The sequence below is a fragment of the Hibiscus syriacus genome, unplaced genomic scaffold (assembly GCF_006381635.1).
Source record: "Hibiscus syriacus cultivar Baekdansim isolate YM2019G1 unplaced genomic scaffold, ASM638163v2 tig00116971_pilon, whole genome shotgun sequence".
Classification (NCBI taxonomy): domain Eukaryota; kingdom Viridiplantae; phylum Streptophyta; class Magnoliopsida; order Malvales; family Malvaceae; genus Hibiscus; species Hibiscus syriacus.
Genome location: NW_024063495.1, coordinates 496,176 through 597,499, shown reverse-complemented (window position 1 = coordinate 597,499; position 101,324 = coordinate 496,176). Strand labels below are relative to the sequence as shown.

The window sequence follows — 101,324 nt, the reverse complement described above, 5'->3', positions numbered from 1 at the left end:
GATGCTTGTGAATAGTTTGTGGAGGCCTTGCGCCCTAGATTGAAGGAGATGTTGATTGTATTAAATCTGTCCTCATTCCAGGATGTGGTTAATCATGCTAAAGCTCTTGAGAGAGCTTAGAATGAAAGGTTTGGAGAACAAAGAGTTCAGACATCTAAGAGAGTTGGTACTTCTTCAAGCTCAGTACCACCAAAAAGAGGTAGAGATTATAGATTTTGATCTCAGGCATAGTCTGATTCAGTTGCATTCTCTGCTAGAGGATCAAGTCAGATGAGAGCCAGAAATACGCAATTAGTGTGATATGGTGTTGGGAGATCAAATCAGGGCCAATCAAGACAATGTCAGCATTGTGGGAAGAATCATTCCGGAGTGTGTCGAATAGTCTCTAGAGCCTATTTTCGATGTGGGGACACTGAACATTTTATCCGGGATTGTCCATTGATGGTTGGCGAACCTACACAATATGAGAGAATCACTTCTGTATCTCAAAGAGGACGAATAAGAGGTAGAGGGAGAAATCAACTTGAGTCATCTACTCACCAGGAAATGCGTTCAACTGCTTGAGTATATAATATAAAGAAAAATGAAGATCGTGATGATTAAGAGATTATAGCAGGTTCTTTTTGGTTGTATGACAAATTTGTGTTGGTATTGATTGATTCAGGTTCCACTTATTCATATATTAGTAGTAAGTTAGTGAATGAGTTGAGAATCCCATTAGAAGAAACAAGTAGTGAGGTGATAGTGACTAATCCTTTAGGGCATAATACTTGGGTAAATAAAGTATGTCAAGGGTGTCCCATAAGGATCCAGGTAATTGAATTCCCAGCTAATCTGATAGAATTACCCTTTGATAAGTTTGAAGTAATTTTTTGGATGGATTGGTTGTACCATTATCATGCAAATGTCGATTGTAGACTGAAAAAGGGTAACCTTGATTAGTTCAGAGGGAAGAGAAATGAATGTGATCAGTGAAAGATGGAATCTGTTAGTCAATGTAATATCAGAAATGTCAACAAAGAAGTTATTTCTACAGGGATATCAGGGTTTCATTGCTAATGTAATATATACTAAAGCCAAGGAGAAAGGCTTAGAAGAGATTTCTATAGTCAGAGAGTTCCCCGATGTTTTTCCTGTAGAGTTGCCATGATTACCTTCAGATAGAAAGGTGAAATTTCAAATTGAAGTAATGCCTGGAACAACGTCTATTGCAATGACACCTTATCGAATGAAACCAAAAGAGCTAAGTGAATTAAAGATTCAGTTACAAGAATTATTGGACAAGAGATTTATAAGACCAAGTGTATCACCTTGGGGAGCTCCAGTGTTGTTTGTTAAGAAAAAAGATGGTTCAATACGTCTTTGCATTGGTTATCGACAGCTCAACAAAGTAACCATAAAGAACAAGTATCCCCTCCCAAGAATTCATGACTTGTTTGATCAGTTAAATGGAGTTTTGGTATTCTAAAATATCGATTTACGTTCTGGTTATCATCAATTGAAGATTTAGGAGAAAGATATTCCGAAGATGACTTTTAGAACGAGATATGGTCGCTATGAGTTTATTGTTATGTCGTTTGGGGTAACGAACGCACCTGCTGCTTTTACGGATCTTATGAATAGGATATTTCAACTATATCTGGACCAACTTGTATTTTTTATTGATGATATACTGGTGTACTCAAAGTCTAATGAAGACTATAGTGCACATCTGAAGGTAGTTATGCAAACTCTACGAGATAAGAAACTTTATGCCAAGTTGTCCAAGTGTGAGTTTTGCTTGAATGAAGTGACTTTCCTTGGGCATGTGATTTCTGCAAAAGGGATTCGGGTAGATCCTCAAAAGGTAAAAGCCATTTTGAAATGAGAAGTTCTAAAGAATGTGTTTGAAGTTCAGAGTTTCCTTGGGCTTGTTGGTTATTATTAAAGATTCGTTAAGAATTTTTTCGATGATAGCTCTGCCTTTGACCAAGTTAATGAGGAAAAATTTACCATTTGTTTGGACTTCCAAGTGTCAAGAAATATTTGAAGCATTAAAGAGAATTTTGACAGAAGCTCCAATGTTGGTCCAACTCGAATCTGGCAAGAACTACGTGGTTTACAGTGACGTGTCCCATAATGGATTGGGATGTGTATTGATGCAAGAAGGGAAAGTGGTAGCATATGTTTATAGACAATTGAAACCACATGAGAATAACTATCCAACGCATGATTTGGAGTTGGCTACAGTAGTGTTCGCTCACAATATTTGGCGTCACTACTTATATGAAGAATGTTGCTACCTTTATACGAATCATAAGAGCTTGAAGTATCTGATGACTCGGAAAAAATTAAACTTGACGCAGAGAATATAGGTTGAGTTTCTAAAGGACTATGATGTAATAATTGATTTCCATCCTGGAAAAGTGAATGTGGTAGCAGATGCCTTAAGTCAAAAAAATGTTTGCAACCTTACAAGCTTTAGATGTTAGGTTATCATTAAATATAGATAGTGGTCTATGTGCAGAATTAAAGCTTAAACCAGCATGGTTGGATCGAATTACAGAATTGTAAAACAAAGATGAAAAGTGCTTGAAGAGATTGGAACAAGTAAGGAATGAAGAAAATAAGGATTTTGAGATTAAGTCTGATGGGAATTTGTATTATCGAGGAAGAGTGGTAATTCCAGATGATGAGGAATTGAAGAATGATATGTTGATAGAGGCTCACTGTAGTCCTTTTATGATACACCTGGGTGGAAACAAGATGTATATGGATCTTAAGAGTAGGTATTGGTAGCCAGGAATGAAAATAAGTATCACTGAATTTGTGTCTAAATGTTTGACATGTCAACAAGTCAAAGCCGAGCATCAAGTTCCTTCAGGATTATTACAACCACTCTCTATTCCTCAATGGAAATAGGAGAATGTGACGATGGACTTTATTTCAGGGTTATCTCTGACTCCTAACAAAATAGATTTAATTTGGGTAACAGTTGATCGATTGACAAAGTCAACATATTTTCTTTCGGTTCGAACTGATTTCTCTATGGAAACGTATGTTGAATTTGCTTACAACAATAGTTACCAGTCAAGTATTAAAATGGCACCCTATGAAGGTTTATATTGGAGGAAATGTCGTACGCCACTCAATTGGTATGAGCTTAAAGATCGAAGTGTTCTTGGTCCGGATTTGATTCGGATTTGATTCAAGATGTGGTAGAAAAAAATTGAGAAATTCAACATAATCTCAAAGTAGCATTTGACCGGAAGAAGTCATATTCTGATCTTAAGAGGAAAGAAATTGAAGTCGAAGTTGGAGATAAAGTTTTCCTGAAGGTATCTCCCTGGAAGAAAGTATTAAGATTTGGACGGAAAGAGAAGCTGAGTCCTAGATTCATTGGGCCATACGAGATTGTTAAGAGAGTAGGACCAGTGGCATATCAGTTAGCTTTGCCACCAAATATGGAGAAAATTCATAACATTTTCCATGTTTCCATGCTTTGGAGATATAGATCTGATCCCTCCCATATTGTGACACCAGAAGAAATTGATGTCCAGACCGATTTGACCTATGAGGAAGAATCAATAAAGATATTGACATATGAAGTCAAGCAGTTAAGAAATAAAATAGTTCCATTGATCAAAGTTTTATGGAGGAATCACAAAGCAGAGGAAGTAACGTGGAAGCACGAAGAAGATATATGTAATCAATACCCCCATATCTTTGTGCAATAAAAATTCGAGGACAAATTGTCTTAAGTGGGGGAGGTTTGTAACATCCCAAACATCAAGTTAGTGACCAAATTGTAAAATCTTAGGATTCAGTGACTAAATTAGATAAATTGAAAAGTTTTGGGACTTAAGTGGAATATGTTTACGTAGGACTAAATATTTAAATAGCAAAGAATGATGAATGTAAGGGTAAAATAGTCATTTGACAAGTAAATGAATAAATTTTTTTTGTTATGGTTATGTATATACCACATGGAGCTAGGGAAAAGAGAGATTTCCAAAGATATCCTCATTCTTCTTCCGTCTCTCAGCGTGAGTTTCATAAGCTAAAATGAGTTTGGTTTTCAGCTGGTTAATTCTTACAATTCGTTAGTGGTTTTGATTGATGAAACATTAGGAGAGTTTATGGAAACTTAAAGGGATGTAGAAACTCAAAGAATTGTAAGTTATGAATGATTAAATATAAGAGGGTTATAAGTGAAATTGTGAATAAGAGGAAATAAATGGATTTGGAAGTTAAAATTCACTTGTCATTAGTTAGAATAAGAAGTAATAAGTACTAGAATGAGTTTAGAACATGTTGAAAATTTAGTAAGATTCTTAGTTTAAAGAATTATGGTGAGATATTGAAGATGATGAGGTGTTAGAATGATAAAAGATAGTTAAAGTGAATATAATTGAGTTTGATAGTATGAAAGGAACTCTAAAAGTGGAATTTAGGTGAAGTGTTGATAATTTTCGGGTGATAGAAGTATGTTATGGGTTGATGGTATCAATACTAGATGAGTAAGTACATATATTACAAAGCCATAATATGTGGTAATATTGTGTAGGTATCGATATTGCATGAACAATATCAATACCATAAGACCAATGTTTACAAATTCTTCATGAGGTATCGATACCGAATGGGTAGTATTGATACCAAGGGTACCAGTATCATTATGTAAGTATCGATACCATTTTGGAAATGGAATTCCAGAATCAGAAAAGGGTATCGATACTCAAGTACAATATCGATACTCAAGTACAATATCAATACCATCGTAAAGGAAGTATCGGTATTGTACCTTGGGTACCGATACTACTTAAAAGGAAAATGTGAATTAAGTACTTCTATTAGCTTAGGTTATTGAAATTTGATTTATAATGTTTAAGATTCTGATATTTGCATTGAAATTACGTTCATGTATATATCGAACATAAACAAGTTCCGGAATAGTTGAGGAGTAAGATCGATCGAGGTAAAGAAAAAAGAGATATAGGTGTGTTGCTTGGACTAGTGAGGCTAAGGTAAGTGCATACTTTTAGAACATATATAATGCTATATGGAAATTAAACTTGTGACAAGTCTGTTTCCAACATATTGAATACATGATTGCATGAGTAGAAGCATAACTATGATTTGTATTGTGTAAATATATCTTGGTTGTATTACATGATATGATATGTGACATGAACTTATATGATATGCATTAGAAGATAATGATCTAAGTGAACATATGGGAATGTTACATAAACTATGTGATAAGAAGCTACGAGATTATTTGTATATTTGATACAAGTCATATGAATTGTGATAAAGCCCATGTTATGTAATATAATAGCTGAGGGTATAGTTGGCATGCCAAGAGTCGAGGGTTCTACGTGGTCCTTCGGGACATATATGTGATCCTTCGGAACATATATGCAATCCTTTTTGGACATATATTTGGTCCTTTGGAACATATATATGGTCATACGGGACAATTCTATGTGGTCCTACGGGACATATATGTGGTCATTCGGGACATTTTTTATGGCACTTCGGTGTAATTCTACGCGGCACTTCGTTGCATTTTATACGAGCTGTGGTGACAACATTTGTGCACAACCTCAATGTACTCATATACCATAAGTTCTCGGTACTGTACCATGGGCTAATAAAATATATAATATAAAATAATATTGAATATTGTGATAGTTTATTATGTGTTAAATGCATGTCCATGTATGTTGTAAGGAATAAATATATGATTGTATGTTATACCTTTAATTGCATCATAGCATTATTATGTATTATGCCTCACTAAGTCGATGACTTACCGTGTGAGTGTTTCACACATAGGATAAAGGAAGTCAGAGGAACAAGGATAGGCAACTGGGATAGCATAACTCATTCAGATTCATATCAGAAGCAATTTAAACAGTAGGTTATCTTGTTATATTAACCAGTATTGGCATGTAATTAAAGGTTTAAGTTGTATATGCTCTGATCAGTTTGTAAACTTTTTATATTGAACTTATGTAAATTATTCAGTTTATTTAATATAAGTTGAAATTTCCACTATTTTGTATAAGTACATTGATTTAAAAAGTCAATGTGACACCTCTGACTTGTATCAGGGTACGGGTTGGGGTGTTACAAGTATGAAGTATCTGCTTACTCAGAAATAATTGAATTTGAGACAGAGTCTCTGGTTGGAGCTTCTAAAGGACTATGATTTTGAGATAGAGTATTATCCAGGAAAGGCTAATGTGGTGGCCGAAGCCTTGAGACGTAAGGCGATATCCGATCTGAGAGCCTTGTTTATCAGTTTGATTTTGTTTGATGATGGTAGACTGTTAGCAGAGTTACAAGTTAAACCCACTTTGGTCGGGGAGATTAAGGCTAAACAACTCCTAGATAGCTCATTACTTCCCATGATTGGACAGGTTGAGCAATGAACGAGTTCAAAGTATATGTTTGATCAGGACAGCATTTTGTGCTTTCATGGCCATTACTGTGTCCCTAAAGATGGTGATTTAAGACGAGTTATTCTTCATGAGACTCATAGTAGTCCTTATGCCATGCATCTTGGTGGGGACAAAATGTACAAGAATCTCAAGGAGGATACTTTTGGAGTGGCATGAAGAAGAATATTTTAGATTTTGTGGCGAGGTGTCTGACTTGTCAACAGGTTAAGGCAGAGCACCAATATCCATCGGGACTATTGCAGTCTATTAAGATTCTTGAGTAGAAGTGGGAGTGTATTATGATAGACTTCGTTAGTAGTATTCCTCTGACTCCTTCCAAAAAGAATTTTGTTTGGGTGATTATGGATCTACTCACCAAGTTAGCTCATTTTATTCCTGTTTCAGTTAATTATTCTTTAGATAAATTGGCTAAATTGTATATATCTGAGATCGTTAGACTCTACTGTTCTATTGTCGATAAGCGATCCGAAGTTTACTTCTAGGTTCTGGAAAGCTTTACACGAGGCTCTGGGTACTCGTTTGAATTTCAGTACAACTTTTCACCCGTAGACTGATGGTCAGTCTGAGCGAGTGATTCAGGTGCTAAAGGATATGTTGCGGGGTTGTGTGATTGACTTTCGTGGTAGTTGGGATGATTTATTGCCTTTAGTCGAGTTCGCTTACAATAACAGTTACCAGGAAGGTCTTTGTATGATACCACATGAGTCTCTATATGGATGTCAATGTCGTACTCCTATCTTTTAGACCGAGTTGCATAATAAGAAGACATTGGGTCCAGGGCTAGTTTAAGACACTGAAGATACTATCAGATTGATCTGTGATTGCCTGAGAGAGACGTTTGATAGGAAAAAATCTTATACAGATCACCGACGGAAGGATATCGAGTTTGAGGTTGGGGATCAAGTATTTATGAAAGTATCTCCATGGAATAAAGTATTGAGATTTGGACGTAAGGGTAAATTGAGCCCGAGATTTATTGGGAAATATCGTATTCTGAAGAAAGTCGGACCTATTGCTTATTAGTTTGAGTTGCCTCCCCAGCTCAATCGCAGTCATAATGATTTCCATGCATCCATGTTGAGGCGATATCGTCCAAATCCATGCCACATTATTCAAATTGAGGAGGTAGAGTTGAGGCCTGATTTGACTTATGAGGAGGAGCATGTTTATATTTTAGATCGAGATGAGAGAGTTCTTCAGAATAGGCATATTCTAAATGTTAAAGTTCAATTGAGTAACTGTGGCCTCTCATAAGCTACTTGGGAGACATTGGAGTCGATTGAAGCTTAGTTTCCACATCTTTTTCCATCAGGTAAATTTCTAGAACGAAATTTCTTTTAAGGGGGAGAGTTGTTACACCCCAACTTAGAGTCTAAACATTTTTTAAAATTCTTCCGAGGACTAAATTGAAATTTAACTAAATTCATGAGCCAAAGTGAAATTTTGATTAAACTTAGATCCAAATTTAGAAAGTATAAAAATTGGAGAACCTATAGTGTATTTTTACCATTTTCTTTTTTAGGGATTATATAACCCCCTAATCTGGAAAACTTCCTCATTTGGAAACCTTATTTTTTCTCTCTTCAAGCTTTCATCTTTTAGCAAAGAAACTTCAATCGTCGTTTCGTCGTCGACCGTTACTCCGTTTTTTACACCTCTTGCACCATCGTGTTCCTTGAGTCGTCCCGAGTCCACCGGTGTCTAATTTGTCTCAGTTGCTTCCGGTGTGTGTGAGGGGGTGAGAAAGGCCAAGTTTTCAACGTTTCGAATTCAACGTCTTCGTTGTTCACCGTTGTGAACCGAGCTTGGTAAGTGTCTCAAAACCCCTTAAAAAGTACATAAAAAAAATTTCGGCTCATCAAAGCTCTACGCGCCGCCCCTACGCGTAGAAAAGTTCCACTGCCTGGTAGACTGCTTGATAGTAGGCCGACCGTACCTGCTTGCCCGACCCGACCCGTGACCGACCCAACCCAACCTGACCCAAACTGAACCGGTCAACCGTTGATCGTTAATCGACTGTTGACCGTTAACCAACCGTTGATCGTTGACCGACGTTGATTTTTTTCGAAAACTTTCATCGTAATGTTTTTCGACGTCTTGAGTCTGATTGCACGATACGTTTTGCCAAATTCTAACCCGAAAGCCCCGAATCGAGCCCATTAATATGAAAATGCTTAGTATTTTTAGCATTTTTGCTTATTTATTTGAGATTTGATTATGTAATTAATTCAATAATATATTTTTATGAAGGTACTTGTGTTTCATCTGATCAAGATTCGGTTAGATCCGGTGCTTCTCATCCGTTAGATCTGCACGGTCTACGTTCGTCGAGAGTTACTCATAAGTATCTGTAAATTGTTTAAATATGGATTATTATTATTAGTATTATTATTTGGATTATGATATAGATTTTTACGATTCGTAGGATCTAGCACTGCCGCTGATCGTGATTGGCATACTTAGTAGTAGGCCCGCTTATCAGACTACTCAGACCAGTACAAGTGTGTTTCCTGATTGTGTTACATTACTGTTTTAAACTGTTCATCTGAACTATTTTAGATTTATGATAATACTGAATATTTTTAAGACACGATACTTGATTTTCTTAATATTATTTATCTGATATATGATTTATTGTACATTTCTGACATGATCTTTGATTTTTGTATTTTGTATCTGATTTATGAGTTTGTAATATTTTAATGTTTTACTGAATTAAACTACCGTTTTCACTGGAATACATACATGTTTATTACTATCATTGGGGTATTATTGGAGGAAGTATCTCAGGCCTAGTCTATGACTTGTAAGTCCTTACCGTAGGCTCCTCGACTTTGTGCTCAGGGTAAATCCTTACTGCATGCTCCTCGACTTTGTGCTCAGGATAAGTTCTTATCGCAGGAGCCTCAGCTTTGTGCTCAGGGTATGTCCTTATCGCATGTCCTTATGCTATGTGTATAAGGCCCTTACCAGTTGTACAGGTAGGTGTATGGTTCTGGGGAACCTACACATTCTTGTGATAGAATGGGGGTAGTGTTCATATTTTTAAAACATGTTTGATAAACTGATTTTATTGAATTATTTTATATGTATATTTTTATACACCGTAAGGAGCACAATGAGAGTTTTAGCTCATTCTGTAAATTTTAACCTTTTTAGATAGTACAAACTGTAGGCTAGCAAACTTGGCATCATGAGAACCACTACTCCTATTTTTGTATGACTATATATCTTTATATACATTTTTGTTAACCGTCTCGATATATTTGTACTACCGGTATTTTGCTATGTATATATTTTATACAGTTTTTCTGATACATATATATATTGATATATAGACGTTTATCGTATGAACTTTTCTTATGACTAATTTCATATTATAATGTATATAGATTTAAATGTTATTTTAAATATGAAAATAAATTTTTGAATAAGATATGTAACCATCTAGATTTGGGCATAACATCCAAGTCGGGTTTAGGGGGTTATATTATAAATTAGTATTACATGTCACTTTGGCATCAACTAAGAGTAAATTAAAAAAAAATATTAGAGCTAATTGTCTAAGAGTTACAATTTTAAATTAGTTCTTACATTTTAAAATATTATATATTAATTTTTATTTTAAACTAGTTTTTTATATTTTTAAATATTCTATTTCAGTTTTCAAACTATCAATATCATTTTGTTTTGAGTATTCTATTAATGTGTCTTTAATTTTATTGATTTAAAAAAACTTAATATATTTTTAAAAGTCTTGAAAATTAAACTCATGACCTCCTAAAAACATATTAATTCTTTAATTAATAAAGTTAAAAAAATATTAACTAACAAATCAAAATAGAATAATATCAATGATTTAAAGATTGATATAGAGTATTTTAAAGTCTATGGATTAATTTAGAAGAGGGTTGTAATTTGAGGATATATTATGCAATTATTTCATAATATTATTAAAAATATATATTTCTTATGTTTTCATACTATTAAACAAAGTTTTAATAACATAAAAAAACATCAATTTAGAATTAAGCATATGATCATAAATAATTTTTTGTAATTATTTTTATATAAAATATGTTCCACGTCATAAATGTGAGAAACTCTAATAATATCAATAAACTTCAATTAAATTCGGACATTCAAATTTATAATTTAAAAAATCAAAATATAATGGATAACTTATATTTAAATTTAACATAAATAAATTAAATTTAAAAAAATTAACAATATTACGAATTAGAGTTTAATTCTAAGTCAAACACCTAGGATAAAGATTAAAGGGACTCAAATCATAATTAAACCTTTCGAAAATAAGCATACAAAAAAATCGTATACTATATTATAATTAAAAACACACACATTTACCAATAACTAGTTGGAGTTAGTGTTTAATTCTGACATTTACTAATATAATAAATTAAGTCATTTTTGCAGTAATTGATTTGAATTAATCTATTAATATATCAATACAAGTGATTAATTAAAAACACACAACGTTTACTCTACTATTTCCCCATTCTTCCTCGGCCAAATCCCAGAAAGCAAACAACAGAGAGTTAATAATGTCGGACGAAGAGCACCATTTTGAGTCCAAGGCCGACGCCGGCGCCTCCAAAACCTACCCCCAACAAGCCGGTACCATCCGCAAGAACGGCTACATCGTCATCAAGAACCGTCCTTGCAAGGTATCGTCTTTATTTTTGAACGATCTCTATGATATTACCGTAAAAATGATCTTGGAATTATCTTTTGGATTTTGGTTTTTTGTTTTGTTTTTTGTAATTTGCATTGAGATTTGAGATTCTGATGGTTCAGATCTGTTTCTTTTAGTTATTTCAGTGGTTGGGTAGTTGAAATCTATATTTTTCGTGGATTTTTACTCTTTTTTTTTTTGATGAAGTGAAAAGTAACGTTTTTCGTTTAATGGAATTGGAATTGGATTTGATTTTGCTTTTTTATTGTTTTTTCTTTTGCTTTGTTGTAGCTTTCGTTAAAGCAAAAGCACCCAAAACAAAAGAGCAAACATTTAGAGTCTTTAGTATTGAGAAATTTATGATTTTTGAATGATTCTTCTGATGATGAACAAGTTGATGATATGGCTTGTGATCTATTAGTGCTGACTGTGATTATTAAGAAACTATAAATTTTGAATGATTCTTCTGATGATGAGCAAACTGATGATATGGCATACAATAATTTTGTGCTGACTGTTGATTTGGACCCTACGATTGTTATTTTGATTTGGGTGATAATGATTTGCAAAGGTTAGATTTTGAAAATTTAGCTAACTTTCTCACATAGCATTGGGAATTTGACAGGTTGTTGAAGTTTCCACCTCCAAGACTGGGAAACATGGACACGCTAAGTGTCACTTCGTCGGTTCCTTCTTCCCACAATTGTGATGTATGGATTGTTCTTATTCTGGTTTTAACTTTAATCTGTTATGTAATTGAATTGTGTTAATGGATAATTTTGTTTGTTTCTGATAGGTTCCACATGTCAATCGTATTGACTACCAGTTGATTGACATCTCTGAGGATGGGTTTGTAAGTTCATTTTGCCTACTTTTTGCTTGATGTTCTTTTTTATTTTGTGTTTTTGTTTCTCCTAAACTAGTTAAATATTTCAGGTGAGCTTGCTTACTAATAGCGGAGACGCTAAGGATGATCTGAGGCTCTCGACTGATGAGAGCTTGTTGAGACAAGTCAACTATCTTTTGACTCATGTTTTTTATATTGTTCCTTTTTAATGAAGTAGCTTTTTTCGTTTTATTTGTGTTACTGATTTGAGTTCTAAAAAAGCTAATTTCTTTGTTCTGCGATTCTGTCTAAGGTTGGCAGTTAGCTATTATTATCATATTTTCTTAGTGCAGTGCGATTCGTTCCCTTTGACCGCACGAGGGAGGCTTATGCCATTACTAATTTCTAGTTTTTGTATTAAAGAACAAGTTTTATGTTTTACTGATTTCAAACTTATCTTCTTTTGATTTCCCAGCCTCTTGACACAAGCATCCTGATTGAATCCTGAATTTCATTGGGTGTTTATAATCCTTTTAGCATGTTTGAACCAGCTGAAATTGTTTGTTCTTTTGTTTCTTATCATAACTGCTGGATTTTGCATCTCTTTTGCACTGTGTACTTATATGATTGTGTTTCTCTTTAACACTGTGTACTTATACGCTTGTGTTTCTCTTTTGCACTGTGTACTTATATGATTGTGTTTCTCTTTTGCACTGTGTACTTATACGCTTGTGTTTCTCTTTTGTACTGTATGTATACGATTGCATCTCTCTTGCACTGTGTGCTTATACGCCTGCATCTCTTTTGCACTGTGTACTTAAACGGTTGCATTTCTCAATATTTCCCGTTGTGGTGTGTATATTAGGATTGATACCTGTTCCATCCATGAATCCGTGGGTGTGTCATTGCCTCAGGAAGACGGAAGTTATATTTTGTATTAACGCTTCTTCATATCCCGTACGAACTTGCATCCGATAGGCGATAATACCTTTTTTTTCTTGACTGCAGATCAAGGAAGGTTTTGCGGAGGGAAAAGACCTTGTTGTCTCTGTGATGTCCGCGATGGGGGAGGAGCAGATTTGTGCACCCAAGGACATTGGTCCAAAGTAGTTTGAGATTGATGATTTGCTGCCTGTTATTGCAAAACTTAAATTTAAAGATTTTTGTTAAGAACTTTGAATAGTTTGCCTCTCCAAGATTTGGGAGTATAAATGCTGTTTGGATCACTTTTTTTTTTTTTTTTAAGGTTTGGCATGGATACGAAAAAAACACCATTAATAGTTATTTGTTGTGCTGTGTTAAAACTGTTTCTCTTTTACAGGCCTTGGTTATCCTCTATGTCGCTTCGATTCTTCATTTTGCTTGAACTGAAGTAGGTAACCTATTCTACTGGCTTTTCCTTTTCCATTGAAGCCATTTTGTTTGACGATCGTAAATATGTAGGTGCAATCTTTCAAATATATGAAAACCTAGTTGAACAATCTTGGACCGCTACTGATCGTGTGGCTGGCCACTACTGATCGCGTGGCTGGCCTGGCCGCTACTGAATACTGATTGCTCTTGTTTCTATCATTCCCAGTTTCGTCTTCGCCTACAGCCTTTAGTTTCATCCAATGACTAATTGTTTCTCATTTCCCTTTATCTTTCTTCCTTTCACATTCTCTTTCGCCTTGTCGGAAAATAACAGTCATTGTCGCTCCCGATATAGGGTTCTCTATCTCTCTTTTATCGGAGTAGGAACTTTTTAAAGTTGGCTATGATTCTATCATCTTGCTCCACTGGTGCTCAATGATTATCTTAGGGTTTAAAGGTTTGATAAATGATTATATCCATATTTGTAATTGATTAATTCAAGCTCGATTTAGGCTCCGTTCATAATTAATTCTATAATTTTACATGATATTTTGCTCAAAAGAAAATAGGGGTGTACTGAAATAATAAATAATAAAAAAGAATACAAAAAATATTTAGATAAGGTCATGTATATGTACATCTCTCTCTTAAAAGGGTAAGTTCCTTAGACCATTTAACCATAATTTATTTTTGGGTAAACTACTTAAATGACTATTTGATTATGTCTTGGTGTTGATATGACCATTATACTTTCAATTTTAACAATATGATCACATAAATATTTAAATGGTTTTAATGTTTTACATGTTACAAATAAATGACATAGATGTGTTGTTATTTATTAATAACAAAAAATAGCATTCCAAAACATTCCATTTAACTACTAATTTGGAGTGATAATAAGGGTAGTATTTGTTCATAATCGTTTTTAATCATTGACATAGTACACATATATTACAGATGCAACTACTTAAACCCAATATTATAAGAAAAAATAACATTCCATTTAACTACTAAGACTGCTTGATGGGTCACTTATATACCTATTTTCAGTTAATTTTTCGGTCCAACTTACATGAATGATTGAAAGGCTTCATACCCGTTATCAAATTTTATGCTCTTACATAATAGACGTTTATTCAAGAGTTAAATATTTTTTTATTAATCTAATGCGATTACAAATAGTATATGTTTTAAAAAAATTCAATGAAAGCTCAAACACCTTTGTAATTTTTGGTGCTCAAACCTTTACTTCTATAGATAATAATCACCCCTTTAACCATTAAGGTAGCTTAGTTCGTACAAGAGTTAAATCATTTGACAAGTCTGATATGAGATGAAGTAAGATGACTTAGGTTGTTATAATTTATAAAACAAAAAAAAATTACGAATATTTTTAATTTCTCGAATTACAAAGTGTGAACTGCGAAAAAATATTTAAAGTTTATAGATAATTGTATAAGATGCCTCTAAATTATGATATTCATTCTAAATTGATCATTAAACTTTAAAATATTTTATTTCAATTCCTAAACTCTAACCATTATAAAGTAGTCCCTAAGATTTAAAACATCCTGTATCGATCCTCAAACTATTAGTATTATCCCATTTTAATCATTCTGTTAACTTTTCGTTAGCTTTACTAGTTACAAATAATAATCTATTTTTGAAGACCCTAGAAATTTAATTCTTGATGTTATAAAAAAAGGTATCGCGATCTTAACAAAAATTAAATTTTTAGAAAGCCATGTGTTCAATTTTCAGTACTTTTAGAAATAAATTAAATATTTTAGGAAGTTACGAGTTCAATTATTAGGATCTTCAAAAACTAGTAGAGTTAACGAGACATTAACATAAGGATCAAAATGAAATGATACAAATAATTTAAGATTTGATATAGAATATTTCAAAGCTTTGGGATAATTTAGAGTATGAATCTTAATTTAAGGGGTGATATAAAATATTCTAAAATGTAAGAACCAATTTACGATTGGGGTCATAATTTTAGGACATTATGTGCAATTAACTCTAAAGTTTAAATAGTGTGTATATATAAAGTAGATCTTAATTCAACATTTTAAAATATTTAAAAATTTCGAAATACAAAGGCTTGATATAGTCAACAACAACCCAACTATCATGAATAAATAAAACCACAAATATTTCAAATAAAAAAAATTAAATATTCCCCATAAATTTGAAGGTAAACTATACATTTAGTAGTTAAATTATTATTTTTATTTTATTTTGGTACCTAAACTTTATAATTTTTTAAAGTCATACTAAACGTTTAGTTTATATTTCATTTTGGTACCCTGCCATTAAAAACTTAACAGTGATGTTGACGTATCACCATAAAATAATACTATGTTATTATTGAAAAAATGTCACTTCATTTTTAACGATAGATATCAAATTGAAATAAAAAATAAACATTAGGTAAGATTTAAAAAAAATGAAAGTTTAGGTAATAAAACAAAAAGGTAATAGTTTATATATTAAACGTATAATTTATCCTAAAATTAAAGAAAGACGCTTGTAGTTGAATGCCAACCAATTTTTCATGCTATCAGGGCCGATCCTGACATTTTAAGGGTCATAGGCAAAATAAGAGATAAGGGCCCTTAAAAAATAACTTAAAATTCAAGAATAAATTTTGGCCAATAATAAGTGAACAGTGCCTTAAGTTTTAAAAAACAATGCAATCAAACAAAATTTTATTTAATCCTAATTATTCTAAAATAAATTAAGGCTTTTTCTAGCTTACGGTGTCAAATTATGAAAATTAAAGAATCTAGGGGTTCAAACCTAAAAATGTAGGCTCAAATATTAATTCTTTTTTATTTTAATTAATTATTGAATCGAATAACCGAAGTGGTCCCTCGAGCGTTTACGCGAGAGCCAACTCGAATTATCCCCTAAATTTAAAGACCAGTTTGAAATCTAAGCTAAAATGGAAGCTCTATTTAACTTATTTAATTATGTCAATATCAAAAATCGAATCGAAGTTCGGGGACATAATTGCATAAATGTTAAATTACTATGCTAAAATTAAACATGAAAATGGTTAAATTAAAATAAATAAAAAATTAAAGCTTAATTCGAAATAAAATAGAAGCGAATAGACTATTGACTAAAATACAAAACACGCACAACCTAAGGACCTAAACGAAATTAACCCAAAAAAATTAAAATCAGGCATAAAAAATGGAAAAATTACAAAACAACCTACATGACTAACATGTAAAAATATAGAATCCTAATGTCTAAACAACGAAAATTAAAGAAATTAACACTAGGACTAAAATTAAACGCACTTAAAATAAATAGACATAATTATAAACATGCAAACCGTGTAAAAGAATATGCGTAATACCGAAAATTGCTTCTTTCGTATTGCTCAGAAAAAATTGAGAGGAAAAACTCCCTTGATTACATTGACTGTGTAAAAGAAATGAGATGGGGAACCCTGTTTTTCTCCACACTTACAATCTTTTTTTTTTTGTTCTCTCCTCCTCCCTACCCCTGCTTTTGGTTATGTTTGTATCTCCAGTTTTTGCTCTCGTTTTTTGCTTTCCGACCTTGTTGATGAGCCTCTTTTTCTTTCTGTGTTTTCTGTTTTTTGGTCGAGAGCTCCCATTTAATATTGTTCTCCTTTGCTGTCCATAATACGCTGCCTCCACCTTAATTGTTTACTGATGGAATCTCTTTTATTTTACAAGGCATGGGTGTAGCATGAGTGGGTAATTAGTGGAGCATGGACAACAGTTGGGATATTAAAGAAATAGACAAATGATGGTGCAGGGTATGACCTCATTTTAAAAAAAAAATGATAGTGTTTAAATGAAACAAGATAAAAAGTTGAGAAGAATGTGACCCCTCCCAGATAGATTAAGAATCATGCTTTTCCTAGATTTTTTTTATGTGATTTTGTTGTTTGCGAAGTTAAAAAAATATTAGTGTTTAAATGAAACAAGATAAAAAGTTGAGAAGAATGTGACCCCTGCCTGCTATCATTTGAAATCATACATGGTGGATATGGTTAGATACAAACAGAGAATCATACAAATTTCATTAAAATAGAGATCAAAATCAAATATATTTTTTTGGCTTTTTTCACAGACAAAGAAACCAAGAACAAAGAATATGAACTCCCCAACAAAAGAATGCGGGAACAAAATATTCTCTTCTCTCTATTTTCCCCCATTAATTTCCCTAATATTTTCATTTGAATAATCCCATTTTTTTCTACTTGCTTTCCTTCCCATTTCAATCTTTCCGTTGATTTCGGTAGCTTCAGATTATTTTGTTTGAAAACCCCATTAGAATATGCCCTTTCTCCTTACATTTTCTTCTGCCATTGTTGCTACCAAATCAAACATTTACAGATATGCATATATATTCCATGCTACCGTTTTTTGATCTTTTCGTTTTCCCTTCTTTTTAAAGAAGCTGAAAGAGTGAAATTCAGTTCACAGCTGAGCTTCTAGAGTGTTTGTTGATTATTTATTCGGGTCGGGTTGGCGCCAAAAAAGCAAAAAAGGAGGAAAAACTTGGGGAGGGGGGGTCTTTGTGTTTTTCATCACATGATAAATAACCATTGATGGGTTGTGTGAGTTCGAAGCAGACGGTTTCGGTGACGCCTGCTTTCGACCACTCCGGATCTTTACGTGACAATGCAGGTGCCGCATGTAACTCCGGGGCCGATTCGGGTCGGTATCGGGTCGTGTTATCGGAGCTCGGGAAGAAGCGGAGCAGCGGCAGTAAGACGAAAAAAAGAGTAGTTATAATGGGGGTATGAGTGATTTGGGTAGTGCGTACGGACTGAGTGGGAGCGACTTGGGTGAGTCGGGTCGGGCGAGTTTGAGGTTGGGGAATTTACAGAAGTACATATAGGGTGAACACGTGGCAGCCGAGTGGCCTGCTTGGCTCAGTGCCGTCGCCGGTGAAGCTATCCACGGTTGGGTTCCACTCAAAGCTGACTCTTATCAGAAGCTTGAGAAGGTTTGGATTTTCTTCTTCCTTTTTATTTCGAATTTTCCATTAAATTTTGTCAGAAAATTGTTTGGCTTTTTATAATTATCATTATTTTCCATTTAAATTCTTTTATTTAGTTATTTTCTTGATGCCTATAGCACTGTAGTTTCACTTTCGTGAAAACTACCATTATTTACAAATATCTCTTGCACTTTGGAAAAATCAAAGCTTACATTACACTCTAAGTGGAAGCGATTTCATAGGGATCAAATCCGGACAATTAGGGGTGAGTATCCGATCGAGCTGAGTTGAATGTGTGAAGTTCAAGTTGAGTCATTTTCTTAAACCGAATCGAATTTTGCTCACCCTATAGACAACATGCCGACACTTGAACTCACAGTACAAGTTTTCACTAGACCAGTAGCTTGTTGGCATATCTATGTCCATAGTTACATAAATCGCTCAATAGCCCACGATCTACGTACTGTACTCTGCGATCTAAAATGTGGTACGAATGCTTTCCAGGTCGTTCCAAAATCGTCGGAGACGAAAAAAGTTGAAGCTTTCTTCGTAGATCTACTTTGATAGACCCATTTTTAGGAGAAACTAACATTGGATCTGAAACAAGGGTGAGGAAACGCTTCGAGTAACATCTCTCTTTTAATTCCGATACCGGCGTACGGTGACGCCGTCGATGACGCGACGGAAAACCCACCAAAATCTAGGCGCCGATTGTATCTCCCTCTCTTTCTCTCTCTCAAAACTGAGAAATGAAATAAAATGAAAATAAGCTTGTTTTGGCTTATATATATATATATTAAGCAAAACGCAATCGTTTTGGTTTTTCTTCATTTTCGTGTTTCTGGTTAAGGGTAAATATCTGTTTAAATCCTTACTTTTTTATGTGTTATTTAAGTTATTAAGGAAGTTTTAATTGCTTTTATTTTATTCCTACTATTTCTAGTTACTTATAAAATTTGATGTAGAAAAATAAAATAACAACCTAAGAAACGATAATGAGTCTATCCCTCGTACCGAATTTTAGGGACCTAACGAATTGCGATCCCGTAAGGAAAATAGACTGAGGGCGACATAGCTTTTAACATTTAAGGTACATTTAGAGAATCACAACTTATTAGTCTTGTCCGCATATATACTAATCGAATATATACAAGTGTGAGTGCGGCATGGTTTATTCATTTATTTCCATTTTTTTTCGATCTTCAAATTGTTCAACATGGTCTTGATATTCCACACCATTCCTGATATTTGATCTAATGATCTTGTACCATTTCAACTGGTTAAACGGATAGGACAAGGTACGTATAGCACTGTTTTCCGAGCTCGAGATATTGAGAGTGGAAGGATAGTTGCACTAAAGAAGGTGCGGTTCGACAATTTTGAGCCTGAGTGTCCGATTCATGGCAAGGGAGATACTGATTCTTCGAAGGCTTGACCATCCAAACATCATAAAATTGGATGGGATAGTTACTTCCCGAATGTCGTGTAGCTTATACCTTGTGTTTGAGTACATGGAACATGATATCACTGGACTTTTGTCTTGTCCTGACATTAAGTTCAGCGAGCCACAGGTTTGTTCCCCTTGCCTCTGTGTCTAAGGTCAGTCTAATGTTCTACAAAGGCATGTATATTGAAGACATATTAATTATATGTTTTTCTTCTCCACATATACATTTAGCTCATTATATTGGATTGAATCAATAGTCCTTGGAATGCAAATTGCAGTATATACGTATTCGGAATACAAAAACCTGAATGTTTTTTCCCCAGAAACTCAAAGATGAATGCATTATAACGTGAGAAAACTAGTGATACATTCACATGCCTTAAATGGATAGAAAGATGCATCTTTAACAATGAAAATGATTTTGTTTTGTAGATTAAATGCTATATGAAGCAGTTGTTATCTGGACTTGACCACTGCCATTCACGGGGTATAATTCACCGGGACATTAAAGGATCAAATCTCCTTGTAAATAATGAAGGAATCCTAAAAATGGCTGATTTTGGTTTGCCGAAGTTCTATGGTTCTGGGTGCAGGCAACCATTAACAAGTCGTGTTGTAACCTTATGGCATCGTCCCCCAGAACTTTTGTTGGGTTCTACAGATTATACTGCAGCTGTGGATCTTTGGAGTGTTGGCTGTGTATTCTCTGAACTTCTCCTCAGGAAACCTATCCTTCAAGGCAGAACAGAGGTAAGCACCTTGCTAAAGTACACCTTTTATGGGATATTTGTCTTAGTGGTTTAAATTTCGAATCTCAACAAAGAATATTTATGGATCTTTTAAAAAGAAAACAAAGATCGGTTTCATTGGAAATGACTTGTATTACTGAGAATGAGATGAGCCTCTAGAGTAATTAATTCCTCGTATACAATGAATCAGTTTTGCTGCCGAAAGACAACTCTGGAAATGCCAGTCTTATGTATTTGTTTATATAGTATTTCTTTTGAGATTGTTTCCTGGTGCTACTGTACCAATCTTTGTAGTTTAATTCAAAAATTCTATACAAGAGTGCTTTATCTGATGACCATTGCTTCACTTCAATTGCTTCACTTCAATTGCTTCGTTGTTTACTGGTGGTCCTTGAGATGATTTCTTGTTTATGGTGTTCTTGTACAGGTTGAACAATTGCATAAGATTTTCAAGCTCTGTGGATCCCCACCAGATGATTACTGGAAAAAAGCCAGATTACCTCATGCAACTATATTCAAGCCACAACAACCTTATGATAGTAGTCTCCGGGACACTTTTAAAGATTTACCGGTTACTGCTGTGAACCTAATAGAAACTTTGCTTTCAGTGGAGCCATACAAGCGTGACACTGCTTCCTCGGCTCTTGCTTCAGAGGTAATTATGCCTGGCACCATGATCATTTCTCATATCACAAACATCTAACGTGATATTAATTGACTTTAGGTGTAGCACCCCCAACTTGAATTGTATGCTACCACAAATACCAAATTTAATTAAAAGCTTTAGACTAACTAAAACATCCTATATGTAGGCCCTGTGCTAACCACCGAAACAAAGGGCCTCGTACGACATAGACAAGAAATCTTGTGGGAATAAATAACCGATTATTTTAACAAATCGGGGAACACTGAAGCAGGGATACATGATAACCCCATTTGTGTCTATGCTGCTACTTTGACTGACATGGACACTAGACGTATTATGGTGATTTCAGTTCTAGCAGTAGATGGTTTCTGGTATGTAATGGATGGAGAATTTGCACTTCTTGTTATTGTTAAGCAGCAGTGGATCGTTTAGGCTTACTTCTGTTTAAAAAATGTGTCTCCACTGTTCTTATGTTAACATTGTGTAGCATTAATCCGTAGTGTAGCAACAAACAACCCGAACTCTGATACCATGTTAAGGATCCATTATAAATTGTATAAGGCATATGTAGAGAGGGTATTGTAAAGGCTGAACTGAACAAACTAAACTAATGTGAAAAAGACCTATTAAAATCTTTAATAAACTCCGCATGTGAAGTAGTTTTGTAACACCCCCAACCCATACCCGACCCGGATATGAGTCAGAGATACTACATTGACTTTAAAACACCCTCTTAATAAATAATAGTAAAATATTGGGACTTGTATTAAGAAAATACAATAATATACATACTGTAATATAAGTTTACAAAAATATTCAGAGCATACACAACTTAACTCTTTAATTACATGCCAACTGCTATTTACATAACAAAATAACCTATTGATAAGTTGCTTCTGATCTGATGGTTGCAGGAGTAATACTGTCAAGCTGCTTCACCTGTCTCTTCTATTTTCCTCGGATCCTACGTGTGAAACACTCACACGCTAAGTCATCGACTTAGTGAGGCAACAATAATAAGGCAATGTATTGTAATGAATATGTCAGGATCATATGAGATGAGATGCAAACATGTAACTAATCAATGTAGTATACTTTAACAATATCCATACCTGTAAGCGTATGACTGTAACATTCATTATTCAGTATTAATAAGTTTATTGGCCCATGATAGCATATTGAGAACCTAAGGTATTTGAGTAATGTGAGGTTGTGCACTATGCTGTCACCACAGCTCGTATAAATGCACCGAAGTGCCCGTAGAATTGCACCGAAGTGCCCGTAGAATTGCACCGAAGTGCCCGTAGAATTTTGTCCATAAGGACCACGTAGAATCCTTTAAGAATCATATACATATACTATGGATCAAGTATGTGTCTTTCAAGACTTCACACATGTTCCAAAGGATATACATATGTCCTAAAGAACCGAGTATACCCTCTACCCTTGGCATGCCAACTATACCTATAGTTCTCATCTACATAACATGGGCTTATACATTTCCCGTAGTTCATATCGCGTAGACATAGTATTTCCATACCTTTAACACATAGGCATATCATTTACATACTTTTATCACATAGTGCATAGAACTTTTCTGCATATTCATGTCATGTAATACATATAAGATGAATTCATGTCATGTAATACATTTAATACAAATTCATGTCATGTATCATAATATGGAATGTAATCATGTGTCAAAATATGGAATCTAGACTTATCACAAGTCTAGAACTGATATACTACTGTATTCATGCTATGCATATGCACTCACCTATACTTCTTTGCCTTTTCCTCGATCGATCCTACTTGTAGATTGTTCCCGAACTCGAGTAGGCTCGGTATCTACATAAACATAATTTTTTAAGATGATCATCAGACGTCTGTGTCTTGAAATTAAGCTTTAATAGCTTACTAATTAAAAGAATTAATAGCTTAGTCTTGCTTTCTTTTCTTTCTTCTTCTTTTTCTCATGGGGGAATCGGTTCCCCCCCTGGGGTATCGATTCCCCTTAAGCAATCTGGAATTCATATACGATGAGGGGGTATCGGTTCCCCCTGGGGGTACCGATTCCCCTCTAGCATTCTGGAAATCATATTCGTTGAAGGGGTATCGGTTCCCCTTGAATGGGTACCGATTCCCCTAACCCAGAAATCCTATTTTTAGCCCGAAAATCATCTAATTTCAACTCAAACATACATATTTCAATCCCTTTACTACTCTTAGCTCTCATACACTTACTTAAACTAATTATTATCCATTAAATACCTCTAAAACTTAGAAATCTAATTCTCCATGTAGCATTTAAGAATCCAACTCAAATTCCAATATGTTCTAATTTGAATTCTAACCCCTCATACTCTTAATTAGCTTATTGACAAGTCAAAATTCTGATTCAAACATCAAAACCTCATCCATATCAAAATCTCATCTATAAACTCATTTTCCAAATCTATCTCTAAAACCCTAATCTTGTTGTTTTAATGTCATATAAGCTTTCCTTTAGCTTATATAACATCCAAGCTTTCATTTCCAATCATAAAACATCAAAGAAACTATCAAGTTCAGATTCTTACCTTAAATGCAAGCCCAACGTTGAGAGAAGGAAGAGAAGAAAATGAGGAAGAAGGGAAAGAAATGGGAGGTTCTGGAATACACGTGTTCTCATATACCCATAGCATTTATTTAATTAAAAATTCCCCTTGCAAATGACATTTGGTCCTCACCTTAATCTCATATTTACCAACCTTTATTTTTAAACTATATAATTGTTCTACTTTAATCACCAAATGTTGAAACTTTGCAAATTAATCACTAACCCGGCATGGAGGATGTTACAAATCTCTCCCCCTTAAGAAAATTCGTCCTCGAATTTTCATTGCACGAACAAATGAGGGTATTGATGTCGCATATCCTCTTCACGCTCCCACGGTGCTTCTTCTACTCTGTGATTCCTCCACAACACTTTGACCAAAGGAATGGTCTTGTTCCTCAATTGCTTAACTTCATGGGCTAAAATTTGAATCGGTTCTTCCTCATAAGTCAAGTCAGGACGAACTCAATCTCTTCTGGTGTCACGATATGAGAAGGGTCAGATCTATATCTTCGAAGCATTGAAACGTGAAAAACATCATGTATCTTTTCCATCTCAGGGGGTAAAACTAGCTGATATGCTACAGGTCCTACTCTCTTTACAATCTCATATGGTCCAATAAACCGAGGACTCAATTTTCCTTTCCGACCAAATCTCAACACCTTCTTCCATGGAGACACTTTTAAAAACACCTTATCTCCAACTTGAAATTCAATTTCTTTCCTTTTAAGATCAGAATAGGACTTTTGCCGATCAGAGGCCACTTTGAGGTTATGCTGAATTTCTCGAACTTTTTGTTCTACATCTTGAATTAAATCCGGACCAAGAACACTTCGGTCTTTGAGTTCATACCAATTTAATGGAGTACGACATTTTCTTCCATATAATGCTTCATAGGGAGCCATCTTGATACTCGAATGATAACTATTGTTGTAAGCGAACTCTGCCAGCGGTAAATACTTTTCCCATGATCCTTTAAATTCCATTACGCACGCTCTCAACATGTCTTCCAATATCTGAATAGTTCTCTCTGATTGCCCATCAGTCTGAGGATGAAAAGCCGTACTAAAGTTTAAACGAGTCCCCAACGCTCCATGCAAAGATTTCCAGAATCTAGAAGTGAATCGAGGGTCCCGATCAGAGACTATGGAAACATGTACTCCATGCAATCTAATAACTTCTCTAATATACAGCTCTGCATACTTTTCCATAGAGAAATCCGTTCTAACAGGGAGGAAATGCGCTGACTTAGTTAATCGATCAACAATTACCCAGATTGATTCTCTTTGTTCGGAGTCAAGGGTAACCCCGAAACAAAATCCATCGTAACATTTTCCCACTTCCATTGAGGAATTAAAAGCGGTTGCAATAATCCTGATGGAACTTGATGTTCGGCTTTGACTTGTTGACATATCAAACATTTAGACACAAATTCTGTGATGCTTCGCTTCATCCCTGACCACCAAAATCGATCCTTCAAATCCATATACATCTTGGTTCCACCCGGGTGCATCGTTAACGGACTGCAATGAGCCTCTGTTAATATTTCTTTCTTCAAGTCTTCATTGTCAGGTATTACAATTCTTCCTTTACAATATATATTTCCATCTGACTTAATCTCAAAGTCTTTAATCTCTTGATTCTTTACTTGCTCAATTCTTTTCAAACACATTTCATCTTTACCTTGCAATTCTCCTATTCGTTCCAACCATGCTGGTTTAAGGGTTAATTCTGCACAAAGACCACCGTCTCCCGTTAAAGATAATCTTGCATCCATAGCTCGTAAAGCTGCAAACGTCTTTCTACTCAGAGCATCTGCGACCACATTAGCCTTTCCGGGATGATAGTCAATTATCACATCGTAGTCCTTTAAGAACTCTACCCATCTACGTTGCCTCAAATTCAATTCTTTTTGAGTCATCAGGTACTTCAGGCTCTTATGATCCGTATATAAGTAACAACGTTCCCCATAAAGATAATGACGCCAAATCCTGAGAGCGAATACTACCGCAGCCATTTCTAAATCATGTGTGGGGTAATTCCTTTCATGTGTTTTCAACTGTCTCGATGCGTACGCTACCACTTTTCCTTCTTGCATTAGTACACACCCCAACCCGTTATGGGATGCGTCACTGTATACTACAAAATTCTTGCCAAATTCCGGTTGAACCAATATCGGAGTTTCCGTCAGAATTCTCTTTAAAGCTTCGAAACTTTCTTGACATTCGGAAGTCCAAACAAATGGTACGTTCTTTCTCATTAGCTTTGTTAGAGCAGCAGCACAATCATCGAAAAATTCTTAACGAATCTTCGATAGTAACCGGCAAGTCCCAGAAAACTCCGAACTTCAGACACATTCTTAGGAACTTCCCAATCCATTATAGCTTTAACTTTCTGAGGGTCTACTCTAATCCCAACTGCCGAGATCACATGCCCCAGGAAAATTACTTCCCTTAACCAGAACTCACATTTGGACAATTTGGCATACAACTTTTATCTTTTAAAATTTGCAAGACGATCTTCAGATGTGTGCTATGCTCTTCATGGGATTTCGAGTACACCAGTATGTCATCAATAAAGACAACAACAAACTGGTCCAAGTAGGGCTGAAAAATCCTGTTCATAAGATCCATGAAAGCAGCAGGTGCATTCGTTACTCCGAATGGCATTACTATGAATTCATAATGACCATATCTCGTTCTGAAAGCTGTCTTCGGAGTATCTTTCTCCTGGATCTTCAATTGATGATAACCCGAACGTAGATCGATCTTTGAAAATACCGAAGCTCCTTTTAGTTGATCAAACAAATCATCAATGCGCGGAAGGGGATACTTGTTCTTGATGGTCACCTTATTGAGCTGTCGATAGTCAATGCAAAGACGCATTGATCCATCCTTCTTTTTAACAAATAACACCGGAGCTCCCCAAGGCGATACACTTGGTTGGATAAATCCCTTCTCTAGCAATTCTTGTAATTGATGCTTTAACTCTTGCAATTCTTTCGGAGCCATTCGATAAGGTGCCATTGCAATCGGAGCTGTTCCCGGCATTATTTCTATTTGGAATTCTACCTCTCTATCCGGAGGTAATCCTGGCAATTCAGCAGGAAAAACATCAGGGAACTCTCGAACTATTGGAATTTCCTCTAACTTTTTCTCTTGAGCTCTTGAATCAATCACATTTGCCAGAAAACCCTGACATCCTTGTAGCAATAATTTCTTGGCAGACATCATTGATATTACATTGCTAACGGATTAAACTTTTCACTGTTCACACTTATCTCTATTCCGTCTGGACTTTTCAGAGTTACCTTTTTCAATCTGCAACTAACATCTCCATAATACCGAAACAACCGATCCATTCCCAGAATCACTTCAAACTCGTCAAAGGGTAATTCCATCAGATTAGCAGGGAATTCAATTCCCTGAATCTTTATGGGACACCCCTTACAAACTTTATTCACCCGGGCACTCTGGCCTAACGGAGTTGTTACTATATTCTCATTACTCGTAGCTTCTAAGGGAATCCCCAACTCCTTTACTAACTTACTTGTAATATAAGAATAATTAGAACCCGGATCAATCAGTACCAATACCAATTTATCATACAACTGAAAGTACCTGCTATAATATCAGGGTCATCACGGTCTTCACTTGTCTTTAGGTTGTATACTCGAGCAGTGGATCGAACTTCAGGTTGAGCAGAGAATTCAGACGGGTTCCTTCCTCTGCCTCTTCCTCGGCCTCTTTGTGAAAAGAACCAGCTCTTCCAGATGGTGCCGGCTCCCCAACCATCAAGGGACAGTCCCGGACAAAATGTCCAGCATCCCGCATCGAAAACAAGTCCCAGCTGCCATACGACACTCCCCATAATGATTTTTCCCGCAGTGCTCACAATGTTTCCTTTGACCCGGAGTAGATCTCCCAGCACCAGATTCTACTGACTGCGTCTGTCTAGGTCTTGCCTGACTTGCTCCCCTAGCAGACGATGCAACTGATTCTGATCTAGTTTGTGATCGAAATCCCGAGTCTCTTCCCCTTTTTGTTGGTGTTGAACCAGAATAAGTAGTCGTCCTCTTTGATGTCTGAACCCTTGAGTCCCCAAATCTTTCATTCTGAGCCCTTTCAAGAGCTTTTGCACGATTGATCACCTCCTGGAACGAGGACAAGTTTAATACTATCAACATTTCCTTAAGCCTAGGGCGCAAGCCCTCCACGAACCATTCGCAAGCATCTTTCTCAGTAGGCACAAGCTCGGCTACAAACCTGCTCAGCTTATTAAACTCACATTCGTACTCATACACAGAGCGGCTCATCTGCTTCAAACTCATAAATTCCTGCTTCATTTGGCGGATAAACTGATCCCCAATGTACTTGCTTTTAAATTCTTCTAAAAACAAAGACCAAGTCAACTGGTCGGTTGACATCCTCATGGTGACATTCGTCCACCATATCCTCGCCTGACCCCTTAGTAAAGACACAGCTCCATCTAATTTCTCCACTTCGGAACAGTGGAGACCATCTAACATGATTTTCAAATCATTCAACCAAAGATCCGCTGACACCGGACCTTCATCAGCTTCTCCCTTAAACTCGGGAGCTCCTAAACTTCTCAATTCTTTTGCTAGATTAATTCGTGGAGTTAGTGGAGCAGGAGGTTGAAGACGCGTCAGAATAGCGTCTAACGTTCTGAAGAACGTATCTTGATCTTGCACAGGCACTCCTTGAGATGCCTGTTCTTCACCTTGCCTGGCCAGGGCAGGTGAATTACTGCTTTCAGCATGTCTATCTTCTCCCGCTTCACTTCGGGAGCTATTATGTCCGGACATCTAATAAGAATATACACATTGTTCTATTAGCAAAACAGCATACTCATACTATACCAGATCAGAAGTTATCACCATTTGTTGGCATGTATTCCATTTAAAGACTCCATAGACTCTGGTTTATGCCTAGAATCGGCTAAACCATAGCTCTGATACCATTAAATGTAACACCCCCAACCCATACCCGACTCGGATATAAGTCAGAGATACTACATTGACTTTAAAACACCCTCTTAATAATAATAGTAAAATATTGGGACTTGTATTAAGAAATACAATAATACATACTGTAATATAAGTTTACAAAAATATTCAGAGCATACACAACTTAACTCTTTAATACATGCCAACTGCTATTTACATAACAAAAACCTACTGATAAGTTGCTTCTGATCTGATGGTTGCAGGAGTAATACTGTCAAGCTGCTTCACCTGTCTCTTCTATTTTCCTCGGATCCTACGTGTGAAACACTCACACGCTAAGTCATCGACTTAGTGAGGCAACAATAATAAGGCAATGTATTGTAATGAATATGTCAGGATCATATGAGATGAGATGCAAACATGTAACTAATCAATGTAGTATACTTTAACAATATCCATACCTGTAAGCGTATGACTGTAACATTCATTTCAGTATTAATAAGTTTATTGGCCCATGATAGCATATTGAGAACCTAAGGTATTTGAGTAATGTGAGGTTGTGCACTATGCTGTCACCACAGCTCGTATAAATGCACCGAAGTGCCCGTAGAATTGCACCGAAGTGCCCGTAGAATTGCACCGAAGTGCCCGTAGAATTTTGTCCATAAGGACCACGTAGAATCCTTTAAGATCATATACATAACTATGGATCAAGTATGTGTCTTTCAAGACTTCACACAGGTTCCAAAGGATATACATATGTCCTAAAGAACCGAGTATACCCTCTACCCTTGGCATGCCAACTATACCTATAGTTCTCATCTACAACATGGGCTTATACATTTCCCGTAGTTCATATCGCGTAGACATAGTATTTCCATACCTTTAACACATAGGCATATCATTTACATACTTTTATCACATAGTGCATAGAACTTTTCTGCATATTCATGTCATGTAATACATATAAGATGAATTCATGTCATGTAATACATTTAATACAAATTCATGTCATGTATCATAATATGGAATGTAATCATGTGTCAAAATATGGAATCTAGACTTATCACAAGTCTAGAACTGAATATACTACTGTATTCATGCTATGCATGCACTCACCTATACTTCTTTGCCTTTCCTCGATCGATCCTACTTGTAGATTGTTCCCGAACTCGAGTAGGCTCGGTATCTACATAAACATAATTTTTTTAAGATGATCATCAGACGTCTGTGTCTTGAAATTAAGCTTTAATAGCTTACTAATTAAAAGAATTAATAGCTTAGTCTTGCTTTCTTTTCTTTCTTCTTCTTTTCTCATGGGGGAATCGGTTCCCCCCCTGGGGTATCGATCCCTTAAGCAATCTGGAATTCATATACGATGAGGGGGTATCGGTTCCCCCCTGGGGGTACCGATTCCCCTCTAGCATTCTGGAAATCATATTCGTTGAAGGGTATCGGTTCCCCTTGAATGGGTACCGATTCCCTAACCAGAAATCCTATTTTAGCCCGAAATCATCTAATTCAACTCAAACATACATATTTCAATCCCTTTACTACTCTTAGCTCTCATACACTTAAACTAATTATTATCCATTAAATACCTCTAAAACTTAGAAATCTAATTCTCCATGTAGCATTTAAGAATCCAACTCAAATTCCAATATGTTCTAATTTGAATTCTAACCCCTCATACTTCTTAATTAGCTTATTGACAAGTCAAAATTCTGATTCAAACATCAAAACCTCATCCATATCAAATCTCATCTATAAACTCATTTTCCAAATCTATCTCTAAAACCCTAATCTTGTTGTTTAATGTCATATAAGCTTTCCTTTAGCTTATATAACATCCAAGCTTTCATTTCCAATCATAAAACATCAAAGAAACTATCAAGTTCAGATTCTTACCTTAAATGCAAGCCCAACGTTGAGAGAAGGAAGAGAAGAAAATGAGGAAGAAGGGAGAAGAAATGGGAGGTTCTGGAATACACGTGTTCTCATATACCCCATAGCATTTTATTTAATTAAAATTCCCCTTGCAAATGACCATTTGGTCCTCACCTTAATCTCATTTACCAACCTTTTTTTAAACTATATAATTGTTCTACTTTAATCACCAAATGTTGAAACTTTGCAAATTAATCACTAACCCGGCATGGAGGATGTTACAAGTTTGTTATGAAATTGTCTCATTTTTGTTGTTCTTAATATATCAGTTATACGCATGATTGTGCAGATCATATACTTTGAATTAGCTTAATTTCCATCAAGTGCAATATTCTGATTCTTATTTTACAATTTATAGTATTTCATGACAAAGCCTTACGCATTTGATCCATCAAGCTTGCCAGTATATCCACATAACAAAGAGTTAGATGCAAAACATCGTGAAGAGGCAAGGAGGTAAGAACTTTCTGAAAAATGGCTGAATGAAGACGATAACTCGGATAGCTTTCTGGAATCCGGAACCTTGTCAAGTCCATCTGCATCAAACTGTTGCATTCCACTCAATATTTTCGCAAATTTTTTATTCTTCCCCCCCCCCCCCCCTTTGGCTAGATGCCCTGTCAAAATTAGATATATTTTGCTAGGTATCATATCAGCTTAATTGATGTTTGTGTACATGATCTTTTTCTTCCGAGGTTTTAGAGAATATGTAGTAAACTAATGCATGATATAATACTTGACACTAATTATCATATGCAAATTTCGCTACTTAAAACTGTTCGACATCATCGTCAATGAATTCTCAGGAAAAAGATAAGTAGAATTGTGGGCCTGAAACAGAAAGCCAATAAGAAAACCCCATAGCATAAGTAAATTGGCTCCTTTCGAGGTCTGGTATCTCTCTCTCTTCCTCGTGCCCCTATATTTACATTTAAGGTTACTCGGGAAACTAATATTCCGTACAGCTTTCACATGCAGGATGTTGCTGCACAAGCTCAAGTTATCTGGAAATTAATGGTAACCACGTGCACAAGTCAAAGCAAAGAAATGCTATGATCAGTGAGGGAGTGACAAAGCCATCTACCGATGCAGTCGAAGAAGCTGCTCATATAAGCATGCATCCCAAGGTGATATTCCTTTCACTGGTCAATTACAAGTTTCTAGATCGAGTGGCTTTTCATGGGTCAAAAGACGAAGACGATGCATCCATAATATCACACAGCAGATCCATATCAAGAGGTCACCTTTAAATTCTTTTGAACATTCTGCTCAGTTACATACACAAAATCATTGCGATTCAAAACGAAATGAAAATGGGGATGTAATATATGGAGGTCGTGCTGATTCTAAAGGCCACGATTATATGAAGCTGCCAAGCGTGCTATGCAGAAAATGGAGCCAGTTTGAGCATCCAGATTCACTCGACACTTCCGACAGATGCCACTCTCAAGAACTATCTTGGCACTTTATCAAGGAGAAGAAATGGCAGCCAAGAGAAATAATTTGGTATGTCTGAAATATTAGAACCAGAAATTACATCAAGATTTTGTTCACGATATCTACTCTAAGCTCTTTGCAGATCACATGGCATCGGTTAGCGGTTTTAATACAATGTTGCATGAAGAATCATGTAATCATATGGATTCTAATGATTCATTTCAATATAAAATTATAGAAAGATGGAGAATTTTTGGTTATGAATTTAACAAGTTTATCTGTCAAATTATAAATATGAATTGTTGGATCTCTGCATTGAACTTCAATAAATTGGAGGCTGAAAAGTTTAGGTTTCGTCTGTAATGGTAGCCATTACATCACTGAAGAGAGGCAACTGGCATGGATTGACTATTTTGAACCATGTTACTTGGGTTGAGTCTCGGATATTAGTATATGTCTGGCAAGGGTATGTGATTGTTCTTTGAAGCTTGTCCATGTACTCAAAAGGTCTTTGGAGGACCATATCCTATACGCATCCTGGATATGCATCAGGCACGAGTGTCGGACACAATTACTTCAAGAGCAACATAGATCTTAAAAATATTTAAATAGATAGAAGTATAAATTTTTCTGTAAATTTAACAGGAAACTGCCTTTCATACCCACAGCTCCTTCTTTTTCTTGTTAGAACTGAAAGAAAATGAAGAAAAAGGGCCTATTTTCACCTATGCCTCTAAACTCAAATCAAAAGATATCTTCAAATCAATTTCTTTAGAAAATCTGTAGTTTGATTAAGGAAACTGCCTTTCATACCCAGCTCCTTCTTTTTCTTGTTAGAACTGAAAGAAAATGAAGAAGGGCTATTTTCACCTATGCCTCTAACTCAAATCAAAAGATATCTTCAAAGCAATTTCTTTAGAAAATCTGTAGTTTGATTAAATTATGTTATTATCGTTGTTCTTGACAGGACTACGAGACTAGAGGAAGAAGATTGAATTCTCGGGTCCCTTGTTGTCTCAATCTCGTAAGAGTCAATGAACTGTTGGAGCGAAACGAATGACATATCCGCCAAGCAACCCAAAAGTCATGGTTCCAAAGAGGTAAACACAAAAGAAAAACCGAAACAACTTTTGCACCAACCCCGTTTCATCTCTAATATAATGATTTCTGTTGCCATCCACTCTAGTTTAATCCCTGCCTTTCATTTACCCTGTTGCCATTGTTGTTTGCTGCCTTTATGAATTGGTTGAGATTAATATGCCATTGATTTAGTTTCATTAAATGAAGAAATTGTGAGACAATTATTTACTTTTATAATGGCTGTTGTGTTGTGGTGTGTTGTATATCTTCTTCTCAACCACTTTATGTTGGCCTGAATAACACCATCTAAAGCAACCATGAGATAGAAACTTGATCAATTATGAAAGTTGTATCTGCTTAAAGGTTTTTTCTTCTTTTGCCCCCACTAAATTATTTCTCAGTAAATCGACGTTGAACAAGATTAGAAGTTGTAAGAATTGAATGTGGCTATATTCAATGCTTTTACGTATTTGGAGAGTATTCAGAGAGTATTCGGAGAATAATATCCCATAACTCGAAGAGTCCGAAGCAACAGGGTTTGTTTATACTAATAATTTGCATGCATTGCAAGTAGAAACACGGGAAGTAATCTTTGGACACTTAAAAGTCACAAGTTGCTGTACATGGAATGACCCTTCAATCATACTGTTGAAAACATTTTTGATATTTTGATATAGCAAATTAAGTTAAATGAATTTTAATATTTCCAAAAGATTTTCTAAGTATATTCGATATAATTATTCGAATATCAAAATAATACTCCAAATCTTTCAAATGTCATTTTAATCCTTACTCAAGTGTAAAATTAAGTTTTAATCTTAAAATAATTTCAAAACGATTTACAAATATTTCGAACCATCTCAAAGCCAAAATTCCAGATTGCTCAGAGGGAACCGATTCCCTCCAAGGGGGTACCGATTCCCCCCTTAATGGTTGGCTCCGAGAATTCCTGTATGCTCGGAGGGAACCGATTCCCCCCAGGAGTACCGATTACCCCCTGTGTAACGGTCGAAATATTTGAATTTTACACTTAGGGAACCGATTCCCCCATGCTCCAAACTGTTTTATAAATTGATTTCACACTAAAACGACTATATTATCTTCATTAATGACCCCCAACGTTCAGAAGTGATTCAATGTGTATTTAAGCAAGCTTAGAAGCCATTGATCAATAACAAGAAACATCAAGCAACTAGAATCAAGAGAGAATCAAAGAGAAAGCATCAAACCTCAAGTTTGAGCATTTCAAGCCTATTTTTTCATTTAATATCATTTTGCTTTCAAGAACACTTATTGTGCTCAATTGTATTCATTCTTGAGTGTTCTTCTTTGTTCTAGAATTGTGCAACAATATATTGTGAGAATTTCCTTGTAAGTTTACAAATTTGTATTGTTCTCTTTGGGAGAGAGTGTTCTCAAGAATTTGGGGTATAATTCTTGAGGGTTTGTAAGGTTACTCTTTGTCCTCAAAAGAAAGAGGAATTTGTGGAAAATCCTTAGTGGGATAGCTAAGGTAGTGGACGTAGACTTTGGTTTAGAAAGTCGAACCACTCTAAATCGCTGTGCAATTTCTTTCAATTTTCTGTAAAAGCTTCCACCAAAATTTTTATTGCCAATTCACCACCCTCTTGGCCTTCCGTCAATCGATTAACTCAATAATTGGTATCAGAGCCTAACTCATTTTAAGGTTTAATCGCCTCTTGAGTAGATTCGGGAAGAGTTTACATCGATATCAAAGTCATCAATGGCCTACTTCAAACTTCGACTCCGGTCTCGATTCGATGCCCGTCAACAAGCCTCCTTTCTTGGGGCTGATTATGCCTATTGGAAAAATAGGATGATGTACTTCATTAAGCAAGTGACATGGGAGCATGGAATGTCGTAGAAGAATGATACATCAAGCCTCTCACTCATCCAAGATTATGGAGTGAAAGAGAGACAAAAATGTTCCAGCTCAACTCCAAAGCTATCCATAATATTTTGTGCTCTTGGACCAGATGAATACGGAAGAGTTTCATCTTGTACAACCGCTAAAGAAATATGGGACAAACTTCAAGTCACTCATAAAGGTACTGATGAGGTAAAGAAATCTAAAATTAGTATTCTAACACATAGCTATGAAAATTTCAGGATGAAACCAAATGAAGATATCAAAGCTATGATGGATAGATTTTCAACGATTGTCAATGGTCTCAAATCATATGGAGAGATCATTTCAAATGAAAAGCTTATGAGGAAGTTAGTCTACTCCCTCCCAAAATCGTGGCAATCAAAGAAGATGGCAATCATCGAGTCTAAGGATCTAACATCCTTAACTCTTAAAGCTAATCGGTTCACTCCTCACTCATGAAATGATGCTTGAAGATGAGGTGGACCTTGGTAAGATTGAAGAGACACCAAAGGAGAAGGAGAAGAAGAAAACATTAGAGTTGCTCTCAAATCCACAAAAAATGAGAGTGATTTGGATGAAGATGACGATGACGAGGAAATGGAATTGTTTGCCAAACGGTTCAGAAAAATGATGAGACCTTACCGAGGAAAATTCAAACGAAATGAAGGCCTAAAAATGAACCAAAGAGAAGGACCCGATCATTTGCTATGAATGCAAAAAGCCGGGGCATGTCAAATATGATTGCCCACAACTGAAGAGAAAGGGTCAATAAAAAAAATAAGCACAAGGCTCATATGGATACATGGAGCGATGAAGAAGGTTTCGATGAAGAGGAACAAGAAGTAGCAAACTTGTGCTTGATGGCATTCGGGGAAGATTCTAAGGTAACCTCTAACTCATCTGATTTTGATGATTTATCCTATGATGAGTTATTAGAGGAATATAATGGGTTGGCTATGGATTATGAGAAATTGTTTTTAAAATATAAAAATGATGTTTCAAAATTGAAAAATGAAAATAAACTCATATCCAAAACCAACAACGATTTTGAAAGTAAAATCAAAGATTTGCAAATCAAACTAGAAGGGTTTGAAAAGAAAAATTTGGATTTGCAAAATTTACTTTCAAAGGTCAATGATGATCATCAAAAGAAATTGATGATCTTAAAACTTCTTTTGATAAAGTTGGAACAAAACGTTTTGAAAATGGAGAAAATTCAAATCCAACTTTGTTAGAAAACGTTTTAAAAACTACAATCATAGAGGTCCCCAAAGAACCTCTAATGAAAAAATCGTTAGAAGTGTATGGGTTCCTAAAGAGCTCATTACTACTAAAGATAAGGATATTCTACACAAATGGATACCTAAGGGGACTAGGATTTTGGAAACTAATGAATATGGACCCAAAAGAATTTGGGTACCAAAATTAGAATTAATCTATGTTTGTAGGAAAAGGAGCATTGCTACAAGGCACGGGAAACAAATCCAAATTCATGGTACCTTGATAGTGGATGCTCAAGACACATGACCGGAGACAAAAACCAGTTCATTGAGCTTAACGCCAAAATGGAGGAGAAGTGACTTTTGGTGATGATTCAAAAAGTCACATTGAAGGTATTAGTACTATTGGTAATACCTCTTCCATACAAATTAAGAATGTTTTATATGTGAATGGATTAAAGCATAATCTATTGAGTATTAGTCAATTTTGTGATAAGGGATTCAATGTCATGTTTGATATTAATGGTTGTAAAGTCATTGACATTGCATCTAATCGGATTATGCTTGTTGGTCATAGAATAAGAAACATATACATGGTGCACTTAGATTCTATTGATATGACAATTTGTGCCTAGTTGCTAAGGATGAACATGATAGTTGGTTATGGCATAGGAGACTAAGACATGCTAGTATGAGTGTTTTGCAACGACTAACTCAAGGTGATTTAGTTTAAGGGTTGCCTAAGCTTAAATTTGATAATGATAAAATATGTGATGCTTGTGCTAAAGGAAAAAAAACGAGTTTCTTTTAAATCCATTAATGACGTATCAACTAGTAGAGTATTACAATTGATCCATATAGATCTTTTTGGGCCAACTAGGACTACTAGCTTGGGTGGAAAACAATATGCATTTGTCTTGGTAGATGACTATTCTAGATATACTTGGGTTCTATTCTTAAGTACTAAAGATGAAGCATTAGAAAATTCATCACATTTTCAAAAGTAATCCAAAACGATAAAGGTTACTCTAACTAGTGTTAGGAGTGATCATAGCACTAATTTGAAAATTTTGGATTTACTGATTTTTGTAATTCTAATGGTATTAGTCACAATTTTTCAACACCTAGAACCCCTCAACAAAATGGATTGTTGAGAGGAAAAATCGAACTTTAGAAGAATGGCTAGAACCATGCTTTGTGAAAATAATTTGCCAAAATTTTTGGGCAGAAGCCACAAATACCGCTTGTTATTGTAAATCGAGTAATGAATAGGCCAATTTTAAAAAAAAACTCCATATGAAATTTTTAAAATAAAAACCTAACATTAGTTATTTTCATCTTTTTGGATGTAAATGTTTTGAACAACGGTAAAGAAAACCTTAGCAAATTTGATGCTAAAAGTGATGAAGGAATTTTTCTGGGTTATTCCTTAAATTCTAAAGCTTATCGAGTATTTAATAAAAGAACTTTAGTTGTAGAAGAGTCTATACATGTTGTTTTCGATGATAATCCCTGTAATATCCCAAATAACGGGTTAGTGACTAAATTGTAAAAATTCAGAATTTGGTGATTAAAGTAGAATAATTAAATAGTTTAAAATAATTGTTAGTAAATATGAAATGAATTAAAGGATAAAATGGTCATTTATAAGGAAAAATAATTAAAAATTTGGATGGGTTTATATTAACCCACGTGGAAGAGGATAGGAAGGCAAAATTTGTTCAAGAGTTCATTTTCTCTTCTTCTCCTTGTTTTCCTCTTCTTCACGTTGGCTTTGGCTACAAAGGTAAGTTTGATTTTTATGGTTAATTTCTGGAATTTTAAAGAGGGTTTTGATTCTTTGGGTGTTAATTAAGCTTAAGGAAAGCTTAATTTGTTATAAAACAACAAGATAAATGTTTTAGAGATAGATTTGAAAAATGGGTTTTCAGATGAAATTTTGATATGGATGAGTTTTTGAAGTTTGAATAAGATTTTTGACTTGTCAATAAGTTAATTAAGGAATGGAGTTTAGTGATCAATAACATGTTTGAAATTTGGGTATGATTATTGGTTTTAAGAATTTGAATGAAGTTTTGGAAATAATAAAGTGTGATTTGATAGAAGTAAGTTAAAATGGTTGTAGTTAAGTTTGATAGTATGAAAGGAACTTTGTATGGGAAACTTTAGTGAAGAATTGGTGATTTTCGGGTTTGAACAGTAAAATTTCAGATTATGCAGAGGGAACCGATACCCCCTGGGGGGAATCGATTCCCCCTAAAAGAAAATGTTGAAGTTTGGTTTATTAAATTAGTTTAAGTTGTTAGTATCAAATTACAAGGATTAGGATTCTGATAAATATCAATGAAAATTATGTTTATGTGATATAAACAAATTCATTCTGATAATTATTATGATACATGCATAAGGTATATATGCTCATATGATTTGATAAATGATATATGTGATAAATTCAAATGTATATGTGATATGAAGTGACATGAGCACATGAACATATGAATTATAAGAATGATGCCATAGTATATGATATGAGAGCTAGGTATAGTTGGCATGCCAAGAGTCGAGGGTTTATAGGTCTTGGGACAACTCATAGGTTCTTCGGGACATATTCACAGGTCCTTTGGGACAAAATTTCATATGCCACTCAGTGGGACTTATACGAGCTGTGGTGACAGCAATAGTGCACAACCTCAATGTACTCGAATACCTTGAGTTCTCAGTAATGTACATGGGCTTATAGAATGTTATCAAAGGTAATTGCATTATTATTGTTATATGTTATATTGAATGGATAGATCACATGTTCATATTTATAAGGAATAGATCATCATTATATTTATATGCCTCACTAAGTCTATGACTTAGCGTGTAAGTGATTTACACGTAGGTACAGAAAAGTAAGAAGATCGATCTTAAGAGCAGCAACGCAGCATACCATCATTAGGGGATCAAATCAGAAGTAAACAACAAAGTATGTATTTTAGTTGTATAAAGTATGTTGGCATGTAATAAGTTGTTAGTTACGAACACTCTGATCGACTTTTCTAATGTTTTGAATGTAATTATGTAAGTGTATATAATGAACGGTTGAATTTTTACGAATTTATGTACATTTTTACGGTAGCAGTACTGTAGCAGTATGTAGCAGGGGAATCGGTTCCCTGTAGCAGGGGAATCGATTCCCTATTTGTAAACTGGGAAATTTAACATTTCGGGTACTGTAGCAGGTTACTGTTCACGGTACTGTAGCAGATTATTGTTTATACGTATTTTATTATTCGCAAATACATTTTTTTATCTCAAATTTTATACTGAATATAATTTAATAATATTATCTTATTTTCCTAAAATAAGTTCAAATATTTTGTTATTTTATAAGGAAATTATTTTAAAAAGGTAAGTCACATCTGGACTCGTACCGGGTCGGGTACGGGTTAGGGGTGTTACATTTAATGGCATCAGAGCAAGGTTTAGTCGATTCTCGGCATAAACCGGAATCTATAGTGTTTTATAATGTATACATGCCAACAAAATAGTTAAAACTTCTGATCTGGTATGGTAATGAGTATGTTAATTTGCTAATAGAATGATATGTTTATTTTTAATAGATGTCCGGACATGATAGTTCTCGATGTCAAGGGAGATGATCAACCCGCTGAAAGTAGTAATTCACCTGCCCTGGCCAGGCAAGGTGAAGAACATATACCTTCTAGAGTACCTGTAGCTAATCAATATATGTTTTTAGAACGTTAGATGCAGTATTGACGCGTTTCCAACCTCCTGTTATTTCAACTCCAAAATGAATGTTGCAAAGGAGTTGAAGGGTTTAGGAGCTCCAGAGTTTAAAGGTGAAGCCGATGAAGGCCCGGTTGCTGCGGACCTTTGGCTTAATGATGTGAAAATTATGTTAGAAGGACTCCACTGTTCTGATGTGGAGAAGTTGGACGGGGTGGTCTCTTTGCTTCGTGGGCAAGCGAGAATTTGGTGGACAAATGTCACTTTGAGGATGACCAGTGATCAAGTGACATGGTCTCTGTTCCTGGAAGAGTTTCGGCATAAGTATATAGGAGACCAATTCATCAAGCAAATGAAGCAAGAATTTTTAAATTTGAAACAAATGAATCGCACTGTATATGAGTATGAGTGCGAATTTAATAAGTTAAGTCGCTTTGCAGCAGAGTTGGTGCCTACAGAGAAAGATTCCTGTGAGTGGTTTGTTGAGGGCTTGCGTCCAAGGCTAAAAGAAATATTGATTGTATTGAATCGGTCCTCATTCCAAGAAGTAGTAAATTGTGCTAAAGCTCTAGAGAGAGCGCAGAATGAACGGTTTGGGGAGCAGAGCTCTACCATCCAAAAGAATTGGAGCTTCATCAAGCTCTACACTACCAATAGAGGTAGAGATTTTGGTTTTCGATATCAAACAAGATCTGAATCAGTGGCATCCTCTGCTAGAGGATCGAATCAGGAAAGAGCTAGACGAACTCAATCTGTGGGACTGGTGAGGGGCGAGCACAACAGAGTCAAGTTGGGCAGTGTCAGATCTGTGGAAGAAACCATAGTGGAATATGCAGAGTTAAAACAGGAGCTTGTTTTCGATGTGGGGAAACAGGACATTTTATGAGAGACTGTCCTTTGAGGGTAGAAGAGTCTGTTCCACAGGAGAGGTCTGCTTCAATGTCCCAGAGGGGACGGGGTAGAGGAAGAGGTAGAACTCAACATGAATCCTCTACTCAGCAGGAAGTTCGCTCTACTGCTCGGGTGTATAATCTCAAAACCAATGAAGACTGGGATGATCCAGAGATAATAACAGGTACCTTTTTACTGTTTGATAAACATGTTATGGTATTGATTGATCCGGGTCTACATACTCATACATTAGTAGCAAGTTAGTTAGAGAACTGAACATTCCGCTAGAAGCCACTAATAATGAAGTAATAGTGACAAATCCATTAGGGCATAGTGCTAGTGTGAATTTGGTATGTCGAGGATGTCCCATACGGATTCAGGAAATTGAATTCCCTGCTAATTTGATGGAATTACCCTTCGATGAATTTGAAGTGATACTGGAATGGATTGGTTGTTTCGTTATTATGGGAATATGGATTGTAGATTGAAAAGAGTAACGTTGAAAAGTCCGGAAGGGGTAGAAGTCGTGGTGTTTAGTGAAGGGTGGAATCCATTGGCAAATGTAATCTCCGCGATAACGACAAAGAAGTTACTGTTACAGGGATGTCAAGGGTTCATTGCTAATGTGTTGGATATTAGAACCAAGGAGAAAAGAATTGAAGAAATTCCTATAGTCACAGCGTTTCTCGATATATTTCCTGCAGAATTACCAGGTTTGCCTCCCAACAGAGAGGTAGAATTCCAGATTGAAATAATGCCTGGAACTGCACCTATTACTATGGCTCCATACAGAATGGATCCAAAAGAATTGCAAGAGTTAAAGATACAGTTAAAGGAGTTGTTAGATAAAGGATTTATAAGACCAAGTGTCTCACCGTGGGGAGCTCCGGTGTTGTTCGTCAAAAAGAATGATGGATCAATGCATCTTTGCATTGATTATAGACAACTTAATAAGGTGACCATCAAGAACAAATATCCACTTCCCCGAATTGACGATCTGTTTGATCAATTAAAAGGAGTTCAGTGTTCTCGAAATTGATTTACGTTCTGGTTATCATCAATTAAAGATTCAAGACAAAGATATCCCAAAGACGGCATTTAGAACGAGATATGGTCACTATGAGTTTATTGTGATGTCGTTTGGAGTTACTAATGCACCAGCTGCTTTCATGGATCTCATGAACAGAATATTCCAACCCTATTTAGATCAATTTATAGTGGTATTTATTAATGATATTCTCGTGTATTCAAAGTCCAAAGAAGAACATAGTTCACACTTGAAGAAGGTGTTACAGATTTTGAGAAAAAATAAGCTTTATGCCAAACTCTCCAAATGTGAATTCTGGTTGAAGGAAGTGGCTTTCCTTGGACATGTGATTTCTGCAGAAGGAATTCGAGTGGATCCCCAAAAGATTAAAGCTATTTTAGAATGGGAAGTTCCAAAGAATGTGTCAGAAGTCTGGAGTTTTCTGGGGTTAGCTGGTTATTACCGAAGATTCGTTAAAAACTTTTCGATAATAGCATTACCCCTAACCAAGTTATTGAGGAAAGAGGTAAAATTTTCTTGGACTCCAGAATGTCAGGAAAGTTTTGAAAATTTAAAGAAGATTTTGACAGAAGCTCCTGTGTTGGTTCAACATGAGTCTGGCAAGAATTTTATGGTTTATAGTGATGCGTCCCATAATGGCTTGGGATGTGTGTTGATGCAAGAAGGCAAAGTGGTGGCATATGCGTCAAGACAATTGAAGTCACATGAGAAAAACTATCCAACGCATGATTTGGAGATGGCTGTAGTAGTATTTGCTCTTAAGATTTGGCGTCACTACTGTAGCAGATTATTGTTTATACGTATTTTATTGTTCGTAAATACATTTTTTTATCTCAAAATTTTATACTGAATATAATTTAATAATATATTATCTTATTTTCCTAAAATAAGTTCAAATATTTTGTTATTTTATAAGGAAAATTATTTTAAAAAGGTAATGTCACATCTCGGACTCGTACTCGGGTTGGGTACGGGTTAGGGGTGTTACAATCCCCTTCCGAGGAAGGATTCTTGTGTTAACGATGATGTAGGGATTATAAATAAATGACATTAGACATGACGTTGGAGAATCATCATCAAAGGAATAAACGAAAGATGAGGAAACTCATGATCCCCTCGAGAATCCAACCATTGAAGAAAGGGAAGTATCTTATCCAATAGAGTACAACTATGTCAAGGATGGTGAGATTATAGTGATCCATCCAAAGGGGTAACAACTCGATCTTCTCTTAGAAATATTTGTAATTATGTTGCATTTATTTCATGCATAGAGCCTAAGAATATTAAAAAGCATTAAAGATGAACATTGGATTATGGCTATGCAAGAAGAATTAAATCAATTTGAGAGAAGCAAAGTATGAACATTAGTTGAAAGGCCTAGTAATAAATCTACTGTAGGTACTAGATGGGTATTTAGGAATAAGCTTGATGAGAGTGGTAATATAGTGAGAAATAAGGCTAGACTTGTTGCTCATGGGTATACTCAAGAAGAGGGCATAGACTATGATGAAATATATGCTCCCGTAGCTAGGATGGAAGCAATTAGAATGTTATTAGCATTTGTATGTTTTCATGAATTTAAATTATATCAAATGGATGTTAAAAGTGCATTTTTAAATGGTTTTATAAAGGAAGAAGTGTATGTGGAACAGCCTCCAGGTTTTGAAGATTCAAAATTTCCTGATCATGTTCTTAAATTGACAAAAGCGCTTTATGGTTTAAAAAGCTCCTAGAGCTTGGTATGAAAGATTGTCAAATTTTTTAATTGAAAAAGGTTTTTCAAAAGGGAAGGTTGACACTACATTGTTTTTAAAGCACAAAGGTAAAGATTTATTAGTAGTTCAAATTTATGTTGATGATATAATATTTGGTTCTACTAATGATGTTCTTTGCCAAGAATTTTCTAAGTTAATGCAAAGTGAATTCGACATGAGCATGATGGGGGAGCTCTCATTTTTCTTGGGACTTCAAATCAAGCAAAGAAAAGATGACATCTTCATCAATCAAGCTAAATACGTCAAAGACATGCTTAAGAAGTTTAGATTGAAAATGGCAAACCTCATGACACTCCAATGAGCTCTTCAACAAATTGACTTAGATAAATGAGGTAAATGTGTAGATGTTAAATTATATAGGTCAATGATTGGATCTCTACTTTATCTAACTGCAAGTAGACCAGACATTATGTTAGTGTTTGCTTATGTGCTAGATTTCAATTATGCCCTAAGGAATCACATTTACTAGTTGTTAAGAGAATCTTTAGATACCTTAAGGACACTCCTAGTTTAGGACTTTGGTATCCTAGAGAATCTAGCTTTAGCTTGCATGCCTTTTCTGATGCAGATTATGGAGGATGCAAATTAGATAGGAAAAGCACCTCTGGTACTTGCCAATTCCTTGAAAATATGCTAATTTCTTGGTTTTCAAAGAAACAAAATTGTGTTGCATTATCTACCACTGAAGCCGAATACATTTCAGCTGGCAGTTGTTGTGCACAAGTTTTATGGATGAAACAACAACTTTTTGATTATGGAATTGAAGTAGGTACCATTCCTATCAAGTGTGACAATACTAGTGCTATTTGTCTCACTAAAAATTCCATCCAACACTCTAGAACTAAGCACATTGAAATAAGACATCACTTCATTAGAGACCATGTCACTAAGGAAGATGTAGTTCTAGAATTTGTTGATACTTTGCACCAATTAGCGGATATCTTTACAAAACCTTTAGACAAGGAAAGATTTTGGACACTTAGGAGAGAATTAGGTTTGACCAACCTATCTTCACTTAGTGTTTAAAATAATTTTAGCACTCTTAAGACTAAATGAAAAATGCTTAATTTTTGATTGCATTCATTGCTATTAGTTAGGGGGTTTATGATTCTTGATGAAAAATTAATTTTATGTTCAAATATCGTTTAAAGAATAATTTGATTGTTTGAACATGATTAATTTTCAATATATGAGTTGCCAATACCACTAGAGAAAATTAATTTAGCATTTTGTGTGTTTAAAATCGGATTTTAGCATTTTGGTGCAGAGGGAATCGATACCCCTATGAGGGAACCGATTCCCCCTTTGAAGGGGAACCAATTCCCCCTTTAAAGGGGAACCGATTCCCTCCACAGGGGAATCGATACCCCCTGGGGTTCTGGATTTTTACACGGGTAGAACCCTTAAAACCTCAAACCCTCTTCTTCTCTCATTCATGCCATTTCTACTCTTATACTCTCTCCTTATCTCTATTTTGACTCAAATCAACGATTTTAATTGAAATTCACTTCAAATATCATCTTCTAAACCTGCTAGCATCATTAAAATTGTGCAAACAACATCAAAATCCACTCAATCTCATCTTTCAAGGTAAAATTTTCTAAACTCTATATTTCATTGATTTTGAACATAGAACTAGTTTTAATTAGTTCTAGGTAGAAATAGTGATCGGGCATTGATTGTTTAGTGATTAGAAACTAGATATTACAACTAATTTCATCAAAAACACAAGAAATTTCCAAAATATTTGAAATTTTCGAAATAATAAAAAAAATGTTTTTCAAATTATTGTGTTTTGATTGAATTTTGTTGTTGTTATGAAAACTACACATATATTGTTTTTCAAAATCTTATTTTTCAATAGTTTTAAAAAACTTTGCCCATTAGGATTGAATTAGAGAACCTTGAAATATTGAGGACTCAATTGAGTTTTGGGATTGATTGAATTACATACATGTATTTTCTAAATTACAGGTTATCCATTCTATTCCGATTTCCTAAACCATGTCCAATCCTAAACGTGCTAGGTCATCATCTAGTCGCTCACACCGTCAACCAAATCCACCTCCAAATCCTCCTCCTATTCCTGAAATTCCAATTCCTAATCCTAATCCAGTTGATCCCAATATAACGATCCAAAACTCGTGCTTCAATCATCCTGGTCCTAGAAATCATCGTTTTTGGTATTATCAATATTTCGACTCTTACAAAATTATAGAAGAACGTATCCCTTCTCGTCAAGCTATGTTAGATATTAATTTTAAATATCTTCCTCTTTTACAAGAGTGGAAATTTGATAAACTCTTTGAGCTTGAACCCATTGTCTACCATCAACTTGTTCGTATCTTCTATTCTAATGCAGTTTGTGTTAAAACCGAACTGAAACCGAAACCATAGGAGTTCGTTCCTACCTCCTAGGACAATTCTATATATTGACTCGGCTTACATAGTCAATGCATTCGGATTAGATAATGATGGTATTTCAAATGAAAAACAAATCTTAGGATCTCGTTATAAAAGAAGGGATAGTGCAAGTGTCTTAGACCTTCATGAACGTTTTCTTCATCTAATGATTTCTTGGTGGTTTCGACCATCCGGAGGTCGTTATTCTACTCTTAGAGCCTTGGATCTTTGGTGGTTACATTGATTCGAAAACAGTTTTAAAATAAACCTACCTTAGATCATTTTTGCTGAAATTGTTGAAACCGTAAATCTTGTTCCTAACAAGAAACTCTGTTCATCTCTAGTTTACGTTGCATTTTGAGTAATCTATTTTCTAAAGCTGAGCTTAGAGTAGCTCTAGATGCCTCCTTTCCTCTAAAGAAACAAATTAATCTTCTTTCTTTAACGAGAGCGGGATGAATAAAGGATAAGGAAACCGGTGAATGGGTTCAATCGTCTGAAAATACTCCGGGAGCTAGTTCTTCACGAGCTCAACCAGAAGCTGACGACGATCCCAAGCTTCAACAATTAATGTGAGACATCAATGAAGCCGAAGATGAGCCTGAACATCCTGAGGAGCAGCCCGAGGAGCAAGCACAACAAACGCATCAAATGCCTCCATATTTTCAATCTTTTATGGAGACATTCGATTTCCGATATGCTACCATGGATTCGAGCTTTACTTCTATAGAGTCCCATTTATCCACAATGGGAGCTCAACAATTAGAAATCCTCCGAGAGATGCGCACAAACAACGCTTCGATGAATGAACGTATTGATGCACTCTCACACGAGATGGCCGCTATGCGAGCTCGTTTTCCTCCTCCCGATCCGGATGTTTAATTCTGTGTTTAGCTTTAGAACTTTGAACTAAAAGATTATTGTTTCAACATTTTGAATATTTTGGATTGTTTGATTTTGTGGATTGTTAGACTTTGGATTTGTTTGTATATTTGAACTTATATATTGTGTGGTTAAATTTATTCATTATTGCAACATTTACATCATGTTAGATATATGACCAATTTTGCCATGTCACATTAATTATGAATATTGATTATGAAACTAAAGGCTAACGTTTCTCTTGCTTGTGATCTTAGCAGCTTAAACTATATATAATTGGCTAAATAATTTGATAACCTTATTTACATTCTTTTAAAATGTCTTTTTGATTTAACAAAAAGGGGTAGAAGTGTTAAGTGTTTTAAATGGGAGAAGTGTTAAAGTAAGGGGGAGTAATTTTCAAAATCTTAAAATTACTAAAATATTTTCTTATATCAAAAAGAGCGAGATTGTTGAAAACATTTTGATATTTCGATATAACAAATTAAGTTAAATGAATTTTAAGATTTTCCAAAATGATTTTCTAAGTATATTCGATATAATTATTCGAATATCAAAATAATACTCCAAATCTTTCAAATGTCATTTTTAATTCTTACTCAAGTGTAAAATTAAGTTTTAATCTTAAAATAATTTCAAAACGATTTTACAAAATATTTCGAACCATCTCAAAGCCAAAAATTCCAGATTGCTCAGAGGGAACCGATTCCCCTCCAAGGGGGTACCGATTCCCCCCTTAATGGTTTGGCTCCGAGAATTCCAGTATGCTCGGAGGGAACCGATTCCCCCCAGGGGGTACCGATTCCCCTCTGTGTAACGGTCGAAATATTTGAATTTTACACTTAGGGAACCGATTCCCCCCACGCTCCAAACTGTTTTATTAATTGATTTCACACTAAAACGGCTATATTATCTTCATTAATGATCCCCAACGTTCAGAAGTGATTCAAGGTGTTTTTAAGCAAGCTTAGAAGCCATTGATTAATAACAAGAAACATCAAGCAACTAGAATCAAGAGAGAATCAAAAAGAAAGCATCAAACCTCAAGTTTGAGCATTTCAAGCCTATTTTTTCATTTAATATTCATTTTGCTTTCAAGAACACATATTGTGCTCAATTGTATTCATTCTTGAGTGTTCTTTTCTTTGTTCTAGAATTGTGCAAACAATATATATTGTGAGGATTTCCTTGTAAGTTTGCAAATTTGTATTGTTCTCTTTGGGAGAGAGTGTTCTCAAGAATTTGGGGTATAATTCTTGAGGGTTTGTAAGATTACTCTTTGTCCTCAAAAGAAAGACAAATTAGTGAATTTGTGGAAAATCCTTAGTGTGGATAGCTAAGGTAGTGGATGTAAACTTTGGTTGAGAAAGTCGAACTACTCTAAACCGTTGTGCAATTTCTTTCAATTTTCTGCAAAAGCTTCCACCAAAAATTTTATTGCCAATTCACCCCCCTCTTGGCCAATTCCGTTAATCGATTAACTCAACAATACCGATACGTCGAGTCGAAGTTTTCTGTAGACAAGAAAAATGGTGAAGAACAACACTGGGAAACTAGTCTATGATATGGTAAAGCTGTTGATAACTCCGTAAAAGGTCACATTTTTGGGACCTTTTCACTTAAGTTATTGAGTGTCTAATAGCTCATTTAGGACTATGTAGATGCATTTAGAAGCATTTAGTTGTATGTAGTGGAATTCAGTTTGCCGCGGCAATTTATTTTTAAAGCGGTGCTACCTTTTGGGAAAGGTACTTGTCTGATGATGTGCAGGAATTGAAAGCAAGGAAAAGAGTAAAGGAAATGTCGTGACATCAAGAGATTGCTAAGAAGAATGAAAATACAAAGTCTGACTGGCATTTCGAAAGTGAGCAATGTGTGAGAATATATTTTTGAAAGCAGCTGTCTCTAACTCACCAAGATCTTTGCCCGAGAAATCTGCCTCGAAGATCCGCCTGGAGGGATCGGTGCTGCAACCGCCGGTCCTGCTGATGACGCCACCTGACCTTGCAGATCCTGTCGGCCACTCAGGCAGCTATTAGAATTAGTTTTCCCCTATAAATAGAGGTTGAAGCCACATTGTTGAAACTTTGGTTCCACTCAAATTTGAGCTTAAAAAGTTAGAGAGAGAAGGTCTCATCTTTCTCCGTCAATCCTACTTACCGTGGCATTTCTCCTTGACAAGTGTGAGGGAGTGACGTCTTGAGCGTCCGAGAGGAGCCAGTTCGCTGGGAGCAGTTCCTGGTGGCCGAGGGAAGCATTGGGCAGTGCACGTTGAAGGCTTTCTCTCATCCCCTTACTTTTTTGCTTTCATATTTTGTTATTGGATTGTAAGGAACGAATGAAACTTGCTTTGTGCTTGTTTATATCAAACTCCACCATGAACTAATCCTATTTGGTGGGAGTTCGCTTGGATTTTTAAGTTTTTATTTCAACGAATGGTTGTTTTTCTATGCTTTAACCTGTTTTGTTTGTGAAGCTTGATGCCTTAAGGTTGTAGGAGCTACGAGAGTAGTATTTTCTTAGGAGGTTTTTAGGGTTCGAGAGAATTCCTTGGCAAAATATCTTTAGTATTCGAGAGAGACTACATAAACAAGGGGTTCTAAGTAGTAATTAGGCCTAATCCACCTTAGAAATAAGGTTAGGATTTCATTAGACTAAAAGGAGTTGTGCAAGAACGATAGACTATATGTTAATGCTGCCGCAAAAAGGTATTGTCGAGATATATCATGTTATCTAGACCAATAGGATCATTGCAGGGGTTTACGCCAATCGGTTTTGCCAGGGCATCTTTAATCTGTCGAGTCCCTTACTAGAGATAACATAGGACACCTCAGTAGACTCTGTCGGGCAGGCTAGGCATAGAAGAAATACCATTCGGAGAAATAGACTTAGATTTTCCCAGTGACTCCTATCACTTATTCCCATAGCAGCTTGTCGCGTGAGAAAGCTAAAGTCCTATAAATCAAATCGTATATTAACATTTTATTTTGCTTTGACATTTCCATTTATTTGCACTCAACACAATTCAATTTGCCACGACATTTCAATCCACTTTGCTACGACATATACATCTGCTACCATACTACTATAGTTCCATTTCCATATCAGTCATTCCATTTTGCCACAACATTATCATTTGTACATCCCATCACTAACTCTACTTAGGTGACAAAGTAAAGTGCCTTGACAAACCTATTTGATTTCCCCAATTCCCTGTGGAGACGATACTCAACTTATCACTATATTACTTGTTCGATTGTGTATACTTGCACATATATCCGCACTCCTTTATAGTACTCATACAGAGCAGACAATTTTTTGGCGCCGTTGCCAGGGAATTGACAACTGGAAGTTAAATTTTTTTGTCATAGCATTTTTATTTTACTTGTTTATATTTCTTTTATATAATTTTACCCTTTATTTTTCTTACCTTCTTCAGGATTTTGTGGTATATGACCAGAAGTAACCCTGATGAGCCATTAGAACTGGTTGAACCTGAGATCGAGAGGCTTTTTAGGAGAACAAGACGTGCTCAACGTGCAAATATGTACCAAATTAGAAATCCAGGCATTCGTCATGAGGATGATCAGAATGCTAAGGCAAATCTATTTGCTGGGAATGCACCCAGGCCTCGTGCCATTCGTGATCACTTAAACTATATTTTAGACGATTTAAATCCTGGAATTGTGGCACCAGATATTCAGGCAGCTCACTTCGAGATCAAACCTGTCATGTTCAATATGTTGAACTCAATATGGAAATTTAGGGGCATGCCAAATGAAGATGCCAGACAACATATTCGTAACTTCTTGGAGGTGTTTGATTTTTTTCGCCAACAAGGAGTACACGAAGATGTTCTGAAATTAAAGCTATTTCCATATTCTCTGTGTAACCGAGCAAGGGCTTGGTTGAGTGGCATTCCAGCGGGTTTAATGAAGTCGTGGACTGATCTGTGCAAAAAAAATTTGCTGCGGTATAATCCTCCGAACATGAACACCCAACTGAGGAACGACATTGCTTCTTTTCATCAAGCTGATGACGAGTCGATGTATGAGTGTTGGGATCGATACAAATGATTGCTTTGCAAATGTTCGAATCATGGTTTTCAAGATTGGACACAAGTGGTGATGTTCTACAATGGAGTAAACGCACCCACAAGGATGATGCTAGATGCCTCGGCAAATGGGACGTTACTTGACAAATCATCGGCAGAGGCATTTGACATTCTGGATAAGATTGCCACCAACGATTATCAGTTTCTATCCACAAGGCTTGGAGTTGGGAGCAAATCACATGGAGCTTTCGAGCTAGATTCTAAGGATTCGATGTCCGCCCAACTTGCTGCTATCACCAATATGTTGAAGAATTTGTAAAGGCCAAGTGAGGTGAGAGAATTGAAGGCTTCCAATTCCACATGTTTATTATGCCACGACAATCACAATGAGAGTGACTTCCCAACCAATCAACAATCCATCAATTTTGTAGGCAACTTCAATCGAGGCAACAATAGCCCCTACTTTAACATATATAATCCTGGATGGCGTCAACATCCAAACTTTTCTTTGGGAAATCAAGGAAATAACAATGCTCATCAACTAGCTCGGCAGTAGAATTTCAATGACTCCCAGAATTTTTAATCGAATATGCCATGGCATAATTCTAAAAAGGGAGGACCGTCTTTATCAAACACCAGTTCTTTGGAGGCCACAATGCAAGAGTTCATAGCAACAATGAAGACAATACTGTAAGACCACGCGACCTCCATCAAAAATCAAGGGGCTCTGCTTTAGAGCCACAGTTCATCACTGAGGGCATTGGAGAGTCAGGTTTGTCAAATTCCTGCGGCATTACAAGAACACAGACCAGGACATTTTTCGAGTGACACTGAAGTCACGAAAACTCATGGCAAAGAGCAATGCATTGTGCTAACTCTCCGAAGTGGTACGCAAATTAATGTTAAAGACAAGTTTAGGGGAAGACCGAAGGATGATTCGTCCCCTAAGATCTTGCAAGCTGAGCAAGAAGTGTTGGAAGAACCACCAGAGGAAGAGGACAAGGCTGAGGGTTCAAGTAAAACAACTGAGGGGGCAAACAAAAATGCCAAGGCAACTTCTGTAAACACCCCATCAGTACAGGAAGTTAGACCCCCACCTCCTTTTCCTCATAGACTGAAGAAACATAATGAGGATATTCAATTCAGAAATTTTGTTGACATTCTGAGTCAACTTCAAATCAATGTTCTTTTTCTAGAAGCTATGGAACAAATGCCTACATATGCTAAATTCCTCAAAGAAATTGTTACCAAGAAGCAAAAGGTTGAGCAGTACGAGACAATTGCCACGACAAAAGAATTTTGCTCCTCCTTAAGCAAGCTGCCACCGAAAAGACATGATTCAGGCAGTTTTATCATCCCATGTTCGATAGGAGACAAGTTTGTTGGGAAGGCACTATGTGACCTTGACTCAAGCGTGAACTTGATGCCCAAGTCAATCTTCATGAAGCTTGGGATAGGAATTGTGAGACCCACATCTGTCATCTTGTAATTAGCCGATCGTTCACATTTACGTCCTGAAAGGCGAATTGAAGATGTCATCGTACGGGTTGACAAATTCGTTTTTCCTGTTGATTTTCTGATTCTGGACTGTGAGGTCGATGCCACAACACCCATCATCTTGGAGAGACCCTTCCTAGCTACTGGTAGTATTCTCATCGACTGCGAGAGGGGCGAGCTGACCATGCGAGTGGCCGATCAACATGTCACTATGAATGTCTTCCGATCTCTCAAGTACATGGATGATCCTAAAGAATGCCAGAGCATTTTAGAAGTGGATACAACAATCACGAAAGAAACAGATCAATTTCGCCAAGATAATTTTATTCAGTTGGGACCTGATGAGGGGCTATTTGAAGAATTAAAGGCTGGAGAACATAATAATTTTTCTACCGAGTAACGATAGGCTAGCTTCCTTAAAGCTAGCCCAGGTACGCGCTTTGAACCTTTGAATTTTGAAGAGTTTGTTCCTCCTAAGCCCTCATTACAACATGCTCCTACCCTATAACTTAAGAATTGCCATAACATCTTAAATATGTTTATCTGGGTAGTAACAAAACTTTGTCTATGATTATTTCCTCTGCCCTTACTCCTAACCAAGAATCTAGTTTGTAAGTGTTTTGTCACAGCATAAGAAAGCGTTAGGATGGACGATGACAGATCTGAAGGGAATAAGTCCAACTATCTGCATGCACAAGATCCTGCTGGAAGAATGCCACGACAAATCCATAGAGCCACAACGAAGATTAAACCCAATCATGAAACAAGTTCTGATGAAAGAGATTCTCAAATGGCTTGACGCTGGAGTGATTTACCCTATTTTGGATAGTTCGTGGGTGAGTCCAGTCTAATGCGTACCAAAGAAGGTTGGCACGACTGTGGTAGAGAGTGAAGACAATGAGTTGTTACCTACACGGACAGTCACTGGGTGGCGAATCTGCATGGACTACTGCAAGCTTAACAAGGCCACCAAGAAGGATCATTTCCCTTTGTCATTCATCGATCAAATGTTGGATCAACTTGCTGGAAATGTATATTATTGTTTCTTGGACGGATACTCGGAGTATAATCAAATTTCCATTGCATCAGATGACCAAGAGAAGACAACATTCACGTGTCCCTATGGCACATATGCTTTTCGAATAATGCCTTTTGGACTCTGTAATGCCCCGACAACTTTTCAGCGCTGCATGCAAGCCATATTCTCAGACATGGTTGAGGATTTTCTGGAAATTTTTATGGATGGTTTTTCTGTTTCCGGAGATGACTTTCAAAAATGTCTCGGCAATTTGGCAAAGGTACTGAAGCGATGTGAGGAGGATGATCTTGTGTTGAATTGAGAAAAATGCCATTTCATTGTAACCGAATGCATTATTCTAGGCCACAAAATTTCTGCAAAGGGTAATGAGGTAGACAAGGCCAAGATTGAGGTGATCGAGAAGCTACCCCCACCAACTTCTGTCAAGGGTATTCGGAGTTTCCTTGGCCATGCTGGATTTTATAGACGATTCATCAAGGACTTCTCCACAATATCCAAGCCCTTGTGCACCCTGCTGCAGTAGAACCAACCGTTCGTGTTTGATCATAAATGCCACGGCGCATTCAAAGAGCTGAAAAAGAAACTTATCTCTGCACTGATCGTAGTTCCCCCAGATTGGATGGCACCATTCGGATTAATGTGTGATGCAAATGATTTTGCCATGGGAGCTGTGCTTGGACAACGTAGAGGTAAAATCTTTCATGTTATATATTATGTTAGCCATACCTTAAATGAGGCACAATTAAACTATACCACTACTGAAAAAGAATTACTTGCCGTGGTATTTGCATTTCACAAGTTTATGCTATACTTGATAGGCACCAAGGTCATAGTTCACACTGATCATTCAGCTATAAAATACTTAGTGAACAAGAAAGATGCCAAGTCTAGACTTATTAGACGGATATTACTGCTGTAAGAGTTTGATTTAGAGGTTATTGATAGGAAAGGTACTGAGAACCAGGTTGCAGACCATTTATCTAGGCTCGAGAACATTTCAGAATGCCATGAAATTTTTGATATTAAAGAAGAATTCCCTGACGAGAAAATTTTATATGCCACGATAATTTTGTGGTACGCTGATCTTGTTAATTTTCTTGTTAGTGGTGTTTTTCCTTATGAACTGAACAGCCAGGGCAAAAAGAAGTTTCTGCATGACACCAAGTTCTATTTTTGGGACGAGTCGTACTTGTTCAAGCAATGTGTCGATCAAATGATTCGACGGTGTGTCCCCGAAGAAGAGCAACGCGATATCTTACACCATTGCCATACAGCACCCTATAGAGGGCATTTTGGAGGTGCGAGGACTGCTGCAAAGGTCCTCCAATCAGGCTTCTATTGGTCATCACTATTTAAGGATGCCTACAAATTTTGCATGGCGTACGATAGATGCTAGCGCACTAGAAACATTTCTAGACGACACGAAATGCCGCTGCAAAATATTTTGGAGATAGAGCTCTTTGATGTTTGGGGCATTGATTTCATGGGACCATTCCCATCTTCCTTTAGAGATTTATACATCTTGCTCGCGGTGGACTATGTGTCCAAGTGGGTTGAAGTGATTACCACACCGAGGAATGATTCGAAGACAGTACTCAAGTTTCTTCACAAGAACATCTTCACTCGATTTGGAGTGCCACATGCCATTATCAGTGACTAAGGCACCCACTTTGATAACAAGCTAATTGCCAAGGCATTACAGAAATACGGAGTGCGACATAAAATTGCCATGACATATACCCCACAAACTAACGAGCAAGCTTAAGTGTCCAACCGTGAGATCAAGCAAATTTTAGAGAATGTGGTGAACCCTCGAAGGAAAGACTAGTCCCCAAAACTCGATGAAGCACTATGAGCTTACAGGACAGCATTCAAAACACCTCTGGAAATGTCACCCTTCAAGATGGTATATGGAAAAGCCTGCCACCTACTAGTTGAGCTAGAATATAAGGCATACTTAGCGATAAAGAAGCTAAAATTCGACGCGCAACTCGCTGGGGAGAAACGATTGCTCGATCTGAACGAAATGGAAGAGTTTGGAGCTCAAATATATGAAAATGTCAAGCTCTATAAGGAAAAGACCAAGAAGTGGCACGACAAAATGCGGTTGCCACGACATTTTCATGTGGGCCAGAAAGTATTGTTGTTTAACTCTAGTCTCAAACTTTTCCCGGGTAAACTGAAGTCACGGTGGTCGGGACCATTCGAAGTCCACCATGCTTACCCGTACAACGATGTTGATATCAAGAACATGGATGATGGTTCCATCTTTAAAGTCAATGGCCAGTACCTGAAAGCTTACCAGGGAGTCCCACCATTGCGTGACAAGTCGACGCTTCTCTTGCATGACGTCGATACTGGCCCAACATTTTAAGGATGCCGAGACATTTTTAATTTACTCATGTGCATAAATAATTTTTACTTTGCCATTATTTTAGTCTTTCTTCTTCTTAATTAATTGCTTTTATTTTACTTTTGTTGCAAGGGATATCCCAGGCACAAGGCACGTGAGGCGTACGGTGGAAGTTGGGCAAATTTGGGCGGCACATGAAAACAGTAAATAAGGGAATTTTTTTTTACTATTTCACTTTTTTACTTTTGACTTAAGATTTGATTTTTTTACTCTCTCTTTTTGCTTTCTTCCCGCCTATACCCCACTATTTTATTTAATATTCCCCTCCCAAATCTTTCTTTTGTTTCTTTCTTCCTTTCACTTTCACTTTTCTTTTAACTTTTTACTTCTTTCATCTTCTTCTCTCTTCCTTTCCGCCGCCACCTCCATAGCCGACCAAAGCTTCAAGCTTCCTTACTTTTTCATTTTTTTCTATTCCCATCATGGTATGATCCCGACCATCTTCTTTTACACCACCACGGTTTATGGATTATGCTGTCCGAGATTGATTCCAAACTATAAAATATCGATGGGTTTTTTTAGTTTGGGTTTACTTCTCCGAGGAGGAAGATGATGTCTTCGGAAGTGAGGTGTTCAAATGTGGTTAACAAGCGTAAGTGACAAAAAATTGCCAAGCATCCTGCCACTGTTAACGCATCGATAGTGAAGGAGTTTTACTCAAACATCTCCGAGCCAAACCAACATGCCGTCATGGTTTGTGGTACTTCTATTCGATTTACTCCTACTACTATTATCGTTACTTTAAATTACAGGTTTTGGAAGACCGTCATGCCACATTCGCGCATGACGCAGACAACAAAACATACCAAGGCATTCTGGAATACCTCTGTCTTCCCGACACCCAATGGAACGGCCAACAACTGAGTCATAGGACCGTGGACCGGGAGAAGTTACTCCCGCAAGTAAAGTTATGGAACCATTTTATGAAGCACAAGCTTTTGCCCACTTCCCACAACACCACCATGTATTTCCAATGGATGCTTTTACTATACTCAATCATATTCAGGCGCCCCATTGATGTAGGGAAAATCATTGTAGAGCAAGCCTATTTATTCCTGAAGTGACCTGCAAGTATCCTGGTATTTCTGAATCTCATCACTGCCTTATGTCGTAAAAAGAAGGTTCCTGAAGAATAGTTTGACGAGATTTTACCGGATATTACTGGAATCCCTATGTTGTTGGGTCTGAAGGATGCAAAAGGAAAAGAAAAAGAGGCGACCACATCTCGTGTTTCACCATCTCCACATGCCAGGGCAAACTCAGATGCCTTAAAGCAGGCAATCCAGCACACGCAAGAGCAAGTCGGGCAGTTGTCCGACAAACTGATGACATATTTTTCCTATGCTAAGCGCCGTGATGAGTTTTTCACCAACACATTCTTAGAGTTTTACCCACATACGAGCTTCACCGTTCCAGACTTCCCTGACACACTATTGCCACCAAATGAGGATATCGAGGCATCTACAAAAGTACCTCGTCCTGCCACTATCGACGTTCATTAATCACCCAGTGCAGAAAGTCCCCAGCCTGCTGAAGTAGAAGAGCCCGCTGACCCTGATCTCGTCCATGTTGTGTCGCCCGATGCAGATCGAAAAGCCAATCTCCAACTCGCTCATCGCCCGGAACCCTTACAATTTGTTGAACCTCTGGCGGCAGAACATCCAGATATACTGCAACATGCCGCGCCAATGGAAGAAGACACCCGAAGTATTGCAGTCCACCGAGTTAACAGAGGAGTCCCAATCTGAGATGTCACAACAAGCTCCTTTGCGTAGGAGCCGACACCGCCTGAAGAAGGTATCTAAGCGTGAGGAGCCCCAACTCTAAACTATCCCAGAAGGTCCCAGTACTCCTCCGACTGCACCCGCTTCTGATTCCAAACACTCCAGCCCCGCCAAACTAAGAAAGCGCCCTCGGCGTGCGACCGCTGCACCACCACCCGCCTAGAGTCAAGGTACCTTGTATTTCATTGCATTAATAGTATGTAGTTTCATTTTCTTTAGTCTTAGTAAGCATTGAGGACAATGCCTCTCTCAAGTTTAGGGGAAGTAGAATTCTCGCATCATTGCATGATAGTATCAGTAAAATAAATATGCCATGACATTAGTAAATGTTTGAATAGTTTTCTAGAATTAGTTAAGGATGCCCAATGATGATGAATTCTTGATGGCTAGAAAAGAATGTACATGACTGGTTGAGGATGATAGAACCAACTCTAGGACTTGCTTCTTTGAAATCTTTGAAAACACGATTGTATGTTTTCCATGCTTGAGAAACTTAGAAAATTTTTTATAAGAGAATTCTAAATGTCATGCCATAAAATTTGAATGAAAAAACTCCTCTATAATTTTTTTTGAAATGAATGAAGTTATGAATAAATGCATCGGCATATCTGTAGAGGGATATTCCGCTATGCCATGGCATATGAGTGAATGAAAGTAGTCACGGGATGACTCTACCTGACTAAGTCGGGGGTGGAAGGTATGCTCCCTTTCACCTAGAGTGTAGGATGGTAAAGTGATGGGCTGACTCCTCTCGTAGCAGAAATAAAGGAAAAAAACAAGGTGGGAGTAAAAATTTCTGAATGTTATAGCAAATTAAGAAAGCTTGCTTAGAAAATTTTTAAGTTTGTTAAGCATGGGTTAGATACAAACACGCACACACCCACACAAAGAATCTTGCCCTAGGGGACAATACTAGATTTCTCGAACCAGTCTAGCATGTTGAAGCCATCTGTGCTGAGGGCTGAAATTTTATCCCATAAGACTATTCTGCTTTTGAAATTGTCATGGTATTTTTGTTTTGCTTATTACTATTCATTCCTTGAGGACAAGCAATAGCTTAAGTTTGGGGGTGTGATAACTCCGTAAAATGTCACATTTTATGATCTTTTCACTTAAGTTATTGAGTGTCTAATAGCTCATTTAGGACCATGTAGTTGCATTTAGAAACATTTAGTTGCATGTGGTGGAATTCAGTTTGCCGCGACAATTTATTTTTAAAGCGGTGTTGCCTTATGGGAAAGGTACTTTTCTGATGATGTGCATGAATTGAAAGCAAGAAAAAGAGGAAAGGAAATGTTGTGACATCAAGATATTGCTAAGAAGAATGAAAATACCAAGTCTGACTGGCATTTCGAAAACGAGGAAAGTGCGAGAAGATATTTTTGAAGGCAGTTGTCTCCGACTCTCTAAGATCTCTCAAGCGAGAAGATCCGCCTGGAGGGATCGACGCTACAACCGTCGGTCTTGCTGATGACACCGCCTGACCCTGCAGATCCTGTCTGTCCTTGGGCGCCTGCAACGTGATTATGTTGGTCACTCAGCCAGCTACTCAGGCTGTATCATAGGCTTTCCTGCCCGACTCTCAAGCAAATTAACCATGGTTTTGGGGTTTTCTAGGAAAGTCAACACCAAGTCCTAGGATTAGTTTTCCCCTATAAATAGAGGATGAAGCCACATTGTTGAAGACTTTGGTTCCACCCAAATTTGAGCTTAAAAATTTAGAGAGAGAATATCTCATATTTCTCCGTCAATCCTACTTGCCGTGGTATTTCTCCTTGACAAGCCTGAGGGAGTGGCGTCTTGAGCGTCCGAGAGGAGCCAGTTCGCTGGGAGTAGTTCCTGGTGGTCGAGGAAAGCATTGGGCAGTGCACGTCGAAGGCTTTCTCTCCTCCCCTTACTTCTTTGCTTTCATATTTTGTTATTGGGTTGTAAGGAACGAATGAAACTTGCTTTGTGCTTGTTTATTTCGAACCTCACCATGAACTAATCCTATTTGGTGGGAGTTTGCTTGGATGTTTAAGTTTTTATTTCAACGAATGGTTGCTTTTCTATGCTTTAACCTGTTTTGTTTGTGAAGCTTAATGCCTTAAGGTTGTAGGAGCTACGAGAGTAGCACTTTCTTAGGAGGTTTTTAGGGTTCGAGAGAATACCTTGGCAAAATATCCTTAGTATTAGAGAGAAACTAGGGAGGAACTACATAAACAAGGGGTTCTAGGTAGTAACTAGGCCTAATCCACCTTAGCGATAAGGTTAGGATTTCATTCGACTAAAAGGAGTTGTGCAAGAACGATAGGCTAGATGTTAATGCTACCGCAAAAAGGTATTGCCGAGACATATCCTGTTATCTGGACCAATAGGAACACTGCAGGGGTTTACGCCAATCGGGTTTGCCAGGGCATCTTTAATCTGTCGAGTCCCTTACTAGAGATAACATAGGGCACCTCAGTAAACTCTGTTGGGCAGGCTAGGCATAGAAGAAATACCATTCGGAGAAATATACTTAGATTCTCCCAGTGACTCCTATCACTCATTCTCATAGGAGCTTGTCATGTGAGAAAGCTAAAGTCCTATAAATCAAATCGTATATTTACATTTTATTTTGCTTTGACATTTCCATTTGTTTGCACTCAACACAATTCAATTTACTACGACATTTTAATCCACTTTGCCACGACATATCCATCTGCTACCATAGTTTCATTTCCACATCAGTCATTCCATTTTGCCACAACATTATCATTTGTACATCCCATCACTAACTTTACTTAGGTGACAAAGTAAAGTGCCTTGACAAACCTATTTGATTTCCCAAATTCCCTGTGGAGACGATACTTAACTTATCACTGTATTACTTGTTCGATTGTGTATACTTGCACATATATCCGTACTCATTTATAGTACTCATACCGAGCGGACAACTGTTCAAAAGAGCTTTTAAGGGTTAAGAGACAAAGGGAAGAGGGAACCTGGATGGTTGTGCCATTCTCTTTTTGCAAGGAACCATGGTTGATTTTGGGTTTTCCCCCTTTCTTTTTATTTATTTATTATTATTTTAAAAATATTATTTATTTTTGGAATCTAGGTGGTTACAAAGTAATATCTATTTAAAATTCTTCTTAACCATTAACAACATATACACTTAAAGAATAACAACACTCTTTTAAAATCTTGAAATTGAAGTTTTTGTTTTCTTTCCTCTCATTATTATGTTTATAATGGGACTATGTGCTATTAATGTACTTTTTATATAGGATAGAAGTATATTAAAGGTTAATGTTGAAATAATCGTTTTGATTATTAAGTTTTTAAAATTTATTTAAATAATTATTAAATTTATTGAGCAATTATAAAAATTATGACTTTTATTTTAAATTAATTTTTAATTTTTAAATATTTTAATTACTTCACACATTTTAATTATGACTCGTTTTAATTTTTTAATTTTTTTAATTTTAATTATTTTAAATTTATGACTTTTATTTTAAATCAATCCTCAAACTTTTGAACATTTTAATTTGATCTCAAACTATAGGTATATGCCAATCAAATTGCTATTAATAAATATGTTAGGTTAATCTATATTATTAAATGTTTGAATTTTTTTAGGTTAAACTAAGATTGAAAATTAATTGTATATTCAGATGAATTTGGAGATGAAATTTAAAATATTCAAAAGTTTGAGACCTATTTAAAATGAGAGTTATAATTTAGAGATGAAATTGGAACAGTCAAAAGTTTGAGGAATAAAGAATGAGAGTTATAATTTAAGGATGAAATTAAAATATAAAAAGTTTTAATTATCAATTTAAAATGAGAGTTATGGTTTAGGGACATATGATGTAATTAAATCTTTTAGTTACTGTTAAAACCGAAAAGTCGGGGTAAAATCAATAACGGTAATTTTTTTTTCCTTTCGGCACATAAATCAGGACAGTGCGAAAAATACCAGAAAACAGAGGGAAACCTTAAGAAAGAAGATGGTGGCGATTTCTTTGTACAGAGGGAACCTCCACCGAGCACCGGACGTACCACGGCGGTGGTTAATGCCGACTCCCAAAATTTCCGTCAAAGACTTCAAATCCCTCTTGCACCGCCGCAAAAAAGCACTCTCTCGTCTCCGTTATTTCTCTCCATCCTTTAACCCTAATCCTGATTCAACGCATCGAATTCAACTCCCTGTGCCCACTGCCGCTCCCCTTGACCCCAAATTAAAAGCCAAAGTTGAGTCTGAACGGTCCGAGGGTTTGAAAACTGGACCGCCTCTAACGCAGGTTAAGGTTGAGGTAGTTGGAGGATCCGACGGTGGAGATTGTTTGACGAATCCGGTGGATGAGCTGACGGAGAAAGATGTTAGTTTGCAAGTGGTTGAGAAAGAGAAACCGCCTGAGACTAAATCGATTAGGAACCTAGAAGTATATTGTTCGCTTGAAATTTTTTATTTTTGAATTCTGAAGCAAACATTTTGAGCTTGAATATTAGTTTACTTGAAAGTTGTAATTTCTTTTGTTCTTGTTTGTTGAGATGTTCTTGATTTGTTGTGAATTGCCAGACAAGTGAGAAATTAAACGATTTAAAGGAAAAAGAAGAAAGGAAGAGGGTCGTTGAGGAGAAATTACAAGTTTTGAACACGAAGAAGCATGGTTTAGTGCAAGTACTAAAGCAGGTAATCTCAATTCTAATGATTTTTTTTTGAATCAAAATCATTTCTTTCGAGAATTGCATTCCTGAAATTGATTGGTAGTATTCGATAGATCTTGAATGCGGAGGAGGAGTTAAAGAGAAGAAATAGCACGCAAGGTACAGCTAATTGTCCGGCTGTTCCACTTCAAGTGGAAACTGCAACCGACTCTGGGTCGATGACGAGGATTGTCACTCCCCAGATTGGCTCGGATGCTAATGTTGCTGGAGAAAATGAAGGAGTTGAAGCTGATGATGTTTCGAACCCTATCATTCTTTCCCGTCATGTGTTTCGTATGAGCAGTACATCACCTTCTTCAGAATCTCCTCTTAGAAGACCTACCTACATTCAACATGATGTTGTAATATAATATGTTCGTTCTTCCTTTTCTTTTTATCTAACAAGACAGCGATACGTGAACATCCGTAGATTTTATCTCTCAATGTCGTTGTGTTGTAATGTTAAAGTGGGTGGTTCAATCTAGGAAGCTAAAGTTTATGGGAATGTTTAATTTGATCCCTCTTAACTGTAGGATGATGTGCACTTTAGTTAAGATCTGAACCTAAACTTATCTTGGATACTATTCTTCCTGTTTCGATTTAGCAATTGCTTATCTTATAAACCACCACAAGCTTCTTCTTTTGCATTTGGTAGATAATAAGCTTCCTTCTGTTGCTTAGAGCCTTTTCTTTTGCATTTTCAAATTAAAAAATAAAATAAAAAAGAACAGCACATGCCGTGATAATAAGCATTGAGGTGTTTCTTTTCGTGTTTCGAGGAAATAGATCCACGATGTAGGTAAAATTGAGACCTCGTAATAATAAGCATCAACTGCAAGATGTTCAGTTTCAGTACTTCGGAGGAATAGAATATGATCTATTACTACCTAAGGATCACATTGTTCATAGTTAACATTCTTTGAAACTACGTTGTTTGATTGGTTGATCTTCATTGAGGCCTTCAAAAAAATCGAATTATGTTCTGTCTAGGTACGTCATATTGCTTTGTAAACTTGAGTTTGATTAGTGAACAATATCTGTCAAGCCAAGTTGGGTTTCTGTGAAGTTCGACTGTTAGATATGCTAATGATATTCAGTTATTGCTCATATGTTTAGGTTCCCCACCCGTCTCGAGCTAGCATGGTGGTCACAGGTAGTCCATCACGTTTTGCTCCTACTGGTAATCAAGGTCATCCTGGGAATCCTCCCACCGTATCTGTATCGGGAACAAATTTTGTCGCATCATCTCCTTCACCTGCAGCATCTGGTGGCACTTCGATTTTCAGAGAGGCTCGGCAGCCAAGCCCATGGAATTAGAATCTGTATCCAAATGAAGTCTTTGTTAAAAGATTTGGGCCAAAGAAGAAAGAAGGCGAATGTTGTTTGTAAGACGATATGGTTACAGTTTTAAGAGAAAATTAATGGCTCTGTATGCATTTGCTTAACCAATTGATAATCACTAATGGTTTAAAAACTCAGAAAACCCTACACTTTGCTAAGCTTCAAAGAGAGTAGAAGAAAAGAATGTGTACATCGGATAGTGTATCGAATAATAATCTTTCATTTCATCTATTAAAACAATATCTGTCGTTAATACAGTTAAGTACAATTAAGAGTGATGTGACACATTTTCAATCGTAGTTTGACGCGTAATACTATAGTGTCTACCTAGTGTATCGAATAATAATCCAACTTTTATTTCATCTACAAAAATTTGAGGTTCATAATTTAACCGATTAAACTAAAACAATTATTGGTTAATTGGTCGGTTAGTGGTTAATAATTTTTTTTAAATTTCGGTTATCGTTTAATTTGGTTCGAAATCGATTAATTAACTGAATTAACCAAAATTATTAAATATATATGATTTAGTTTTAAGGGTGTTTAAACTTCGGTTTTAACTAAAATAATCGATCGAATTAATTGAAAATATTAAAATTTTAATATATAATATATATTATTTATAAATTTCAATTAACCGACAAAATTAACCGTACTTAGTTCGGTTCGGTTAAAATATTTTGAAAAAAGTTTGGTTCAGTTAACGATTAAAGAAAAAAAAACTAGTTAATTCGGTTAATGGTTATTCGGTTCAATAGGTGACCGAATTAACCGGATGAATACTCCTAACTAAAATGGTAGAGTTAATTGTATCACGCTTCCTTAATTTATGAATCTCGTTCTAAATTGATTCTTAAATGTTTGAACATTTTAATTCCATCCCCAAAGTATAATAATCATTTTAAATTAATTTTCAATTTTTTATTGTTTCAATTTTATCCCTAAACTATGACTTTCATTCTAAATTAGTTCTTAACTTTTGAAAGTTCATTATATGCTAGTCACATCCCTTGTTAATAAATCCGTTAACCCAAACTATATTATTATATGTTTGAGAAAATTTTAGGGTAAAAGATAGTTGAACTAATTACATATTTAGATGAATTTATGGGTGAAATTGGAAGTTCAAAAGTTTATGGACTAATTTAGAATGAGAGTCATAATTTGATGATAAAATTAAAATGTTCAAAAGTTTGAAGACAATTTTAGAATAAAAGTCATAATATCACTTCAAGTATTAAAATTAATATTTTCAAATTATAAGGTCCATATTGAAAGATTTATTATAAAATTTAGGATTTCATTCGTTTTAAGTCATTTCGTTCTTTCTTGATATGGCTGAAGGATTTATACTTTTCTAGTTAAGGCCGGATTAGTTTCCATATAGTTACAAAATTGCTAAATTTAGCTTATCAATTTAAGAATTAAATAAATAAACAAATAATTTTCTATTAATTTAGGTGATCACAATATAATATATGTTCGAAAGACTCTCAATCATTTAATAATGAACATTTCAAACACCACTGCAAACGTCGTGCTCGAACCATAATCTCTAGAGATAACAACTAACCCCTTAACAACCGAGATCGCTTGGTTCATAATCCAAAAGTTAGTAATAACTCAATTTTATTTGATATTGTTTTAATCATTCATATTAACTATGTATAGGAATGGTTATAGGTTCAAGCATATTTTTGGCCTATTCGAACTATACTCAAGTATAACATCATTCCACTCGTTATTTGATCCCGACTTAAGGAAGTTCCACTAGATCTAAACTCTAGTATGACTTTTAAGATAAAAATATACACTCTACTCACACACACACATATATATATATATATATTATCATTTTTATTATGTAAAATATGTATTAGAAAAAAATATAGGTAGAGATATTATAGCTATTATCTTAAATATATAAAGATTAATTATAGTAATATTCTCGAAATATTTTGGATTTAGATCAAATGTCCATCCTCACTTATAGGTACTAGTTTGAATAAGTTATGTTGTTTACTTGGGTTTTTAATCGTTTTTGAATTTCAAGTTTAGTTTTGTATTAATTATTTTTCAAAATTTACTTAAATTCAGCTACCAAAATCGTGCAAACATTATTTAAAAAATTAAAATTGACTTTTTCATAGTATAAGTACTACATTATTATATTAACTGTATTTCAAGGGCTATTCATGCTATTATCCCTTGTACTAGTAATCAAACAGATGACAACACTATTAAAATAAGGGTAAATTATATAAATAATATATTTTGTTTAGAGAATGTCTGACTTTGGTCACCAATTTAAAAAGGGTAAATAATCCTAACATTATCAGTGCACCTGATTTAAGTTTCTATGCTGTTAACTCTTAACGAATATGTGACATAATTTAGGGATTAAAATCGAATGAGAGTTAACGACTGAGGATTAAAATCGAATGAATCAATAATATTAAAGACTAAAATCAAATAGATCGATAATTTTAGAGATAACGTACTCTTAATTTTTAAATTGGTGTACAAAGTCAACAAGACAAAAAAAAAATAAAGGGTATTATTCAAATAGTTTACCCTTAAAATAATCCAGAAAGAAAAAGAATCATCCAGCCATCGCATTGACAAGGAGTAAAAAAGTAGACGCATCGAACGGCTAGAACCTCTCCGATCTTCTCCATCACAACCAATCAGAGCTGCCCAAAGCCCCCAAATTCACTGACGGGCGCCAAAAAGAAACCCTCCCAAAAGATTTCATTAGAAAAGAGAACAAATCAGAACTCGAAAGACACTGATCGAATCAAATCTAGTTTCTGGGAGCGTACTGTTATTGAAGAAACGAATGCAAAGCATGGAGCTACAGAACACTGTGAAAGAAGCCCTAAACGCATTGTACCATCACCCCGACGATGCGGTGCGTATGCAAGCCGATCGGTGGTTACAAGATTTTCAACGCACTATCGATGCTTGGCAGGTGTTCTCATCTTCTCCCCTCTTCTTTTTGAGATTTTCAGTTCGATTTTGTGCCAGTAAGGCTGTGTTTAGATAGGATAACTCCCGCTGGTATTCTAGAAAGCTTAGCATATTCTATTTAAATTGTTTTTAGATTCTGATTGCTTGAGCTTAAGTTCTAATGGTGTTCTTCATGATTACTAGGAGTATTATACTATTAGTTATTGCTATTGTTATAGTTTCGTGCTTTACTGCGGTGTCTTGTTGAGGAAATAATGGTAATTTTAGAGAATTGTTAGGGTAGAGATAGAAACAGTGAAAAAATTGTGCTTAGTGGATTATCATATCTATATACAAATGTACAATCTCATTAAAAAACTTCAAATACGAGTGAACTTGAATAATTTCATTTCATATTTGTTTATGCTCATCTGGTTGAAATAAGGGCAAATGAATATTTGAGAAATCAGGTACTCTTAGTTTATTAGGATTTCTTATTGAAAAGTTTTGTACTTTGTATCTTACCTGGTTTTGTGTCATGGAAAATGTAATGAAATATTTGCCAGCTAGCTGTTGCACTTGTGTGATCATCTGCTTCTATTCCATCTCCCCTCTGGTAGGGTTACAACTTCTTTCCAGTCTTTGTATTAAGCTCATCCAGCAAGGAATGTGTAATATTGAGCATGGTTTACTATTTAGTTTATTTTTCAAAAATTCTTTCTCAATGGCCAACCTTTTGTTATATGTGCAGTGCACCCATTTAGTTTGACTTTACCACAATTTTTTATTCATGCATCATTGAAATCTTGCTATTAAGATGCTAGAAAAAGAAGCAATAGATGAAAAGGACAAGTGTAGGGCTCAAATGAGACAAAATTCTCCTTGGGTTGTCTGGGAGGACTAAAAATACAGGTTTATATACTGGAATGTTCTCATTTATTTACACCATAATTCACGTGAGCTGTGTGATTAAAATTTAGCCAGTAAACTGCTAAAAGAAGCGAGAAATGGTCCTTTCTCTTAAATTAGCTCCATGAACTATAGCCAGCATCGTTTGCTTATGTAAAACCACGCCTCAAGTAAGATTAGCATTAGCAAGGTCCTTCATGATAATTTCCGCCTGTCTTCTGGACTTTTCCTCTCCTTTTGACACGGTCTTTCTCTATTACGTCGCATCTTCTTTATTAGCATTTCTAAGCTTTATTGTAGCATTATCAAACATCAAATGCATGTCCATGATTCAGCTCTTGTTTTTTCCACCTTCAATTTTAACAATATGTTCTTTGTTGATTATTTCTTGTTCTCTTTTTTCCTTTTATATGAATATCTACTTTTATTTCATTTTAACCTTTGTCCATTTAGGTTGGTGATTCTTTGTTGCTTATTTTTCAGTTCTCTCCTTTTCCTTATATATGAATATCTGCTATTATTTCATTTTTAATCTTCCTTTTAGGTTGCTGACAATTTGCTGCATGATGCCACAAGCAATCCAGAGACTTTAATATTTTGTTCACAGACTCTTAGAAGCAAGGTAACTTTAACATGCATTTATTTACTCAATCTTCAAGATCAAAGTTTTATTGTACGTGTGACGGTGCATTCATTTGATAGGTACAACGTGATTTTGAAGAATTACCATCTGAAGCTTTTTGCCAATTAAGGAATTCCTTAAATGTGAGTTGGTTTATGCATATTCTTTTACCATTGAAGAGGTTTGGATTCAAACATCATATGAACTGCTAATGCAACACCTATATAGAGATTTAATGGAATTGATATTTCAAATGTAGAACTTGTTGAAAAAGTTTCATAAAGGGCCTCCTATTGTTCGGACTCAGGTACTATACAGTTGCATTCTATATTTTTTGGCAACATGAAACTTTTGTGCTCAGATTTTTCCCTTCTTTTTAGATTAGCATTGCAGTTGCTGCATTGGCTGTACATGTTCCTGCAGAAGACTGGGGAGATGGTGGTATTGTCAATTGGCTTCGGGATGAGATGAACTCTCATCCAGAGTTTATACCTGGATTTTTGGAGTTACTTACTGTCTTGCCTGAGGTACGTATGAATTTTAGGCTTTAGTTTTCAAGTTCAAATTTAGTTGCTCTATCTACTTTGACATATCTACCTGATTTCACCTTCCATCTAGAGTTTGTTTGATGTTCAACTTCCTGAACTAATTCGTTGAGGACTTTAACTGGAATGCACATTCCATTTCATTAGGAAGCTATTATCCTTTTTAACATTTTGCTGGTGCTATAGTTTAGCAGAGAACTTCAAACATTCTAAATAAACATGGAAATAGAGCAAACAGAGTTGTTTCTACCATTTAAATAGTAGAAGAAAAATGTTATAACAATTTGGTAATTCTGGCTTTTCTGCTGACTGCCATGTGATTGATATATATATATCTTTTGCTTGCAATTAGGAAGCATTCAACTACAAGATAGCAGCTCGTCCGGAACGGCGACGCCATTTTGAAAAAGAGCTCACTGCTCAAATGGAAATTGCACTTAATATACTGATAGCTTGTTTAAATATTAGTGAATTGAAAGAGCAGGTGAGACCTTCTCTTATTTTGTTACTTATATGTGGTTGTTTTATCTAGTTTTTGATAAAATTATGATGAAGACTGAAAGAGATAGTGGGAATCAAACAATTCACACCAACTACAAAATAGTTAAAAGAAAATAAAATGTAAAAGGATAGAGCGAAGCTCAATCCATAACTTTTGTGATAATGGAATATTGGCTTTATTGCCACATACATGATTTCACTTGGGAAGAAACATTTAACAAAAGAGACTTTCAACATCTAAGACATCAAGACTAAGGATTAATTTCTCTCTTTGATACTGGGTTTCACGGGGCAATTATTACTTTAACTTGCCCGTGTTAGGCTGCATTCTTGTTTGGCATGCATGTGAAGTCTTTTGTAACGGTAGCATATGCTAAGGTGAAACTGAGTTAATTATAAGATTTGTGTCTGTTGATAATGTTATTTAATCTTAATATTTTCATTGATAGTTGGCTTGTGTAGATGTAGCTTCTTCTCAGAATATAGGGTGGATAGAGAGGAGGAACTGCTTGTGGCTTTCATGCACAAGCTTGCATAGATATAGCTTCTGCTCAGAGGATAGGGTGGTAGTTAGAGCTACTCATGGCTTTTTCTTCATAGTAACAGAGGGTGAAATCTTAGAAGATACAGTAGCTTTTTCATTGATTAGCCAAATGGAAATGCGTAGTCTATAGAAATAAGAAAATAAAGGTAGGTCTTCTGTTAAAAAGAACAAGGGTTAGACCATTTATGGAAAAAGCTTTTTCTCCCTTTTCATTTTCCACTGTGGAGTTCAAGTTGAATGCATAAATGGAAATCTAGATCTGCCACTAAGAGGAAGAGAAAGGAGGGTAATGTTATCACTAGTCTTCTTTCAAAATTTTACTGAAAAAAGGTTATCAATAAGAATGATGTGTGCTGCATTTTACTTATTTGCTTACGACGGTTGATTAAGTACTTTGTTTGTAACTTCGACATGATTGATTTATCAGGTTCTTGAGGCATTTGCTTCTTGGCTTCGACTAAAGCACGGGTATGTGTTTCTTTTTCTGTATCTTTTTACACATGAGTGAATATTATTTTCAGTTGTCTCTATAGGGGATTAGTTTGGTTGACTTTGTGTGTCCCTAGAGGAAATTGGAGTGATGGATTGTTTATTTTCCTCTTTGGATGTGAGACACGTTAACAATTTACTATTTATGGAGCTGTTCCATGTCAGTGGTTCATTGCTACAGATTATAGAATTCGACTTCTTGGGAGTTGGGTTGCTTGTTAAAGTCAGCAAGTTTTTTTTTTGTAACATGGTTTACAATAGGGCATGCACTCAGCAGTCTAAAAGATTTCTGATAAGGCTTAACGTTTCTCTTCCTTTTGTAAATAATATTTCTTGAGTATATATGGAAATTTCTGGTGCTTGGTTAAATTACTGGTGCTAATAGCTAGGGCAGTCAACCTTTTGGTTACTTACACATTCCTGGGGGGAGTGCATTTTTTTCTTGACATATGTTAATTGATATTGCCTTTGACTTCCTCCAGTTGTGTTATCTTTTTGAAGATAATTATTTGGCCACTCTTCTCCTCAGATCTGAATTCACAGTTATCATAGATTAATTTTAACTTCTGTTGGTTTTAGGATCCCTGGATCTGTGCTTGCAACTCACCCATTGGTGCTAACAACTCTTTCAAGCTTGAACTCTGATATACTTTCAGAGGCATCTGTAAATGGTATTGCATTTTTTGAGGAAATATAATTTCTTGTTAAGCTCTGCTACTAAATTGTTTTGGTAGTCAGATCTATTCTCATTGGAAGGTAGTGGTCGGGTATTAATTTTATTTATCATTTCCCCTATTATTGCAGTTGTTTCTGAATTGATACACTACACAACATCAAAAAGCTCTGGCGGTGTTTCTGTACAAGGGCCATTAATTCAAGTAATTGTGCCTCAGGTTATGAATCTGCAGGCACAACTTAGAGATTCTTCAAAGGTATGGCTCTTTCCACTTTGTGTAACCCCCTCCATCCTTCTTTTTTTCTCTGAGCAAAAAATAATCTCTAATGATAGAATGGATCTACGTGGATGTAATAAGAAAAATGTTAAATTGAAATAATTCTGTATCTTTTTTTATTTTTTAAGTGGATTTAGGGTTCTTTTTTCTTTTATCTTTTTGGAGGGGTAGGGGAAAGATGCGCGGTGCCCAAAAGTTAGATGTTGGTTGGCTTATGGGTGAAGTATTCGTAAACAGTGTAAATTTGTTTCTTTTGTGAAACATGCCATGTCTTGGTCTTGGAGACATAAATACAATGTGTTGGTGTTAATAAGTTGATCATTCTTAGATTGTGGTGTGCCCATGTCATAGTCATTTTCAGGGATGTTATATGAGGCTATGAGCTAATGATTCTTTGTTACAAATATATGGGTGTAATTTGAGATGTTTCATTTCTTAAATTAGCCACATGTTGAGGGGAATTGGGATAAATATATCTTATATTCCTGTAGGAAACAAAAAATGTGTGTAGTGCTATAACTTTTGGCATCCTTAGTGCTTTATATTGAGACCTATCTTGGTTTACCGATTGGTACAACCAAGAATTCTGAGCTGCTGTGGGAACCGGTGATCCAGAATTTTTCTACCAAATTAGCAGGTTGGAAAGCTTCAACACTATCGTTGGCTGGGAGATTGGTGTTAGTGAAGGCGGTGTTGTCATCCTTGCCGATTTTCTTCATGTCCATTTTCAAAATTCCTTCTAAGGTAAATCATAAGTTGAATTCTATAATGGCTAGATTCCTTTGGGGGGAAGGTCCAGCAAGAAAACGGATTCATTGGGTTAATTAGAATTTGGTGTGTCAATCGATTGAGGAGGGGGGCTTGGGTGTTTTGGACTTGAGTTTGATCAATCGAGTGTTACTTGGGAAGTGGGTTTGGAAGTTTGCTAATGAGAAGGATTCTCTATGGAAGAATATGCTTTGCTGCAAACACAATAGCAGCAACTTATCTTTATCTATAAGTACGACAGTTTCTTCTCAAGATTCTTGGATTTGGAGAGGAATTAGGAATAACTATGAGAAGAAGGATGAAATTGGAGATTGTTTGAGGTCAAATTCGAAGATGCAAGTGGGGAATGGTAGATCTATTGCATTTTGGAATGATGTTTGGGTTAATAACTCAACTCTAAAAGACCAATTCCCAAGGATTTTTGCTCCTAATAATAAAGGGGGAAAAGTTGCTGAATTTGGTTGCTTTGAAAACAGTGGATGAGTTTGGAATATTTAATTAAGGAGGGATTTATGTGACTGGGAATTAGATCAGTGGATTTCCTTGATGTCATTGCTTGATAATATTGGTTTGATTGATTCAGTTGATGATTTTTTGGCTTGGTTTGGGAAAGGTGATGGTTTGTTCTCCGCTAAGTCCTGTAGATTGACTATTTCTGGTAGATCTAGAGGGAATTATCAGTGGAGCAAATGGGTGTGGTCTGGTTTGGTTCCTCCCAGAGTTCAAACCTTTTTATGGTAGTTATCTCACCATAAAGTGGTTGTTAGAGTGGAGCTGAAAAAAAGAGGGGTGCCATTGGAAAATGTTTTTTGTCCTCTATGTCTTAAGGATGAAGAAACAATTCAACATCTTTTTCTCTTGTGTCCGGTTGCAGGGGAGCTGTGGAATAGGTTCATAAGTTTATGGGATGTAGTTACAGTTCTGCCTAAAGATCCTCAGTCCTTACTTTGTTCTTGGTCTCATCTTATGGCATCTTCTTCTATTTGGAAGTTTATCCCCGGTGTTGTTTTGTGGTCTACATGGAAAGCTAGAAATTCTATGGTGTTTGAAAACGGTAAACTTGACATGGCTTTACTGTTTTTCATTTCCAGATTCAGGCTGGCGAAATGGTTTTTAGCGAAATATCCTAAGGCAAATATTCAGGTCGATATATTGGTAGGGGATCCAAGGCTTGCTGACAGTATTGTAATTTTCCCTACAAAGATAAAGAAGGATACGTGTTGGTATCCTCCTCCACCTAATTTTTTTAAGTTCAATGTGGATGGGGCGGTAAGGCCTGATGGTTTACAAGGAGGAATAGGAGGAATTTTGAAAGACTCGAACGACTCTAATCTTATCTCCTTCTCTACTGCTGTGGGACCAGGTCCACCGATGTTTGCTGAGTTGAAAGCAGTCAAAGAGGGAATTGATGTATTTCTTTCTTCTCAATGGGCGGAGAAAGGAAGATTAGTGTTAGAGAGTGATTGTTCAACGGTAGCGGAATGGATTTTGAGGCCAGTTTTTGCCCATTCTTTTTTCAGGTCACTAGTTGGGGACATTGGTGCCTTAGTTTCTGCTAAGGACATTATGGTTAGATGGATCCCTAGGAGCTGTAATTGGGAGGCGGATAAGTTAGCTAAAGAGGGGATAGGTTGAACGCTTATAGTTTTATTGATGTTATGTTATGTTTTGTTAGGAGTTTTATAGTGTAAAGTGTATCTTATGTAATTCTGGGGTATTAATAAATTGAGGTACTCTTTTCCTCCTTCAGCTTGTTGTCTCTTCTTAAGAGGCAACGATGAGGGAGGTTTTTAACGAGACCTCCTATTCCTATCAAAAAAAAAATTTAGATGTTATTCCTTATGTTTTATGATTCTTCCTAGGGTTGCCATGTCCTATATGATGGAAAATTATCTAACAAACCGCTGTTGCTGTTAGAGGTTAACAAATGTCTCATTAGGGTATATTTGAAAAAAAATTATATAATAGTGAAAAGCATACATCATAATGTTTTTACCCCACTTGTGGAGTTTAGAAACTCACCCGTTATGTTCGAAACAATAATGCTATGTTTTGTTGTAATTTTCCTTTTGTTTCGTTTGAAAAATTTGAAACCTTTGTTTGCTTGTGGATTCTGATTGGACCATCACTGCTTCTTTGAGAAAAGTGACTATTGTGATTAATTCCTAAATTGTACTTTGTGTTTTCAGGATGAGGAAGATGTGAAAGCCATTGCTCGACTATTTGCAGACATGGGTGATTCATATGTCGAACTGATTGCAACTGGTATATAACAGTGCTATTACTAAATTTCAACAACTGTTGAATACTTACAATTTTCACCTTTTAACAGCTAATTGCTTTTGTTTTATGCAAGTTGCTCTTGTTCCCATGAACAATATTGAGAATTTTGGTTATGGTTTATCTTCTTCCATATAATTGATCGATTTTATTTTTCAGGATCCAGCGAAGCAATGATGATAGTGAATGCTTTGCTGGAAGTTGCTTCCCATCCAGAATATGATATTGCTTCAATGACCTTTAATTTTTGGCACAGTCTTCAGGTTATCTTGACAAAAAGGTGAGTTCAAGTGGAACTTTGTCTAGTTTGACAGGTTATTGATTTGAGTTTTTCTTGAATACCAGGAATTCCAATATTCCATTTGGTGATGAAGCATCCATTGAAGCTGAGAGAAACCAGAGGCTTCAAGTTTTTCGTCAATCATACAAGTCTCTTGTATCCTTGGTGGGTACGCTAGTTCACTATTTTGGGAATTCTGCTTTGGTAATGTCTTTAGTAGAAGGTCACAACTAGTCCTGTCCCTATTGTGGTCAAGGATGATGGTCCTGTCCCTTAGCAGTTCCATTGATGCCCAGGCATACCTTTTTCCAGGGAAGAGGTGCCCAATAGCCTTGCATCAGTGAATTTTCCATTTGATAACTATCATTTTTTATTTTGCTTATGGTTCCAATTTTACAGATATAAATATATGGATTTTCTACAAGCAAAAATATGTTTACTTGTGTCTATTCTCTGGAGATGGAATTGCCTTCCCTTTTTAAGTCTAGGTTTTCCACAAAACAAAAAGGAATGATCACTGAAGTAAATCCTTCACTTGAGCAAGCACTATTTTATACACTATTCAACGGTAAAACTAAAACTTGTGCTTCACCTTAGTACCATCACACGTTGATGTCATCTATGGAGCATCAGCACGTTCGGAGAAGCCGATACCCTGCTTCTCTGTAAGACAAAAACTTATATGCTAGCTGTATAATATCATATCATTCTTTAAAATTTAATATGCGATCATTATCATAAGAATTTGTAGAATATAATATCTATTCCATCCTTATTGTTCTCTGATGGATTTAGTTGGTTATTTTGAGGGGAAAGGCTAGCATGCTGTTGATGCTTGCTATTTGCTTAAGTGTCCTGCAATTGTGAACAAGTATTTTATGAAAATCACTGTTTAATATGAGGTATTTATTATTGCATATCTATCTTTTCTGAAAGGGAAGAAGAGCTAAAAAAATAATTCAGCGGGTGAACTTTGATTGATTGCAAAAGAATGAATGTCATGTTCGATTTTTAATATTAGATTTTCCTATTGTCTAAGACTTTGGAGTGCCATGGTTTTTCTCAACAGGTTAGTTCCCGAGTTCAATATCCCCAAGCCTATCAAGATCTTTCATATGAGGATCTCAAGGAATTCAAACAGACAAGATACGGTAATAATTTTACTATTTTTGTTGGATATTCTCCTTTTCTTGTGAAAAGCCGAGTTAGCTATTCTCTGTCCGGTCTCTTCCTTTACCTTGAGTGCAATGAGCCATCTATAAGGTTCTGTTTAATTTTAGTTCATGTCTATGATCTCAAGAAAATACAGAACGCAAATCAAATTTTAAATACCAGATTTTTGGATGTCATTTTCTTATGTGGTTCACTATCCGACCTTGTTTTGTATGAACTTCTGTAGGTACTTTGCAGACCTTCGCCTAATATAACCAATAGCACATGTTCTATTAGAAATTTTTTGGGCTAATGGAACTTATGTGTTGAGATGTTTAAATGAAGCAGAGCAGATTCCTTGTTACATCCTCCTAATGACACTCATTATACCCTTTGCACACCTGAACTCTGATTTTTCTAATTTCCCATTACATCGCATAATTTATGGTGACTATTTTTATCAACTAAAAGACGAGTTCTCTAGCTGCTATTATTTCTCAATTTATGTTAGACTTTATACATGCTTCCAATTAGACAACATGAGATTTGGTTCTAGGATTAATATTTGTGGGCATTGTTTCTCATATAGCTGAACCACTGGGCCATTATCTAATTGTTAGAGCAGGTTACTTGATAATTCACTTGATCTAATTTAAGGAAACAGTTTCATCTAATCTTCTGTGTTTTGGTTGCAGTTCGTTTTGAATGTAAAGGTCATTAGATCAATTTTTATCTTTCTTTTGTCAAAAGATATGTTTTTCTTTGAAGAGACCCTGATGGGATCTGCTATTTGTTAGCTGTTGCGGATGTGTTAACCGATGCGGCATCAGTTTTAGGCGGTGATGCAACGCTGCAAATTCTTTACATGAAGCTATTAGAGGTATGTATTATTTGCTTTAGTTACAATAAAATATATTTGTGAAGTTTGTTTATTCTTTTCATGACTTTAGGTTAGGGATGACAATGGGTGGTAAAAATTGGATTCCCATTACTATTAATTTGATTTTTGATGATTAGTATATTAGGTTTATTTTCCTTGGATCAGATATGAACCTTTCTATATCCACAATTGGAATCCACTTCGATTTTGGTTTGGATAGAGTTGGATTAGTTGAATCCATTTTATTTATATGGATAACGGATTCAAATACTTGAATCTGAATCCCGTATCTATTTTCATATTTAATAATTTTTTTATAAGAATTTCAGACCTCGTTAAAAATCCCCTTCTTGATTAATGGAGTTTATATGAACTCCTTAATCAGTGGAAGGAGGAAAAGAATGCCTTAGGATTTTATTGAACCATAAAATTACATAAGATACAACCATCATACACCCCACCACCAAATAAACTTGAAACAACCATAAAACACCCAAAATATAAGAATAGAATAGAATCAGCCAATTCCTTCTTTAGCTAAGGCATCAGCCTCTAGATTGGCTGACCTATTAACCCATCTGACAACACCTTCTAAAACATTAAGCCTATGAACAATATCTTTGATAAAAAACGCATAAACATCAGGAACTAGATCCTCTTTCTTAATCCAGTCTACTGCAACTTTGCTGTCGCTTTCAATAATCAGACGACCCTTCCTCTCTCGTAAATTCGCATAGAACATTAGACCCTTTTGAATAGCTTTTAATTCCATAAAAGTTGGAGGTCCCGGACCAGCAGTTTCCTTGAAAGAACTTAAAGTCAAACCCGAGGAGTCCTTTAGAACACCTCCTATCCCACTCTTCTTCCAATCTCTTGTAGTAGCCGCATCAACATTTAACTTTACAAAACCTTGAGGAGGAGGAGACCAAGGAAATATATATACAAGCCGATTAGGATAAAGAGAGCACATATCCCCTAATGAAGGGTCTGAAATAAGAGAATCCTTAGGAATAGACACCTCTTTGTACTTAGCAAGGAACCAAGAAGCTAGTCTAAACCTTGCTAGGAAAAAATATTCAGCCAAATCCAGCTTTCCCCCTTCAAACACAATGAGATTCCTAACTTTCCAAGTAGTCCAAATAACTGCCCCAGGAATAAAAGACCAAATTGTAGAGGAAGACTTCAACTCAGCCCAAGCAAGTAGGAATTTTTTCGCATTAACATGCAAAACAGACTTAATCTTCCAGAAATTCAGAAATTTGTTCCAAATCATCCACACCACCGAACACGTGAAAAACAAGTGCGATGGAGACTCCACCTCCCTCTTACAAAGAGGGCACATAATGTCTACAATTCCTTGTATTCCCCTTTTAACAAGTTTGACCTAACAACCAGCTTCCCTAACACTACCTGCCACATAAAGGACTCCACTCTAGGTGGAATCTGGCCCCCCCAAATAATCTTCTTCCAGAAATATACCTCTTCCGAATCCGAAATAATGGCTGAACAAATCTTAGTGCCAGATTTAACAGTATATACCCCATCTCCAATACCTTTCCAAATCACCCCATCACATAACTCCGTAGATAGAGAAACAGAGGAGATAGCATTCATCAAGTTAACCCACTGTTCTACTTCCCAGTCGTTTAAATTTCTTCTAAACTGCACATCCCAACTCCAACCAGATGAGCTGTAATTCCCAAATTCAACCAGTTTACCCATTCTGTTTGTGGAAATGGAGAACAATCGAGGGAAAATAATTAGAAGAGGAAAGTCCAACGCCCAATTATCCTGCCAGAACCTAATCAATCTGCCATCCCCAACTCGGAAAGAATACAAACTTCTAAACTTAGAGCCAATACTGTCTTCTTTAAAGTGATTCAAAACCACCGATCTCCAAATTCAAGATACTCTTTGTGGGACTTTGTTGTCAAACATTAACCAAGATGGATCCATATTGTATTTAGAACAAATGAATTCCCTCCAAATAGACCCCCTTTCATTAGCATACCTCCAATACCATTTTGCTAGAAGAGCACTATTCATGAAAACAAGGTTTCTAACACCTAAACCCCCCTCGAATTTTGACTTGTACACATTCGGCCAGTTAACCCAATGTATCTTATTTTTACCTACTCCCCCACCCCATAAGAAATTCGCCATAATGGAGTTGAGAGATTTAAGAACCGCAGCTGGTATCTTAAATAAAGATAAATAATACGTCGGGAGCGAACATAGAACCGACTTTATTAAAACCAACCTTCCTGCTAATGACAGGGAAGCAACCTTCCACCTCGCTAATTTATTCATAAAATTATTCACCACAGGATTCCAAAGTGCTGTAGAGTTCCTAGTAGCACCCAAAGGCAGTCCTAAATATTCAGAGGGAAAACTACCCACAGAACATCCGATAGAATTAGCCCACTGCTGAACTTCTTCCTCGTTCATATTCACACCAAACAATTTACTTTTCTTCAAGTTGAGTTGTAAACCAGAAATCACTTGAAACACTCTAAGCACCCTCTTCACATTTAAAATCTGCGTCTTAGATGCACCACAAAACATAATGAGATCATCCGCGAACTGTAGATGAGATAGTTTGAAAGCATCAGCATCCCTTCCTAAACCCAGTCCAGAAAACAGACCCTGTTCCACAGCCTTCACAATTAGCAGATTGAGAAGTTCTCCAATAAAATTAAACAACAGAGGTGATAGAGAGCACCCCTATCTAAGACCTTTAGCCATTGCAAATTCCTCAGTAGGAACTCCATTCACTAAAACAGAAACTAAAGCTGTGGTTACACACTTTCTGATCCAACCTCTCCACCTAGAACCAAATCCCATTTTCTCCATTACTAGAAACAAAATGTCCCACTCCACCGAATCATACGCTTTCTTGAAATCTACCTTGAAAACACAACCTTTAAGACCATTTTTCCTCCAATAATCCACCCCTTCATTCGCAATTAAAGAACAGTCCAATATTTGTCTCCCTTGGGTGAAGGCAAATTGAGTAGGACTAATTAAGTTTGAAATACAGCTCCTCAACCTCCTCGATAAGCACTTAGATAGGATCTTATATAATCCACCAACTAAGCTAATAGGCCTATATCATCAAGGTCACCACTGTTAGAGACCTTAGGAATAAGAGTAATAAAGGTATGGTTGATGCCATGATCCCAATCTTTCCCCGAATAGAAGTTGAAGAAGAACTTCATAATTTCTCCTTTAAGTACATGCCAATATCTCTTGAAAAAACCCAAATTAAAACCATCCAGCCCCGGGGCTTTGCTGTTATTGCAAGACTTTAAGGTCTCCCATATTTCCTCTTCAGTAAATTCTTTCTCCAAAATTAAACTCTGCTGAATCGAAATTCTGGAAAAATTCAACTCGATTTCTTTCACTTCTAAGGTCGATTTGTCATTAAAAGCCTTAAAGAAGTGTTCTTTGACAGTGGCTTTTATAACCTTTGGGTCTTGAATAACATTACCCCTGCAATAAGAGCATTCAACGCATTTCTTTTCCTCCTAACTGAAGCACATGTATGGAAAAATCTGGTATTTCTGTCCCCATCTTCTACCCATTTGGATCTAGAATTCTGGAACCAAATCTGCTCCTCTATCTTATGCAACTTCCATAATTCTGACCTTAACTCCTTTAACTCGGTAGCTTTCTCATCATAAGTACCATCTTGCTGCTGTTGAACCTCCACTTCTAATTTTTGAATCTTCAATTCTATTTGAAATTAAAGCTCCAGGAAACTTTTCTCTTCCCTGCCCAATTTTTAATGGCAGTTTTGGTTTTTTTTTCAGAATTTTGAAAATTCCAGCATTCATCTGTATCTCTTTACATTCTTGAATTGAAGAACTGATCACATCCTCAAATCCTGCTTCATCCATCATATAGTTAAACAGTTTAAACGGCTTTTTCCCCCAATTAACACCTCCATTCTCAATTATTACTGCATTATGATCTGACAATGATCTTGGCAGCAAATTGGCAGCAAAGAATGTGTTAAATCTGGAAAAGCTGCCAAGAATTGGCTATCAACCAAAAATATATCCAGCCTTACATAGGTCGGTGAATCTTGGTTATTACACCAAGTAAACCTACCTCCACTCAATGGCAAATCGATTAGACCTGTAGTAAGAAGAAAACGACTGAAAATCTCTAAAGAATTCCTGTTTTGGCCTCTACCAATCTTCTCATCTTCCTGTAGATACACATTAAGGTCCCTCCAACACAAATAGGCTCAGAATGTCCTCCAATGAACGTGCTTAATTCTTCAAAAAATTAATGAATCTGCAACTGAAATATTTGCCCGAAATCTCCCCGATAGCAATCTTCTGGATGTACACTATTTTGCACTCAAATACGTTATCATCCCAGAACATCAGTAAACCCCCTGACGAACCAACCGATGGTGACTCAATAACCCTTTCAAATTATTTAACCCACTCCTCAAAAAGACATTTGAATTTTCTCCAATTTCGTTTCCTGCAACCAAAGAATTGAGACAATATTTGGAAACTAGCCGCTGACAACCCTTTTTTTCTCTAATCTACCCAATCCTCTAACATTCCATGTTATTATAGATATCTTTAACATCATCATAAGAAATCAACCAACTAGTCCCCCCGCAAAATCCCCCTGCTGTCCATCCTCAAGCCTTTTTCCAGACTAATAATCTTATCCAAAAAGGCTTGTTGTCCTTGTTTAAAGGAAATACCCAACACTTACTATCTCCCAAGTAACTAAAGCTTCATCCATAAATCTGAAAAACCTGAAGAGGAAGTGTTGAAATGCTCACTCTTTCTAAAGCTTCCCTTAACAAATGTCTTCTAGCTCTTCTTATAAAAACCCGATTCAAAGCTGTGATTATCACCCATTAACTGCAATCCTTCAACCACCCTTTCCACACTCATATTCCCCGAATTCGATCCATCATTCACATTCTCACAACCCTGAAACTTTGCATCCACTGACAAGCTATCTAGTTGATTTCCTCTGGAATTCATATTTCTCCAGTCCCGACGATTAAGGCACTACCTTTCTTAGGCTTAAAATTCAAGATACTTCCCATCCAGTATTTTTTGCCCCTACACCTTTTGTAAACCCTTTGTAACTTCTGCGTTTCCTTTTCTCTAACGGTACACTTTGGTGCTTAACGAACTGTCAGACTTATAACACAGTCTACCCTTAACTTTGCTTCTTGAATTATCAATGGTAGGCTCTATCACCCTTAACTCAGAATCCTTGGCTCGAAACCATCCTGCTCAATTATCTCTGAATCTGACCACCTCCCCACATCTTCTCTGCTGTAACAACTTGACTTAGCCAAATCCTTATCTTGAACCATTTTCCAAATTTATCAATTTTTTTTTGGCCAGCAGGAATAATCCTCATTACGTTAGGCCCAGCAACTCATCTTCTTCTGATTGGGCTTCAGACCCACAGCCGTCATTTTTGAATCTCTCAATCCCAAACCTGCAAACTCACCCATTTTGACCTCCTTCCATATTGCACAACTGACTTTCCATTAATGTCTGATCTATTTTTTGAAATTCTTGGAACCGATTATCTCCACCAACTCCACCAAGCCTGATAGCTGCCCCTGTTCCATCCAACTGTCCACTCTCTGACAGTTTTCTTCTTCTGATCTAGCAGAACCTTCCTCATTTTCTGACCATATCCTGTCTCTTTCGTTCTCAGTCATGAACGCTCCCAACTGTCCCTCATCGGAACTGACCACCAGAGGATTTGTGAAAAGAAAATAGACTCATCATTCGCCGATCCAATCTTCATTGTACTTTAAAAGATCTCCATATGATCCAATAGTAATCTGATCTGGAACATCAAAAGACTAGCCACCCTAATTAGTAATCTTGCCTTTGTAAGATCTTCTCTGTGTTTAGTGTCATCAAGAATATCTATAACCCTTCCCCATCTCCCTGCTAACCTTTCAAGGAAAGATTCATTCCAGCAAAAAGAGGTAACCCAAAAACTTCACCAAGCAAAAGCCAAAGGAACACCATCTTCGTTCAGTAATGGCTCTAAACGATCAAACCAAAATTGAAGATCTTCTTTCTTCTTCATCCAAGCATCTGACATTTCTTCAACTGATTTAAGATTATTACACAAGAGTTCCAGACATACCCCCATCAACAATCTGGATTTAAAGCTACAACCTGCCCCTTCATTTTTCAGTGATCTGGTGGAGGATATTGAAGCTCTTATTACTGCTAAGGGAGTCGTTCTTGGATGGATTCCTAGGAGCTGTAATTGGAGGCTGACAGGTTAGCTAAGCAGGGGATCGGTTAAGTGTAACAGCTTCTTGTAATGTTTGTGCTTTTTCGATGGGTTTGTTGTGGTTGATCCTTGTAATAGTATTGCTAGTTTGGGAATCAGGACTCACCCTCTGATCTAGGGTACTGTTGTGTCGGTTTTGAGTATTATGTTTTGGTTTGCTTTGGGTTTCGAGCGCTTTATGTTGTTTATGGTTGATGGGGGTGTGGTCCTGGTTGTTTCTTATGTATTTTATGTTGTTGAATAAAATCCTAAGGCGCTCTTTTCCTCCTTCCAATGATTAAGGAGCTTTCTCCAAGCTCCATTAATTACGAAGGGGGTTTTTAACGAGGCCTTCAATTCTTATAAAAAAAAACTAACTCTAACTCAAATAAATTCTTGATAATCCCCGTCAATGATCTTTTAGCCCAGCTCGAGCTCTCAGATGAAATGTGCATCTGCATGATGTTTTTCCTGACTTTTTCCCTGTTTTCAGCATCGACGCCATATCTTTGACCTCCAGAACACTCCTCGACCTCCTATTCGACATCAAGCATCTTTGTACGATTTGTCATCCCTCAAACTTCTAAGAACATCATCTGGCTCTTTTGATTCGAAATATCAGCAGTGATCGGACAAGCATCCTTTAAATCTTTATTATTACGCTCTACCCATGCTCGGGATTCATTGTATCTTGCGACTCCAACCGTGATCCTTCTCCATCTCGCTCCATTAAGATTTCTACAACCTTCTCAAACCATCCTCATTCCCAAACTGCACAAAAGCAAAAGTGGAAAATCTGTATTTTGGGTTTCTAGTTTCCTTAGGGATATAGACTCTGAACTGGACCATGAACTAAAAACATTTCCCTTAATGCACGTCTTGACACTCTCCGACTAAGATTATCCACAAACACCTTCCAAATCTCCTCGGAAAAAAATTACTTTTCGCCCTTTCTCACAACTTCTCTCTCCCTCTCTCTCATCTTTTCCTTTTGCTACCCAGTTTCTGTTTGGTATTTTCATTTTAATTATGATTTAGGTTTTTAAGTGATTAATAAGATTGGATATTTAGTGGATGCAGATATTCAACTGATATTATTCTTTGAATAGGACGGAATTTGGATAGTAGTATTTAGATAGTGAGCAATAACAAATGGATTTGAATTTCAGATAAATTAAGCGGCTTTGGACATTTAAAAATCGTAGATACTGATTAGTGGTCATTTCTACCCTGGTAGTAGTTAATAAAGGGTTGAACAAGTGTTGTCAAGGTGTGCTCCTATGTTGTGTCTTAGCGTTAGACAACAAAAATGCTTCTCATATCCTTTCAAGTATCCAGACGCACTAGATTAGACACACCTGGTGCAGTAGAACATTTTCCTTAAAGGTACTAAGCATATATAAGAACATTTGATTGAACTTCTCTATAATTTAATTTTTTTAATTTTTCATTAAATTTACCTTTATCAGTAAGATAGAGGATGGAATCAAACTCTCCACTGTCAATATTTGAGTATTTAACCAAGAACATAGGACCATGAGATTGACCCGGAAAAAAAGAAAAATGATATATTGTATCACCACATTACTACTGTTAAGGATAAACTTTCGTAAATTTCTGTCATGTTAGCAGTGTAAGTTAGCTCAAAACAAAACATTGTGACCACCACATTGCTAGTGTTTAGAATAAGATTTCATAAAATTTCAGTCATAGCAATTTTAGTTTTGGCTGTGCTATATGGTATTGATCATAAGTTTGCCTAATTTCCATGTCCGTCTTATGGTCTAGCCTGGTGATTTCAATCATGTCCAAAATCACTATTTGGAAATTCATCCCAAGGGCGGTGATGTGAACTGTTTGGAAATGCAGGAATGAGTAATTTTTCAGAAAGGGAAGGTGGTGCAGTACTGCTCTTCTTTCTTGTTCGATTTAGAACAACTACTTGGTTTGGTGCTAGATTTAAGGATGTGCATATCCCGTTTGATTCCTTAGTGGGAGAATTAAAATTAGCTGATTCGTGGGAAGAAAAAATAAGGGTTGTTCTACTTCATCGTGGTTGGTCATCCTCCTGATGGTTTCGTTAAGCTTAATGTAGATGGTGCGATGGTGAGAGGTTGGGATAAAGGAGGAATAGGTGGACTGATTAAGGACACAGAGGTATGTTGATAGAGTCGTTTTCAGGAAGGGTTGGGGTGGTCTATATGGCAGAACTATTGGCGACTAAGAGAGGACTGATTATTATTGAAGAATTAGGATCTACCATCATGAAGGTTATTCTAGTTATCTCGAGTAATCGGATAATAGTAAAGATGTATAAAGTAGGTTATGTATTTGGTGTGTTAATGGTACGAATGTTTTTTTTTCCATAGGGTGTTTGTTTTTCAGTCTATGTATCAGTGTTATGTTGTATCAATAGGTTTTGGTTCTGGCTGTGTATTATTGTTAGATTAATAAATTCTAGGCACTCTTTTCCTCCTTTCAATGTCCTTCATGTACTGTTGCAACATGGAGGGTATGAAGGTGTTTTTAATGAGGCCTAATTTCCTATCAAAAAAAAAAAATTGGGATCAATGAATTGCTCACAAACTATTTATTTTCTTTTCATAGTTTCTTTCCCTAGACTTTTTCTATTCTTCTAATAAAAGCGGCAAATTAATTGGGTTCGGTGAGTTTAGTTCAATGGGATGGATTTGGAATATTCAGATGAGAAGGAATTTGGCAGATTAGGAATTTGGCAGTTTGGGAATTTGAACAATGGGCAAATTTGATGTCAATTATTTCTAATAACTACCTGTCTAAAGAGGCTTATGGTGGACTGATCTGGAAAGGTAATGGGGCTAGTATATACTCTGTTAGTTCATGTGTGAAGGTGTGTTCATCGGGTTCCCAGGAAGTTCATTTTTGGAAGAACATTTTGTGGAAAGGATTGGTGCCTCCTAGAGTAGAGCTTTCTATGTGGCAGGTGGTCCTTCAAAAGTTGCCAGTGAAGACAACATTGGTTAAAAGAGGGGTTATGGGTATTGAAGATGTTTCTTGCCCTCTTTGTAAATTGGTGGATGAATCTTCTCATTTATTTTTCTCTTGTTCTGTTGTATGGTCAATTTGGAACAAATTCATGCAGTTTTGAAGTCTAAGTTCGGCTTTTCATGTCGATGCGCAAAGCTTTCTCCTAGCGTGGGAAGATTTGAATTTTAATTATGTTATTTGGAATTTTATTCCTGGTGCTGTTATTTGGACTATTTGGAAAGTCAGGAATGCCATTGTCTTCAAAGGCGGAAAGCTAGACCAAATTGACTTATTTTTCTTAGCAAGATTTAGGCTTGCTTCTTGGTTCTTAGCTAAGTTTAAAGATTCTTCTATTTCTAAGGACTTTCTTATCTGTGACCCCTCCTTAGGGGATTCTTGTTTCCCCCACAACAAATCTTTTATCACTACGATCCCTTGGTCCCCTCCTCCTAAGGGCTTTGTCAAATTGATTGTGGATGCATCTACTAGTGGTGATTGGAAGAGAAGTGGAATTGCTGGTATTCTAAGAGATGATGCAGGGTTGTTTTTAGGTTCTTTCAAGGAGGCTTTTGGATCGGGTCCACCTACTTTGATGGAGCTAAAGTCTATTCAAAAGGTATTATCTATTTTTGATTCATTGAGAGGAAGTATTAAGGGTCGGTTGATTATTGAAACTGATTGTAAAATTGCAGTGGAATGGGTTAAGAATGGTGTTATTTGTTCTTATATGTATGTCTTAATCGTCAGGGATATAGCTGATAGGCTGAAAGAATTGGAGTGTGTAATTAGATGGGGTTGCTGGGACAACCAATATAGAGGTAGATGGGCTGGCTAAGGCTGATATAGGCTAATTACAGTGTGGTTTTTAGGGGTATTTTATTTGGGTTTTTTGGTTGTTTGCAAGGGTTTTATCTTGTTTTAAATCTTATGTATCTTTTTCTATTAATGAAGTATAAGGCACACTTTTCCTCCTTCCTCTGAGTAAGGAAATTATTTTGAGTTCCATTAATCATGAAGGGGTTTTTTAATTAGGCCTTTAATTCTTATAAAAAAAAATCTTTGTTGTCGTATGTTGTGTAAAAAACAAAGTAAGTATGTTATTTCATTCTTATCGTTTTCAGTAGGACATATTACATCTTTATATACAAATTATGTCTCTAAACTAGGAAACTAAGTAAGGAAAGATACTAATCCTAGGAGATGTAATCCCTTAAAATAAGGGATTGAAAAACAAAAAAAAAACAATTATAGAATCTCTTAAGAAATAGAACAGCTCATTTCTATAATTCCTACACCCTTACACTTACATAACCTACACCCCCCTCAAACTGGTCTATATATGTTGTATATACCCAGTTTGAATGACATCTCATTGAAAGTTACTCGTGGAAGGGCTTTGGTAAAGATATCTACCAGCTGTTTCTTCGTCGGAATGTACTGCAGTTTTGCAACTCCATTGTTGACCTTCTCGTAAATAAAACGTCTGTCTATCTCAATGTGCTTCGTTCTATCATGCTGCACTGGGTTTTTTGCTATACTCATAGCTGACTGACTGTCACTAAAAATCTCAAAATTCTTCTTGTTATCTAAGTCCAATTCTGTGAGCAGCCTTTTAATCAACATGCCTTCACATATTTCGAGAGCCATTGCTCTAAACTCTGACTCAACACTACTTCGAGAGACAACTGCTTGTTCTTACTTCTCCAAGTCACCAAATTACCCCAAACGTAGGTACAGTAGCCACTCACTAACCTTCTATCAGTTAATTCACCTCCCAGCTTTGCATCCGTATAAACCTTCACTGTTCTGTCTTGATTTTTTACTAAATACAAGTCCAACTCCTGGGGTAAACTTCAAGAACCTTCGAATTCTGTTAACATCTTCCAAATGTTCTTCTCGAGGATCACTCATTTGTTGGCTGACAATGCTCACTGAGTATGCAATATCAGTCCTGGTCAGTGAAAGGTAGATCAATTTCCCAACTAACCTTTGGTAGGTTTCTTTGTTTATTGGATTTCTAGTCCTTTCCTTGCAAAGCTTCAAGTCTGTCTCCATTCGAATTTCAACTGGTTTGCAGTCGAGCATCCCAGTTTCTGCAAGAAGATCCAAAAAATACGCTGGTTTATGACCAGGCCTTCCTCGGACCTTGCGACTTCCATACCCAGAAAATACTTCATACTCCCTAAATCCTTGGTTTCAAACTCCTTTGCAAGATCCATCTTTAGCTTTTTTATTTCTTCTATATTACTATCAGTTATAATCATATCATCTACATAGACAATTAGGAGGGTTATCTTACCACTTGGTGTAATTTTTATGAATAGTGTGTGATCCGCTTGGCTTTGTTGGAAACCATTCTGTTTCATAGCCTTAGCAAATCGATCAAACCAAGCCATGGGAGGCTGTTTTAAGCCATATAAGGATTTATTGAGCTTGCACACAGTTTTCTTAGTGACCTTTCCTTCAAATCTGAGGGACCTCCATGTATACCTCTTCTTCAAGGTTTCCATTCAGAAAAGCATTCTTTATGTTTAGCTGATGCAATTTCCAATCCATGTTAACAACTATTGATAACAATATTCTGATGGTATTCAATTTTGCAACACGTGCAAAGGTCTCCTGGTAGTCGATGCCATAGGACTGAGAAAAACCTTTAGCAACCAGCCTTGCCTTGTATCTTTTCACACTCCCATCCGAATGATATTTGGCTGTGAATATCCACCTGCATCCAACAACTCTCTTCCCTTCTGGCAAATCTATCAAACTCCATGGTTTATTCTTTTGCAACGTTTTTATCTCCTCTTCCACAACCCTTTTCCACTCAGGTGATTGAAATGCTTCTTTCACATTTCTTAGGATTTTCACGCTGTTAATGCTAACAGTGAAGGCCTTGAAATTAGACTGTAATTTCCCATATGCAACATACTTATTAATGAGATGAGTAGTGCATTTTCTTACCTCATTCCTAATAGCAATAGGAAAGTCATCAAGATCAACAGCAGTAACCTCTTGGGAACAATCATTACCTTCTGTTTCAGCTGCAACAGGATTTGAATTTGGTTCTTGGCAAATGCTAGGCTGACTGATTTCTTCAGCAACATCTTTCCTTCTTTGTGAGTAAACACTGAGTTGCTTCGGTTGGGGAGTTATGGTTTCAGGGTCATTGTTAGGTGCATTTTTTGTATTGGTGGAAGGTGTTTTGCACGGACTAGAGTGCTGAGATAAGGAGAAAGGTAATTCATCAGAGTTATTTAGGTTATTCCCATCACCCTCAGTAGGAACTGGGATAGTGCTAGCCGGTTGTGGAGAGACAGTAATAGGTAAAGAAAGGATAGGTTGTAATGCAATTTTGGTTTGAACATGCTGAAATTCCTTGTAACTCTCCCCCTGAATTTATGTTACTGAAAAATAAGGTTGGTTTTCAAAAAATGTAACATCAAAGGAGACATAGGTCTTTTTTGTGGAAGGTGAGTAACACTTGTAACCCTTCTGACTCGAAGAATAGCCCAAGAACACACACTTTAAGGACCTAGGATCTAATTTACCTCTGTTGTGGATATGAACAAAGGTTGTACACCCAAACATCCGAGGAGAAAGACTTGAGTTTAAATGTTTAAAATGGGGAAAAACCTGAAACATAACCTTAGTAGGAATTTTGAAACCTAAGGTCTTGGCATTCTATTGATGAGGTAAGTGGCTGTAAGAAGAGCTTCCCCCCAAAGATACTTAGGAGCATTAACAGCAAACATAAGAGACCTAGTAACCTCTAGAAGATGTCTATTTTTCCTTCATGCTACCCTGTTATGTTGAGGTGTGTTGACACAAGAAGTAAGGTGAACAATGCATTTTTCCTGAAAGAAATACCCTAGAGTTTTATTTAAATACTCACTCCCATTTTCACTCCTTAGAATTTTGATTTTTGTGTCAAATTGGTTTTCAACTTTTTGATAAAAACTTTTAAAGAGAGACTCAACCTCAAACTTTTCTTTCATTAAGAATACCCATGTTGTCCTAGAGTAATCATCTATAAAAGACACAAACCACTTATACCCATAAATACTTTTGACATGAGAAGGGCCCCAAATGTCACTACGTATGATGGAAAAAGGTGTTGCTGGTTCAAATTTGGCTGCAATATATGGTTTTCTGGTGTGTTTGGCTATTTGAAAAATTTCCAGGAAAACAAAGATGGATCTTTATTTATAAATAAGTTCGGTAACACTTTGGAAAGATAGAAAAAAACTAGGATGACCTAATCTAGAGTGCCATAACATAATTTTATTGGTATTGAGATCAGAAGATAAAACTGGTTTCTTAAGAGCACTGGATAAGGCATGATTTTGAGATGCTTTACCTCCAAGGGTGTACAATCATTTGCCCAACCTAGCACTGCCAATCACCCTCTTCGAGCCCTGTGCTTGAAAAATGCAACCACCAATACCAAACACATTACAACCAGAATCTTTAATTAATTTGCTGACTGACAATAGATTGCATGCAAGTCTAGGAACATAGAGGACATTATGAAGTAGTAGATTTTTGTTTAATGTAACAGAACCACTCCCTTTGACTGTAGTGAGAGAGCCATCTGCTATTTTGATAGAAGCTGGTAAGCTGCTTTCACTATATTCCTCCAAGAGATCAATATTTCCTGTAATATGATTTGATGCACCCGAGTCTATTATCCATTGTACTGAGGAAGCATATGGATTATTTCCTTCAGTAGCAGTATAAGCCACATTGGTAGTCTTGGTTGTCATATTGCTCAAAATCTACTGCAGCTCCTCTATTTGTTTCTTGCTAAAACTGCTTGAAGAATCATCTTGAGAGGCAATATGGGCCTCCTTTTGAAACCTGGACCATGTGGGCTGCCAATCGGCTGGTTTTCCATGCAGCTTCCAACATTGATCTATCATACGGCCTGGTTTCTTACAATGTTCACACCATAGGCGATTTTTCCTCTACTGCTTTTTAAAATCTAAAATCTGAAAATCAGACTGAGAGGGGCTGGTCTGGGAAGTGATTTCGGATGCTGAGGGATCTGGATTAGCCATGGAAGAAAATAGAGTTGAACAAGAATTGATTTAAGAGAATCGAAAATTAGATTGATTGCTCTAACCTGATACCATGTAGAAAACAGAGTAAGTCTTTGTTATTGCATTCTTATCTTTTTGAGTAGGACATATTACATCTTTATATACAAATTATGTCTCTAAACTAGGAAGCTCTAAGTAAGGAAAGATACTAATCCTAGGAGATGTAATCCCTTAAAATAAGGGATTGAAAAACAGTGGTTTGGTGGGAAACTTCCCATCTAATTATCTAGGCCTCCCTCTAGGTGCTACTAGGAATTCCTCTGTTATCTGGGAACCAGTGGTACATAATTTTCACTCTAAATTAGCAGGTGGAAGGCTGCTACTCTTTCTTTAGCAGGAGATTTTTGATCAAATCCGTTCTGTCCTCACTACCTACGTATTTTGTTGTATGTTCAAGATTCCAGCTTCTATCCTCAAGACTCTCAATTCTATTATGTCTAATTTTTTATGGGGAGGGGCAATGATATTAAGAAGATCACTGGGTTTAAATGGGATGATGTCGCAAATCAAAGACTGAGGGAGGCTTGGGAGTTCGGAATCTGATTTCTATGAACAGAGCATTGCTAGGGAAATGGTCTTGGAGGTTTGCAAATGAGAGAAATTCTGTTTGGAGGAATTTTATTTGTAGCAAATACAACATTGACTCTTCTAGATTATTGTTTGACAGCAAGATTCCTTCTCAATCCTCCTGGTTGTGGAGATCAGTGGTTAATAACCATTTCAAACAAGACTCATTTGGTTGTAAGTTCCGTAGTTTGTGCAAGTTTTATGTCGGAAATGGTAAGCATGTTCGATTTTGGCAAGATAGCTGGGCTGTTGATTTTCCGTTTCAGATTCTATTTCCTAGACTGTTTTCACTGTCAACATAAATTCGGTAAACTTTGTGAGTTTGGGGAATTTCTTTCTTCGGGCTGGATTTGGGATGTTAAGTTCGAAGAATTTAAACGATTGGGAGCTTGAACAATGGTGCAATTTGGTGAGCATCATTTCTTCTTTCTCTCTATCTATGATTCTAGCGATGGATTGATCTGGAAAGGCAGTGGGGATGGGGTTTATACAGTCGGTTCTTGTTAAGAGTTGTGCTTCAATTTCAGAAGAGTCTCATTCTGGAACAAGATTGTTTGGAGAGGATTGGTTCCCCCTAGAGTTGAAACATTAGTTTGGCAAATTGTGCTTCAAAAAATTGCAGTTAAATCCGAATTGGTTAAAAGATGAGTTCAAGGTATTGAGGATGGCTTATGCCCTCTTTGTAAAATGGTTGAAGAATCTTCTTCGCATCTATTCTTCTCCTGTTCGGTTGCGTGGTCTTTGTGGAATAAATTTCTAAATTTTTTGAGATTTAGTTCTGTGTTTTCTGCAGAAGCAAAAAATTTTCTTCTTGCTTGGGATGAGTTGAAATCTAATTCGGTAATTTGGACTTTCATTCCTGGGGCTGTTATTTGGAATCTGGAAATTCAGGAATTACATAGTTTTTGAAGGGGGGAAGCTCGATCAGACTGAATTATTCTTCTTAACAAGAGTTAGGTTGGCCTCTTGGTATTTAGCAAAGAATAAGGATGTTTCTATTCCTAAGGACTCCTTAATTTCTGATCCTTCTATAGGGGATTCTTACTCGTCCTACAATTTCTTGAAGTCTTCCATAACCCCTTGGTTACCCCCCCTACGGGTTCATCAAGTTGAATGTGGATGCAGCAATTAGTTGTGATTGGGAAAAATCAGGTCTGGGTGGTCTTATGAGGGATCATTCTGGTGCAATCCTTGGTTCTTTTTAGGAACCGGATGGTTCTGGACCTCCAACATTGAAGGAACTTAAAGCTATCCAAAGGGGTATCACTTTCTTTACCTCTGTCCTAGGGAGGGTTAAAGATAGGTTGATCATAGAGAGTGATAGCAGAGTTGCAGTAGACTGGATCAATAAGGTTGTCTCATGTCCAGCTGTTTATGGTTTCATTGTTAGAGATATTGTTGAGTGTCTTAAAACTGTCGGGGGGGTTGTTAGATGGATTGCAAGGACACTAATATGGATGCCGATGCTCTAGCAAAGGCTGGTATAGGTTGATTATTATGTTGTTGACTTCTATAGTTCGGTTTTAAGGCTCAAGAATTGTTGTAAGGGTTCTACTTGGATTTTTCTTTCCAAGGTTGTAATTCTTATTTTCTTCAATGAAATTAAGGCACTCTTTTCCTCCTTCCGATGATTAAGAAGCTTCTTTACAAGCTCCATTAATCAAGAAGGAGGTTTTAAAGAGACCTTCAAATCTTATCAAAAAAAAAAGGGATTGAAAAAAAAAGAATAATTACAGAATCTCTTAAGGAATGGAACAGATCATTTCTATAATTCCTACACCCTTACACTTACATAACTACATGTTGCTGATCTCACAAGTTTACCGAATTTCAATGACCATCTTGTGGTCTAGCCTGATGATTTCGATGAAGTCCCAAATGGCCGTTAGTACCTTTAAATCAGGATCAATGAATTGCTTGCAAACTTTGATATCTGCTTTTCATTTCCATTTTCTTTAATAGTTACAATCTTGAATTATAAAAGTATGCATGGTTGTGGAACTTCTTCAAATTATAACAATTTCAAAGAATAAGGTTTAGTTCTGTCTTTAATTGTGCATCTTAAGTTTTATTGGCCTCAAGAAGATTTTGGAACTGTATGTTTTTCTGTTACTAATATGATCCTTTATAATGTCCCTATTACTAAATTGAGCTCTCCATTTTTTAATTACCAAGGCCGTATCTTGCTGTGGAAATGAACAGAGAATGGCGTCCAGCTGAGGCTGCTTTATTTTGCATTCGAGCTATATCAAGCTATGTGTCGGTTGTTGAAACAAACGTAATGCCTCAGGTATGAATGAACATCATTTCCCCATTTCTATGCTTTCATATATGATCTGCAGTATTAAGTGAACTCACCTCTGATACCAAGTACACTTGCATGTATAATTTGTTATTATGTCCTCTAAAGTTCATTGGGCGTCTGAGTGAATGCTAATCATGTAACTGTTTGGATTTTATTGTCAGTTTTTATTTGAAATCTTATGTTAATAATCCATAGAATCCACATATTGTTCGTGATTGGTTTTACAGGTTATGGATCTGCTTCCGAAACTGCCTCATATGTCCTCTAAAGTTCTTGGGCGTCTGAGTAAATGCTAATCATGTAACTGTTTGGATTTTATTGTCAGTTTTTATTTGAAATCTTATGTTAATAATCCATAGAATCCACATGTTCGTGATTGGTTTTACAGGTTATGGATCTGCTTCCGAAACTGCCTCAGCCGCAGCTACTCCAAACGGGTAACCTACCACTTCAAAATGTTAATTATCTGCTTCCTTGCAAAGCAATATGTATCTTCCGTGGCCAAGTTTATTGGTTTACTATTTTTGATTTTACAGTTATCTGAATTTATCTTCGATAATCAAATAGTTATTTTTGTATGGACAAATTCAGTTTGCTTAATAATCGGAGCATTTTCTAAGTGGCTTGATACTGCACCAAGTGGTTTCTCTAAGTTGCTTTGGTGATTGATATTCATGAGTGGGATGCGTACCTCTGAAGATTCCGCTGCAGCAGCTGCTTTGGCATTTAAACACATCTGTGATGGTATAGTTTTTTATTAACTATTCTACTTCTTTCTTTATCTACCTTCTGGAAGTTTGTGGTATTCATCCCAGGAAGAATTGATGTAAAAGGATGTTTATGCTTGTAATAACTAGACTGACATTCTAGGTGCTTGTTGTACTTTGATATAGCGTGCCATACATCTTTGTTTTAGTATATTGATTTACTAAGAGGAAACTCAAATGGGAAGTAGATTTGGGTCGACTGTTCCAAGTCTTTTCAATTTATATTTGACTTTGGGAGATTCATGAACTTGTCATGTGAGATTTTGTATAATTGAATCCTCCCTTCTCCCGAGAAGAAAAAAAGGTAAACCAAGAAAAGGAGCACAAAAAATGGAGGGACCTTGCTTTCGGCATTGTACATATGAAACCTTCTACAATAGTTCCTCGTATATCCTTGGAGTTGATCAATTTTCATATAGTACCTGCCTGAATTCATTCATAGCTGGATGGTGAAATGTTTTGCTTTATTCTATTTGAAAGTTTTAACTGTGGATTTGTATTGTTCTTGTTGAATACAGATTGCCGTAAAAAGCTTTCTATATATTGTAAGAGCTTTTTCATATATACTATACAGCAGTTAACGGGGAAGGTAGTTTTAAGGGCTCTGCTGACGATTCGTTACACTTAGTTGAAGCTTTGAGGTGTGCTCTTACTCGGCAAGTTTAGGTGCTAAAGACAAGGATAGGACTTATAGTCTTACGTTGGTCTTGATATATTAATGGCTGTTAAATTGTTTCCTCAGCATGGTATTACTGAACTTACACCAGAGCCTGCTAAGGTTTGCTTTGGAGGAACTATGTGCATCAGTTGTTACTCCTTTACAGGTTAGCTTGTCCCTTTGGGTTTAATGTGTTGATGCATTTTCTTTTATGTTTACAGTGAACGTTTCTATGATATGTTACCAGGCAGTTATTAACCAAGGACCAGAAGTTTTAGAGAAGAAACATGCTCGTGAATTAACAGTTCACATAGATCGATTTGCATATATCTTCGGTGAGATCAATGGGTCCCCACCCGTCTTCCCTCCTTATTTATTTCTTTTGCTCACCATGCAACTTGAACCAATTCTAGGTATGTAAAATCATCCTGAAGCAGTTGCTGATTCAGTTCACAGGCTTTGGCCGATATTCAAAGCCATATTTGATCTGTGAGTATTGAAAAACTTCCTAAACTTGTAGTCACCGTGTCAGAGTTTATAGGTTTTCGACTTTTACCTGATTATTATTGTTTAAATGGTTTGATGCGTCGTGCTTGGGACACGAGGACCATGGAGTCTCTTGCCGTGCTTGTAAATATGCTGTGAGTCTAAGGATGAGTTGTTCAGAAAATTGGATTTTCTAAACTGATTTCGAAATTTGATTGTCAATCAACATTCTACTGAACATATCTTAGATAAATATTTGGCATTCTCCAATGAAATGCATGTCTATTCTCTGGCTGCTGGAATTGCATTAACTGGCTGCAATGATAATATTATCTGAAAGATTTACGTTTATATCAGTTATTTAATTATTTGATATTATTCTCAGATTATAATTTTGCTTAATTAGTTTGTCTGATTACGGAATGTAGTATGCCTCAAATATTGTACTTAAACAAGCGGTTTACTTAGAAAAAAAAGGAAAGAAAGGGGAAGTAAATGCATTACTTGTTAGCGGTCACCTGTTTGAAAATAATCAACATTACTAGGCAGCAATAACGATCTATTTTTTTATTAGGTGAGAACTTCTGGAAGGTTTATGGGATCAACAATTGGAGCAATGCTTGAAGAAATCCAAGGCCTGTATCAACAACACCACCAGCCGTGCTTCCTTTATCTCTCTAGTGAAGTTATAAAGGTACGTTTTTCCCTCATCAATTTTGCTAATTTTAATTTTATATTCTTTTCGGTTAAGATGATAAGAAGCCAGCTCTACTTGTGCTGTAGAGATTTGGCTCCGATCCTTCTTGTGCAAGTTACCTAAAAAATATGATTGAAGTGCTCTTCAAGCACACAGCATCTCTTCTCACGAGTATTAAGGTACGGTTTATTAAACAATGTATTCTTTCATATTATTAAAATTGTCAATATGTCGACTTTTATTTATTGTTTTACTGTAGGAATTTACGACAAGACCAGACATAGCAGATGATTGTTTTCTACTGGCATCAAGATGCATTCGTTATTGTCCTCAATGTTTATCCCTTCTGCTGTATTTCCGGCTTTAATAGATTGTGCGATGATTGGGATCACAGTACAGCACAGGTATCTCTTTCTCGCTGATTGTATTTATTACACGAGCTTGTTTGTCGGTTTGTTCATGTCTACATCTGTGGCTGTGCACGCACATACGTGTACGAACACAGGCAATACATCCTTCTTATAGGGGATTAGGTTACAGGTCATTACTTTTCGATGCATTTATCATTTAGAAATTTATCTTGTCACCATATTTTATTTGCAGAGAGGCCTCCAATTCCGTTTTGACCTTCTTGTCTGATATCTTTGATCTCGCAAAGTCTAGCAAGGGAGAAGAATATTTATCTATAAGAGATAGTCTCATTATTCCCGAGGTGCTACCATTACTAGAATATTGGCGGCCTTAACAGGAGCACTGCCGAATTCTCGATTAGAAACGGTAGCTTCTACTGCTTGTGTATATTCTTCAGATTTTATGCTGTTGTCATGCTACATTGATGATTGATATAATAATGTAATTGCCTTAAATTATATTTCATGATCGATTTCATGGAGTCCTTTCACTGCTTCAGGTAGCATATGCACATCTAGCTTTAACTCGAGCTTACGGCTTGCAAGCTCTGGAATGGGCTAGGGAAAGTGTGTCATTGATCCCATTGATGCTGTCAAGGAAGTGGAGCGCTCGAGATTTTTGCTAGCATTGTCAGAAGCAGCCTCCGGGGCCGATGTGAATACCCTTATACTCTCAGTTGAAGAGTTATCTGATGTTTGTCGTCGTAATCGAACAGTTCAAGAGATTGTTCAGGGAGCGTTGAAGCCACTCGAGTTGAATTTGGTACCTGTATTATAGTTTGAGTATTGGAGGGGCTGTTTTGCTTAGGCTCACATATTGTTTATTAGGCGAACTGAATTTTACTTGAAACTGACATTTTCCCCTTTTTATTCGTTCATTTCTGTGGATCTTCAATGGCCGAATTTCGACCTGTTTTAAGGTTTGGAATTGGCATTTCCTTTTACACTGTGGAGTGAATGTTATTTGTTGTATCTTTTTTTTCCTGGTTAAAAATTTGACTTTTAAGTTGTCTGGAATGGCATTGGCTTCTATTTTTGAGGGTGAAATTCTTGGTATACGGCCTTGGTTTGTAATGGGGAGCAATACTTTGAAGTCCTTTACTAGAATGAAGATGGATTGTTTTTCTTTGACATCCAAAATTCGTATATTTTTATTGTTGCTTTTTTACATAATTTCATGAATAAAATTAGATTTAAGTTTCATTAATTGAACTATTTTAAAACCAATTTAATGTTATTCAAAAATTAAAACAATAATTTAAATCTAAATTATTTTTTACATAGGTTTAAATGCACCGTTGGCCCTTAAATTATACCGTTTTTAATGAGTTGCCCCCTAAAATATTTTTCGGGATATTTTGCCCCCTTAACTTTATATTGTTATCCCATTTGCTCCAAAACATTTACTTTGTTAAAAAAAATCTCATTGAACAATCAGAACATGCCATCTCACCAATTTTTCTAAAAAAATGTGACATGGCATGTTCTGATTGGTCCATATTTTTTAACGGAGTCAATGGAATGGGGCAAACGGGGTAACGATTTAAAGTCAAGGGGCAAAACGTCTTGAAAAATACTTTAGGGATACTCGGTAAAAATGGTAGTTTAGGGGCCAACGGTGCATTTAAGCCTTTTAAATAATGTAAAATTATAATGTGTTTTAAATAAATATTATAAAATTAATTTTTAAAATAATGGATTATTTTAATTATGTTAGGACTGTGTACCTTTGTTTCTCATTATATCAGGTGGTTTTATCTGCTTTGATGATTAAATATTGCGACTTTTTTCATGCTAAAATCAGGTATTTCGAAAAGCAGTTTGAATTAGCTTATGCCACAAAACTGCCTATGTTTCTGCATATGCGTGCAGCTGCGAAGGTCGTGATAAGCTTCTCTCATTTCATAACATGTATACAGGTGAGAAGCTACTATTGATGGTTATGGATATGTTGAGCTTCCTGGAAATGCCTAACGAGTCTTTCAACTTTGGTTATTTACAGGTATAAATGGATGCTCTCTGAAGATTGCTGAAAATCTTGATGTTGTGAGGGACTTACTCGTCGATAGAATGATGATCGAGACCGATTCTCCGTTGCGAAATCAAGAGTACTCATGCAGGGATCAAGTTTGTTATATCTTCACGGCCTTCTAAGAAGAAAGAGAAGTATGATCAAGAAAGTCTTGTTAAAGAACGGAACGAACCTTGTTTAGGTCCGGTGAGTGAAAATGCTTTTCCGGCGCGGTGTCGTAACATCAGGAATATGATGTTTTCTTTCATTTTATACTACATTGCAAATGGTCCTCGATCATTTCGTTTCTCTTCATCAGGAAAATGATTTCTCCGCCCGTATCCCGACCATGTTCCGGATACTCGATTTTGCAGTACTCGTAGTCGGGTACCCGGATACCCAGAATTTTTTTCTTCAAATTATTAAATAAAAAAAACACACAAAAAAATGTTCGAAATTTCGAATTTCATAATTCAACATCCAAATACAAAATTTAAAAATTAAAAATACAAAATCTAATAATCCATAATATAAATAAAACATATAAGTTCATAACTAAAAAGCTTATATTTAATTTCAGTCTAGCAGTAGCAGTGACAGAGATTACTACATAGAAGTTTTGTGTCGATATTAGCTGATATGGTTGTATATCTTTAATAATCCATATCAAGAAAAAAAGATTCATTTCTCAAATATAAAAAAACCATCATCAGACAACAAACAATTCACCACCAAGAAATTGCCCATTTTTTTTAGATCCGGGTAGGTGGGTCAAGTCAACCGGGTCGGTATTTCTGCACACCTCTAGTCGTAGCTAGTTGTAAAGGAATCAGTGACATAGATCAGTTGAGTGCTACACTGTACCAGAATACCTACAGTACTTCGTTCACAAATCATCGGAATTTCCTGAATTTAACGGCGATTTCGCACTTGATAAGTGCTTACTTAGAGATCAAGTAACCTTTTGTTTCTTTGCCATCATCAGCCTTATCTTTATACTTACTGAAAGACTTTCTGGGATTTGTAGGGTTTTCTTCCTTCAAGACTTGGACGCTGCAGCAGATTCTCTTCTTGTCGGTCCACATGAAAGTCGATGACACAGTTTTATGGTTTTCTGGGCTTTAATGTGCTAAGGTTTAGAGACAACCAGAATCCTACATATTTTTAGGATTGCAAGCACATGACATCTATTTTTAGGATTGCAAGCTAAACATCATAACTACCGTTAAAATATTAAATGACATGTTATATTATTTTATATTTTTTGAAATTCTTATTTTATTATCTTTTAAGAAATTGATTTTTTTTAAATTCCCCCCTCCAACTTGTTCCTTTCCTCCCATCTCCATGCCTTTTCTCCCTCCCGTTCGAAAGCTAAATTTTTAGAATGCAGTTGTTTTTTATTTCGTAAAATAATGTACATTTGGGATTAATTCTTCAATGGGGTGATTACTACAGTCCACCGGGAGTCGCACGATGGTCCATGCGACCAAGGGGAGACGTTATGCCTACAATGCATCACACCTCCGTTATTTCCCCCCCTGCTTGGTTGTGCATCCCTATGCTAAGACTGTCCGGCTTTCCATGCCACCCCCTGCTGCCCCATGTGATGCTGCCACGTGGACCAAAAACCCCTAGGAGTGAAAGAAACAAGGGGAGAAGAAAGAAGAGAAAAGGTGAAGAAAGAAGAGAAGAAAAAGAAAAAGAAGAGAAGAAAGTTAAAGTTGATCCGTGCTACATTATTCGACAAATTTAACCCGGTTAGTTTTCTTTTTTTAAAATCTATACTATTATAAATAATATGATGTAGAAAATTTTTAATTTGTTTGATTTATTAAAGTGCTTATTTAATTAATTAATGTTGTTGAGTTCAATGGAATTTAGTTTAAAAATAAATTATCTTAAATTTAACTTAAAAATATAATAGATTAGGTTTAAAGGAGAAGATGAGCAACAAGGTAATTTTTCGTTATTATTGTTGTTTTTTACGAATTTTTATTTTGCATTATTCTAAAAATTCAACCATGTATTATATGATAAATTAGTTTAAATTTATGTTATTTTGTCTGAAATTAGTATAATAGTTTGTTATTTTTTTTTGCAGAACAAAGGTCAATTAAGTTTGAAGAAATTTTATTTGAGGTATTTGACTATTGATTATTATGTTATATTATTTTTATAAATATTTATATTTTTACGATTGTTGTTATGTTAGTATTATTTTTATATTGTATAATATCAATTTTACGATTTATGATTATAGTGTACCATAATTTTGTTATTCTAACACAAATTTTGAATTTAGATAAAAGCAACAA

The 101,324-nt window shown here is 36.2% G+C and overlaps 2 protein-coding genes, 2 long non-coding RNA genes and 2 pseudogenes across 4 annotated transcripts; all 6 read left to right on the top strand.

The window, feature by feature from the left end:
* Nucleotides 1-10,952: 10,952 nt before the first annotated feature.
* Nucleotides 10,953-13,289, top strand: LOC120191911 (annotated as a pseudogene).
* A 4,931-nt stretch (nt 13,290-18,220) lies between these two features.
* Nucleotides 18,221-31,136, top strand: LOC120191978 (protein IMPAIRED IN BABA-INDUCED STERILITY 1-like). Its single transcript, XM_039194831.1, has 5 exons — nt 18,221-18,328; nt 19,611-19,893; nt 20,202-20,519; nt 20,946-21,173; nt 31,035-31,136. Exons 2-5 carry the CDS (start codon nt 19,723-19,725, stop codon nt 31,134-31,136), a joined length of 819 nt encoding a protein of 272 aa, XP_039050762.1. The 5' UTR covers nt 18,221-18,328; nt 19,611-19,722.
* Nucleotides 31,137-31,518: 382 nt separating this feature from the next.
* Nucleotides 31,519-32,051, top strand: LOC120191979. Its single transcript, XR_005522745.1, has 3 exons — nt 31,519-31,565; nt 31,655-31,693; nt 31,769-32,051. It is a non-coding gene; the product is annotated as an uncharacterized LOC120191979 (long non-coding RNA).
* A 7,098-nt stretch (nt 32,052-39,149) lies between these two features.
* Nucleotides 39,150-41,588, top strand: LOC120191986. The gene is made up of 3 exons (XR_005522748.1): nt 39,150-39,275; nt 40,515-40,516; nt 41,577-41,588. It is a non-coding gene; the product is annotated as an uncharacterized LOC120191986 (long non-coding RNA).
* A 20,115-nt stretch (nt 41,589-61,703) lies between these two features.
* On the top strand, nt 61,704-63,868 carry LOC120191781. The gene is made up of 4 exons (XM_039194699.1): nt 61,704-62,237; nt 62,375-62,488; nt 62,577-62,864; nt 63,619-63,868. Exons 1-4 carry the CDS (start codon nt 61,803-61,805, stop codon nt 63,817-63,819), a joined length of 1,038 nt encoding a protein of 345 aa, XP_039050630.1. The 5' UTR covers nt 61,704-61,802; the 3' UTR covers nt 63,820-63,868.
* A 2,583-nt stretch (nt 63,869-66,451) lies between these two features.
* On the top strand, nt 66,452-98,124 carry LOC120192068 (annotated as a pseudogene).
* Nucleotides 98,125-101,324: the final 3,200 nt, after the last annotated feature.

Excerpts from the sequence above, each read along its gene's own strand:
- LOC120191978 (XM_039194831.1), top strand. The coding sequence starts at position 19,723 with ATGGCAAGGGAGATACTGATTCTTCGAAGGCTTGACCATCCAAACATC. Across the intron at positions 19,894-20,201 it reads TTAAGTTCAGCGAGCCACAG|ATTAAATGCTATATGAAGCA; the intron begins GTTTGTTCCCCT and ends TTTGTTTTGTAG. Across the intron at positions 21,174-31,034 it reads CCTCGGCTCTTGCTTCAGAG|TATTTCATGACAAAGCCTTA; the intron begins GTAATTATGCCT and ends TACAATTTATAG.
- LOC120191781 (XM_039194699.1), top strand. The coding sequence starts at position 61,803 with ATGGTGGCGATTTCTTTGTACAGAGGGAACCTCCACCGAGCACCGGAC. Across the intron at positions 62,489-62,576 it reads TAGTGCAAGTACTAAAGCAG|ATCTTGAATGCGGAGGAGGA; the intron begins GTAATCTCAATT and ends AGTATTCGATAG. Across the intron at positions 62,865-63,618 it reads CCTACATTCAACATGATGTT|GTTCCCCACCCGTCTCGAGC; the intron begins GTAATATAATAT and ends TCATATGTTTAG.